Below are 144179 nucleotides of genomic sequence, written 5' to 3' on the forward strand. Positions count from 1 at the left end.
CTACACTGCACCCTGACTGGCTCGTCTCCTCTCCACGACCCTTCTGTAAGGGGATGTTCAGTTGTCTACAGATGAGCTTTGGGTCTCCACTCCTCCACATTCACAATGATATGATTCATTTATGGTCTTTGATGCCTGATACCTGATCCCATCAACACCTCATGATCACACAGGCTGGCGTACTTCTTCTAGGTCAGCTTTGTTGCTTCTCAACTAGACGGCTGCTTGTTTATGTTCAAGTCTTTCAGACCCCAGATGCTCTATCTTTTGATAGCCGGGCACCACCAGCTTTGTTCACTACATTTGCTTATGCAGCCATTTGTCTTCAGCGATCATGTCGGGAAGGTGAGCATCATGGAATGCCAGTATAATAGAACAAAGTGTTCTTGCATTGAGGGAATACTTGAGTGAAGGACCAATGTCCATCTGAGATTCCATTCTTTTTTTTTTTTAACAATTTATTAGGGGCTCATACAACTCTTATCACAGTCCATACATATACTTACATCAATTGTATAAAGCACATCTGTACATTCTTTGCCCTAATCATTTTTTTCTCCTCTTTTCTTTTTTTACATTTTATTAGGGACTCATACAACTCTTATCACAATCCATACATATACATACATCAATTGTATAAAGCACATCCATACATTCCCTGCCCCAATCATTCTCAAAGCGTTTGCTCTCCACTTAAGCCCTTTGCATCAGGTCCTCTTTTTTTTCCCTCCCTCCCCTCTCCCCACTCCCTCATGTGCCCTTGGTAATTTATACATCGTTATTTTGTCATATCTTGCCCTATCCGGAGTCTCCCTTCCCCTCCTTCTCTGCTATCCCTCTCCCAGTGAGGAGGTCACATGTGGATCCTTGTAATCAGTTCCCCCTTTCCAACCCACTCACCCTCCACTCTCCCAGCATCGCCCCTCACACCCATGGTCCTGAAGGTATCATCCATCCTGGATTCCCTGTGCCTCCAGCCCTCATATGTACCAGTTTACAGCCTCTGCCCTATCCAGCCCTGCAAGGTAGACTTCGGATCATGGTAGTTGGGGGGAGGAAGCATCCAGGATTTGGGGGAAAGCTGTGTTCTTCATCGGTACTACCTCACACTCTAATTAACCCAACTCCTCTCCTAAACCCCTCTATGAGGGGATCTCCATTGGCCGACACTTGGGCCTTGGGTCTCCACTCTGCACTTCCACCTTCATTTAATATGGTATATATATATATATATATAGTGTATATATATATACACACATACATATATATACATACACACACATTTTTTTTTTGCATGATGCCTTATACCTGGTCCCTTGGCACCTCATGATCACACTGGTCGGTGTGCTTCTTCCATGTGGGCTTTTTTGCTTCTCAGCTAGATGGCCGCTTGTTCACCTTCAAGCCTTTAAGACCCCAGACACTATCTCTTTTGATAGCCGGGCACCATCAGCTTTCTTCACCACATTTGCTTATGCACCCATTTGTCTTCAGCGATCCTATCATGGAGGTGTGCAGCCAATGATATAATTTTTTGTTCTTTGATGCCTGGTAACTGATCCCTTCGGGACCACGCGATCACACAGGCTGGTGTGTTCTTCCATGTGGGCTTTGTTGCTTCTCAGCTAGATGGCCGCTTGTTTATCTTCAAGCCTTTAAGACCCCAGTCACTATCTCTTTTGATAGCCGGGCACCATCAGCTTTCTTCAACACATTTACTTGTTCACCCACTTTGGCTCCAGCAGTTGTGTCAGGAAAGTGAGCATCATAGAGTGCCAATTTAATAAAAGAAAGTATTCATGCATTGAGGGAGTGTTTGAGTAGAGGCCCAAGGTCCTTCCTCCACCTTAATACTTAACCAATAAATATAGACACATAGGTCTATTTCCCCATCCTCCTATATATATTTGCATGTACATGTCTTTGTCTAGACCTCCATAAATGCCCTTTGACTCCTAGGTCTTTCCTCCATCTCCCTTGACTTTCCTCCTGACCTACTACCCTGCTTCGTCGCCACCTGAGCTAGAGTATACCTCTTCTCTAAGCAACCTTACCCTTGATCATTTCCCACCAGGCCTGCCACTCCCCCCTCTATACCATTTGGGGTCCCATGTTTTTCCCTTGTCCCTGTGTTTGTTAACACCACTTCCTTACCCCCCCTACCCCCCCACCCCAAGTCCCCCCGGAACTGTCGGTCCCATTGTTTTTCCTCCAGATAGTTCATCCGCCAGTCCTATTCAGACAGACCTGTGGAGACACAAACATGCACGAAAACAAGACAAAGGAAAACAAAGCAACAGTATACAACCAGACAACAAAACAACAAAAACAAACCACTGACAAAGAACAGAACAAAACAGTTCACAAGAGAAAAGCTTGTAGTTAGTTCAGGGATCGTTTGCTGGCCCTTAGGAGCGTTTTCCAGTCCAGTCTGTTGGGGCACCACGCCCTGGCCCCAAAGTCCACTTTCAGCATTCCCTGGGGACCTTGCCACTCCATTCCCTTGCTGTTCCGCTGCACTCCCCCAGTGCTTTGCCTTGGTGTGGTGGGATCAGGTCAGGTGCAATTCCCACACTGTGTCTCCGGTGCAGTCCCCTGTATTGCCCTTAGTCACTGATTGGCATCATTTCTCATAGTGGGGCCAGCCATGTTGTTCTCTATGTGGACTGGCTGCTCTACTCAGGAACATATCCTCATGGCCTGGTGGGCCAGGCTGTGCTCCACTCTCTCCTCCTCCCCCTTCATCTGCTCCCGTGTGCTCTGATCAGATATGTTCATCTCCCGGAGCTGCAGAGTCAATGTCCTCCTTTGGAACAAATTCTTTTCGGGGGAGGGGCAGGAATCCACTTAATTTATGGTGCTGGGGCCAGCCTCCCAGACTTCTCCACTGGTTCCCTACTCCACGCCCGGATATTGCATTCACACCTTGCGGCACTGGGTTGAAGTCTGGTCCCACTTTCCCTGTGAGATTCCATTCTTGAAAACATTTTTCAAACTCATGTTTGGATGGCTGATAACACCTTCCTTGTTTTTTCTTCACCTCTTCTACATTGTGAAATCCCTATCCTTTCACGAACCTCTTCATTAGTGGAAAAGAAAAGAAGTACAGAGCAAGATCAGGTGAATAGGGTGCATGGGGACAAGAGAGGCATGGTGTTTTTTTACCCAAAACTGATGCATTGAGATGGGTGCATGAGCAGGTGCATTTTTATGATGGCAAAATCAGTCTCCCCTCTGCCACAAATCAGGCCTATTTTTTTCTTTCGTTTCACACACTGTTACACAATATTTTCAGAACCTTTAAATAGAAAGCTTAACAGTCTGACCCAGTAGGACAAACTACGAATGCAATATGAATCAACACTTTCATCCTTTGGGAAGTTGCGAGACATCCAGAATGAGGTTTGTGTCATCAATCGACATTTCACCTTTTTAGGAAATGAGAAAACTACTCGTTCACTTTAGTTTTTCCCTTAGCGCTGTCCTTGTAAGCTGTGTTCAACATCACAACAGTTTCTGTGGCATTTTCCCCGAGGAGGAAACAAATTTCACAGCTGCATGCTATTCTCTGAAATTGGCCATCACAAAAAAACGAGGTTTGATGAGTGAAACTACATTTACAAAAAAAAAATCACTGTGACCAGAGAGAACCTTTCCAGGCGATGCCACTGGGAACCCTAACTCAGAGAGAATTGCCCGATGCTTGCCTAGTGGGGGAAAATGCATATTATGAAAGCTGGGCCAGCAGAGCTTTATTCTGTTTGTTGGGATGTACCCACTTGTATTTACTTCCTCAGATCTGGATTATATAATTTATAATCCTTGGATCATGGATATTGGTGTGTTTCTTGCAGGTTAGTTAACATCTCACTTAGATGGTGGCTTGTTTGGAAATAAAACTTTAAGGTCCCAGATGGCATTCCAGTGGTTTTCACCTGTGGGTCATGACCCCTTGAGGGGGGTCGAATGATCTTTCACAGGGGTGGCCCGATTCATAACAGTATCAAAATGACTGTTATGAAGTAGCAATGAAATTCCGGGAAGATGGTGATGGAGTATCACATACCAGAGGGACTCTGCAGAAATCAGCCCAGAAGAGTTACTAAGAGGGAAATTCAACACTGCTGGATCACAGGAGGAGCATCATAAAGATAAGTAGGGACAGATCCACAAGGTTTTGAGGGACTGGGGACTTTGGGTTTACCACAGTGGAGGCCAGCTAGGGCTTGATTTAGCCCCACCACTGTCTTGCCGGAGCTGGACCATTTGGAGCCAGCACAGAGGCTTAATCTCAACACAGCACAGTTTGCCGTTGCCTCTGGGCAGGGACTGAACCCTTGTAGCCCGACAGGCAGGGATCGGGACTCAGCTATATTGTTACTTTTGTTTCCCTCTCTTCTCTCTATCCCTCCACAGTCTCAGCCTGCTTACATTTTAATTTTTTTCTCCTCTTTGTCTCTTTCATATTCTCTGACACTCCACTACTGACCTCCAGACCACTCCCCTTAGCCTACAGCATTTATGCCTACCCCACACTCAGCTAGGTGTGCTCCACACTATGAAGCTAGCCCAAGGCTGGGGAAAGCCCTGTCAACCCCCACCAGGGGATACTCCACCCAATTTCTTACCAGGGAATTCCTGCTGGTATGACTGGGGGAGCTCCTATTTCTCTTCTGTTGTCTCTTGTGACTGAGGGAACTTCCTCCTGCCTACCTTAGTGCCTCAAAACTTAAGGTAGCTCGGCCACCACTCCTCAACGTTCCAAGTTGCTGCAGGAACCTCTGCCCAACCTCTGCAGTGATCTACCTGACCAGGGTAAGTCCGTGCAGCATTTGCAGTGTTCTACACCAAAGCAGGCAACCCCCCAGCCTTCTGGGTCACTCCCCTGAGAGGGAAATCACAGGAGGATAAAGTGGTAGGTTAATTCCATAGTGAAATTAGATGTAGGCAGTTCAAAGAAGCAAGTCTCCTAGAGAGAGCCAGTGCTCTTCAACTCCTTGGAAAATGGCACCAGGCTCCTCTAAAACAATGCAATGCAAACAGCCATCAGCCCCAATGACCTCTACGAAAAAACAGGAGAAACAAAAGGCAATGGCAGAAGGTGTCCCGAGCTTAATGACATGCATAGAAGAAGCAGACGTTGAGCCACCACAGACAGAACTTTTCAGAATGCTGCTTCAAGTCAAACAGGAAATGAGGAAAACTATACAAAAAAGGATGAAATGATAGAGGAGTAAAGGCCATACACCAAAGGGAAATATAGGAACTTAGGGAGGAGATGACAAAACCAGTAGCAGAAACATGGACCTTGAGAATCAACGGGAGGAGGCTGAGAACCACATCAGTGACTTGGAGGACAGCCAAACAGACGTTAACAAACGCGAACAAAAATCTAATAAGATCATCAGAGAAGCTGAAGAAAATCTAAGAGCTATGTTTTTAATATCATACTGGAGGTTTTTGCTAACAGCATAAGGCAAAGACAAGACATCAAAGGTATTCATCTGGGGAAAGAAGAGGTGAAATTATCATTATTTTCAGATGATATGATTTTATATATGGAAGATGCCAAAAGTTCCACAAGGTGAGTACTGGAAGCAATAGAGGAGTTTGGCAGAGTGGCAGGATACAAGATCAACAATCAGAAGTCCATCAGACTGTTACACACATTGGATAAGACCACAGAAGAGGAGATAAAAAAGGTGGTACCCTTCACAATAGCCAAACACAAATGGAAATATCTAGGGATACACCTGACTAAAAGAACAAAAGATATATATGGGGAAAACTACAGAACACCATTACAAGAAACCAAGAGTGACCTCAACAAATGGAAGAATATCCCATGCTAGTGGATTCGAAGACTCGATATAGTCAAGATGTCAGTTCTGTCAAAGGCGCTATATAAATTTAGTACAATCCCAATATAATTACCTTCATCTTCCTTCAAAGAAATGGAAAAACTGAACACCAACTTCATATGGAGAGCGAAGAATCCCAGAATTAGCAGAGAACTCCTCAAGAAGGACACAGTGGGAGGGGCTTGCTTTACCTGACTTTAGCACATATTATACAGCCACAGCTGTCAAAACCACATGGCATTGGTACAATGACAGATACTCAGACCAATGGAAAAGAACTGAAAACCCAGAAATAAAATCATCAGCATACAGAAAACTGATCTTTGATAAGGGCCCAAAAATATCCAATGGGAAGCAGATGCCCTCTTTAACAAGTGGTGCTGGAAAAATGGATATCTACCTGCAGAAAAATGAAGCAAGACCCTTATCTAACTCCATGCACAAGAATAAACTCAAGGTGGATCACAGACCTTGAAGTTAAACCCCAAACTATTAGGGTCATCAATGAGGGAATTGGGACCAACTTGAGAACTTTGGCACAGGGAATACATAGGCTATCAGAAATAGTGAAGTACACAAACACAAAGGAGGCACAAATTGACAAATGGGATATACTGAAGATAAAAACATCTGTGTATATAGAAAGAATTCACCAAGAGAATAATAAGAGAGTCCACAGACTGGGAAAACATCTTTAGCAATGGCACATCAGACAAAGGCCTTATTACTAAAATCTACAATACTCTGCTAGCTTCCAAAAAGAAAAAAAATAATTGCCCACTGAGGAGGTGGTCAAAGGACCTGAACAGAAGTTTCACAGGGGCAGAAATCTGAATGGCCAACAAACATATGAGGAAATGTTCTCGATCTTTAGCTGCAAGAGAAATGCAAATTAAAACAACAGTGAGGAACCACCTGACACCCTCAAAGATAGCCCAATTCAAAAAATCAGAAAGCAACAAGTGTTGCATGGTCTTTGGGGAGACAGGAACTCTCATCCACTGCTGGTGGGACTGTAAGTATGTACAACCACTATGGAAATCGATCTGGTGATATTTAAAACAGATGGAAATCAAGCTACCATATGACCCAGCAATCCCCCCTACTGGGCATATACCCAGAAGAGGCAAGAAACAAACCAAGACCAGACATCTGTGCTCCAGTGTTCATTGCAGCACTGTGTACAATTGCAAGGAGTTGGAAACAACTCAAATTTCCATCAACTGAGGAGTGTATTAAAAAACTGTGGTACATACATACAATAGAGTACTATGCATTACTAAAAAGCAGTGATGAATATATGAAACACATTGCTGCATGCTAAGAACTGGAGGAAATCATGCTAAGTGAAGTAAGCCAAGCACAAAAGGACAAGTACAACATGAATCCGCTGAGGTAAGCTTTAAAAAAAAATGCAAAAGGGGCATAGGGAAAATGCTACTGTATGCAAACATTCCTAGGTTGAGGACCAGGTAGTACGGCACAGTCCAGACCAAATACAGGGATACATATGGTAGCCAACTAAAAAGGAGGTGGGGAATGGAAAAATAATAGTAGTAATAATAATAATAAAGAAATGGGTAGCCAGGGCACAGGGCACTAACCCACCCAAGGAGAGGGTATTGTTTATATCTCCACCCGGAAAGAGGGACCAGACTTCAACCCAGTGCTTCAAGGTGTGAATGCAACATGCTGGTGTGGAGTAGGGAACCAGTGGAGATATCTGAGGGGTTGGCCCCAATCCCAACAATGTGGACACCTGCCGGTGCCCCCAGAAGCATTTATTTCATAAGAGGGCTCTGAATCTGCTGCTCCAGAAAGGGACTTATCAGATCGGAGTACATGGGAGCAGTTGAAGGGGGAGGAGAAGCGAGTGGAGCACATCCTAGCCCACCAGGCCTTGAGGGTGAAGTTCTCGATTACAGCAGCCAGTCCACAGAGAGGACACATGGCTGGCCTCACTATGAGACAAGACATCCCTCACTGACCCAAAACCCTACAGGGGACAACACCAGAGACACAGTGTGGGAATTGTGCCTGATCTGATCATTCACACCGAGGTAAAATACTAAGGGGGTGCAGCAGAACAGCAAGGGAACGGAGTGGCAAGGTCCCCAGGGAATACTGAAGGTGGACTTTGGGGTCAAGGCTTGGTGCCCCAACAGAGTGGACTGGAAAACACTCCTAAAGGCCAACAAACAGTCCTTGAACTAACTACAAGTTTTTCTGTCTTTTTGCGGTTTGCTTTTTGCCATTGTTTTGTTGTATATTGTTGCTTGGTTTTGCTCTGTCTTGTTTTTGTGCATGTTTTTATTTCTGCAGATCTGTCTAAATAAGATAGGCTGCATGAATAATCTGGAGGAGAAAACAATGGGACTGACAGCTCCGTGGTGTCATGGGAGAGGGGGTGGTGGGGGGAAGGTAATGGTGTTAGCAAACCCAGGGACAAGGCAATAAGTGATCCAAATCGGTGGTGAGAAGAGTGTAGGAGGCCTGGTATGGTGTGAGTAAGGGTAATGCAACCAAGAGGAATTACTGAAACCCAAATGAAGACTGAGCATGATAGTAGGACAAGAGGAAAGTCAAAGGAAATAGATGAAAGAGCTAGCATGTAAAGGGCATTTATAGAGGTCGAAATAAAGGCATGTACATATGTAAATATATTTATATATGATGATGGGGAAATAGATCTATGTGCATATATTTATAGGTTTATTATTAAGCTAGAAGATAGATATTAGGCCTCCACACAAGTACTCCCTCAATGCAAGAACACTTTGTTCTATTAAACTGGCATTCTATGATGCTCACCTTCCTGACACAATTCCTGAAGGCAAAGCGGGTGCTTAAGCAAATGCGGTGAAGAAAGCCGAAGGCACCCGGCTGTCAAAAGATATAGAATCTGAGGTCCTATAGGCCGGAAGATAAACAAGGGGCCATCTAACTGAGAAACAACAAAGCCTACATGGAAGAAGCACACCAGCCTGTGAGATCACAAGGTGTCCAAGGGGTCAGGTATCAGGCATCAAAGACCAAAAAAAAAAAAAAAACACATAGCATTGTGAATGAGGGCGAGTGCAGAGTGGGGACCCAGGGCCATCTGTGGGAAATTGGACATACCCTTGCAGAAGGGCTGCAGCGAGGAGATGAGCCAGTCAGGGTGCAGTATAGCAATGATGAAATATACAATTTCCCTTTAGTTTTTGAATGCTTCCTCCCACCCCCACCCCCCACTATCATGATCCCAATTCTACCTTACATATCCAGCTGTACCGGAGGATGGACACTGGTACAGATAGGAACTAGAAATACAGGGAATCAAGGACAGATGAACTTCTCAGGACCAGTGGTGAGAGTGGCAATACCAGGAGGGTGGAGGGAAGGTGAGGAAGAAAGGGTAACAGATTACAAGGTCTACATATAACCTCCTCCATGGGGGACGGATAGCGGAGACATCGGTGAGGGAAGACATCGGATAGTGTTAGAGATGACAAAATAATGATAATTTATAAATTATCAAGGGTTCATGGGGGAGGGCGAAGTGGGGAGGGAGGGGAAAAATGAAAAGGTGATACCAAGAGCTCAAGTAGAAAGCAAATGTTTTGAGAATGATGATGGCAAAATACATACAAATGTGCTTGACTCAATTGATGTATGTATGGACTGTGATAAGAGTTGTATGAACCCCTAATAAAATGATTTTTTAAAAATGCTCACACTCACTAGCCATTAAGGAGATGCAAATCAAAACAACAATGAACCTTATACCCACAATGATAGCCCAATTAAAAAATACTGGAGAAGATGCAGAGAAATTAGAATTCTCATACACTGCTAGTGGATCTGTAAACATTTACAACCATTATGGAAAGCTATATGGTACTTTTCTATATGATATTTTTGCAAGTGAAATCTTGCCAAAGAAAGATCATCCAACAACAGTCGCAGCAGTACATTGACAGGGAGCTGAAAGAGGTTCAGGCCGGATTCAGACGAGGGCATGGAACAAGGGATATTCCCTGTTGATGTCAGATGGATCTTGGCTCAAAGCAGAGAATATAAAAAAAGGTGTTTACTTGTGTTTTATTGACTGGGCATTCATCTATGTGGATTATAACAAACTGTGGATAACTTTGAAAAGAATAGAAATTCCAGAACACTTCCTGTTTCTCATGAAGAACTTGTACATGGATCAAGGGGTAATTAGGTGAACAGAGCAAGGAAATACTCCATGGTTTAAAACCAGGAAAGGTGTGCACCAGAGTTGTATCTTCTCACCATGTTTATTCAGTCTGTATGCTGAGAAAACCATCAGAGAAGCTGGATTCTATGCAGAAGAATGGAGATCAGGATTTGAGGAAGGCTTATTAACAAGCTGTGGTGTGCAGATAACACAACCTTGCTTGCTGAAAATGAGGAGGACTTGAAGGACTTGCTGATGAAGATCAGGGGTGGCAGCATTCGGTGTGGATGACAGCTCAATGTAGAGATCAGAATTCTCACCAATGGACCCATAGGTAACGTCATGATAAACAGAGAAAAGGTTAAAATTGTCAAAGATTTTGTCTTGCTTGGATACACAATCAACTCTCATGCAAGCAACTGTCAAAATATCAAATGACACATTGCATTGGCCAAATCTGCTGCAGAAGACATCTTTAGAGTGTTGAAAAGCAAGGATGCTGCTTTGGGGACTAAAGTGCACCCTGACCCAAGCCATGATTTTTCAGTTGCCTCATATGCATGTGAAAGTTGGATATTGAATAAGGAAGATAGAAGAAATGATGAATTTGAATGGTGGTGCTGCAGAAGAATATTGAAAGGACCGTGAACTGACTGCTAAAAGGACAAATCAGTCTGTCATGGGAGAAGTTGGGCTAGAGTGCTCCTTAGAGGCAAGGATGGTGAGACTTCCTCTTACATGCTTTGGACAAGTTGTCAGGAAAGCCCAGTTCCTGGAGAAGGACACCATGTTTGGTAAAGTGGATGGGCAGCGAAAAAGAGGAAGGTTCTCAATGAGATGGATTGACATATTGGCTGCAACCATGGGGTCCAAGCCTGGTAGAAATTGTGAGGATGGCATGGGACTGAGTTGTGTGGCATTCTGTTGGGCATAAGGTCAGTCTGGCTTGGAACGGACTGGATGGCACCCAACAAAAACAGCAAATTCCTTAAGGAGATTGCGTTCTCCTTTTCTATCCTTGCGGTGTGTTTGCCTGCTTTGGGTATCAGGGTTGTGCTCCCTTCAGAAAAATGAGTTTTGGGGGTTGCTCTCCTTTTCTATATTCTCTAAATGTCTATGTAGAATTGGCGACAACTCTTCTCTCTCTGAGTACCTGGTTGAATTTTCCTGTGAAGCCACCTAGTCCTAAACTTTGCTTGGTTGGAAGAGTAAAATAACTCTCTTGATATCATAAACTGAGCTAGAAATTATGCCCCATGGTATTATTTTCGGGAGGCATTTGAGTGCAAGATTGGTGATTTTTCTTCCTTAAATATTTGCTAGAATTATCCCATGAGATCACCTGAGCTCAGACGTTTTTGTTGTGCTGCTAATTATTGGACCTTTTGGAGGGTTTTTATATAATGGTGTCTCTATGAGACATCCTATCTCAGAATCTGCTGTCCGCTTTGCTTCATTACTTTCTTTTCCAAAGCACTTGACAATTGTGTTTAAGTTGCCAATATCATTGGCATCTTGCTGTTCATAAAACTTCCTCATTACCATTTCTATGTATGTATGACCTTTTGTAATATTCCACCTTTAATTTCGAATACTAATAGTGTTATTACTCTTTTTCTTGATTAGTCTTGTTTGGGATTTATTAATTTTTTGCTATTTTTCAAAGAACCTAGTTGTCATTTTGTTAATTTTCTGGATAGGAAGTCTTCTCCTGCGGCTGAGAAGGTCATATAGCTCTTCTGTATTTTTACTGATTTGTTGGCCTACTTGCATCAATTGCTGAGTGTGCAATTCTCCAAACCTAACTGTGGAATTGTCTATTTCTCCCTTTATGTGTGGACTTTTGTTTCAGATGTCTTGGAACTCTATTATTTGATGCATACACATTTCTGAATTCCGTATGTTGCTGGTTAATTGACATATCATTATAAAGTACCCATTTAATCGTAGGCAATACTGATTTTAATTCTGCTCTATCTGTTGTTAATAAAGACATTCCTTTGATTAATGTGTATCCTGCATCCTCTTACCATTTAATCTATGTGTCTTTATATTTGAATTTCATCTCTGGTAGACAGAAAAGGCCCCACTTTCCTATGCATTCTGCTCATCTTTAACGTAATTGGAGAATTTCGTTCATTTACATTGAATGGGATTTCTGATATGATTGGATTTAAGTCTAACCTTTTACTATTTGTCCCACCTATTTTGTTCCTCTCTCCCTGTTTCCTGCCTGGGCTAATCAGAGCTCTTTATGAATTTCTGTGTATCTTGCTCTTGTAGCTGCACCTCCTGCTTGGTAGAGGACATTGAATAGAGGGGCAGCAAAAAACAAAAAGGCATATCCTTGATGAGATGGATGCCACAGTGGCCGCCGTGACGGGCTCACATTGGTGAGCCCGTTGGAGAGAATAATTGGGAGGATGGCGCAGGACCGGGCAGGGTGTCCTTCTGTGCTGCATGGGGTCGGAAGGGACGCAAAGACTCAATGGCACCTGACCACCACAACTTTGCATCGTAGTCATGCTGCCAGGTAAAGACTGGACTGCTAAGTGCATGGAGGCACACTGAACTCTTCGGAAGAAAGATGAGGCTTTCTGCCCCCACAGAGGTTTACTGCCTTGGGAGCTCTAGAGAGGATCACTGGGAGTCTTTATCAACTTGATGGAATAGCTTTGGTGCTCGGCTTTTTACAGATTCACATAACTATCCTTAACTTTTTACTTGAAATTGTCTACTTAGTGTTACTTCACCTATGTATAAGAACCTTACCACTATATAGATGCATTCCTCCACCGCCTTATCTGTATGCTAGAGTTAGCTTGTTTATTACATACACATATTTTATTAACCAATCTTAAAGTCCTAAATATTCAACAGAAAATAAGAGCAAATACTTTTATATTTACATAATATTTATCTTTTTCATAGTTTTCATTTTTAAATTTTGTAAATACTATACAAATTTCAATAGCTTAAATTATATATGTGGACACATAAAAACTTTCATTAATGAAGGGTAGGCCTGCCTTCCTGGGATCAGTGTGGTGGGCTCTGATTCTGTGCAGAGGCTAGAAATCAGCTTAGCGTTCAGGAGGGAAGCGTGGGCACATCACTGTCAGTGGACTGTGTCAATCATTAAGCCCTTTGAGAGATGGCCTTGTTTTTCTTGTGCAGTTGCCAAGCCCAAGGAGGTGATGTGCCTTGCCTTTTGTCGGAGATCAGGCAGGAGAGATGGGAGCAGAGTCCTGTAACAGCCAGTTGAATGCTGGAGTGGGTGGGGATGAAACTCAAGCCTTGACCCCTGTAACCTCAAGGGTGGCAGGTGTGAAACATGGCTGGCTTGGGTGGGATGGAAGACCATAGGCAGAAGACTGTCTTCTACCCCTCATTCCTCCCACCCTGGCTGGGCCTCCCACCTCTCTGTGCCCAGGGGGTCCTTGGACACAGAACCCTCTGGGACGCATGCCTGAGTTACCTATATTCTCTGGGAGGGCTGAGAAATGAATGCACCTAATTGCCTGTCCTAGGCTACTCCCTGGAAACTGGATGGGCTAACAGAGTCCAAGCAGCCCCAACAAAGTGAAAGGATGAACAGGCCACAGCGGCAGTTGCGAGGAGAGTAGTTAACTCAGCTGGTGGGTGTCCACTCCTGCTGCCTGAGCAGAGTCCCCTTCTCCCTGTAGGCAAGCAAGGCCTGACCTGAGGCCCTTCATCCCTCAACGCTGCCTATGCCCTTGACCCTGGTCTCCTCCTGGCCCCAGCAGCTCCAGTCCCCAAGGTCTCTCGAGGTCCCCCGGACTCTGCTCTGTAGAGGACGTCATCATGCAGGCTGTTTGACCACCCTTCAGAAGGTCTTCTCAAGGAGCCAGGCTTTGAGCTGCTCGTCAAAGTAGCCCTTGCTCTGCAGGGTACTTGTCACCTGGTTGACCTGAGTGATGGGTACTTTCCCCAGTAGCGGCCTCAGAAACTCCTCCATGTCCTTCTCTAGGACCCAGATGTCTCCTCTACCTTCCAGATCTTGCTAATATGGCAGTTGCCATGGGTGATGTATTTGTAGCCTGGGATGTTGTGCATCTGAGAGCACTGCACAAAGTAGGGTAAGGGTCTGGGGACTGTCAGCCAATGGGAGGGTGATAGGTTCATGCTTTGGAGGGTTTGGGATGCTGGCAGCAGGTAACAGGTACTCCATAAAACGGTACTCAGCTGCTGGATTTGGTTCAGGCGCCCCAGCCCACAGGTCGGCTGGACGCCAGTGCTCCAACTCCACAGCACAACCTGGAACACGGCATGGCCATCTTGACCTGCCCCCCCCTTTTCATTTTTATCCAAAAATCAGTCTAGCATTACATTTTAAGATTGAATTTTTTTGAACTTAAAACTTTAGATTTATTTAGTTTTCTTCAGCTCTGTTTCTTATTGTTTACTTTTACACACTTCTTTTCTAAAAAGAGTTGTTAATAATTAAACATCTATTTCTTTCAAAAAGCTCTACAATTATATAGCTGTTTGCTCCATTATCTGCATAGAAAATGACCATGGTACAAAAATGAGAGGGAAGAAGAAGCAAAAGAGCAACCCGACCATGCTTTATCTATGTATGTTTCCATGTACAAACATCTGAAGCCTGATGGAATCAGCTACATTGTTTGTCAACTATTTACACAGGTTGTTTTTTTAACACAGGTTTTAAGAGCAACTCTGACAAACAAAACGATAATTTATCAAGGCATATAAATTATCTTCTAAAATTATTAAAACAAAATTAATAAAGATAAACAATATATTTTTAATCATTTTATGAGGGGCTCATACAACTTTTATCACAATCCATAGATATATCAATTGTGTAAAGCACATTTGTACATCCATTGCCCTCATCATTCTCAAAACATTTGCTCTCCACCTAAGCCCCTGGCATCAGCTCCTCATTTTCCCTTCTCTCCCCCTTCCCTCCTCTCTCATGAACCCTTGATAATTTATAAATTATTATTTTGTCATATCTTGCCCTGACGTCTCCCTTCACCCACTTTTCTAAGACTTTAGATTTATTTCTCAGCAATACAAGCCTGCTGCCGAGGACTTCTGACCCATTTGTTTGACATTCCTGTTTTATGCCTTGAAATTTCTTTGGGATTGCTTCCTTGGATTTTGCATAAATCATTGTATTTTCAGAGGTGCTGGCTCTGGTGCTGACGTGCGCGCACGCACGCACACACACACACACACACACAATCAACTCTTCTTTTCTGGACTCCTTAGTTTCAAAGCTTGCATCATACAAAGCATAGCGACAATCTTTTAAAGGAAGCATTCCCACAAAATGCTTGAAAGCATCAGTTATAGTTACTCCAGCATCTCCAACCAGTATCTCTTTGCCTTCTACAATGATGCACTTTTTGGCTGCATGGAGACAATGAACAACCTTCTTTCATTAAAAAAAAAATCTCCTCTGGTGTGGAGTACTTTCATGTCAGAGAAATGCAACATACTTCAGCTGAAACTTGCGCTCCAGAAGCCATTTTCACAACCCTGGTCGCAGACCCAGAACAGAATCTGGGGAGCGTCCATTTCAGGGCCTGAATGCCATTCTTTATCATTTATTTTAGTGCACGTCTATTGATGAATTCTCCTAACCTTCATTGATGTCAAAATATTCTTATTTTACCTTCATTCTTAAAGAATAGTTTCCCCAGGGGGCTAGATGGATACCGGAGTGAAGCACAGAGGTCTGAGGTAAGGGTAGAAGCTTGGGGACTGAACATGCCTCACTGGTCAGGGGATGAGGGGCAGTGGTTGCGGAGACAGACACTGCAGTGAGGGGCAGTCTGGCGGAAGAACTGGCCTCCGGCTGCTTCGCTCCCTCCCTGGGAAGTCTGGGCGTGCCCAGATGGTTCCTCTGGGAGTTGGCCTTTACCATTTGGTGATTTTCCTCCTCGGGTCCCTGGGACCTGCTGGAATGCTTGGAGAATGGACACTGCTGGGTTCTCCGTCCAGAAGCCCTCCACCCCCTTTTTATTGCTAGGAACCTTGTAATTAGCAGTCCATCACGTAATTCCCTACGCTCTCAGGGTTCCAACCTACCCACAAACGCACGGAGACACCTTTCCCCAGAGGCGCGTATTGGCCCCTCCCCCGCTAACGGCGCTTCCACGCGTGTGACTGAGGGCAGCCAATCAGCAGCCAGAGGTTGGGCGAATCAGCAGAGAGGAGCCGTTCCTTCCTGTACACCAATGATCGCGCAGACTCACCGGGAGGGGGCGGGCTTTCAGGGGCGGGCGAGCCAATCACGGCTCTCACGCGGGCTGGTAACCTGGGAGGCAGTTAGTCGCTCGCTTGATCAAACTCGCTTCACCAAGATGGCGGCTGCTAAGGATTGTGGTGCCCCTGGAGAAATGGCCACGGGGAGCTTGCGACGCCTCCACCTGGGAATTCCTGAGGCCGTGTTTGTGGTGAGAGTCACGGCGGCCCTTGACCCCTTGTCCCAAGGCGGAGGACTGAACGCTTTTTGGCCTCTGACCCCACCTCGGCCTGGACCCCGGAGGGTCCCGGGAGGGCGTGTTCGGCTGGGCCGGTCTCTGCTGGGCTCACTCTGAGGAGAAGGGGACCTGGCCGTCGCGGGGCGGTAGGGCCTGGGCCGGGGCGACCGCGCCGCCGCCTTGTGTCGTTGACTGCCGCCTTGGGCACACGGGAGAAGGGCCGGCGGTAAAGAGCTGGGGACTCCGCCGAGATCATTGGACACCTAGAGGGCCTTGAGCCCGCCGTGGAGCAGGCTGGACCGTTGGGGTTCAGGTCCTAAGCTGGGCAGACAGGCTGGTCCCTGGGGGAAGGGGCATCGGTGGTTGGTGACTGCCAAGTTCTCGGAGGTGCTGCGAAGGTAATGGCCCCTTTGGAGAAGGTTTCTAAGTCAAACCATCGCGAGGTCATATTTCGGTGGCGGCCCATCATTCTAACAATTTAGCGAGGAATGAGGGAAACGGAATAGGAGGCTTCACTAGGAGCCCGACCCAGGTCCGACAGAGAGCCAATCGACCCTAGCAAGCTATAATATTGGCAAACTGTTTGTAATGAGAGGAAACCTTGGACCACCCTTTTTGGCCAGCATCCTTACTCAGCTCTGGCTGAGCCACTATAAAGCACTGATGGGATTTTTTTTTTCAATCGTTCGCTTTAGTTTTCGCTGCCAGTTAATTCCGACTCATGGCGACCCCATAGGACAGGGTAGAATTGCCCTGTGGGTTGCCGAAGCTATGACCCTTTATGGGAGTAGAATGCTTCGTGGCCAGTGGGTTCGAACTGCTGATTTTGCAGTTAGAAGCCCAACGCCTAACCAAGATGCTGTTAGGGTGGCCCAGGAGTCAAAATTGACTCGATGGCAGTGAGTTTGGGGGTTTTGTGTGTGTTGCTTTCATTTGTAAATTGATTTCCTTCCAGCTCCCTTTTTACTATTCCTGCATCATTCCTTTAAAAAAATGTATATACATACCTGCTTTATATGGTATATTTGCATATGTTGATAGTAATTTTGTAGTTAATGTCTCCATTTTCTCCCTGAGCTGTGCCATTTATTTCTTAATTATTTCTCAGCAATAGTAGCTATAGAGAAAATTGAGTATTCATTATTTGCCAGTACTTTTCTAAGGATTTTCTAAAACGCATAGCGGTTGGTATCATCCCCATTTTGCAGTTGATGAAGCTGAGGCGCAGTGCCCTTGCGTCTGTCCCTTACCAGGGTCACACAGGCTCTGAATGCAGGCATTGCGTGGGGCTGCACATACTTACTTTATCTCCTGCTTGGGGGAGGAAAGCCTGGTGGTCAGTTGCTGACTCCCACTCAGTTTCCACTCCTGGCAACCCTGTCTGCAAAATTGGTGTGGCTTTCCAGGCTGTGACCATTCAGAAGTAGGTCTCCAGGCCTTTTTTCTGAGGTGCATCTGGGTGGGTTGGATCCACCAACCAAATCAGCTGCCCACAGTTGTTCTACTTGTGCAGTCTATGTGTTCCTAGCTAGGGATCGAATTTCCTTTGTGCCTTAAACTACTACAGGAACCCATGTGCTGTAGGGGTTAAGCATTCGTCTGCTAACCACAGGCCAGCAGTTGGAAAACACCAGCCACTCCTTGAGAGAAAGACAAGACTTTCTATTCCTGTAAAGAGTTACGAAAATCACAGGGGCAGTTCTACCCTGTCCTGTAGGATTGTTGTGCATCAGCATCGCCTTGATGGGAGAGAGGGTTTATGTGTTTGTTTTTAGTTTAAATATTATAATCATGGTGGTCAGCTAGAGGTGTATTCAGAAATCGAATTCAAGGGGATAAAATTTATCAGGAGATAAATACTCTGACTTTATACTGCTTTGTTTCTCACTGAAAATTTTTTCTAGACTTAAAAATTTAGAATTTCTAGCAGCATAATATTTCCAAAATTTATATAATGATTTTTATATTCCCAAGTTCATTGACATATCATGGTATTATGGGGAAAGCATTGGTATCTGAGTAGATTTGAATCCCACCTCTACTTCCAAATTGCTTACTGTGGGACATTTAATTTTGCCACTGTGAGTCTTAGTTCCTTTAACTACAATGGAGATAATACTTTCTGAGTTATTATGAGAGACAATACGCTTTCATAATGGAAATATGCCAGGTAACCTGTTTATTTTATTATGATAAAAACCACAAACCCACTGTGATCGAGTTGATTCTGACTCATAGCACACCATAGGACAAAGTAGAATTGTTCCATAGGGTTTCCAAGACTGCCAATTTTTGGAGCAGATAGCCTCATCTTTCTCCCTTGGAGTGACTGGTGGGTTTGAACTACCGACCTTGTGGGTAACTGTACAATGCCTAACTCACAGTGCTATCAAGGCTCCATTTTGTTTTGATAGACTGTAGAAAGACAGAGCTTTCTACTCCCTCAAATGGTTAACAGTCTTGGAAACTTGTGGGGCACTTCTACCCTGTCCTATAGGGTCACTGAGTCAGCATTGACTCGATGGCAGTGAGGTTTTTCTGGTTTGAGTATACCATAACGATTAAGTCAGAACTCCTCCTTCCCCATCTCCCCTTCAAATGCATATCCCCATCCATTTAATGAACTTATCATCTTCTAATATATTGTTCAGATACACCATCCCTCTCTTTTTTCCCCAGTCACCACCGTAAGATAGAATTCGTAGCATGTTATATTATAGAAATATGTCAGTTGCTGTCGAGTCTGTCCTCATGGTTACCCCATGTACAGTGGAATGAAACACTGCCCAGTCCTGCTCGAGCCCTAGGATCAGCCTGGGATTGGATCATTGTGATCTACAGGGTTTTCTGAAGTAGATCCCAGGACTTTGTTCCTAGTCTCTTTTAGTCTGTAACCTTCCACTGCCAGATAGGACTCCTTTGTAGCAGGTGAGATTTCCACCACTGAATTACCAATGTAGGATGGTAATGGCTTAACATTTATTGAAATTTATTTTTTAGATGTCATGTACTCTTCTAAACATTTTAAAGCATGCTAACACATTTACCATCCTGTGAGGAAAAGAAATTTTCAGTCTATGCTTACAGATAAAGACACTGAGGCCAAGGGAGGTTAAGTAACACCTCCAAGGTCAACCCAGCTAGTAAGTGGTGACGCCTGGATGTAAAACCAGGCAAGTCCTTTAGCCACAGTCCTATGCTGCGTTTGTTCATTCTGCCTGCTAGCATCTAAGCTCCTGCTAGTGTATACCATGTGTACCCCCAAAAGCTCCAGACTCACTGCCATCGAGTCGATTCTGACTTATAGCCAATCTATAGGACAGAGTAGAACTGCCCCCCGTGGGTTTCTGAGACAGAAAGCCCCATCTCCCAGTGGGCGGCTGGTGGGTTCAAACTGCTGACCTTGTGATTAGCTGCCAAACCTGTAACCCACGACATCATCAGGGATGCTGTTGGGCTTTCCGGCTGACTTATTGATCATTAGGCAAGCCTTTGTGGCTTGCCTTTTAGGAACCTAATGCCATCATGATTTCTATGGCATAGCTTTTTGAGTTAAAAAACAATGGCGCTGATGTCAGCATGCAGCCTGCAGAATCATTGTGTGACTAGGCTACCCTAGACAGTGCATTTGATCGTTGCTAATTTTCATATTTAGAACCAAAGCTTCCTGGGGCATGCATAAAGCTGACAAGATCTAAATGAAAAGCAAAGAGAAGAGAATAGAGGAAGAACAAATTAGCCACATAATTTATGTGTACATTTGAAATGCTCTCAAACTTTTTATAATTTTGGTTAAAAACAAGTGTTTGGGGAAAAAACTAATCAGGGAAGGCTTTAGAGAAAAAACATTGTTTCTTTTCTTTGCAGAAAAGAAAGCAGTCAAAAGATTTGTGTGAATTTTAAAATTTATAATACCTTATATTTTTTATATTAAAGGAAGATGTAGATTCTTTCATGAAACAGCCTGGGAATGAGACTGCAGATATAGTACTGAAGAAGTTGGATGAACAATACCAAAAGTACAAGTTTATGGAACTCAATCTTGCTCAAAAGAAAAGGAGGTAAGTTACAAATTTTCCAAAAATATTTGAAAAAAATCTTTGATGTCTTGAATGGTTTAATTCCCCCCCCCCCAATTTTTATTGAGGCATATTTCAAATACACTTAAATATCTATCTCATGAGTGTTTAGTTTTGATGGGTTTTGACTTCTGTAACCATTGCTCACCTCAATGCCAAGAAGATGTCCATTTCTCCAGGAAGTTCTCTTCTCCTTTCAGGGCAGCTTTGCCTCCCAGCCCCTACCTGTACAGGCAATTACTGTTCTGATTGTTCTCACCATAACTTTGTTTGGCCTGTGCTTGAAGAGGAGTCCTGGTAGTTCAATGGTTAGGCGCTTGGCTAATAACGAACCCACTGGCCACCCTGCTTCAGTCACGATGCACAGCTTTGGAAACCCTGCAGAGTCACAATCAGACTTGATTTGTGCTTTGGTGCTTGAATGTCAAACACATAGAAACATATGGTAAGTGCTATGCCAGGCTTCTTGGACTTGGATGCTTTTGAGAGACTGCCATACACATTCCAACAGTTAGTGCCTTTTTAGTACCAGCTTGTGTTGCATTGTAGGAATTTTTTGGTAGTCATTTGGATTTCAGCTCTGAAGTGGTTTTTTGTTTGCTTTTAACTTTTCGTTGTGATTTGGTTGAACACTGCCGAGGCATTGGTTTGCTTTTCAACAATTCTTGTGACTATTGTGGCATTAGCAATCGCCACAATGGACAGCACTCTGCCCACTGCCTCCCCATGCTGAGAGGTTCCATTCCTCCTGCTTCCCTCGTCCTTCTTGCCTTCTGAGCTTATCCTAGGGCAAACGCTGCCCTCTGGATCTTGTATGGTTGATTGTTTTTAGGAGTGTGTACCTCCTGTTGGTGGTCATCTTATAGGCTTATCTGTTGTTTGAAGGTTGAGCCAAGAAAGGGGTGAGAGGTCAGTGCCATGCCTGAAGGGTGTCTAGGGAGCATAGTCTTGGGGCTTGGCTCTTAACTTTTTGTGTAAACATACATTTTCATTTCCCCGGGATGTACCTTAGATGTGGAATTGCCGAGTTACCTGGTAAGTGTATATTCAATGTAATGAGAAATTGCTAAAGTTCTCCAAAGTCGTTCCCATTCTATACTCACCAAGAATGTATAAGACATCTAATTGTTCCACAGTCTTCGCAGCACTTGTCAGTCTACAGAAGGTTTGAACACCAAGTCAAAAAGATAGTGAAGCCTCGGAGGTCATAGCATCTTAGCTCACCCTTAATTTTCACTGAGGTGAGAGCCCACAGAAGTCATTACTTTCCCAGGCAATAGTATCCTGCTCTCAATCCTTTATTTCCCTATATTTTTAGAGTGGCTTCACTGTGAAAGAAGGTCACTGCAATCTTCAGGAGTCAGTGTTCTTCATATAGTATGCATTTATGGAATGCCCACTGTTGGCATTATGGTTACCAGTTGGGCTGTGATCCACAAGGTTGGCAGTTCGAAACCAGCGGCAGTCCCTCCGGAGAAAGAAGAGTCTTTCTACACCTCTTTAAAGAATCCCAGTCTCAGAAACCCACAGGGGCAGTTCTATCCTGTCCTAGAGGGTCACAGTGAGTCAGTGTTGACTCAATGGTAGTGAAAAATCTGCTTTCAGCAAGGACACAGTCTAGGGGTGGAGGTCATAGATAATATCAAAAGCAGAACAGTAGATGTGCTTTTGTACAAAATGATGAGGGGAAGACATGATCTGGAGGGGCGCAAGGAATGAAAGGGAAAACTCCCAAGAGGAGATGGCTTTACAATCTGCAATGCTGCTTTTGAGTTTGGAGGTAGACTGACGGGACAAAATAGTCTAAACACTGGTTTTTAGATGCATTCTCTCATTTGATTTTGGTAATAATTGGGGGAACTTTGAATAGAAGCTGAGTACTAAATGGACTGAAAGTCATTGACATGGCAAGATGGGTCAGGAAACAAGAAACTGTTCTCATTTTAGAAAAAAAGTATTTGTATGCACAGAAGAACGAAAGAATGGACACTAAAAGCATATTAACAGTGGTGATTGCTGATGTTTTTATTTGCTTATCTGTTTTTGTTTTCTACAGCATGCGTATGCTACTTTGATAATAAAAGTTTATTTGAAATTTTATTTTAAAAATAATAAGACTATTTAGTTCAAAGAGGTCATAGAGACATTGGCCTTAGGACCATACTCTGGGGCACTTCACTCTTAGGAGTATGGGAGACCATCAGGATCTAGCATAGGAAGCTGAGAGGGGGCAACTAGTATGGGCAGAAGAAAACCAGAACAGTGGGCTCATGGAAGGAAAGGGGAGGTATTTGAGAATGAGGGTACCACAGTTCAATTGAGGCCTGGGAAGTGCCTACCCATTTGGCAGCAAATGGGCATCGTGACCTTGACAGAGGGATCATTGTTAATGATTCCAGAGGACGGGGGAAGGAAATAAAGACATCCTATATGGACAGTTTGAAGAACTTTGCTATAAAAAGGAAAGAGCTAGAAGAGGAAGTAAAATCAAGGAGGTTGTTTGTTAAGGTGGAGGAAATAACAGGTTGGGGTGCTGATGGGAGAGTTAAGATAGAGGGGGAAATTGATGACATAGAGGAGGAAAAGTGGGGCCTTTTTGAGGTGGTTTTTTTTTTTTTTGGTATGGTTGGAACTTCACTTTAGTTTGAAATATGTGCTCTAGGGAGGGAGGGGGGAAAAAAGAGGACCTGATGCAAAGGGCTTAAGTGGAGAGCGAATGCCTTGGAAATGATGAAGGCAAAGAATGTACAGATGTGCTTTACACGATTGATGTATGTATGGATTGTGATCAGAGTTGTATGAGTCCCTAATAAAATGTTAAAAAAAAGAAATGTATGCTCTAGCCATAAATGGGAGGGGTAAAAATGACTCTATGTAATTGCAGTCTTCCATATCATGTACATCTGGGATACGACAGTGAACACACCAGACAGAAATCCCTGCGCTTGTGGAGGCAACAGTCTAGTTGGGGGGAAAGACAATAAACTTTAATTTCAGTTCAACTAATATATGCCAGGCACCTAGGAGCTATCAATGAACAAAACATATGAGAATTTCTGCCTGATTGAAGCTGACATTCTGGCCAGAAATGTTAAGAAATCCTGTAGTAGGATCAAAGGTGTGAGTAGGTCTTATTTTCGGGGGGGGTGTCTTACTTTCGGGGAAGCAGTATTTGTAAATGGTTCTCAGCTCGAAAACACAGAGCCAATGAGACTATGTCCTGGAGTTTTATTCTTACCTGTAAAACACTAAGTTAACTTTCTGTTGGTTTGTTTGCTTGTTCATAGGCTGAAAGGACAGATTCCAGAAATCAAGCAGACTTTAGAAATTCTCAAATACATGCAGAAGAAAAAAGTAAGTCTATTTTTGCTGGTAAATAGGAGTCAACTAGGATTTTGATTGTAAATAGGAGTGAACTAGGCAGAGGCATGCTCCCTGGGCCCTTGGGTCACTATTGGTTTGTTTGTGCTCAGCCTGCGTTGCTGAGTGCATGCCATCGTTATACACAGCGTATGTTGCACTGAACGCTGTGGTGGTGGTGTTTGCCTCACAAGTCAGATTTCCTTCTGGGGCCCAAACGTCATAAGTTACTTACATGTGATGTTTATGAAAATTGAATACAATTTATTCTCCTGAAGAATGAAGAGTGAGTCATTTTCCACAATTAAAAAAATATGAAAAAAAGGAGTAAGTCAAAGAATTATAGAACTGGAAATACTCCTAGAAACTGTTTCACATTCCTATTTTATATCTGCTAGATTTTACCAAAGCAGTGTCACATAGCTACTTCCTGGCAGAACTGAATTTGGCAATCTTCTGAGTGTTCCTTTAGTACTCATTAAATCAAACCAGGCTATAAAGATTACATTTTATAAGCCTTTTTTTGAGATGATTATTTATATCTGGTTTTGATTTGTTACTTGATTGAACATGAGTCACGACATAATAGTAGTGAATACTTGCACAGTTCAGTGAGTTTATTCAGCTTGTAAGAGTTTCCTGTGTACTTGTGCACGTCCACCTTTGTGTGCTCTGTTGACCCAAACCCTCAGAGGTGTAGAGGCCAGCGCTACTCGTCACCACGTGGAGTCTGGCACGTTGCATGTGTGCAGAGTGGAACGGCCCCGTATGGTTTTTAAGGCTGTGACCTCTCAGAAGCAGATCTCCAGGCCTGTCTTCTACGGTGGGTTTTAACCATTTGTGCCACCCAGGAGCTCTTGTAGGGACTATTCGTATGGTCATGTTACAGATGAGGGACACGCAGAGGGTAAGTGACATGCCATGCTAACAGTGTTAGTAAGTAGTTGAGCCAGAATCGATGCTCAGATATTTGACCCTAGTGTCCTGTCTTTTATCATTGCATCTGCATGATGATGGTGCTGCTATACGTCTGTCTTGCATGCAGCTCAGAGATTCTTTCCTTGAAACCCTTGATATTAAATAGGCCTGTTACAATATTCTAATTTTTTTAAGGAATCCACCAATTCACTGGAGACCAGATTCTTATTGGCAGATAACCTGTACTGCAAAGCTTCAGTTCCTCCTACTGATAAAGTGTGTCTGTGGCTGGGGGTAAGTAAATGTCATAGGCATAGTTTCTTTAGCTGAAATTTGTCAACCAGTGTGCTCTTCCAGCCAAACAGGATTCTTAATATGTCTAACGAGCGTATTTCCCTTTGATTGTAGAAAAAATGCAGGGGTCCAATCCTAGTCAGTCATACTGGAAACTGCCTGGAATTAAGAGTTTGAGGAGCACAGTAAAATGATGCTCACATCTCTCTTCTCCCATAAAACAAGCTGTCCCAAACCCTTGCTACCTTTTTTGACTTGCATGTAACAAAGGAAATGGAATAGGAACAAAAGAGAAATTGCATTGCTAAACTTATGATAAATGTGTCTTCTCCACAAAAGTTTATTAGTTCTAGAAAGAGCCCTATTAAGTTATGGAGATAAAAGATTATTACAAAGACCTTGAGGATTAAAGGTTATATGTTTCAGTTTTAGATGATTTCTAAGACCTTCTTTTTCTATAATTTTTCTGTCTTGCTCCTCTTAGCAGCATTACAAGCTTACCCCTCCAGGACAGAGTTTGGTCTTCTCTGTCAGCTGATATAGGAGCTCTGGTGGCATTGTGGTTACATGTTGAGCTGCAAGCCTCAAGGTCAGCAGTTCGAAATCACTAGCCGCTCTGCACGAGAACCCAAAATAAACAAACTCTTTGACACATCACGACCCCATAGGACAGAGTCGAATACGTGCCTCTGTGAGTTCCCAAGCCATTAACTATTCATGGAGTAGAAAGTCCCGTCTTTCTCCTGAGGAGTGAATCTCAGCCAGTGCATAGCTACCATGCTACCAGGGCGTCTAGTTTCTTGGGCTTCCTACTCCTGTACAGCGTTAGAGTTGGGAAACTCCCCCAGGGGACTTCTGCCCTGTCTGCCAGGGTCGCTTGGAGTCAGCATTGATGTGATGGCAGTGAGTTTCTTTTCTTTTTTGTCTGGTCAGCTGATGTTAGGAAAGGCTTATGGAAACAGTAGCTGAGCTCTACACGATGAGCAGAATAGCATGTGGAAACTTGATTCTGTATTTGTTAGTTTCCATCTCTCGATTTTTGTTAGATTAATCTTAGAGTTTGTACAGCTTTTACGTTTTATTCAGCAGTCATAATTCCCACTCTTGCTTATTTTTAGTTCTATATTTAAAAGGAGAGATTCACTGTTACTATTTATCCTTTTTCTAATCCTTTGAAATTTAAAAAATACACTTAAATGTGTTTTAGTGGCCAGTGGTTTTACTGTATTGCTATTTGTTTTTCCTAGAGATGCTGTGACCTTTTGATTCACAAGTTCAAGTGTTTATTTCAGAAAAGATGGTTTCTGTTACACGTTTAATTATATTTTTGTTCACTTTCTTTTATTACTTTCTTTGGGAGTAAGAAATAATTTAATGTCTTTTGTTTTCATATCTGTCATATTTTCTGGTTTACCATATGTACTCAGTATAAGCTGACTCGAACATCAGCCGAGACAACTAATTTTACCACAAAAACGGCATTAAAGATGTGCTGGAAAACTCGACTTATACTTGAGTTTATGTGGTAGTTATTTAATATTTAGATTTTGAATTTCATTTATGATTTTCTCTGGCTTGTCATCTATAAATTTCAGAGTAACATGTATTTGGTTTAGTTGCTTTGACTCTGGCTTTCATAATGGTTTTTCTCTTACTCTTCACTTTATTTTCTGAGCTTTCCCAGCTCATTATATCTGTCTTCGTCTGTACCTCTTATTTGTGCCCTTGACTTCTCCCCAGGCCCTGTACTTCCCACTCTCTTTCCCGTCAGTCAATGGCAGAACCACAACCAAACCTTTGAGCCCTCCCTCAAGCAGTTCATCAGCATCTTCTTCGCTTTATAAGCCAAAAGTCAAATTCACTGCCATCGAGTTGATGCTGACTCATACGGACCCTAAAGGACAGGGTAGAATTGCCCCCGTGAGTCTCTGAGACTAACTCTATGGGAGTGGAATGCTCTCTTAGTTGTATATGAGAATCCAACAACTTCTTTTATTCCTCATTTGTACTACCCTGGTCCAAACCATCCAAACCTCCCACCAGGACTACAGGAATAATGGCCTACGCATTTTTCTCCTTCTGTCTAAAACCTTTGAGGGGCTTTTGATCTCATTAGAGGGAAAGCCTAAGTTTCTCTCTTGAATGGATAATAAGTCTGATAACCCCTGTAATTTCTCTGACCTTATCCCCAATTGCTTTTTTCCTTGCATGCTCATGCTGGGTTTCTGGCTAGACCTAGAACGAACATGCAGGGAATGGGCTACCTTTATTTTGTCTGTGCGCTCTGCTTGAAATACTTTTTCCAGATGTTCCCAGCTCTTACTCCCTTCGGGTCTCTGTTCTGTTGTTGCCTTCTACTCATTCAGCCTAACATTTCCTATTTCTCTTGTATTTTGCCTATCACTACCCCTCCTCCCCCTACCTCTTTAATAAGAATGTAAGCCCCTTGCAAGTCAGGTTCTGAGTGGTTCACTGTTGATTTTCCAAATCGAGAATGTTTGGCACATAGTAATCATGAAAAAATAATTGCTGAAGAAATGGAGTTTGTGCAGCTTTTACAATTACCTATTGACTATTCTCTTGAACCACCGGCACATGCCTTTTAAAGTGTGTCAAATAACAGCTCTTCTCTGCTTGAGACACTGCAGTGGTTTCCCCATTAGCAAGGGCTGAATTGAGAGGTTTTGATTTACATGTGCCAGCCCCCACTCCCTCTCATCACTCATTTCGCTCCGTTCTTCCTGTCACTCTGCTTCAGCCTGGTGGCCTCCTCACAATCCCCACCTTTCAGCTTCTAGACCTGTACTCGCCGTCCTCCATACTCCCTGCACCGAGTCCTTTGCTTAAACCATGAGCTCCCTCAAGAGACCTACTGTGACTCCTCTGCTGACAGCGTCCTCTTGTGTCAGCTTCTCTTGAACTGGTTTTCTTTGAAGCATAATATCTCATTCCCTGATAGCTTATGGACCATTGTGTTTATTATTAGTTTACTATTTGTGCTCCCCACTTGAATGTAAGTGAGGAGTTGTATTTTCAGCCAAGATAAAAATATCTGGCACACATCAGTAAAAGTTTGTTGGATGAATGATGTTTTGATTGCTTTTTAAAATTGTAACTGTACATGATCCTGGTTAAAAGATCAAGTAGGACTGAAAATTTATAATGGGAAGCTATAGTCTTCTCTTCCATCTCAGATGTAATCATTTTTGTCATTGGTTGGTTGGCTGCTGTCTGAAGAACTCTGACTGATCCTCAGGGCGTATAAGTTGACAAATTTGCCTTTCCAGTGGCTCACCAATCTGGTCCACCGCACCCAAGCTTGAACACCTTCCATGGAAGGACCTTCTCCTTTTCAGGTTATGCTGATTCTTTTTCACTTTTGGAAAAATGTTTCAAAGTAAAATTTAACATAAGCTTGTTGAAAAAACAGAAACAAATGATACAGAAGAATATGGAATGAAAAATGAAAGTCTCTCTCCTTTCTCAAATCTTAATCCTACACTCTAGGGGTGTGCTCTTATGGTTTGATGGGTATCTTTTCAGCATTTTTTCTATATATCTACATAGACATATTGCGATGAAATTATTTCCTTTCTTGGTCTTTTGCCTTGATTCTTGGGTGGGGTGGGGGTGGGGCTTACCACCTCTCTCCCCCAACCTTAAGGAGTTTTTTGCTTTGTTTTGTTCTTGTTTTTACCCCAAAGGGTTTGTTACTTTTGTCCAGGTCCATTGACATTTCCTAGGTAGCCTGTAGACAACTTGGTGTGATATTTTTGGTCTGATCCTGAATTGTAGCCTGCCCTTGCAGGGATTACCTATTATGCAAATGAAGTATCTGGCCTATCAGAAAGGTATGGTTCAGTTTGTGACCCTGATGGAAGTACCATGCTTTGAATTGACAAGGAGTTTGGGTGTTTTATCAACCCGATCCATAGAGGATTTTAGAGAGAGAGAGAAACAGAAGGGGAAAGCAGAGAGAAGGGAGGCAAGGAACCTTCTACAGAAGCGGTAACATGGGTCGGGGGCTGTACCACTGAAGACAGAGCCAGTAGTGGTCAGAGTGGGTAAAAAGGTGGGAGAATAGGCTCCGCATTTGAAGCATGGCGGACGATGTGGACCAGCAACAAACTACCAACACAGTAGAGGAGCCTCTGGATCTCATTCGGCTCAGCCTGGATGAACGCATTGATGTGAAAATGCGAAATGACCGAGAGCTTCGAGGAAGATTGCATGCTTATGATCAGCATGTAAATATGATACTGGGAGATGTGGAAGAGACTGTGACTACTATAGAAATCGATGAAGAGACGTATGAAGAGATATATAAATCAACGAGACGGAATATTCCAGTGCTCTTTGTGCGGGGCAACGGTGTTGTGCTAGTTGCCCCTCCACTCAGAGTTGGCTGAAACCCAGCATCTGTTCAGAGGGGAAGAGAGGAGCCTCCTGAATGGAGGCTGTATTCCAAAGAGAAACCTACATAAGTTTTGATGCTCAGAAGTAACCAAGGATTCGTCCTTTCCTGAAATAAGTCAGTCTGCTGCCCCAAACCAAATGACATTTTAATTTTTTTCCCACCCTTCCGATAAATGTAATCACAAAAATGCAGGGGTTTTTCAGCAAATAATTTTGGGATTTTTTTTCTTTAAATAAATGTTTCTTTTCCTAAAAAAAAAAAAGGTGGGAGAATAGAGGTATGTTTGACTTCCACTTCTTAGAAATTAAGCTTGGTCTGATGTTGATTTGCATTTACACTCTAAAGTTGGCCAAGTTCTGGCTGTGCTATTCCTGCTAGCCACTACCATTGCATACATTTACAGTGGACATTGTGCCCACGTTATTTTTATTAAAATGATGAGTAAATGGCATGGACGCCACATCTGACCTCTGACTTCACAAGGGAGGATAATCCGACTCCAGCCCCATTTCAATGCACCTGCACTTGATGGCTTCTCTCTGTGTGTCTGTGTCTGATCATCTTTGTAAGATACCACACAGATGGGATTAGGACTCACCCTATCCCTGTATGATTTGTAAAGTTAACTGATAACATTTGAAAGAAAAACTGTTTGCAACAAGGATGAGTCTCACACATTGCTGAGTGAAAGGAGCTGTTTTATTTTCCTGCTGTAACAAATCACCACAAATTTCCTGGCTTAAAATCTCATAACTAACTAGTGTGCATAGGGTCACTATGGGTCAGAACCGACTCATGGCCCCTAACAACAACGACAGTTAAGTCTCTAGGAGGTCAGAGCCAGGATGCCTGTAAGCCAGGGGCCATCTCTCAGCTTTTAGAGGCAGTGGATGGGAGCTCCAGAGGAAGTTTGTGATGCTTTTAAGGGCTCATGTGATTACATTAGGCTCACTCAGAAAATCTCCTCATATTAAGGTGTGCTCAGCCTCAGGACGTAACACCATCACAGTGGTGATTTCCTCTCATAATCCCAGATTCCAAAACCTTGGAGGGGCATGCTTAAGAGGCCACGTACGGAGTGCCAGCTCTAGGGGAGCGCTTTCTCTCTCTGTCAGCTCTGGTGAAAGACCTGTATCTTGGATTCTGTTTTCCCCAGGTCCTAGGAGTTTCTCAGTGCCGGCACTCTGGGTCCAAGGATGTGCTCTGTCCCTGGCTCTTTACAGGTGGTAGTGAGGTCTCCCTCGCTCCTCCTTTTTTGCTCTTAGAACAGTAAGCCTGAGAGCTGAGTGAGGGTGTTGGATCCCACTCACATCCTACTTCATTAGTATAACCAGCAGCCTGATTCTCATTACTCACTGCCATTGAGTTTCTTTCCAATCACAACCCCTGTGGGTTTCCAGGACAGTCACTTTTTATGAGAGTAGAAAGCCCCATCTTGTTTCCTTGGAGCAGTTGGTGATTTCAACCCCCCATTTATTTATGAACGATGTGAGCTGACCCACTTGAGCCTCCATTTTCTGAGCTATAGAAAAGTAGATGACCTTTGCCATACCCTGTTGCAAGTAGTCACCTCTGCCACTGGGGCATAAAAGCGGAGACAATATGTAAATGAGTAGAGCTTAGCTGGGTCCAATCAAGTTGCATTTACAAAAACAAGCAGTGGATCGATCCACTTTGACCTCAGGGCCCACCCCTGTTCTAACTAACTGCCACAGAGTTGAAGCCAATTCATGGTCAGCAGTTCCAAACCACCAGCCGCTCCAAGAGAGAAAGATGGGGGGCTTGCTACTCCTGCGAAGAGTTAAGTCTTGGAAACAAACGGGCAGTCTGGCCTGCTGTATAGGGTCTCTGTGAGAGGATCCTATCTAGAGCACAGTGTAAACATTCATCGTTGCCATTATTTTCTCTCTTCAGGCAAATGTAATGCTGGAATATGATATCGATGAAGCACAGGCACTGTTGGAAAAGAACTTAGGAACTGCCACAAAGAACCTGGATTCTCTCGAGGAAGACCTGGACTTTCTTCGAGACCAATTTACTACCACGGAAGTCAGTATCCTTTCTTTAAAAAAAGCAAAAACAAAAACGAAGGGAAGGTAAAATATGTAAATCTTTGTTTAACATTCTTAGTTGTGTTGCTTTAATGAGTAAGATATTTTTATGCTAATTTAGGTTGCGGAATAATAAAAGCAATAACCATACAGATGTAGGTAATGCTTCCATTAGAACTACACATGGAAAACCAGTTAAATGTGAGTTTCCTAGCAAAATAAAAGTAAGTTTAATAGATACACCAAGGCAATTTCATGTTGTTTTGTATCACTTGAGTGGATTCTGACTCAGCAGCCTCATAGAAGAGAGTAGAACTAGCCTGTAGGGTTTCCCAGGCTATAATCGCTACGGAAGCTGACGGCCACATCTCTCCTGTCTGTGGACCCACTGGCCTGTCCCTCAAAAGCCAAGCACTTAACCACTGTGCCACCATGGCACCCACTTCACTTTCCAGTTAGAGGAAGGCAGGTATGAGCTGGAGTTAGTTCAGAAAAGGCTTTGTTGAGAAGATAAAACTTGAGCTGCTTTTAAAGGTACTTTCTGATTTCAAGTAGAGAGAAGAGGTGGGGGAGGAAGGGGTGGAGGAGTGCAGGACATTTGGATCAGGGGAAAGAATGGGCTTGGGCTCGAGGACCTCTTAACTTTCTTCTCCCAGGCTTCCTCTAACCCCTGTCCTCTGTCCTGCCTCCCTTGCCACCCGGATGCACTCAGCCCCACCGCCTTGTCAGCTTTTCCTGCCATCGCCATAGCTTACAGTCACTGTTCTTAGAGTCAGACCATCGCACTGTCTCCAGTATAAAGTTCCATTTTTTTCTCCTGTGGTGAAAATGCTTCATTGAGCCTTGTCACATATAAGATATTGCCCCCAGCCAGCCAGTGTCATCTCCCTGTCCCAACCCTCGTCTTGTGTGCTTTGCCAATAAGCCTAATTCTTTAGTAAACTTCTCTACCTCGTGTCTGTAGCACATGGCAGAGACACAACCCTTGTGGGCACACAGAAACCTAGTGCAGGGCCCATATGACTGACAGCTAATGTAGAGCGACTTCATCGCTCGGTGAGATGACTGACTTAGGGCCAAGGCGAGGGCGATGCTTCTGGAAAGGAAAACGTAATTCCATGTGAGAAGAACAAACAATTAGGGCTATAGGAGTGAAAGAAAAGGAGATCTCTTAGAAGATAAGCCCTACCGACTTGGCGAAGGCCCTTTTTGACAGTGTTGGAGAATGTAGGAAAGTGTGCAGACATGTGTTCCATTTCTTGAGACCCCAACTATGAAGAATGATTCACTACATGATAAACCCTAGAGACTTCCCCTCTTTAGTCAGGCACTCGGACTTGTAGTAGATGTTTGAATGCCCCATAAAACTAAAGGGAGGGTACAATAGAAGAGTACTGATGTTGTTTTATTAGGGGCTCATACAACTCTTATCACAGTTCATACATACATCAATTGTGTAAAGCACATTTGTGCATTCATTGCCCTCATCATTCTCAAACATTTGCTTTCCCCTTAAGTCCCTGGCATCAGCTCCTCACTTTTCCCCTCCCTCCTCACTACCCCCTCCCTCATGAACCCTTGATAATTTATAAATTATTGTTTTATCATATCTTGCACTGTCCGACGTCTCCCTTCACCCACTTTTCTGTAGTCCGTCCCCCAGGGAGGAGGTTATTTTTTTTAAAAAAAGTACTACTGTATATACTCAAGTATAAGCTGACCCAAATATCAGCCGAGGCATCAAATTTTACCACAAAAACTGCATTTAAAATGTGCTGGGAAACTCGGCTTATACTCAAGTATGTTCGTAATAATTACATCGATTTAAATGTCACGTGGTAGCATCAGGAGGAGGGACTTTCTTTGAAACTTGACAGTGTCTAGCACATATTTGTTAAATGGAATACCAGATTTGACTCTAAATGCTAACAATTGTTCATTTTATACCAATCTCAGCAGTTAATGTAGCAAAATTACTTATAACACTAGTTGTTATCAGTATTTCGTGTGCATAATTTTTGTGTCTTTAAAATTGTATTCGCCTTTTCTTTGACATTTCTTGCAGATATGGCTAGGGTTTATAATTGGGATGTAAAAAGAAGAAACAAAGATGATTCTACCAAGAACAAAGCATAAAGCTGGCAATTGAAAGTGTGGTTCTGTTTTCCAAGCATACATTATTTTGAATACCCCAAAGTTTATTCTTAAAGATTGACATAACTTTGAATAATTTTTTAGCAGCAAGAATGAGGATTAAAACTTTTAAAAATGACAAATGGCATTTTTTTAATTCATAAACAAAATTCGTTACCAGTGTTTTATGAAAGTAGTCGTATGTTGTTTTCTTTTTCACATTTCCCAATAAAATAAACACTGCTTTCATCGATTTGCCTGTCATAAGAAAACTGAGTTGAAATGACCCTAGACTGAAAGCAAGGCACTAGCACAGTTACTCTTTATGTGGTTAAACCAGTTTTGAGGTAGGAAAGATAGTTTGACTATTTATAGGCTTGATTTTCTCCCATGCATGTGAAGTTTTATGACACTGGGACCACTGATTTGTCTTATGTAAATGAGGTTCATGGATTACTAGTTAATTATCATAATATTTTGAACTTTTCAGGAAACAGTAATTTGCCTTTCTAAACAGGAAGAGGGCTACTGAGACCACATGTTTTCTTAGCCCAAGTAGTGCACAGTGTCTTAGCGATGCCAACATAGAAGACTTTGACTAATGTGAAATAAGATTACTTACTTAGCACTCACTGCTAAGGGATTTTTTTTCTTTATTAAAGGTTCTCCAAAGCAGCTTAACTGGAATGATAAGGTGAATGCCAATTTGCAATGGAAAAGAGGTGTTGCGCTTTTTATTCATGATAAGGCCTCAGAATTAATAAGTTCCAATGTAAGTCTGTGGGTATAGTGGCTAGTGCTAGATGATACAGATTCTGGTTAAAGTACAAATGTTTTATTCCCTCTTAATGTGGTAAAAACTTGGATAATGTTTTGTACTTGTATTTCATGATATTAAAACAATGGTATTTCATGATAGTAAAACAGTGAAGTTCAAACTGTGGCATGACACCTTCTTTCATTAGTGTTTCTAACGTTAATATGAATCTTCACATATTTGTAGAATTTATTTGCTTGTGCATATAACTAAGGAGCTTTGGGGGCGTTGTGGGCTGCACATTGAGCTGCTGACCCCAAGGTCAAGGATTCAAACCCACCAGTCACTTAGGGGAAGAAAGGTGAAGCTGTCTGATTTAAAGGTTTAAAACTCTCAGAAACCTGAAAAGGACAGTTCTACTCTGCCTGTGAGGTCACAATAAGTCAGAAAAGACTCAGTGACAATGAGTTTGGTTTGTGTTTTTGGTTCCTAGAACCAGCATTTCTCAAGCACTTCTTTTGTTTATAGAAATAACATCAAATCCCTTTGTAAAGAATATACATAGACAATTGAGAAGTTAGTCTGAAAGATACCTAAATTCCCTGATTTCGTTTTATTCCATGGTTTCATTTTAAATTCCCTAGTTTTAGGATTGAGGTTTGTAAACATCTTGAGATGGTAAGGGATATTTTTTCTCTTTCATACATTGGCACAACATTTTCTTTTTACCATATATTAGGACAGGAATGATTTGCTCAGGAGATTTTATTTTGTCTTAAGCTAAGTCCTTGAAAATCTAAGTATGAAGAAGAATCAACTGTTCCAGACCAAAAGGGCAGCATGGAAACATGTAGGGAGGAAGTAGGATAAGTGATGTCATATCAAGGGGATTGCATTGGATGAGTTGAAAAAAAAGTATATGATTCGTTGAATGTGAAGGTATGTAAGCTGGCGGCTAATATATAATACAAAAGTTAAAAATTAAGGCCATCTAACTAAGGACAACAAAGCCCACATGGAAGAAGCACACCAGCCTGTGTAATCAATCACAAGGTGTCGAAGGGATCAGGTCTGAGGCATCAGAGACCAAAAACATCATAGCATTGTGAATGAGGGGCAGTGCCAGAGTGGGGACCCAGAACCCATCTGTGGGCAATTGGACATACTGCAGAAGGGCCACGGGGAGGAGACGAGCCAGTCAGGGTGCAGTGTAGCAACGATGAAATATACAATTTTCCTCTAGTTCTTGAATGCTTCCCACCCCCCACTATCATGATCCCAATTCTACCTTACAAATCCGGCTGGACTGGAGGATGTACACTGGTACAGATAGGAACTGGAAACACAGGGAATCCAGGGCGGATGATCCCTTCAGGACCAGTGGTGTGAGTGGTGATACTGGGAGGGTGGAGGGAAGGTGAGGGAGAAAGGGGGATCAGATTACAAGGATCTACATATAACCTCCCTAGGGGATGGACAGTGGAGAGGTGGATAAAGGGAGACGTCAGATGCTGTAAGATATGACAAAATAATTTATAAATTATCAAGGGTCCATGGGAGAGGGGAGAACCCGGAGGGAGGGGGAAAATGAGCTGATACCAAGGGCTCAAGTAGAAAGCAAATGTTTTGAGAATGATGAGGGAAACAAATGTACAAATGTGCTTGACGCAATGGATGTATGGATATATGTATGGATTTTGATAAAAGTATGAGCACCCAATAACATGACTTAGAAAAAGAGAATTCAATCTGTACAAAGCAACAACTAATGGACTGTGGTTCACAGCTGGACTATACTCACATAACCTTTTCTTAACAATGCTTTAAATTCCATAGTATTGGAAAAATCATCGATGTTATCAATGGAATCGATCTTTTTATTTTGGTCATGATAATAACACTGCTAAAGTAAGTCAGTCATTCATATCCTATGGACAAGCAGATGGATTCTGGCCTCCCACATAATTCTAGCCCCAGTCCAAGAACAATGAGTTCTTATAACACGGCCCTGCTTGATACTTACCTTCATGAGGTTATCACTGAAGATAAGGGTGCTACAGCAAAGTGTGGTGAAGAAAGCAGATGGTGTCTGGCTGTGATAGGCTTATTGTGCCAACCTGGCCAATAAGAACATGGGATTAATAAGGTCACAGTTTGATTGGAGGACAAAGAGATAAATGGCTTGGCAAGCCCCACCTTTCTCTCTCTCTTGCTCTCTGATGATCAGACGTGCATGCAACTTCTAGTTCTCTGTCTCAACTTGTGAGCTGCACTACCCGTGAGGCACCGAACCCATGGATCATGTGGCTAGAGAGCTTGAGGTACCTTTGAAAGCTGCTTTGCCACACTGCTGGTATATACATCGGTTGGACTTGGGACTGTCTGATCCTGTCCTCTGGCTGACTGTTGGTGACCTGCCCTGCTGTTTGCTGCCAGTGACCAGACTGCCTGCAGTGATCTATGGAAGATTCAGCTGTCTGCTTCCTTGACCTTGGACCCAGCATGCCTCCTGAGTTGAAGGACTTCTAGTATATTAACTGTTCCATGGAAGTGAGTTGAACGGAGCCCTCTGTACTGCTGTGTGGACTTATTAGCTGTTATATTCCTTCATGCTGTATATATCTACTCTCTTCTATATATATAAAATCATGTGTCCTGGTTTTGTTTCTCTAGAGAACCCTTTCTAACACACTGGCTATCAATTGGCATAGTGTCTGGGATCTTAAAGGCTGTATTCAAACAAGTAGCCATCTAAGCAAGGAGTCAACTAAGTTCACATGGAAGGAGCACACCCGTCTATGTGATCCAAAGATTACATATAATAAAATTTATAGCCTTGAAAACCCACATGGTTAACAGTCAGACTATATTCAATGGCAGTGAGTTTGGTGTGTTTATTTGCTGATCAGTTGGTTCGGAGTGGGTGTTGGTCTTTGTCCATTAGGTCTAACTGTTGGAGGTATGAGGCTGGTGGGGTCGTATAGTATCAGTAGTTTGGGGTTGAATGAATTGATAAATTACTATTTTTTTTAAAAAGTGACAGATCTACTGTGGCAACAAACAAGCAGATGAGCCTACAAACACACAGAAAGAAAGAAGAAAAACTCAAATACACAATAATAATAAATAAAATAGGAACAGCCAGATAAGAGTCAGAAGCTGTTTTCTCTTTTTCAGTGACCATTTTGTGCTTATCAAGGTTCTTTCTACTGTGCACCTTAGGAGTATAGCCACGGGGGTGTGAAATTGTGTGTGTGTGAGAGAGACTTTTTTGGACACCAGAGGGTTATGGGGAGTTAGGAATGATTCTGTCTTTGTATCCTGTGACTCTCTTCTTGCAGTTTATCAATCCAAACAAACAAAACAGAAAAAAAATCCAAGAGAGAAGACCTCCAAACAGCACCAGCAACCTCAGAGTACTGAGAACCTCCATTGATACGGACTTGGTGTTTTGACACATCTGCCGCCATTGGGCACCCAAATATGTGGGTCCCACCTCTCTAGAGCTGCTCAGTTAGGTTAAAAAATATATGCCTAACTCATCATGATCTAGCCCAAGGCCACAAAGTCAGTGAATATGTGTGCCCCGATAATGATGTGGATGGTTACCTCATTCTGTTGGGTCTCTAAAAAAAAAAAGGCACGATAAGGATCTCTTTCAGTCTGTTTACCAGATAGCTGCCTTTCAAATGTCCTGGCACAGTCTAGTGCATGCTTCTGGAGCTGCATCAGTTTGTTGGAATATTTCAGGTGGTATTCCGTCAGTTCCTGGAGCCTTGTTTCAGTGTACCCCGGACTTCTTCCTTCAGCACCACGGGGTCTTGCTCAGATGCTACCGTTTGAAATGGTAGAATGTTGACTAGTTCTTTTTGGTACAGGGACTGTCTATTCTTTCCCTCTTTTTTTGAGTGTTTTCTGCATAGTTGAATATTTTACCCATAGAATTCATCAATCTTGCCACTTGAGGCTTGAATTTTTTCCTCCGTTCTTTCAGTTTGAGAAAAGCTGAGCATATTTTTCCCTCTTGGCTTTCTCATCCCAGGTGTTTGCACATTTCATAATACTTTGTCTTCTCGAGCTGCCCCGTCTCTTTTCATGATATAATTTCCCCATTTTCTTTAGCTGCTCTACATTCCAGAGCAAGTTTCCGGTGTCTTCTGACATCTACTTTGGTCTTTTCTTTCTTTCCCATGGTTTTAATGATCTTTTGCCTTTTAATATAAGATATTCTTGGTACCATCCCACAACACATCTCTTCTGCCATTAGCTTTCAATGTATTAAGTCTGATCTTGAGATGAGCCCTCAACTCAGATGGGATAGACTCAAAACTCTATTTGGGCCCTGGTGGACTTAAATTTTTTCCCCCTTAGCTTCAATCTAAATTGCACACAAGCAACTGCTGTTCTCTTCCAGAGTTGGCTCCCGCTGTTGCTTTGGCTGATGATACTCAACTTCTCCATTATTCTGCTCCTTCTGGTACTGCTGTTTCTCTGCCACGGATTCTTGCTGGCTTTTACCAGCACCAATATCAAAGTTCTCTGTCTCTTATATCAAGGAAGTTCTCAATGCAGGGATCCCTCTACTCTTGACTCTTCTTTCTTGGTGGCTTTGACCCGTTCCTCCTCACCATCCTTGCTTCTAAGGACTATTCTGGATGCACTTTCAAGCCAGATTTGTTGGTTCTTTTGGCAGTCCATAGTTTGTTCAATATTCTTCACCAGCCCCACCGTTCAAATGCCTTGATGCTTCTTCATCCTTCCTCATTCATTGTCCTACTTTCACATGCACAGGAGATGATGGAAACTATGACAGCTTGGGTCAGGTCCACCTTAGTCCTCAAAGTAATGTCCTAGCTTCTCAACACTATAAAGAGGTCTTGTGCAGCAGATTTGCACAATGCAATGCATTGTTTGATTTATTGCCTGCTCTTTCTATGCATGATGATTGTGGGTACAAGTAAAATGAAATCCTTGAAAACTTCAATAGTTTCTTTTTCTTTAAAAATACTTTTATTGGGGGCTCTTGCATCTCTTATAACAATCGATACATTCATCCAGTGTGTCAAGCACATTTGCACATATGCCGTCATCATCATTTTCAAAGAATTCTCTTCCCACTTGAGCCCCTGATTTCAGCTCCCCATGTCTTCCCCCTCCCTCCCTCCCTCCCTCACAAACTCTTGATAAGTTATACATTATTATTTTCATATCCTACATCATCTTCTGTCGCCCCTCACCCACTTTTCCAATGTTTGTCCCCCTGAGAGGGGGTTATAAGTTGATCCTTGTGATCGATTTCCCCCTTCTTCCCCCACTCTCCCCTAATCCTCCTGGTATCTCTACTTTCATTGTTGGCCCTGGGGATTTTATCTATCCTGGATTCCCTGTATTGCGGCCTCTTATTTGTAGCAGTGTGCATGCTCTGGTCTAATCTGATTTGTAAGGTAGAATTGAGGTCATGATAGTGGGGGGAAGGAAGCACCAAAGAACTAAAGGAAAGTTGTGTGTTTCATCAGTGCTATACTGTACCCTGCCTGTCTTTTATCTTTCATGTGACCCCTCTGTAGGGGATGTCCAATTGTCTACAGATGGGCATTGAGTCTCCACTCCATGCCCCCCCCCCATTCACCTTGGGTATGATTTTGTTCTGGGTCTTAGATGCCTGGTACCTGATCTCATTGAAACCTCGTGATCACACAGGCTGGTGTGCTTCTTTCATGTGGGCTTTGTTGCTTCTCAGCTAGATGGCCACTTGTTTACCTTCAAGTCTTTAAGACCCCGGATACTCTGTCTTTTAATAGCCAGGCACTATAAGCTTTCTTCCTCACATTTGCTTATGCACCCATTTTGTCTTCAGCTATCAGGTCAGTGAGGTGAGCATAACAGAATGCCGGATTGTTTGAGCAAAGTGTTCTTGTGTTGAGGGAATACTTGAGTCAAGGCCCAATGTCCATCTGCAACCTTAATTCTTAATATATAGATATGAGTGCATAGTTCTATTCCCCTCTTGATATATTTACATATGTACATGCCTGCATTTAGACCTCTATCAATAATTTCTTGCTTATTGATCCAGTTGTGAAGACTTTTGCTTTCTCCTTGTTAATTTGAATAGTTGTCTAGTTTTTCTCCTACCTTTCTACCTCCTCTTTTTCTGTTTCATGTGCTGTTTCTTCTAGTTCCTTCTAAATTTGGCGTGCCCTGAGGGTTATTCATTGAATCTCTCTCTCATGTTTCTGAGTTTATCCAATCTCATCAGTAAATACCATTCCTACACTGATGATGCCCAACTTTTGATCTCCAGTTTGAGCTTCTGGACCTCAGGCTTAGGTTCTTAATGCTACTATAACTGAAAGTCTACCAGGGTATGGCTTTAACAGACAGAAGACTGAAAGGCTGAGCTCCATGTGTTGTCTGTCTCTAGGGGACAGAAGATGTTCTCTCCCTGTGAACCCCAGGGGCAGGTCCCTGTTCTTTGAGCTTCAGGTGGCAGGTATCTTCCCCCACCCATGTTTCCTTTCTTCTGTGTTAAATCTCTTGTTATCATATATATTTCTGTGTTCAAAGTTTTAAGACACACACTCCACTAATATGGCCTCATTACCATAACAAATAAAACTAGTCCCAAATGGGATTGCAACCCTAGGTATGGGGGTTTGGGATTTACAATACACCCTTTGGAGGAGCAGAATTTAAGTTCCAGGCTCATACCCAACTCTCTGATGTCTTCATCTAGAAAACTCAATAGGCATCTTAAAGTCAACATGGCAACACTTTAGCTCTCTATTCGTTCTCTTTTTTCCCTGCCTCCTCACCAAATCCCGCTTTTATAAATCTCACTCAGTCCATTAGCTAATTCTGACTTTAATTTCACAACAGCTCCCTGCCTAGGCTCCCTACTTTCATCTTGCTCCTCTCTAAGAATGCAGGAGTTTGGTAAAATGCAAGTCAGATCATGTTTCTCTTGTGCTTTAAACTTTCCTGTGCTTTCCTATTGCAGAGCAAGCCCATCAAACCAAACCACCGCCACCAAGTTGATTATGACTTTTAGGGGCCCTATATAGGGTTTCTGAGGCTAAAATTCCTTAGCAGAGCTGATAGCCTCAACTCAACCCTATCTTTCTTCTGTGGGAATGGCTGGTGGGTTTGAACCACTGACCTGGTAATTCATTTCCATGAGCTAGTCCCCACTCTTCTTCCTTCTGTTCTCTGGACTCCTTGCTGCTTCTGGAACTTACTCGAGCCTTTACACTTGCTGTTCTCTTCTTGGAAAGTTACTTCCAAGATATCTATAGATAGTACATGGCTTATTCCTGGCTTTTCCTGGAACCGTTTGTAGAGCAGTTAGAATCAATTAATTATTTCAAATTCCCTCTCCTACTTTCAAAAGTGCCCTGCTTGGTTAAATGATTGTTCTGAAGCTTAATACTACATTTCACAGGACCATATTCTCAGGGGACACCAAAGTCAATTGGCATGACATAGTTCACAAAGACATGACATAGTTCACAAAGATCTTGATTTGGCGAGTAGCAACTGGGGTCTTAAAAAGCTAGTGAGCAGCCAGCCAAGGCGCAACTATTGATTTCTCCCCATATAGAAGAAAGAAGAGTGATAGGTGAGGAAAAGCCAAAGATACATGGGAACAATTCGTCCAATGGACTAATGCCTCCCACACATGGTCTCACAGCATGTAGACCAGAATAACGTGATGGTGCCCAGCTACTACTGCCACATACTCTGAAAAGGATCGTGTTAGAAGGTCTTGGCTAGACTGGCAAAAAAATGTGAAACAGTCCTGAAAATCATCCAAGAGACTAGGTTTAACAGGTCAGATAGAGACTGGTGGGACCCTAAAGACTATGGTCCATACCCTTCAGGTCTAGAACTGAACTCACCTCCACATTAGGAGAGAGGGAAAAAAATGAGGAGCTGATGCCAGGGGCTTAAGTGGAGAGCAAATGTTTTGAGAATGATGAAGGCAATAAATGTACAAATGTGCTTTACACAATTGATGTATGTATGGATTGTGATAAGAGTTGTATGAGCCCCTACTAAAATGATTTTAAAAAAAAGAAAATGTTGATGGCAACATAATGCACAGATGTGATCAATACAATCGATGTATGGATTGTTATAAGAGCAGTAAGAGCCTCCAATAAAATGATTAAAACAAACAAACAAACAAAAAAATAACCAACAATTCCAAATTGAAAGGGCAGTATTTACCTAAACACAAAGTTCAGGTGGTCAGGAAATAAGGAAGAATGGAAACAGGAAACAGGGATGAAGTGGGATAGGCGATGGGAGATTGAGGGAATTGAATCAGAATGTGTCTTGAGTTGTTGCACGTAAAACTAGCATCCTCTCTATAAACCTTCACCCAGTTCACTATACAAAGTGTATAAAAATTCTACATTTCATTGTCTCCTGAAGAAAAATGTAAAACTTCACAAATTCAAAATTCCTTCTTTACATTTTGATTTGCCAGTGCTTCTTTGAAACAGAATTTATTTCCAGGTTTCAGCTGTATTTCCTCTCCACTTAGGTTCACTAATAGTTATGAGTCAGAAAGCACTTGATAGTGGTGCATTTTGAGTTTTTTTAGTAATAAGTCCGTACCTTTGAGGAACTCATGTTTTAGTAAGAAAATCAAAGGTTTGGCAAGCTTGTAATAATGTGATATGTACTCTAATAGATAAATGTGTATTTGCATTCCATATAAATCTTTATAGACTAGAGCCTTGCCTAAGTGAGAAAGCGAACATCTCTAAAAGGTGATAAAGGCTTAATAGCAGTTTTCTTAGAAGGTTGAAGTGGTAAGAGCTAGCAAGGGGAATGATATAATTCATCAAGCTCTGAAAGAAACTTTTAAAAATGAGTACCAAGAAGTGTACCTAGGGCATAAATTTCAAAGAATTAAGACTAGGAAGGTAATATAATCGCACTTTGGGAGCCTAGGGAGTTGTAAGTACCAGTGTGACTATCAGATTTATATATTTAGGAGTTCACTCTGATTGTAATATGCAGAGCAGACTGAAGGCGGGCAATAATGGAGGCATAGCGTGGCTACCCCATCATACGTAATCTGACTCCAACCTACCCTTCTGGCTTTACTTTTCCTCCCTGTACACTGAACCTAATTGCAAAATACCCTGGAAATCATCGAGAGTGAAGTGCTAAGGAAAGAGACTTGATTGTTTCGAACACTTGGATGTTTTCCTATTCAGCATTCCAAAGACTTTGAGAACTTCACAAGAGGATAGACCACCACTATCTCTGTAACGATGCCCACCCCCCTCCACCGGACATAAGATGCTTGTGAGGATCAGGTTTCATTTTGTGGTACATGGAGCAGGGGTGGGGGTGGGGAGTGTCACCATGAGTCACAACCAATTCTATGGCACCTAACCACATTAGCAATTCCGTAAACGGCCGCTGGGTGGTGGAAACACAAAGGAAAGATACCAGTGATGCCAGAGGCAGATTCTTGAAAAATAGTACCCATGGCAATTAGTTTTGAATTGCCGAGTGATCTCTCATAGCAGGCAATGGAAACTGCTTAGTGGCGTCTTCCTCAGGTAGCTCCCAGGGCACTTGCCATACCTAAGACACGCCTCTGAGTGATGCTACAAAAGGTTTGAGACCTGACTTTCCTTGACAGGCACACCAACATAGGACCGGTGGGAACAATTCAGGTTGAATTGAAGCCCAAACCCAAATATCAGCATAGTCCTCAGGACTGTGGGGAAAGTAGGACTGGAAGCAAGCCTGGAAGACTGTGGGGGTCACCAAAGGTTGAAGGGTGGAGTTGGAGGACTGACTGGGTTGGGAAGATCAAAAAACCAACCTCACTGCCACCGAGGCGATGCCGACTCCTCGGACCCGGTAGGGCAGGAGAGACCAGCCCCCGTGGGTTTCTGAGACTGTCACTCTTTTTACCGGAACCGAAAGCCTCATCTTTGTCACACACAGCGGCTGGCGGTTTCAAAATGCTGACCTTAGGGTTAGCTGTTAGCAGCCCAACGCTTAACCACTACATCACCAGGGTCACTGCCATCAAATCGATTAGACAGGGTAGAACTGCCCCTCGTGGGCAGTTCTGTAACTACCCCTGTGAGTAGGCTATAACTTTATGAGCGGAAAGCCTAATTTTTTTGCCCACTGAGAGGCTGATTTTGAATTGCTGATCTTGAGGTTAGCAGCCAAACACATAACCCATGAAGCCAACGCGGTTGTTCCTGCTTTCCTGAAGCCTACAGCTGGTCTCAGAGTTAGGCAGAGGCAAGCTGCTATGAAATGTGTAGTTGATTTGGATTTTATTAAGTGTAATGAGAAACCATTGTGGTGTTATGCAGGGTAATGATCTGATTTCTGCTTTGAAAAGATCACTTTGGCGGTTATGCTAACAATGTACCATGGGTGTGGCAATACGAGCAGAAGTAGGGAGTCACTGAAGCAATTTCTCTAAGTCTTATGAGTGACCTGGGCAAAGGTGAGAGCAGTGGAGATGGAGAGAAATGGAAGGTACGTGCTGACCATGCTTGTGATGATTTTGAGGTGAAAGGTGGAGAATTCCATTTCTGTTGAGCAAGGTGGTGAGTGGGGTTATCATTTACAAAGATGAGGCACCTGGGGGGGGGGGCGAGGGGGAAGGGATGCATTTGGATGATTTCAGTGGCTCCTAACGACAACAGTGCCTCCATGGAAAAGCCTTTTCTTGAGCCAAGAAGGAAACCCTGACAGGCCTGGTGCTACCCTCACCAGGGCTCAGCTACCTGGTTCACGAATTAGGGTTCCTCAGTACAAGCTGCAACAAGGCAAATTTAGGCTGGAATGACCTGCATTTTCCCACCGTGAACTGGGAAGCCAAGGAGGCAGTGAGCCTCTGGGACTTTCAGCATGATCACCAGCGAACTTTCCAAAATCACAATCTCTGTTTGGCTTTGAATGCTCTCGTGCATAGTACCTATCATCGCTCAGCGATCTCCTTCGTAGTGGCTGATAAGCTTTAGTGACCGACTTTGGAAATAGCTGTAACACACACTAGGACTCTCACAGTCACATAATCCACCAGTTTACTAAATACAAGCATATTTTCATTCACATACAGCTAAATAAAGCATTTTTTCACATTTCGGTATAGTGCACAACAAAGTGAGGAAAAGAATATAGTACAGTTTATTCTGTAATATGCGACAATCTAATCCAACATGCAGTGTGGTCCTTGTTACAAGTTATTTTATCTTTTCTTTACCTAAGTAGTAAAATAGCTTCTAAAGCTTTATCCTTAGTATTATGTTAACACCTGATTTTTTTCACACTTATTTTCTAAAACCCACTTATTGCAGTGACAACAGCGCTGAATTCTACTAAAATACTTTGTAAAGTTTCTAGAACTTGTGTAAGCAATTTTAAGCTCAGCCACCTCTGCTGGATCTATGCTGAGTATTTTTAAACCTGCCTAAAAAATGCAAGGAATGGGAGAAGTATACATATAATGTATTTTAGTCAAGAAAACCATAGAGAAGTTTGTTTCTATCTTTTTTTTGAACTGACAGAATCCAGTCAACTCTCATTTATCCACTGGATAATCTTGCTTTCAGAATCTTCTAAACTTTAGTTTTGTAGTTGATGACAATTTTTGTTTAATCCAATTGGCCGTGTTTTAAGTTGTCTTCTACAACCCAGAGGTGTAAACACCCCCACCCAAGCCAGATGATGTAAAATGCGCGTGACGAAGATCAGTTGATGGTGTGAATTGGTCCAGCATGGTTTGCGCATCCAACTTGGGACACAGATGGAAGGACAGTTTCCCATCATTTTTATTAATTGGTTTCCTAATTCTGGCTGGAACAAAGTCCCAAATATTCCGACTCAGTCACATTTATACTGAGGTTCCCTATTCTCTCCCAAAGCAATCAGTCATTCTCAGGTTTTCTATCACAATGGATATGAGAAACCTCACTCTAACCCAGAATGGTTTTCTTACTGTGAAATGCATGGCTTTGCCTTGCGTAACTGGCTAGTCCCCCAAATAGTTTACAGCATCTCTTTTCTTCAATGAGACAGTGGACTTATGCCAGCCATTCCAATGTAGTTAGTGATCTGGTCACCTGAGAATTAGGAGCTGACTCTAGGGCAAACAGGAAGCCGGTGTGTGTGTGGCAAACAGGTGGCCAGGTCTTCTAGCCTCCCACATTGGTTCCTTTCAATAACGTGTCCATTGTCTTTCCATGATAAGAACACTTATCAAAGTGCCCACAGTTCTAGTGTTTTCAGTTGTGCAATCATTCACTTGTTCAAAGCCCTCTTGTCAATAATACCTGAATGGGCCTTAACTTTAATTCATTCCCAGGATCCCTCGGGATTATAGCTGAGTTGCAGTCAATAAGGAAAACATCCTGACATTTCTTTAGAGACACGTCCCTTCCCAAACCATTGTAAAACAGCTTGTTCACCTGACTGCAGGCTGATGCAATGAAAAGATAAGAAGCTAGGAATCAGGATCTTCACCTTGGCTAAGTCAATCTCCTGGCTCTTGGTTGAGCCAACTGTAAAACGGGGCTAATGACCTCAGAGGCCTGTTGTAATGATAAAATAAGTTAACAGCAAGTGATATTGAGATGTAAACTGTAAAGTATAAGGTGCACAGCACCTCCTCTTTAGCAGGTGTGCTGTACAGAATGACTGACGGAGTGTTTTCGGGGGTTCTTTTCCCTGTGTTGTTGCTGCCCTGGGCCTGAAGGAGCAGGCAGGCTTATTTCCAGACTGCTGTTGCCAGGGCAGTGTATGGTGTTCAGGTGACAGGAACTTGCATGGGAAATTTTTTCCCCCTCTTTCAGCTGGTCATTCTATTATAAGGGCAAAGACTTTGGGAAATTATATATAACAGTGTGTAAATGACCTCTTTTTCCATGACCTCATTTTTATTTGAATGCCAGACCTCGAAAGGCCCACCCTTCACCGATAGGTAACTGCTTAGAAGCGAATGGGTATCTTTTAGATAAAGCCAGCACAGGCATTTTGCGTGGGCCATTCTCACCGATTATGTTGACCTCACGGTCATTTTTAGTTCCGGTGATCATTCCCAAGGTGATGTATTCCCCGCCCCCCTGTATAGTTCTTTATGTCTGTGACGTATGGGTGAGCTAAAATACCATGAGACAGTTGGCCTGCTTGTAGGTGTATTTTACTGGGGCCTAACTCCCCAAACCCTAACCCCCTAATAAGTGGTCCCCAAACGGCACACAGTCATTGCTCAGCCAGGGCCACAAAATAGCCCTCAGTCATAGTGCTCAGGCCTCACCAACCCACAGCACACGGGCCTGCCAGAGCCTCCCCTGGGAAGGAGGTTTGCTTGGTATTCTCTAGGTGTCCAAAATGGAGTTTGAGTTCTCTCAGCCACACAAGCCTTCTCTGTACTTCAGTTGCATTGGTAAGTTCCGGTAGCAGAGCATGGCTTGGAACTAAGAGGCCTGACTAGCACAAACATCTCCTCTCTGATTTGACGACCTCTTCTGAAGAGTGAACTACATTTGGTACAAATCCACTCTTCACCCCTTCCCAGCCCTCCTGGATTGTGATCTCCCCCCTTTTCACCAGCTCATAGATGTCTCTTGTCAGGTCTGTGAAGGCTTTCTCCACATTGATGGCATCGCGAGCTGACGTTTCAATGTACTTCATCCCATATGCAGCAGCCAGTTTCTCTGCTTCGTGCCGAGTCACTTGCCTCTGGGTATCCAGGTCACACTTGTGACCCACCAGAACAAACACAATTTGGTAGGGCTGAACGTGTACTTTGGTCTCTTCTAACCATTCATGGACATTCTGGAAGGACCGGCGGTTGGTAATGTCAAATAAAAGAAGACCACCGACTGAGTTCCTGTAGTAAGCACGGGTGATGGATCTAAAACACAAGAAAGAAGTAAAGGGTAAAGGACACGCCGGCACTCTCGCACTGCACTCAACTGCAGCTAGTGGAGGCTTGTACTTCTGGGAACTGTCTCAGTCCTTTGGTTCAAATTGCATTTCTTTTCTAAACAAGGGAATAAAGGGATCTTTTTGCTTTTTAAAACAGGTCATGTCACAATACCACAATCAGAGTGATATGTGGATTTCAAAATGGGCAAACTTTGAAATGAAGACTTCTGGAAGAGTCAGCACCAGGAAATGAGTCAGTGCCATTTCCTGCCTTCAGGAAGAACCACAACTAAGTGTCCCTGTCCTAACTTAGAATAACGGACAGAGATGTCCTCTTCTACACGATGATCTTTCTCAAAAGACTTTCATCATCATGAGGAAAAGGCAAGATTTGATGTCAGAGTGCGCCGTGCCCCGAGAGCTCATCACAAAAGCCAGTCGTTGAAACAGGGGATTAGAAAAATCAATGTATGCTCAGTAAAAGTTCCCCAAATCACAATGAAGACTTCAAAACCAATTTTTACTAGCTGCCAGTAACTTTAAATATACAATTTTGTTGTTATTGTCCAGGGCATGTGAGCATGGGATTGGTAGGTGTGGTGGAGGGTTTGGGGGACAGTGACTGTAAAGGCCTTGGGGGAAGTGGGGGAGAACAGCACCCTCAGCCCTCCTTCCTGGCACATTCCAGAGAGAAGCAGATTCAGGAGCACCCATCTGAGGAACTCCCAGCACAACCCAAATCGACTAGAACGTGCCGGAGCCTTTCTCATACAGAAATCTCTTCCCTTTCCGCTAGAGCTCTCTTTTCTGATGCACTTTTGTTTCCTAGCCCTATTGGCCGATGTCTCATCCCAACAACTTTGCATTCCCAGTCACAAAGCCTCCCTTTTGAAGCACTTTATAATGGATATGTATCACTGAACTCTACATCTATCACTAATTCTTCCAGAGCAGGACCTGACCTTTGACTTCTCTTTTCTTGTACCCTCACGACAGTGCACAGCTAAGAGCATATTGTAGAGACCCTCAGCTCTCAGGATAGGACAGAAGGGGACTCTGCGTTCCTCCAGATACACTGGCTCAAGATTGTATAAGAAACTTGCACTGTTGAAGAAAATTCATTGGCGACCTTGAACAAGAATAGCCTTAGGCAGAAAAGAGTAGGAAGGAGTCTTTGGAAATGAAAAACCAGATCCAAGTCACAAACGTGTGCTCACTTACTTTTTAATCTGTACAAGTCAACAGTCTGGCTGGCTGTCCTATACATGTAAGCTCTCCTTTTCTCAACAGTAGTCTCAATTCCAACATTGGCTGAAGTAATGGTACTATCAGTAGAATTACCACATGAGCCATGAGGATGATTTGTAAGGTTGTGTCTCTGTGTGTGTCTGTATGCGTGTGTTAAAATGGAGCAAGGAGGAAGCAATACTAGTTATCAGCAAATCCTGACTCTTCACTGAAAAATGGAGGACAGGTAATAAGGTTCTGGGGAAGTCAGTGATGCCTACATGTGTATGTTATGGATTTGTGTCTCTCAAAAAGAAATATGGAAGTCCTAGTTACTGTACTTATAAAGATGACTCTGAAAGGAAGTTTTTCTTTTGTTATGTTAAAGAGGCCTAAATACGGTGGGTTCTAAACCTAATTCCTTCTAAGAGGTATCTTGTAAAAAGAGTAGAAGAGACACGGAGATACATGCCCGGAGGAAGATAGACGCCATGCGAGACAAGCCAAAGAATGGTGGGGATCTTTAGCCTCTAGAGCTTCGAGGCAACAAGTTACTATTCATTTGTGGTATTTTTTGTTGTTGCTATGGCAGCACTAGGTCATTAACAGGGCCATGGTTAACCGGGCTTAGTAACACCAGTCTCTAAGATTTAGTTTCAAAATAACCAAAGTTTTCCCTTTAACGTAATATTATTTATTTAAATAATTTTAATCATAATAAATCTAAAGCTTACTATGTACTTGCTATATTACTGAAACAGAAGAAACCATATATTTGACCTTCTTGATTTTATGAGCCTCAGAAATATTTTATGATATCTTGCTTAGAGCATGCCAGCGCTTGTTAGAAGACATAGAGCTAGTTGCCTGTATCACAACTTGTTGTAAACCACTACGTTTTTAGATCTATACGTTTAGGTTCATCTCTTTGAAGGAAAAAGTTAAATAATGAAGGACTCAACTCTGTACGGCTTAGGGAAAATGGCTCAATGCTAACAGAATAAACATTGTCCATGAATTTAAAGCCCAGCCTAGATTGTTTTAAAGGTCAAACTTTACAAATGAGTTCAAGCCTCCAGACCAGGCAAATTATCCCTGGAGGCTGAAAGCATTCTTGGTTGTCAAATGTTTTAAGATTTGTGGAGGACTGTGGACACACCAGTGAAGTAGGGCTTGATTTGCGAAATGATGAATTGAGGAAATTTCTAACCCTTGTCAAACCCTCAGCCTACATTAGTATTTTTATCGTTTGGGAGGATCTAGCAAGGAAAATTCCCAGGCCCTTTCTAAATATGGCTTAAGGCCCAGGGACTGTAAAATATATATCTTCTAGCTGAAAACTAAAACCCTTTGTGTAGCAAAAGAAATAACTAAGGATAAAAAGTCAAAAGACAAATGGGGAAATCTTTTACACAAAAGGGTTTGATTTTTAATCTAATCAATCAAATCAATATGATTCAGTAAGAAATATGCAATGAATATGAACAGGCTGGTTCATACGGAAAGAAAATCCAACAAACATGAAAAGACACCTTTCTTCACTTACAACATGAGAAATGCAAACACAAGTTCAAAGTGAACCTGAACAAGGATGTTGTTTGTAGAAAAACCTTGTTAGTAGAAAAACCTTGTTAGAAACAATCTCTTCTCCCCATTTCTAGTCAACTAACGAATATCTTCTATGCTCAATTCTTTGATCAAAGAGCATTAAGGCTTTTGCTGTGGTTCCTGCTGCCGCACCAAACTTTAGCTCAAATTGCAAAGTGTTCTGTGTTCACTCTGCTCTCTCTCCTTTCTGGGTGCTTTCTTGTCTTGCCAGGCCCCATCTTCTCCAAGTAGCCTCCCTTGTGTTCAATTACCAATGATACATGCTACCAAGGAAAAGGAAAGGGAGTGTCTGGCATGTAGTAGATGCTCATCTAATATGTACTGATTACAAGAGGAAATCAATCAATTCATCAGTGTTGGGCTATGTTAGGATGACCTGGGACATTGTGGAAAGTATATAGTATAAGACTACCGTGGCCTAAGGCCTGAGACCACAGTGGCCAATTCCAACTAGTTTGCTAGCCTTGGCTTGAAGGGGCCAGTCAGGTTGGTGGAGTTAGGGGAGAGCAGGATGTGCTCCTGAGCGGCCTTCCTTCTTTCTCTGGACGCCTCTCCTCCTGCACCGAATCCCCGACCCCCTAAGCCCCTGGACCCTCGGTGTGGCCCACCTAAGGTGGACTGAAAGGAGGACCTGGAAAGCCTACCCCCTCCCCCGCCCCCGGGGCTGTGCAATCCCTCCGGACCCTCCCACTGTGCATGCGGGCCCACCTGAACCTCTCCTGACCCGCGGTATCCCAGATCTGGAGCTTGATGCGTTTTCCCGGCTCTATCTCCACGAGGCGGGAGAAGAAATCCACCCCTACGGTGGGGTCTGAAACCTGGGCGAAGCGGCCTTCGGTGAAGCGGCGAATCAGGCAAGACTTGCCCACCGTGGAGTCCCCGATGACAATGAGCCGGAACTGGTACAGCCAGATGGCCTCCATGGCCGCGGCTCCGAACGGTTTCTTCCCCGGCCCGGGGGCAACGCGACAGGACGCCCAGCTGATCTAGCTCGGCCGCGAGAGCATCGCTGGCCCGGAGCCCGCGGAGAGGTAGGCCCAGGCGCCCGCGGAGCCGAGGGACGGATGCTGCGCTCGCAGAGGTGATGAAATGGCAGCAGCATCAGCACCACGCACTCTGACTCATCGCCGGCTGCCAGGTTACTGTAATCCCCCGCGTAGCCGCGACTCGGGCCCCCGCGGCGAGAGCGCCGCACTGTCTGGAAGAGGAGCGCAGCCCGAAACAAGCCAGCGACCTTCCTTTCCGGTTTCCCCACCCACGCGTCTCAATTTCCCATCGCCCCATTGTTGATATTGCAGAAGGAATGCGTGTTTTCCACGGCGACGAGTGCAGTGACACAAAATGTACGCCAGAAGGGACACGTACAGCACTCCGGGGCCAACCCAACACACGATTGGCGCACACCCAGCTGCCCGCATCTCCATAGAGATGGGATCAAACCGGACGTCACAGGACACTTGCTTCTTTCAATTCATCGACATCCCTCCACTTTAAACTTTCCCCCCAAATGTTGATCAATTTAAATGTCCGAACGAACCACTCCCCTGCATTTGTTCAAGTAGCCGCTCTCCGTTCTTACCACCTTGATGTAGTGATTTTTGTTTTCTCCTTTTAGGTATTACTCGATTTCACGTTTCCCTGGCGACTGTTGGCATTCAGCATCTTTTCCAGTGGATTGCCCATTTGCATCTCTTCTGGGAATGGTCTCTCCATAACCTTTTCTAAGTTGGAATTTACTTGATGACAGTAAGTTTGGTTTTGCAATCCTTTATTGTTCTCCTGCTCATTTGTAGAACATGTTTATATAGAAGACATATTAACCTTTTGTCTGTCACATAGGTTGCAAATATATTCTCCAATTCTATCTTTTGACTTTAAGAATATATGTTTTAATACACAACATGATTTTAACTTTTGTTTAGTCAAAACTGAATTTCCTTTAGGCTGCAATTGTTTTGTTATCTTGTTGATGAAATATTTCCTAACTTCATTTTAATGAAAATATTTCTCCAAAATTTTCTATTTTTTTGTTTTGAAAATATTTTTGCATTTCAGTTTTCATCCATTTGCGGTTTTGTTTTTGCATGTAATGTCATGGAGCTCAGTTCGAGTTGATTCTTTGTCTAATAGCTAACGAGTCACATGACCCTCAGTTTTCAAAGTCACCACGCATTGCTACTCCGTTGCAGTTCATACATTCATGGGCTTTCCCAAATGAAATGCACTTAAATTTGTCTTGCGGTTAGTGGATGGTCGTGGCTTGCAGAAAAGTTCTCTTAGCAATATCCTTGAGCCCATGACTGCAGCCACCGTGTCAAGGCATCTCCTTGAGAGCCTGTCTCTCTTTTGCTGCCCCTCCACTTGACCAAGTAAGATGTCCTTCTCTAGAAACGGGTCTCTCCAGACACGTCCACAGTCCGTCAGACGAAGGCTCCATCCTTGGCACTAAGGAGCATCCTGGCTGTACTTCTTCCAGCACAGGCTTATTTGTCTTCCTGACCATCCATGGTACTCTCAGGATTCGTCACTAGCACCGTCATTCAGAGGCAATGATTCTTCTCCAATGTCCAACTTTCACAGGCACATGCACAACTACTATGGCTTGGGGCAGGCATACCATTACCCTTGCTTTTCAGTACTCTAAAGACAGCTGGTGCAACAGATTTCTTTAATGCAAGGCTTGTTTTGAGCTCTTGACTGCTGCTTCCATAAGCGTTGGTTGTGGATCCAAGAAAGAAAAATCCTCAAAAAAATCATTATTTTATCCATTTATTAGGATGTTACCGATTGGTCCAGCTGTGAGGATTTTGGTCTTCTTTATATTGATTCATAACCCATACTAAAGGCTGAAATCCTTGGCCTTCATCAGCAAGTGCTTCAGGTCCTCCTCACTTTCAGCAAAGCAAGGTTGTATCATCCGCACATCACAGGTTGTTAATAAGCCTTCCTCTAATCCTGAGACCGCATTCTTTTTCATAGAATCCAGCTTCTCTGCAGATTTGCTCAGCACACAGATGAAATAAATATTGTGAGAGGACACAACCCTGATGCACCCCTTTCCTGATTGTAAACCATGCAGTATGCCCTTGTTGTGTTCACACAACAGTTTCTTGATCCGTGTACAGATTATGCATGAGCAGAAGGTGTTTGGGAATGCGCATTCTTCTAAAAGCTATCCATAGTTTATGATGGTGTATGCAGTCAAATGCCTTTGCCTAGTCAATAAAACACAGGGTAAACTTTCTGATAATCTCTGCTTTCGGCCAAGATTCATCTGATATCTGCAATGAAACCTCTTGTTTCACTTTTTCTTCTGAATCTAGCCTGAACCTCTGGCAGCTCCCTGCTAATACACAGCTGTAATGACTGCTGGGCGATCTTCAGGAACATTTTACTTGCGTGTGATATGAATGATGTTGTTCTATAATTTACGCATTCAGTTGGGGCACCTTATTTTTGGAATAGTTCAAATACAGATCTGTTCCTGGTGATTGGACTGGTTGCTGTCTTCCGCATTTCTTGGCATATGTGAGAACTTCCAGTGCTTCGTCAACTCGTTGAAACCTGTCAGTTGTTATTCTGAAAGGCCTGGAGCCTTGTCTTTGGAGAATGCCCTCAGTTGCAGCGTGGACTGCTTCCTTCAGTAAGATTGGTTCTAGACCATTTGCTACCTCTTGAAATAACTGAACTTCAACTAGTTTGTTCTTTCGGTGCTTCAGCAGTCACTATTTTGCCAATGGAATCTTTCCATTTTTGCAACTTAACCTTTGACATTTTTCTTCCGTTCTTTTAATTTCACATATACTGAGCCTATTCTTCCTGGCAGGAGCCCGGGTGGTCTCATGGTTCTTTTGCATGGCTGGTATTTCAGAACCACCAGCCGCTAGCCTTTAAAACTCACAGGGGGAAGTTCTGGCCTGCCCTTAGAGGGTCCCTGTGAGCTGGCATTGACTCGCTGGCAGTGAGTTTGGTTTGCGTTTGATTCGTTTTGATTTTCTAACTCTTGGTTTGTGTACATTTCATTACAATTTTTTAACCTTGTTTTCTAGAACTCCTCTTTGAAATGTTCTGTTCAGATCTTTCACTTCATCATTTTTTCCATGTGCTTTAGTGATGAAGAGTGATTTTGAGTCTCTTCTGAGATCCACTTTGACTGTCTATTTCTTTCCTGTTTTTTAATGACTTTTTGCTTCTTCATGAATGATGTTCCTGATAACTTCCCACAGTGCATCAGGTCTTCTGTCAGTAGTGTTCAGTGAGTCAAATCTGTTCTTGAGATGTTCTCGAAATTCAGGTGGGATCGGCTCAAGGTTGTATTTTGGCTCCTGTAGACTTGTTTTCATTGTCTTCTGCTTTATCCCGAACTTACATATGAGCAATTGATGGTCTGTTCCAAAGTCAGTCCCTGACCTGGTTTTAGCTACTGCTGGTGAGTTTCTTCCATCTTGCCTTCCTACAGATGTAGTCAATTCGATTTCTGGGTCTGCCGTATAGAGAAGTCCACGTGTATATTGTTGTTAGGTGCCATCGAGTCGTGTGTTGATTAGATTTCTTTGAAGGAAGATGGATGTAATCTGATCACAGGCAGCATTGTGCTTCAAGATTGATTTGGGCATGCCCTTTTTGACAAGGAATTCAATGTTATGCCTTTGACTGCGTTATTCCTGGCATAGTAAATCATAAATGATTTTCTGATTCAATATTGCCAATACCAGTCCATTTCAGCTCACTAATGCCCAGGGTATTTATCTTTATACATTCCATGCCATTTCATGAGTGAAACATGTATAGTGCCATTTACGTTGTTGAAAGAAAGGTGATTTTGCAAGACTTGTTCATAGCAAATATCTTTTTTAACACCACAAAAGGTGACTACACACATGGACTTCTCCAGATGGAGTACTCAGAAAGCAAATTGAGCACATCTGTGGGAAGACACTCTGGAGAAGCCAAAACCAGAGCAGGGGCCGACTGTGGAACACACTATCAATTGCTCAAATGTAAGTTCAGGATTAGGCTGATGAAAACTTTTAAAAGTCCACAAGATCCAAAACACAAGCTTGTATCTATCCAACCTGAATTTTGAGAAGACCTGCAGAACAGACTTGACTCACTGAACCCCGGTGAGAGAAGACCTGAGGAGCAGCGGGGCACATCAAGGCCATCATTCATGATGAAAGCAGAAGGCCCTTAAAAGGGCAGGGAAGAAAGAAAAGATCAAAGTGAATCTCAGAAGAGATTCTGAAACTTGCTCTTGATGAAGTCCAAGAATTCCTCCCACTACTATGGCCTTAGTTTTACCTCACTCATCTTGCTAGACCTGCGTGTGTACATTGGTACAATCAAGATCTTTGGATGCATGAAATCCAAGATAGATAAAATCCTCAGAAACAGTAATCAGAGTGATGGCTCCCTGACAGTACAGGAGGGGAACAAACAACAGATTTTTAGTTGAAGGGACACATTGGATGGTGTAAGTTATGGCAACCCCCCCAAAACAATAATTATAATAACATATTAAGGGTTCAGGGGATGGTAGGGTGGGGCAAGGAGGGGAGCTGATATCAAGGAGTTCAAGAAGACAGAAAAATGATTTGAAAATTATGGCAGCGATTGTACAGTTATGCTTGATCTAGTTGAATTATGGATTGTGATAGTATCTGTAAGAGCTCCTAATAAAATGTTTAAAAGGTTGGTTCTATGAAAGGATTGGCAACCCACTGACAAGCTTAGCAGAGATAATGGAGAAGATGAAAACATGAATAAGAAACCAAATGTGTGATATCAGAACAGAACTAAATGAAATACAAAAAGATAACTCAATCCAAAGAAAGACTGTCCACCATTTGGTTTTCAGGTTGTTGTACTGTGGTGGCTTGCATGTTGCTGTGCTGCTGCACATTCTGCCACCAGTATTTCAAACATCAGAGCTTCCAGTCCTGTCCATTTCTGAGTGACTAGTCACTGAAAACCCTTGTGACTAGCAGCAGAGCCTTGTCAGACATGGTGCCAGATGAGCCCCTGCCATGGGAAGGCTCTCTAATTACTACCGAGGAGGACCTGCCTCCCCAAAGTAGAGTCCACTGTGATGACATGATGGTGTCAAGTTCTCAGGACTGTCATCTGCTGATGGGGAATCACTCAAAAGGAAACAGCTGTCAACATCCATTAATAATGGGAATGTGGAAGACACAAAGTATGAGTATAGGAAAATGGGAAGTCTTATAAATGGAATGAAATGCATAATGATTGCTAATCTAGGCACGAATGAGGTGAAATGGGCTGGTGTTGGTGCTTTTGAATTGGACAGTCATATAGTTTACTATGGCACGAATGACAAAGTCAACAGGAATGTTGTCATATTCATCATCCAGAAGGACTTTTTAAGATTGATCTTGGAGGTGATATTCGGTTGTTACCTCTGGAAAAGAAAACTTGTCCCAGATACTGGCTGCTATACACGTGCCTCCTTTTGTCTTGTAAGTGGCGGTCTTGTTTTAAAATTCTGATTTCATAGGGGTACTTTCTTCCTACCACAATGTAGTATTATCTTAAGAAAGATGAGGCCCAAGAACAATGGAATGTGGGTCATGCACATGTGTTAGGGCCCCTTGATATCTTATGTTCATTTCTTTCTTGCCTATGCTGTGGATAAGCTCTGGACCTGGGTCGCTGTAGTTTTCCTCTCCAAAGGGATTCTGCCACCAAATAAAATTGACTTCCTTCCTACTTAGGCTAGATGGGCTTTCGTTGGATGTCCTTCACTCAGAAAGTGGGCCCTACCTCTGCTTCAGTCATTTAACATTCAGTGTAATTTCTTTTCCTGAGGATTTCAGGAAGTATAATTAAAAGAACTGTAAGTCAGTTTTTACTACCTAACAAACCAACTGGAAAAAAAACACTAGTGGCTTAAAATAACATTCATTCATTCATTCATTCATCATATCTCTTTATCTTGACTCTTTAGGTTCCAGGGTCAGGATTCTGGGTCCCTTTTCAACATAGGCTTGATGTTAACAGGTTATTAATTGCCTTATATTCTTTAACCGATTAAGACACTGCTCTACTTAAATTTTACTTAAACTTTCCCCTTTTCTCCAGCCCTATAGTAACATTTTATTTTCCTTTATCCCAGTAGATTTATTTGGGTTGTGCTGGGAGTTCCTCAGATGGGTGCTCCTGAATCTGCTTCTCTCTGGAATGTGCCAGGAGGGAGGGCTGAGGTGCTCTTCTCTCCCACTTCCCCCAAGGCCTTTACAGTCACTGCCCCCCAAACCCTCCACCTACCAATCCCATGCTCACACTCCCTGGACAATAACAGCAAAATAGCCTCCCCCTCTTCAGAAGACCCTTGTTAGGTTAAATTAATAACAATAATGGAGAGAGACAAACATGGCGATGATAAATGAAAAATAGAGTATATAACATACTTACAAATACTTTATCTCTCACAAATTTATTTTATTTCAAAAATATTGTTTCAACTACTCGCATTAGAAAATAAAAATAGATGGCTGTGGCTAATTTGAAATTAACATAGACTTGGGCCCGTCTTGTAGTAGAAGTCTGACTCTGAAGAAGGCGGATGGCTTTTGAAGATCATTCGTTTAAGTCTGCCTCTCTCTCATGTCCTCACTCTCAGATTTAGCTCTTCATATCGGAAATAAACAAGTGTCTGATCCTTCTTGGAAGAAGTAGAGTCAGAGTGCTCCTTAGAGGCAAGGATGGCAAGACTTGGCCTCAGGTACTTTGGACATGTTCTTAGGTGAGACCCAGCCCTGGAGGACAGCATGCTTGCTAAAATAGAAAGTCAGTGGAAAAGAGGCAGACCCTCCATAGAATGGACGGACACCGGGCCTGCAAGACAGGCTCACACAACTGCAGTGAAGACTGGGCAGTGCCCCCTTCTGTTGTCCATTGGGTTGCTGTCCGTTGGCAATAACCTGAGGGCACTCAGCAGCAGCAGTACATTAACAAAGCTGTATACTTGTTCTAAGATTTTGAGTGTAGCTGTTTCTATGCAGTTTTGGATTGTAGCTCCACTTACTATATTTTTATGCAATTAATATGTATATTACCTTTTTTCCCTAACCACATACCCTCGCTGTATATTATTTTTTATAAGTATGCTATGCCAATTACAAAAATACATGTTGGTGACCTTAGTTTCTATTTCTGTGCACATGGAAACTTTATTTAGGGTGGGTATTTGTCGTGGAATTATCTCCCCCCTCAAAATATAGGTGCCAATGTGGCTAGACCATGACTCGCAGTATTTATTGTGCGGTTATCATCCATTTTGTCAACTCTACCCTCTCCCTGTTAATGAAGCAGGATCCATGTAGGGTGTATTTTGAGCCACAGCCTTACAAGAGGGTGTGCCTCCAGTCATACCTTCGCCAAGTCACATACATAGTCACACGTCCTTTTCTTTTACGAGAGCCCAAAGGAGAGAGAAGGAAGCAGGGAGGGGGGAAAGAGCTCACTTACAAGCAAGAAAGCAGGAGGAAGAGCAGAGTTCCTCCTCTGAATCTGGGACTCTGTCACTGAGAACGTCCCAGGAGCCCAGGTCCACCCAACTGTGGACAGGAGACAAGGACCTTCCCGCAAAGCCCACAACGCAGGGGGTGCCTTCGCCTGGAGCTCGTGCTCCGAATTCCGACAGCTAGCCTCCGTAATGGTGAGAGAATACAGGTCTAGCTGTTCAAGCCTCCCACTTGGGGTGTTTCTGGGTTTATATGAAGGGCTTCTTAAGGGGAAAATGGAATTTAAAGAAAACACAATGTTTCACTAACTTTTTGAAGCCTCTCCATATTACCTGAAATTTATGCCCAAATTACTTACCAGTAGATCAAAGGAGATTTAAATGTTTTAACTTTTATGAATTCATGATAGGCTAGCAGCATTATTTTCATGAGTGGAGCAGCGAAACCAGATAGCATGAATGCACGGAGATCTACAAAAGTAACATTATCTTTGCACATATACACCAGATTTTAAAGGACATGAACAGAATGATTGAATGTACTGGTAATATAGGAGAACAGGTGAAAGAGGCTGAAGTTCATTTCAGGAACTCTCATGCAACATGGGCATTATATAAACAGATACACTATGCCAGGATTGGTTTACTTAATTTTGTCACTTCTGTGCATTACCTGTGTGGGCACATCAGTTCAAAAAAATTATGGTATGTAATTTGTGACTTCAGACATCTACTTAGCTTACGCACAATGCATTTTATGAGTTCGAACAAAGCAAAACATCTTGATGCTTTCCATGTTATTCAAGGTTATATTATGTGGATGAAGAAAATGAAGTGAAAATGTGAAGCTCTGTAAACTATTCAATGGACAGGTTGGCTAACCAGATGCAGATAATAAATCATCTTTTTCATTAGAGTTGAATAGAGCAGCAGGGTAAAACTATTTCCCATATTCTTGTTTCCCAAAGCCTTTCTAATATGATAACAAATGCAATCTGATAACAGAGAGAACACTTCCCCGCCAAAGAACAGCCCTAACTCTTCTGCTTAGACACACGTGCGTAAGTATTTTCGATCTCTTTCGCTTCCGGACACGTGTGGGTAAATTCTTCACGGGCATAAGCATTGTGGAGATAGCGCCAGACGCCTGAGTATTCTGCTGGAATGTCAAAGCCACGGTATTTTTTTGCAGCAATCTTAAGTTTTGGAAGAAAGAAGAAAAATCCGTTAGTTGTAAAATCAACCAATAACATGTCTACTACGTAGAGACATGTCTCAAAAGTAAAGATCATTGAGGACATCTTATAAAATGACGTCCATTTCCTTATGGAGTCTTAGATTTACTATTTCAATATTTTGTCTACCAATGAAGACAAAGCTATATGCTTGCAATCATATAATTATATTGATACTGTTTTAATTATGAATATATTTAGAGGAAGGAAATATGGAAATGAAGCACACAGCTTTGTCTCCAGTAGACTAAGAACTTATCTAGGGCTATAATTATACCTAATATCTTGATGTAGTCACTGTGTTGGCACAGGCCCTGGAGTACAGTAACAGTCAATAAATATTTTAAAAATAAATTATGGAATCATAACACTAACAACCCTCATTTTTATTATTTGCTGTGCTCTAGGTATAGTTCTAATCATTTTACATGTTGTGGTTTATTGAGTCCACTCAATAATTTTGTGAAATAAGCTAGTATTATTATCTTATTTTATAGAAAGGCAGTGGAAAATATCTTCTGATTCAGAAGGAAAAAAAACAGAAGCTTTTATGTTTGCCAGAGGAAGCCATTCTGGATCTTCCTCTAAGAAGTAAAAGAAGATGATGACGATGACAACGGCAATGACACCATCACATAACCACTTGTGTTTTGCATTGTAAACTCACAAAGCAATCCCCAGAGTTTTCGGTTTGCCTTATAAAAACTTACTCTAATAATGTTCAGTTTGGGCAACAAGTTGCAGTCAGCCAATGTCAGTTGATCTCCATCCAAGAACAATCTTCTGGAAACGACGAGTTCCTCAGTCCTGCCTGGATCAATTTCATCCAGAAGTGGGGTGTTTAAGTAGTCATCCAGACGCTTAAATTCTCTGAGCAGAGATTTTTCAAAATCTGAGACAATGAAGTCACAGATCACTTATCAATCCTTTGTCTTCATGTGTAAACCCATTCTCACTATGCTTTCCACATGTTTAGACATTTTGAAATCTTGTCTACACTGGCTTTCCTCCTCGAAAGAGCTATTTAGAATGTTCTACGGCCCACTGATAGATATTCCGATGTTTGATCAAATGGTGAGTGAAAATGTTTCTGCACTTTTCTTGGGAGGTGCACTGGGAAGAGAGCCAAAGAAAGGAAAGTGTGATATGTTGGTGTTTAGCACAGAAAGCAGAACATGAGGAATGGATAGCTTTCATCGCGAACTTGAGAGGGTAGTAAACAGAAGAGGAAATCTGTTATGGGAAATAATAGATACTACCATGTAGGGGAATCTTAACGGTAACATGCCAATGCTGTCAATTGAGCAGTTGTTAATTTCCATACTCAATCTTGGATTCCAAATCCCATAAAGCTGAATGCAAGGGAATTTTAGAAGATAGAGCTGAGAAAAAGAGATTAGCCTGTTCCCCAACAGAGGCTATATCTTCAGGAAAACCCATTTTAACAGCAAAAATGTCTGACCCCGTGAGAAAAATAAACTTAAAAAAGGGTGTCTTACTCGTATTTGCTTCCTTTTGTGTATTCTTAATGTACGCTGAAAACTTGGCAAAGAGGTTACAGCCCACGTCAAAGGATTCCTTGTACTTGGGGCTCAGGGGAGGATACCTTAAAAAGAAACTCTACTGAGCTATCATTCACACATACAGAACAAGACAGCAACACGATGTCTATAGGGACAAGATAGGGACCTATAACTTGCACTATGCTGAGAATGGGAGCTTTAGAAAATCTTACTGGACACTGAAGGTCTCAAGAAATATCTCATTAGAAATACAAGCTTTTATTAATATCAGAATACTGACATAACTTGTCTAGAGTTCCAAGCTTATTTACCTGTACAATGTTTCAAATAGTAGTTAGATGCCTATGCTTTCTCCTAGCATCCTATTTGGCAGAAGATATGGTGACAAAACTATATATTTTCAAAGATAAGTTGTAGGAAACATACAACTTCAAATATTTTACCTTAGAAAAGGGAATGAGGATGGAGAAGCTAGAAGACAAGGAAGCAAAGTCCCTAATATATTCAAGTGAGGAGGGAACTAATAACTTTGAAGATTACAAACTTATTCAATCACCATTGCCTACCAATAAATTAGGAACTTAGAAGATAATTGTCAACTATCCTAAAATAGATATTGCTAAAAAAAATAGACTCAGAATAATGAATCTCAATAAACATACAAAGATTAAAGAAATAGAATCTATAGTTTAAAATACATTCACCAGGACAAAAATAAAAACATCAGGATCAGATATTTTTTTACCGGCACATTTTTCAAACCATTAAGAAAAAGACAATCCTCATTTTCATATCATTTGTTCCACCGAAGATAAAAAAGGAGAATGCTCCCTAATTTTATTTTAACAAGCTTCTGTTAACTTGATAAAACTAGATAAAACAACATTAGGAAGAAAAATATAAGCCAATATTACTTGTGAACATAGATTCAAAAGTAGATAAATATTGGCAACTAAATTCAGCAAAGTATAAAAATGTAATTCCAAATGACTAAGATGTCATCACATTCTTATGAACACAAAATTCATAATGCATAATAAAATAAATTTATATAATTCATGGCATTAAGAAATTAAAGAAGAAAAACCATATAATAATGAGTACATGTATACAAAAGTGTTCAATAAAAAGCAATTCCTATTCATATAGTAAGCAAACAAATCCATGAGCTGAGTACGAATAGGCCTCTCTCTCCAACCCCACTTTATTAATCTCCTGCCCACTTCGCACCACTCTACTGTTCCTGGTCCTAGTTCAAAGCTACCACCAAGTCTACCTGCTGCTACCTTCCCTACTTGTCCTCCGGTTCTCTTACCACCTGTTCTCCACCGACTCAATACCTACCCTGGGCCCATTTCACTCAGTCAACATTTAAGTAATTACAATGGTCTAAAGGAGCCCTGGTGGCAAAGTCGGTTAAGTGTTAGACTGCTAACTGGAAGGTCAGCAGTTCAACCCCACCAGCCACTCTGCAGGAGAAAGATGAGGCAGGTAATCTGCTTCTGCAGAGATTGATAATCTTGGAAACCCTTTAGTGCTGCTTTGCTTTACCTTGGCCTATAAGGTCCCTGTGGGTCAGCATTTACTCAAGGCAGTGGGTTTCTTTGGGTTTTCATTACAATGGTCTACAAAGACCTACGTGACCTACTACAGGAGAATCCCGGACCTTGGCACTAACCTGTTCTAGAAGGAGCGTTGAGCGAGATGCAATGTAGTGGAGTTCTGATTCAATTTTTCCCATAAGAAATAATGGAAAATGGATTAATCCGTTCTTGACTGCCAAGTTTTTACCCTAATCTTTTCTTTTTATATAAAGCATGACACAGAGGAGATGGGTTAACTAGGGTGTGAGGTAGTATTGATGAAGAACACAGCTTTCCCCCAGATCCTGGATGCTTCCTCCCCCCAACTACCATGATCCGAATTCTACCTTGCAGGGCTGGATAGGACAGAGGCTGTACACTGGTACATATGAGGGTTGGAGGTACAGGGAATCCAGGGTGGATGATACCTTCAGGACCAAGGGTGTGAGGGACGATGCTGGGAGAGTGGAGGGTGAGTGGGTTGGAAAGGGGGAACTGATTACAAGGATCCACATGTGACCTCTTCCCTGGGAGAGGGACAGCAGAGAAGGGGGGAAGGGAGACCCCGAATAGGGCAATATATGACAAAATAACAAGGTATGAATTACCAAGGGCATATGAGGGAGGGGGGAAAGGGGAGGGAGGGGCGGGGGGGAAAAGAGGACCTGATGCAAGGGGCTTAAGTGGAGAGCAAATGCTTTGAGAATGATTGGGGCAGGGAATGTATGGATGTGCTTTATACAATTGATGTACGTATATGTATGGATTGTGATAAGAGTTGTTGGAGTCCCTAATAAAATGTAAAAGAAGAAAAGAGAAAAAAAAATGACTAGGGCAAAGACTGTACAGATGTGCTTTATACAATTGATGTATGTATATGTATGAACTGTGTAAAGAATTGTATCAGCCCCAATAAATTGTTAAAAAAAAAAATAAAGCATGACACAGAAATTTCAAAGTAAATAAGTTCAGAGTTAAATAATATAATTTAAATAGGAAACACAACATTAAAAAAGTTTTTAGCAACCACAGTATGGCCCCTACCTTGAGACTGATGCGGATCTGGATCTGCAGACCCGGATGTGGAGAGGAGGGGTGCAGGGAGAGAGTCCTTGTTTGGAAGGGGAATGCCCTCCCATCAAATCAACGGGTAGCTGCTCTTCAGGAGGTTTTTTCCCCTCTTTGCCTTGTTCACAGGGACCTGGCTGGCTTCCTCTAAAAACATTCTGTCTCATATGGTCTGCTGTTGGCGTTTCCTTAGCTATTTTCTAAAAGGGTTTACTAAATTGTCATCAACAATATCAGTAACACAGCTAGTTCCTTATCATGATGATTCTTTCCAGAAAACTCTTTCTTATGACCTATGTTTTTTTTAATCTAAAAACAGTACAAAAAGTCACAGAAACTAAGAAAATTCTATCAAAGCGCTTGGAGGACAGCTGCAAAAGGTTACTAACAATGCCAGGTAACGCTGAGTGACCGAAACATGAACTGCTTTCGTTTACAAAAATCACGTGCGTCGGTCGGATTCCAAGGTTTTGTTAGGGCTCCGACGCAACCTTTCTCGCGTGTGGAGTAGAGGGCGGATAGCGGCCGAGTCTCGGGTTCTGCCGCACATCTTACTCGCGGTTGTGACACTGGCCCCTTGCTGTCCTTCCTACAGGTGTGGCAGGCTCCTGCCAGCAAACCTTGGGACGTGTGTTTTTTCTTCAAAGCCCAACACAATACTGCCAAGGAATGCTGCTCTAGCGACCTCATATGCTGGGGGAGAACTACTCCTGTGGATGTCCAAAACCCTAATGCTTTATGGGACTTCCTCTTCTTCCTGCAGAGCAGCTGCTGGTTTTGAATTGCTGACCTGGAGGTAAGCTCAACTCATAATCACTATGCCAACCGGGATCCTGGTCTTCCCTTTCCCTCACATAGCCTGCTCCCAGGCTACTTTCCAGATCCCCCCTCCCCTCCCCCTCCATATCACCGCCTTGGTGAAGCCTTCCCCTGGACTAGCCAATCTTCCCTCTCTCTAACACCCACTAACTCCTTTCCTTCATTTTTCCCCTCCTTAGTAGCATTTTTAATTTTCCAGGCCTTATATTTTCTTGTTTATTGACCATCTCCCTCCACTAGAATATAACCTCTACAAGAGCAGACATTTGGGGGCATGTTTTATTTACTGATGTGCCTCACATGCCTAGAATAATACTTGACATTTAGTACATGCAACGGTAAATAGAAAAGTATTACTCCTAGGTCACCAGTTTAGATATGCATGTACTTATTCCAAACAAAATATATGTAACCATATATTTGTGATCTGTGAATGGCTGCAGACAAGCTCCCTCGGCCACATACCTATCTTAGTCTCATTTAAAACTCAGAACTTACTTCCACTGAGTCGATGCCAACTCACAGTGACCCTGTGGGGCAGGGTCACAATGAGCCTATGGAGCAGGGTCAAACGGCTCCGGGGAGTTGCTGAGACTGTCACTCTTCACGGCAGTAGTCTTTCTTCCATGAAGCAGCGGTTCTTTCAAACTGCTGACCTTGGGCTTGGCAGCCCAAATTTGGAACCGCCACTTCACCAGCGGTCCTTAGGCTCAGTCAGGGGCCTTCAAAAGAAAATCCTATCAAAGCAGTGGCTTCCAATGGGAGCTTCTAGGCCAATTCAATTCCAGGTTGAGAGCTTGGTGCAGAAGGCTGGGACAACCATGTTTTGGGATGTCAAGGGAATAATTTTCATAGATTTCTTGAAGTACACAGGATGACCAGGTGGACTTATTTGGGGGGAAAACTAAGAACATTGAAAACTGCCTTGGTGTGAGAAAGGCAAGGGAAATTGCCCTGAGGAATTTCTTTTTCCTCATCACACTGCACCTTCTGCACAGGTAGGCTCGACTGTAGTAAAAGTCGGGAAGAATTGCATTAGGGAATCCTACCCTACCCAACCTACAACCCCATCTTGCCCCTTCACACTTCTTTCATTCCTCAAACTCAACATTTAATAAAGGTTTCCATGATTTTATATACTTTTGATTTATCTTTATATTCGCTAATATTTATTAAGTGATTAAGGTAATGTATTACTTTCCTTTAAATATTCATCAAAAACTTATAGTAAGCATCATGTAAAATGGTGAAATTTAGAATTTTTAAAAATTAGTAACGGAAAAGAATAATCAATGTCATTAATACTACTTTTCTTCAACACTGCACTAAATGTCCTTGTTTTTTGACCAGTGCTTTCAGGGCAACGTGAACTTCTTTCTTTAATATCATCAGTTGATAATCAAATGCTACCTCCACTTTCTTGATTAAAGCCCTTTGTTGTACAAACAGTTGATGAAGCGTATTTTATCTTTTATTTTTCTTTTGTTGTTTGTGCTTTGGGCACTGTATGTAAAAAAATAGTTGCTAAATCCACGATCATGATTAACCTGTATGGTCTCTTCTCAGAGTTTTGTTGTTTTACCCCTTACATTTTTTATCCATTTTCATCATTCTTTTTTTTTCTCTCTCAATGTCTGTAACAAAATTTATCCCTGAGGCTCAGCAGAGGAACAGGGCCCATGACTTACAGTGTCTCTGGGGCAGCCTTTTGGGCCAGTGCCAGCCATGGGAGGGGCAGGCACTGCCTTTGACACAGCTGCAACCATTTTCATCATTCTGAACATAAACTTAGTACCCCTTAACAATACTATCCTTTCCCCCACTCCCATCTGACTCTGGTTACTACTAATAAATTTATGACTGTGCATTTTTCTATTCAGAATATTTCATATAAGTTGGATTATTCAATATTTGTCCTTTTGAGTGTAACGTATTATTTTGAGGTTCATCCTTGTTTGTCGGATGCCACCGGGTCGGTTCCAACTCATGGCAGTGTGATATGCAATAGAGTTAAACATTCTATCAAAACTTCACTTGTCTTTATGGCTAAGTAATAGTTCATGTATATATAAAAGTTTATTTATCCATTTGTTGATAAGACATTTGGGTTTTTCCATCATTTGGCTATTGTGAGAAGTAATGCTGCAGATTATTGGTGTACAAGCACCTGTTTGAGTCAATCCTTTGAATTGTTTTCCATATATATCTAGGACTGGAATTGCTGGGTCACATGTTAGTTTTATGTTTAACTTTTTTGGGGGGGCACATACAATATTTGTTGGGAGACATGATTTCCTGAGATGTTAGGTCCATGTCCTGGGTCTGGCTGTACCCAGGAGTCTACCAGGTCACTCTGTGTGGGGATAGCTGCATCAAGTTTCATCAGTTACTCATGTCTAGCTTTCCTGCAGCCAAGAGTCCTCAAGAGGCAAGAAGCAGTTGGGGCCCCATGGTGGTGGGAGAACTTGGAGGTTGCACCTGCTGAGCACTGCAGGAAGCAACATACGAGGGGTTACCCCCCCCCCCCAAAAAAAAAAGCTCTGCTGGGCAGAGCTTTCATAGTATGCATTTTCTCCGCTAGGTGAACATCAAGCAACTCGTTCTGAGTTAGTGTACCCAGTGGCATCACCTGGGAAGGTTCTGTCTGGTCACAGTGAATTTTTTCATAAAAGCAATTGCACTGAAACCTCATGTTTTGTGATGGCCCATTTATGAGAACAGCATGAGGTTGTGAAATTTTGCTTCTTACTCAGGAAACATGCCGCAGAAACTGTTGTGACATTGAACGCAGCTTACAAAGACAGCACTATGGGAAAAACTCAAGTGTATGAATGGTTTTCTCATTTCAAAAAAAGTGAAATGTCAATTGATGACAAATTTCATTCTGGATGTCCATCAACTTCCTGCACAGATGAGAATGTTGACTCGTAGTACATTTGGAGTTCGTTCTACCAGGCCAGACTGTTCATCAAGCTTTCTATTTAGAGGTTCTGAAAAGGTAGTGTAACAGTGTGCGACAAAAAAAGGCCTGATTTATGGCAGATGGGACTGGTTTTGCCACCATGACAATGCACCTGCTCACACAGCCATCTCAGTACTCCAGTTTTGGGCAAAAAACCAGTGTGTTTCTCTTGCCCCATGTACTTGACTCACTACACTAGACCTTGCTCTGTGAAACTTCTGTTTGTTTCCACAAATACATAGGGACAAGAAAGGACGGTGATTTGACGACATAGAAGAGGTGAAGAAGAAGAAAAAAGAGGGAGGTACTGTCATCCATCCAAACAGATGAGTTAGAAAAATGTTTCCAAGAATGGAATTGCAGATTTGACAAATATATTAAGTGTAATGGAGAGTATTTTGGAGATGATAAAATTGTTTTGAAAAAAAATTTAAATACATGGCTTTGGAAAAAGTTCAATTTTGTGGGGTGGGCGTACCCCCTCACATATGTTCTGAACATACACACAAACTGCCTTGTTCTGGTCGAACACTTCTGCAAGGCCTTCAGAGTCTCAGCACAGACTCAGAAGCGCTGGCAGATGATTGGGTGTGAAGATGCACAGCAAGCAATGCTCATCTTGAGGTCATCTCAGTCCCACTGCTATGACTCAGGCTTGGCTGCCACAGCAGGGAGCCAGACCTTCAGGGCTGTCTGCATCAATGAAGGTATGGGGCCAGTCAGGGAGAGCGACCAGCCTCTTTTGGTATCAGGCTCTCATGGCTGTGCCAGGTTTGACCTTTCCCCCCAATCTCCAATTAGAGAGCAGGCCAGACACCTCAGTCCTTTTCAGGCTATCTTTTCATAGTTGCACCCTTTCAATCTTCCAGACCTTTAATGGTGACACCCTAGTCTAGTCGTCTACATGGCTTTCTTTCTTCCTATTTATTTCTGGCTTGCCCTGGGCTTGCTGGAAGTTAGTCATCCCTATGTTTAACTTTTGAGGAATAGCAAGGAACAATTTGAAAATGAAAATTTAAAAACATTTTAATGAGGCAAAACATAATTTAGTTAAGTGCTTCCATAGGAGATATAGACACTGATATTAAAGGCTTTGGGGGCTAAAATTGAGAACCTGATTCTAGAAGTTTATAGAAAAGGAAAAGAATGTAGAATAGTCATGACATTCTTGAAAAAGAAGACTTATACTGCTTCTAAAGTTTTAGAAATCAAGACAATGTAGCATTGGTCAAAGTAGAAATAATGATCAGGAAAACAGCATAGAGCAACACCTATACTCAATGGATTCTCACTGAAGTTGCTAGGGGAGTATCAATAGGGCAAACAATGATTTCCGGCCACAGTTGCATCCTCTCACCATACTTATTAAATTATATATACTGAAGATTTCATCAGAGAAAAGGAGTGTGGCACCAGGATTGGAGGAAGGCTTCTTAACATCCTGTAATGTGCAAATGACACAGCCTTACTTCCTCAAAATAAGAACTCAAAGCACTTGCTGATGAAGATCAAGGGTTATAGCCCTCAATATGGATTACAATTTATGTCAGGAAGACTAAAATCCTCACAACTGCACCAATAGGTGACAGCATGGTAAATGAAGATTTTAAAGGTGTCAAGGATTTCATCACTCATTGATCCACAATCAGTGCTTATGGAAGTAGCAATCAAGAAATCAAAGGATGCATTGCATTAGATCAATTTGCCACACGAGACTTCTTTCAAGTGTTGAAAAGCAAGGCTGTCACTTTATGGTAACAAGTTACTAAGGTGCACCAGGCACAAGCCTGGCCCCATGTGTGCATGAAGGCTGGAGGTTAAATAAGGAAGACCAAGGAGGAATTTGGGTGCTGATGAAGAATATGGAAAGTATCATGGGCTTCCAAAAGAGCAAACAAAACTCAGAAAAAGTAAGGCCAAAGTGCTCCTTAGAGGTAAGGATGGAGAGACGTCTCACCTATTTTGGACAGGTTGTCAGGAGAGACCAGTCCCTGGAGAAGGACATCATGCTTGGTAAAGGGGAGGGGCAGAGGAAAAGGGGAAGGCCTTCAAGAACAACAATTATGAAAGATAGTTAAGTCAAATTTATTAATTCTATTAATAAGATCTACTCCATGACTATCAGTGCTTTCCCGCATATTCTACCAGACAGGTGTTAAATTCTTCTGCTATTATTATGAATGTTTCTAGTTCTCATTTTAACTCCAAATTTTGATACTATGTACATATTTAGAATGTGATACCTTTTTGGTATCCCTCCCCGCCCTTTTTGTCATTATGCAATGTTTTTTCTTCTTAGTAATGCTTTTTACTTAAATCTGTTTAGTCTGACATCAGTATATCCTAGCATTGAGTTGATTCCAACTCACAGTGACTCCTTAGGGCCGAGTAGAACTCCCCTTGTGAGTTTCTGAGACTGTAACATTTTTTATGGGAGTAGAAACCCTCCTCTTTCTCCCAGGTATCAGTATAGAAACATGCATCTCCTTTTAGTATATATTTTCAAGGTGTAGCTTCTTCCATCATGTTATTTTCAACTTTTTTGGTATATTTATATTTAAAGTGGGTCTCTTGTAAGCAACATCAATTTAGAGTTTCCAAATTGTGGCATGCTCAGTAGTTCATTTTTCTATACTTTGAGTAGTATTCCATAGTACGAATCTATCAGCGTATTGATTCATTCACTGGACAAAAGGCATTCAGTTTGTTTTTAGTTTGGGACAATTATAAACAAAGCACATATAAACATTTATGTACAGGTTTTTGTGTGAAGTAATATTTTTATTTTTCTAGGGAAAGATTTCTCAACAACAGGCCATTGACACTTTGAATTGGATAAATTCATTCTTGTGAGGAGCTAGCTTTTGCTTACCCGCATCTACTCTGGAGTCTAATGTAAATGTGCAAATTCCTGTTTTGCTGTGATGTGCTGTGTAACTAAATATATATGCTTTTCTATGTATGTGTTATATTCCACAAATGAAAGGGGAAAATGAATTAAATTAAAATAAAAACTAAAATGTGTAAATTTTTGGAGTTAGAAAACCAAGAGGGAAGAACGAGTTAATCATTTATCAAGCTTAAAGAACTGAGAACAATTTGAGTCATGAGTTGCAATATTGTGTTTTTCTATGGGCAAAATATTGGACTATATTGTTAGGTGCTGTCAGGTGAGTTCTATTTACCACAGAACTAAACATGGCCCGGGCCTCCACCATCCACACTGCTCTGATATTTGGACCCATTGTTGCAGCCACTGTGTCAATCCATCTCCTTGATGGCCTTCCTCTGTTTCACTGACCTTATACTTTAGCAAGAAGGATGACCCTTTGAACTCTGTAGGAAGCATCAAAAAAGATGGGAAAAATACACAAGGTTGCCATACCAAAAGGAATAGGTTGGTGTTTTACCATTTCTGGAGGGAAAGCCCATGATTAAGATCTAGTGGCCTTGTAGGAGGAAGTTCAAGTTGCACTGAGAGCACCGGTGAAAACAAAGTTCAAGGGATATGAATTGAGATGTTTCAATAAATGGGTGTGCTCATTTGTTTACGCCAAGAAATTCAGAAGACAGCTTCCCTACCAGCATACTGGAAGAGATTCATATTTGTACTCATTCCAATGAAAAGTGACCTGACAGAATGAAGACCTTATCAAATACTATAATTAATATTACATGTAAGTAACATTTTTCAAGTAAAATAAATTTTAAATGATTGAAACAATACATTGACAGGGCGTGGCTAGAAATTCATCCTGCCTTTAGAATAGGTCTTGGAATGAGGGCTGTCATTGGTGATAGCAGACAGAACTTGACTGAAGGCAGAGAATACCAGAAAGATGTTTACTTGTGTATATTGGCCATACCAAAACATTAGACTATGTGGATCATTAAAATAATGAATAACAATATGAAGAATGATAATTTCAGGACACTGAATTGCATTTATGTGGAAACTGTGTATAGACCATTTAATACAGTTCCTCATGTGGTGGTGACCCCACAACCATAAAATTATTATGAATTGGGTGACCCCTGTGAAAGGGTCATTGGACCCCCAAAGTGGTCGTGACCCACAGGTTGAGCACCACTGGTCTAGGCCAAGAGGTGCTAACAAATAAGGCAATCCTGAGGGGCTTAATATGAGGAAAGGTGTGTGTCAGGGTTGTACCTTTTCACCATATTTATTCATTCTGTATTTGGAGCCAATAATCTGAGGCTAAACTATATGAGAAAGAGAATATGGTGTCACTATTGGAGAAAGACTCTTCTCTTCAATATGCATCCAGGAGAACTGGAAACATTTGCTGATAAAGAGCAAAGACTACATCCTCCAAATTTGGACCAATAAGCAACATCATGATAAACAAAGAAAATCTTGATGTTGTTGAGAACTTCATTTTATTTAGATCCACAATCAACATCTAGAGAAGCTGAATTTAAACTGCAGTGCATTGGACAAATCTGTTGAGAAGATCTCTAACATGTTCAAAAGTACTCACTTTGTGTATTTGTGTGTTTCATACAAGTCATGATACTTTCAATCACCTCATATGCATATAAAAGTTCACCAATGAATAAATAAAGAAGGCTGAAGAAGAAGTGATACCTTAGAATTATGATATTGGCTCAGAATATTGAATATACATGTACTACCAAAGGAATGAAAAAAGAATGATCAACTATCAACCCTAAGAAAATAGGCAACCCAATTTAAAAATCTGTATTAGAAGTATAGCCAGAATGCTCTTCATAACTGAAGATGGAGAGATTGAATCTCGTGTCCTTTGAACATGTTAGGTCTTTGAGAAGGAACTACTACTTGGTAAAGCAGAGGGACAGGAAAAAAGAAAACCTTAAACGAGATAGAGCAGCACAGAGGCTGCCACAATGGGCTGCGACACTTGTGACAGTGGTGCCTGATCTGAGTGGTTTTTGTTCTGCTTTCTATGGGGTTATGAGGAATCAGAACTGACTCTATAGGATCCATTACCAAGAACAGCATTTACCCACTAAAGGCCAACCCTTCACCCCAGTCTTGACAACACAAAGTACATACAGACATTGCCAAATGTTCTCCAGGGTCAAGATCACCTCAATTGAGAACCCCACTTCTAGGGTAAGAACACCTGAAACCAAACCTCTTAACTTTGGAGTCATTGCCAACTGATTGGGAGTATATAGGACAAAGTAGAATTGCCTCACAGGGTCTCCAAGGCTGTAATGTCTTTTCTTCTTCTTCTTCTTCTTCTTCTTCTTCTTCTTCTTCTTCTTCTTCTTCTTCTTCTTCTTCTTCTTCTTCTTCTTCTTCTTCTTCTTCTCTCTCTCTCTCTCTCTCTCTCTCTCTCTCTCTCTCTCTCTCTCTCTCTCTCTCTCTCTCTCTCTCTCTCTCTCTCTCTCTGGGATTCATTTATATAGCATCCCAAGGCCACAGGAAGGTGGGTGGGGTTGGGATCTGCTGAAGAAGTCCTTGGAGAGCTTCACCTGCTGCAGGTCAAAGGGCCCTATCTGTCACCTCCAGCAGAACCTGGAGCAACTTGCACAGCTGGGTGTTCTGGAAGAGCTGCTGCAACCTGGGGTCAGAGCAGAACCGCTTCACGAGTAGTGGGGACCAGACACAGAGGACGTGTTGCCTGTGTAGCTGGGCGGTTCGCACGCAGCACACTTGGTTCAGGAAAGAGACGTCCGCGTGGGTCCCAGAGGGTGAAGAAGCCAACTCACATCTTTGTTCTGCAGAGCAGCTGATGGCTACCGACTGCTAACTTTTCAGTTAGATGTCTTCCTGTTAACGCTAGGATAAACACCCAGGAGTTAGACTGCTGAGTCATATGGTAACCCATGTTTAACTTTTAAAGAAACTCCCAAACTGTACCAGTTTGCATTATACCAGAAATGCACTAGTGATTTTGTATTCCCATCAGCATCTATTTTCAGTAAGAATGTGTGTGTGTATGCCACTCTAATAGGTGTATGATATTATTTCATTATGGAGTATTTTTTTTTCCTCAGTGACCAAAGATCTTAATCATCTTTTTTTTTTTTTTTTTGGTTTTCTGGTTACAGGTTTATTCAACACAAAAGCACCCCCTCCAAGTTTGCTGGGGTGGCTGACCACGTCCACGACCAAATCCGTCTCTAAAGAGGAATTCCATTGCTGACTCAGGCCCGGCCTCGGCTTTCTTGTTGGCGCCAGGTGGCACAGCGCTCTGTCTGTAAGTGTCTCCCCTTGAGTCAGTCTCGCTGGTCGCTCACCCTACAGACCTTGGGGTTGTGGCCTGCCAGTGTCAGGCCGGTGGCGGGGCGGGGTGGCAGGTGCAATCTCGGGGCAGGTGGAGGTAATCCCAGAGGCACTGAGTTCCCTCGTGGATAAGGTACTGGTAGAAAAGTCTCTTGTTCCTTCACGTAGCCTCATGACTTGAGAGACTGCATGGCCTTCATGACGTGAAGGTTGGGGCCAGTCTTTTCCGCCAGTTCGGGGTGCTTTGGCATGTGTGGACATCCTTCTTGGCCACCATTACCCCCTCCTTGAAAAGGAGTTCATAGAGAACAATCCGGTTCTTCTTGGACATCAACATCTTGGCGACAGCTACATCCTGAGCCAGGACAGGATCTTTTTTTTAAATCATTTTATTGGGGGCTCTTACAACTCTTACAAAAATCCATGCACACATCCATTGTCTCGAGTACATTTGTACATATGTTGCCATCATTGTTTTTAAAGCATTTTCTTTCTACTTGAGCCCTTCGTATTGTCTCCTCATTTTTCCCCTCCCTCCCTCCTTTATGAACCCTTTAAAATTTATAAATTATTTTTATTTTTTCATTTCTTGTACTGTCTGATGTCCCCCATTACTCCCTTGTTTGTTGTCCATCCCCCTGGGAGGGGGGTTATAGATAGGTCATTGTGATCTGTTCCTCCTTTCTCCCCCCACCTTCCCCTTTCCCTCCTGGTATGGCTACTCTCAATATTGGTCCCAAGGAGTTTATCTGTCCAGAATTCCCTGTGTTCCCAGCTCTTAGCTGTACCCATGTACATGTTCTGGTCAAGCCAGATTTGTAAGGTAGAATTACGGTCATGATAGTGGGGTGGGGGTGGGAGGGAGGAAGCCTTAAAGAGCCAGAGGAAAGCTGTATGTTTCATTGGTGCGATACTATACCCTGACTGACCCGTCTTCTCCCAACAAACCTTCTGTAAGGGGATTTCCAATTGCTTACAGATTGGCTTTGGGCCTCCACTCCACACTCCCCTACCCATCACTCACACTGATTTTTTGCTCTGGGTCTTTGATGCGTGATACCTGATCCCATAGACACTTCATGATCACACAGGCTGGTGTGCTTCTTCCATGTGGGCTTTGGTGCTTCTGAGCTAGATAGCCACTTGTTTACCTCAAGCCTTTAAGACCCCAGACACTATATCTTTTGATAGCCAGGCTCCATCAGCTTTCTTTACCACATTTGCTTATGCATCCGCTCTGTCTTCAGTAATCATGTTGGGAAGGTGAGCATCTTAGAATGCCGATTATTAGAACAAAGTGTTCTTGTGTTGAAGGAGTACTTGAGTAGAGGCCCAATGTCCATCTGCTACCTTAATACTAAACCTATAAACATATGCACATAGATTTATTTCCCCATCGTAATATATAAATATATATATATGTACATGCCTATATTTAGACCTTTATAAATGCCCTTTGCCTCCTAGTTCTTTCCTCTATTTCCTTTTACTTTCCTCTTGTCCCAATATCATGCTCAGCCTTCATTTGGGTTTCAGTAATTCCTCTTGGTTACATTGTCCTTGATCAAGCCCTACCAAGCCTCCCACACCCTCCTCACCATTGATTTTCAGTCACTTGTTGTTCCCTTGTCTCTGGGTTGTTAACACCCACTTCCTTTCCCTGCCTCCCCTTCTCCTATATCCGCCCCCCCGAACTGTCATCCCATTGTTCTCTCCCACCTGTCCCATCCAGATAGACACACAGCAACAAGAATATGCACAAACACAAGACCAAGCAAAACAAAGCAACAATAGAAAATAAAACAGTAGATACAATAACAACAAAAGGCAATGGCAAAAAAAGAGAAAAGCCTGTAAATAGTTCAAGATCTATTTGTTGTCCTTTAGGAGTGTTTTTCAGTCGAGTCTGATAGGGCCCCACACCCTGGACCCACAGTCTATTTTTGGTGTTCCCTGGGGACTTCATTGCTCTGCTCCCCTTGCTGCTCTGTTGCACGCCCCCAGCGTCTCATCTCGGTGTGGTGGGGTCAGGGCAGGCACAATTCCCGCCGTGTGTCTCCAGTGTTGTCCCCTGTAGGGCTATGGGTCAGTGAGGAGCGTTGTGTCTCATGGTGGGGCCGACCCTGTGGTCTTCTTTGTGTATTGGCTGCTCTGAGCAGAAATATTGTCCTCAGGCCTTGGTGGGCCAGGATGTGCTTCACTCTTTTTTCCTCCCCCGTTGTTGGCTCCTGTGTGCTCTGATCAGACACATCCCTCTCCTCTGAAGTGAATTTTGGAGGTGGGGGTGGGGAGGGCTATCCACTTAATTGGTATGGGGCCAGCCCCTCAGGCCTCTCTATTGATTCCCTGCTTCATGCCAGTGTGTTGCCTTCTTGTCTTGGAGCATTGGGTTGAAGTCTGGTCCCTCTAGGGAAAGGCAATCTTAAACATCTTTTCAAGCACTTTTTTTGCCATCCAAATGCTTTTTTGATGAAGTATCTGTTCATGTCGCTTGCCCATTTTAAAACTGGGTTGCTTGTTTACTTACTGTTGATATTTTATAATTCTTTATATAGTCTGAAATAAGTCCTTTCTCAGACATGTACTTCTCACCCATTTATTTAATAATTGATTTATATCATTAGGAGGTCATGAGTCTTTATTTCATAATTTGGATTGTTTATTTTATTGTTGACATTATTGCAGTTTTGAACAATGAGATCTCTTTCAGACTGGCTTCTGTGTCTTTTTGACAAGACCCTATCCTCCATTTTTCATATATGGTATGATATATATAAATTTAAATTATGTGTCTTACCTTATCATTAATGATTTATCTTCCCTCCCCCTCCCCTAAAATAATATTTTTTTGTGTGAAAACATTTTCCTAACTTAAAAAATTTACCTATGTTATTATCTGTTTACTTATGTATCTGTCTATACTACTATGCATCTTATATGTGTTATAATCTATGTATCATTTTTCACAAGTTTAATTTATTTATTCTTCTCTTTACCTTCCTCCCCACCCCAGCTTCTCCGTAACCACAAAAATCTAATTAAAAAAATATTGTTTTCTTTTATTGTAGTCTCATACAGTATTTGTCTTTTTAGGATTGACTAACTTCTCTCAGAATAATATATTCCAAATTTGTCCATGTCATGAGGTGTTTGTTTAGTCATTATTTTTCAGAGATAAGCAATTTTCCATTAAATATATATATGTATAAAAGTTTATTTATCAATTCCTCCGCCAAAGTACACTTTAGGTTGTTTTCATCTACTTGCTATTATGAATGTTGTTGTTGTGAGGTGTCATTGAGTCGGCTCCAACCCACAGCAATGCTCTGCACAACAAGAAGGAAATGCTGCACCATCCTGCGCCATCCTCAGTATTGTTCCTGTGCCGGAGCCTACTGTGGCAATACCATCTTGTTGAGGACCTTTTTCTTTTCGCAGATCCTCCACTTTACCAAACATGATACTGTTCACCAAGTACTGGTCTCTCCTGTCAATATGTCCAAGTATTTAAGACGAAGTTTTGCCATCTTTGCTTCTAAGGAGCACTCTGGCCTTACTTCTTCTTATACAGACCAGTTTGTCCTTTTAGCAGTCCAGGGTGCTTTCAATATACTTCTCTGGCACCACAATTCAAATGCATTGATTATTCTGTCTTTCTTATTCAGTGCGCAACTTTCATATGTATATGATGTAATGGAGAATACCATGGTTTGAGTCAGGTGTGCTTTGGTCCGCAAGCAAGTAACATTCTTGCTTTTCAATACTCTGAAGAGATCTTGTGCAGCAGATTTACTTAAGCATACCTTCAGTATAGATTACAATTCAGTGTAAGACCCAAATCCTCACACCTGGGCCAATAGGTGGAATCACGATAAATGGAGAAAACGTAGAAGATGTCAAGGATTTTGTCTTAACTTGGGTCCACAATCAGTGCTCATGGAAGCAGCAGTCAGGAGAACGAAAGACATAATCCTGTTATGAATAGTGCTCCCATAAGCCTAGTGTGCATCTGTATTTTGCCCCTTCTTTCTTTAGGGTATAGACCAGGTGGAATGATTGCGGGGTCATATGATATTTCTATTCCCATTTGTTGGAGGAAACACCATATTGATTTCCAGGGTGATTGTACTGTTTTACAGTTCAACCAGCAGTTTCTGAGAGGTCCAGGCTTTCCACATAATTTGTTATTCTCTGTATTTTTTGTTTGTTTGTTTAGTTTACTATCAGTGCCAGTGTGAGGTCGTACTTCATTGTTCTTTCAGTTTGCATGTCTCAAATGGCTATTAATCATGAACATTTCTTCATATACTTGTTGGCTATCTGGATTTCACCTTTGGTAAATTGTCTATTCATGCTTTCTGTCCATTGTTTAATTGGAAGATTGGTTCTTTTCTTTTTTAAAAGTTGCTGTATTCTATAGTCCTTTATCTATCATTGCGAAAACTCTTTCCCAGTCTGTGGGTTCTCTTTTCAGTTTTTGAGGAAGTCTTTTGATGTACACATATGTACTATTTTTGGGAGATCTCAGTCCTCTATTTTGTCTTCTGTGGTATAGATGTTTTCCATTATGTTTGATAGTGTTTATGTCTTGTGTTAGGGCCCGTAAGTTTGTCCTTATTTTTCATTGATCTTTATAATTCTAGAGCTTATGTTTAGGTCTTTAATCCACATTGAGTTTATTTTTGTATATGGCGTGAGGAATGAATTCTGTTTCATTCTTTTGCACATGAACATCCAATTTTGCCAGCACCATTTGTTGGAGAGACTGTTCCCTCATTTAATGTGTTTCAGCCCTTTATAAAATATCAGGTGCCTCTAAGGGCTTGATATTATTCCTGGATTCTCTACTCTGATCCATTCCTGTTATGAATAGTGCTGCCATAAACATGGTGTGCATCTATCTGTATTTTGATCCTTATTTCTTTAAGGTATAGACCAAGTAGGATTCTTATATATTAAGGAAAGAACTGTGAAAGTGAAAATTTAAAAATCATACCATTTACCGTAACCACCCTAAATATTAAATACTTAGGAATAAACCTAATGAAAGGACTGTACAGAGAAAACTACAAGCTGCTACTACAGGAAACTAAAACACATAAATATAGGAAGGCTTAATATTGAGAAAATGTCTACATTAGCTGAAGCCATCTATAAACATAACCAAATTCTGATCCAAACTCCAGCACTATTCTTCAAAGAAATGGAAAAATTAATTACCAACTTACTATGGAAAGGAAAGGAACCCAAGCAGCAAACACCTATTGAAAACTAAAAACATAGAAAACCTCTCCCTTCCTGACCATGAAACGAAAGAGCTTGCGACAACAGTGGACCCAGCACAGCATTCTGGTGGCTAAGGGTTGATTTTTTCTGCGGGTGTTCTAATTGTTGAAGCTGTTGGGTCAGGTGTGGCTTTTGGTTCTTATTTCGTTGGCAGTGTGCCATGGTAGCTACAAATTTCCCTGAGTGCTGCTTTTGCTATGTCTCTGAGGCTTTGCTATAATTTATTTTGTTCTCGAGCAAATCTTTCACTGCACTCCCCATTTTTCCAATTTCCCACTAGTTTTTAAGCAGGGAGTTGTTCAATTTCCATGTACTTAATTTTTCTTGATCTCCCTATTATTAATATCTAATTTTATATAGCATTGTGAGCTGAAACAATGGTTCGTGATACTTCAATGTTTTCAATTTATTTATGCTAGTGTTCTACTCTAACATGGTCTACTCTGCGTTGTGTTCCATGTGCACTCGGGAAAAATGTATCATGTGCTGTTGTTGGGCGGAGGGCTCCAAAAATCAAGTTCTTAATTCTGTTGTTCGGTTCTTCTGTTGATTTCCTTTCTACTTGATCTACCCCACTTTGAGACTGGCATATTGAAGTCTCTTACTATTCTTGTAGCGTTGTATCTTTGTCTTCAGTTCTATGCGTTTAATTTATATATTTGAGGGGGTTTTATTGGATGCATCAATATTTAATTATGGTTATAGCTTATTCAGTTGTGGCTTTAATCTTGTGTGATGGCTTCATCAGAAATCAATATTGTCATTGCTGCTTTTTAAAATTGCCTTGAGCGTGATATGTTTTTCATCCTTTGATTTTTAAATCTGTTTTTATCTTATGTCTAAAGTATGTTTCTTGTAAGCAGAATATTAATATGTCTTGTTTTCTTATCCATTCTGCTTCTCTCTATCTCTTCGCTGGTGAGTTTAATCCATTTACCTGCAGTGTCATTATTAATAGGTATGATTTCACTGCTGTCATTTTGCTGCATGTTTTTTGTGTGTGGTGGTATTGGAGCCCTGGTGGCACAGTGGTTATGCATTAGGCTGATAAATGCAAGGTCAGCAGGCCAAAACTGCCAGCTGCACCTTAGGAGAAAGACAGGGCTTTCTACTCCTGTCAAGAGTCACAGTCTCAGAAACTCACAGGAGCAGTTTGACCCTGTTCTACATGGTTGCTGTCAGTTGGTATCAATTCAATGATAGTGAGTTTGTTTTGATTTGGTTATTGTTTTCTTTATTCATCATAATTTTCTGTGTTGCGTTAATTTTATTTGTTAGTTGTATTGCCATTTTTCCTTAGATTTCTTCTTCTTTGAACTGTTTACACAGTTCTTGTGCTTTTCTTATTCATTTTGATGAGGTTTTTATTATTTTCTTGGGGTCAACTTGCTTTACATTCTTTCTTTTTTTTTTACATTATTTCTTTTCCAAATTTAAGGCAATTTATTCTCTCTTGCAAACTACTGAACGTTCTCTCCATTTGATTCTTTTATATCTACTCTATTCCTTCTATTTGTTATTGTCTTCATTGCAGAATGTTATCTCCGGTTCCCTAGTTTCAGGCTTGTAGGTTTGTCTCCTTTGTTTGCTGCTTGAGTGGATAGGTTTCTCAAAAATGGTGTCTTGTGTGTCATTCTCAGGTCGCTGTCTGATGGCAAGTCTTTGTCCAAAGATCTCCTTTTAGTGTTTTTTAAAGGCTGGTCTTGCTTTTACAAATTCCTTTATTTCTTTTCTTGTCTGAAAATATCCTTATTCCTCCTTCATATTTGAGAGATAATTTTGCTGAATATAAGGTTCCTGGTTGGCCATTGTTGTTTTTTTCTTTTGCAGTGTTGTACATGTCATTCCATTGCCTTCTTACCCGCATGGTTTCTGTACTTATTGGTTCCACTTTATTTGCATCTTTCCTTTTTCCCTGAGTTGCTCTCAAAATTCTTTCCTTGTCTTTGATTTTGGGAATTTAACTCAGATATGGCACAGTAATTTTCTTTGGGGGCCAATCCTGTTTGGAGTTCTTTTAGGTTCTTAAATGCTTATTTTCTCCTCTGTCATGAGTTTATGAAAGTTTTCTTTCAGCATTTGTTGGGCTATTTTCCCTGTGGGTTTTTGTTGGTTTTGTATTGTGTTTATTCTGGAATTTTAGTTAAATATAAGTCATTCCTCTTAGTTGTGTTGCACATTATTCTTTGCTTTCTTCAGTTTTAGGTTATTTTTGTCGATTGTTTTCTTGTAACTTGGTCTCAAGAGATTTGTCTTCAAGTTCACTAATTTGGACTTCCATTGTTCTAATTCCACTGATTTGCTTTTTCAACGTGTTTATCTAGTGCTAATCTTTTATTAGTAGTTTTCTGCATTTATATTTGGAGTTGTATGATTTTTAATTATTTCATTCTCTTCTGTTAGATGGCCCTTACAGCGTTTTCCTGAGTTTGTCTACCTTCTTTTCTTGTTCTTCTTTTCTTTCCTGGTAGCTCTCTTGATATTTTCCTCCATCCATTGAAAGCACCTGAACATAATTTCTGGACACCCTCAATGGTAGTTCTAACAACCTTTCTTCCTCACATAGTTCTCCTGAGTCTCTGCTCTCATTGGTCCCTTGTATGAGCCACTCTGTCTTGTTTTTGTTTGTTTTTATGTGGACTGATATTTTCTGTTGTCTGAGACATAGTGCTATATTTATGTTTGTTTCTATTCGTTGACCCAGTTGTCTTGGTGTAGATAATGTTCCTCCCCCACTAGTTGTAGATATAGAAAGTTTGGGGGTGACTAGATCATGTGGTGACAATTAACTCCATGAAAGGACTATTGACAGACCAAGCAAAACAAAAATAAGAACACAAATAATTGAGCCTAATAAACAACTTCACACATGGGTGTGTGACCCACAATAAGAAACAGAAATAAAACGCACACAATAAAAAAAGGAAAGAAAGAAAACAAACAAAACCAGAAAAACCCTAAATCCCCCAGCTGGAGCTAGCTGCTGCTTTTGGTCAAGGTACCTTGTCTGGTTGCCAGGGAATGTGGGTCCATGATGGAAGGAGCTGTTTCTCAAGATCAAACAGCTACAAATGAAGAAGCAAACAAATGCCCCCAAAGCCTAGCTTGTTCTGCCCTGGAGGCTTCTTTATCCCAAAGCTGGGTTGGGAGTTGGCTGAAGTCTTAGCTTGAACTGAGTGCCATATTGCAGTTTCTAAAGCCACCTGTGATGGCAACATAGGTACAAACGTGCTTGATACAATTGATGTACGGACTGTTATAAGAGCTGTAAGAGCCCCGATAAAATGATTTATTAAAAATATTCTTTAGAAAAAGAGAGAGTGCCCCACTATGAGACACGATGTCCCTCAGTGACTAAGGGCGATACAGGGGACAGCACCGGAGTCACAGTGTGGGAATTGCACCTGACCTGATCCCACCACACCGAGGCAAAGCACTGGGGGAGTGCAGCAGAACAGCAAGGGAATGGAGTGGCAAGGTCCCCAGGGAATGCTGAAAGTGGACTTTGGGGCCAGGGCGTGGTGCCCCAACAGACTGGACTGAAAAACACTCCTAAGGGCCAACAAATGATCCTTGAACTAACTACAAGCTTTTCTTTTGTGAAGTGTTTTGTTCTTTGTCAGTGGTTTGTTTTTGTTGTTTTGTTGTCTGGTTATACACTGTTGCTTTGTTTTCCTCTGTCTTGTTTTCGTGCATGTTAGTGTCTCCACAGGTCTGTCTGAATAGGACAGGCTGGATGAACTATCTGGAGGAAAAACAACGGGACTGACAGTTCCGGGGGGACTTGGGGTGGGGAGGGTAGTGGGGGGTAAGGAAGTGCAGCTAACAAACACAGGGACAAGGGAACAATATGGGACCCAAAATGGCAGAGAGGGGGGAGTGGCAGGCCTGGTGGGGAATGATCAAGGGTAAGGTTGCATAGAGAAGAGGTATAGCTGTAGCCCAGGTGGGGATGGAGCATGGTAGTAGGGCAGGAGAAAAGTCAAGGGAGATGGAGGAAAGAGCTAGGAGTCAAGGGGCATTTATGGAGGTCTAGACAAAGATATGTACATGCAAATATATATATGAGGATGGGGAAATAGATCTATGTGTCTATACTTATAGGTTTAGTATTAAGGTGGCGGAAGGACCTTGGGCCTCTACTCAAACACTCCCTCAATGCATGAATACTTTCTTTTATTAAATTTGCACTCTACGATGCTCACCCTCCCGACACAACGGCTGAAACCAAAGTGGGTGAACAAGTAAATGTGGTGAAGAAAGCTGATGGTGCCCGGCTATCAAAAGAGATAGTGACTGGGGTCTTAAAGGCTTGAAGACAAACAAGCAGCCATCTAGCTCAGAAGCAACAAAGCCCACATGGAAGAACACACCAGCCTGTGTGATCGTGTGGTCCCGAAGGGATCAGTTATCAGGCATCGAAGAACAAAAAATCATATCATTGGCTGCACACCTCCATGATACGATCGCCGAAGACAAACGGGTGCATAAGCAAATGTGGCGAAGAAAGCTGATGGTGCCCAGCTATCAAAAGAGATAGTGTCTGGGGTCTTAAAGGCTTGAAGGTGAACAAGCAGCCATATAGCTCAGAAGCAATAAAGCCCACATGGAAGAAGCACACCAGCCTGTGCGATCACGAGGAGCCAAAGGGACCAGGTATAAGGCATCATGCAATATATATATATATATATATATATATATACACACACACACACCATATTGAACGAAGGGGGAAGTGCAGAGTGGAGACCCAAGGCCCAAGTGTCGACCACTGGAGATCCCCTCACAGAGGGATTTAGGAGAGGAGATGGGTCAGTCAGGGTGCGAGGTAGTACCGATGAAGAACACAGCTTTCCCCCAGATCCTGGATGCTTCCTCCCCACAACTACCATGATCCGAATTCTACCTTGCAGGACTGGATAGGGCAGAGGTTGTACACTGGTGCATAGGGGAGCTGGAGGCACAGGGAATCCAGGGTGGATGATACCTTCTGGACCAGGTGGATGATACCTTCTGTGAGGGGGTATGCTGGGAGAGTGGAGGGTGAGTGGGTTGGAAAGGGGGAACTGATTACAAGGATCCACATGTGACCTCCTCCCGGGGAGATGGATGGCAGAGAAGGCGGGGAAGGGAGGCTCTGGATAGGGCAAGATATGACAAAATAACAATCTATAAATTATCAAGGGCTCATGAGGGAGGGGGCAGCGGGGAGGGAGGGGAAAAAAAGAGGACATGATGCAAAGGGCTGAAATGGAGAGCAAATGCTTTGAAAAATGATTAGGGCAAAAAAAATGTACGGATGTGCTTTATACAATTGATGTATGTATATGTATGGATTGTGATAACAGTTGTATGAGCCCTTAATAAAATGTAAAAGAAAAAAAAAGAAAAAGAGAGAAGAATGTGTTGAGGAAAATGAAGCCCAGGACAACGACAGGCCTGGGGCTTTCGGAAAGCCGGTGAATTTCAGGGTTAGCTTCCCTGAGCTTCCTCCCTTTCCTGTGTTCAATAATGAACACTTTGTTTCATGCTATTGATTGCACTCCCCACAATGTCATAGCCCTTCTTCCACTTCCTCCTCTGTCTTCCATTTTCCGTATCTCTTTCCTAGCACTTCCTGTTTTCCGAATGTTGTTCTTCTCTATCACGTAGCCCGTTTGATCTCAAATGGTCGATTTTTCTCTATAGTGTTATTATTCACTCCATAAACCTGCCTATTGTTTTGCTAAAAGTTGAACCACAGGAAGGAGTTCCATTTCAGGCTGAAAGGGTCACTAATCTTGAGGCTTTCACGAGTACCTATCAGACCAGGAAACCTGATCTTTTTATCCTTTTGAGTCTTGTTTCTCATTTTCCTCTCTATCAGGGCCCTTCCAATGTGCTTCTTTTCAGAGCACCTAGGAGTGGTAGCAAGACACCACCCGGTCTTTCTGCTCTCAGGGTTGCAGGGAGACTGATGTTGATATGGTTCCTTAGTCCGCTGGACTGATTAGGCCCATGTGTCCTTGGATTTTCACCACTTTTCTGTCTTCCACATGGGGTCCTGGTGGTTGCACCTTAGATGGCTACTCACGTTTTTTAGACCTCAGACAGCATTCACAGAAGCAGGATGTGAAACATTGCTTTTGTGAACACATGTATCATCATTAGACCTTGTTATTTCCTGACACTATGGTACTGATCTCCCAGGCTCCAGTGACTCATTCCCCGGGGGGTCTGGTTATATTTCAGAAGTACTCCCCCTCTCCCTCCCACACCTGTTCAGTGTGTGTTTATCCAAGTATCTACTTGTGGATCCCCACGAGCTTATATAACAGTTTTTGCCTATGATACTTTTAATTCTTGCCAACCTCTATGGGCAGTATTTTTGAATATGAGGGGATATCTTATCTACTATTAGGTTGTTAATCCATTGACTTTGAGTTAATATAATGGTAGATTGTCCTAGGTGGGCCTGGTCTAATCAGGCTAGCCTTTAAAGGAGATAAAGCATAAGAGAGACATTCTCCTTAGAGGAAAGGGATTGCCTACAGGAACTGAACAGACCCTGGTGACAGCTAGTCAATAAACAGAAACTTTAGTGATACCGCTGCAAGTCATGGAATTTGTCAGTAACCTGAAGGAGCTGGAAAGGAAACTGAGCTCTAGCTGAGAGCCAGTGTCCTGACTGTGTTCTGCCTGTGCTCCATCATGGTCGTCAGCCCCAGTCTTCACCTATCCTCACAAGTTGCACAGTGTTCCCCATGTGCCACCTCGTTCCCACCCCGCTGTAGATTTCTAGTGCACAGGTAATTTACTATCCTTTTAAAAAATATGCTAGGTACTAAGCATTTTGGGGGGAAATTTAAAGTTCTTACTTTTATATAGTTGAAGATCCAAAATCACAAATAACTTTATCATTAGATTTCCCAACTTTAAGTGATCAAACTGAAAGGCTATGTCAAGATTGGAATTTCTGAGAGGTCTACAATAAAATAAGTCAGATTTACTTCAATGCCAGTGTCTCCAGTCTCCATCAAGGATCAAAGACATGTTTGAAATTAAGTGTAGCTCAAATTTCAGAGCCTCACCCATATTTCCAAGTCCTTCCTCTGCTAGTTCCCAATAGGAGGGGCTTCAAGAGGCTTGTAGGAAATAGAATAGAAAGACAATGGAATTTCCCTGTGAACTGTTTGAAGACCCCTTTTATACCATCTATATAAATTAAACAAATAATTCAAACCTTTGGAAGCTCCCTGGTATACTATCAACATAAATTAAATAATTCCCTAGTAACACTCTCTAATCATATATTATCAAAGGAAATCTTTGTAAAACTTCTTCAAAAAGATAGCAAAAGATTCCTGGAAATGAAAAAGATGTTAGATTTCAAAAGGAATGATTCTCAAATGGAAACAAACAGGAGAGTAAAAGAGGCTGTCTCAAGCACATAGCCTCCTGTCAAATGCTGTACCTTGGAGGAGCCAGTGTCTGCTCTAGAAACTCCTCAATTTTAATGAAGTCTGTTTTCAACTCCTTGTTAAACACCAGGAAGGGAGGGTTGGTGCCTGGGGCTAAGTCCTTCAGCTCTTCAGGCTTTCTATGATGATTGAAAATAAGCAGAGTTAGGCATATAGATAAAATGCACATTACACTAAGATTTCATTGGTAACTACTTATCTCAATCCCCAGATTTAGCTCTCTTGATTTCTCTTACCTGGTCATGTCAACAGTGGTCACATTGAACTTAACTCCTTTCAGCCAGAGGACCATGAAAATGCGTTGGCAAAAGGGACAGTTTCCAATACTCTCCCCATCACTCCCAGCCTATTAAGGTAAAGAAAGGTCTTAGTTCAGTCATTCGTAGAGTCATTCAACAAATATACAAGTTCCAGCTTGGATCTGAGCTAGCTGCTGGGCACACTGTGGGGAGACCTTACTCTTCAGAGAGTCTACAATTTGCAGGCAGAGTGCAATGGTGAATGCAAGGATTTCATTACAAAATATGGTCTGTACAATAATAGCATTTACATAATACCAGAATTTATAAAATCATTCCTCTATTGATGAAATTTTAGGATATTCAATTTTTTAGAAATCATAAATGCTATTGCAACAAATATTTCTGAATATATAATTTGTTCCATTTCTGAGATTATATATTTTTAAATTTATGAAATTAAAAATGAATTAGGTGGTGGCTTTACGTTCAACAGTTCATCAATCTCCATCCTCATATTCTCTGTCCTGATTTCTCCTCTCAATCATGCATGGGTCTCTATTGTCCTTTTTAGCTGAGTCAGTACTTGTCAACCTTCTCATCTGTTGCTTCATCTTCCCTTGTTTTGCTCTCCCTCCCCTGGGAATCTCCAAAGCCTGTTCCTTTTGGTATGCAAGTCTTTGTCTTGGTTTCTATCCTGATAGTTTGTGGTCTCATACAATATTTGTCCATTTGTAATTAACTACATTCACATGTTGTCAGGAGAGACCAGTCCCTGGAGAAGAGCATCATACTTGGTAAAGTAGAGGGGCAGCAAAAAAGAGGTAGACCCCTTGAGGAGATGGAAGGACACAGTGGCTGCAACACTGGGCTCAGGCATAGGAACAGTTGCGAGGACAGTGTTGGACCGGGCAGTGTTTTGTTCTGTTGTGCAGATGGTTGCTATGGGTCAGAACCAACTCCATGGCACCTAACAACAATGAATGCTCTCCAAGTTCATCCATGTTGTGAGGTACTTCGTGGTTACATCACCATGCTTTAGCAATGCATAGTACTCCGTCGAACATATGTGCCGACATTTCTTTATCCATTATTTTACTTGTGGGCATTTGTGCTGTTTTCAAGTTTTTGTTATTGTGGACAGTGCTGCGAAGACCATGGAAGTGCATATGTCTGTTTATGTTACGGCTCTTACTTCTTTAGGGTGTATGCCTAGCAGAGGTATTGCTGGATCATATAGACTATAGTTCCCAGTTGTTTGAGGTAACACCATATCACCATATCAAAGAGTAATTGTCTCATAAGAAAACATCCCAGCCAAGTCCAGATCAAGTCCGTAAGTCTGATATTAACCCATATCTCCAATACTATAAATTCCTTTTCAGACTCACACAGCACATGCAATGACGCCAAATGCAAGAAGATCACAGGCCAGTGGGTAAAAAAAGTCTTGTGGATCCAGTGGTAGTTGGAAGCATCCCGGCACGGGTGCAGGTCTTCACATGGCTCCTCAACAGGAAGGTGAAGCAAAGAGAGTGTGTCCTACCTTCAGGGAGGAATAGAGGAAGTTCCCAGAATCCTCATGAGAAGGCCACGCCCACAAGGAGGGATCATCAGGCTGTGACCTGATTGACTAGGCTAGACTCCACCCCTTTATTCTTTTATCAAGTTGACACGAAATTGCGTAACTACCACATAGTGTTTAATATATTCTGGGCACTTGTAGTAGTTAGATGATTTTATGTCTGCTTGAAGATGTATAAAAGTGTAGGAGTAGGATCCAACTTGTCAATCACATCACAGCCTGATGATGCCTCCTTGGGGTGTGGCTTTCTTATAGCCAAGAGGGAACTGGTAACCTTCCTCCCTCTCTTTCCTCTTTGGTATTCCTGCTTGCTGGGACTCTGACACTGACCCTGAAAGCTGCTGGTGTCCTACTATCTTTCCACCAACCTCGGATCCACACGACTCTGCACCCACCAGCCTACAATCTTCCTGCAGCATGTGGCTTTGTGAGTCTGTGGACTAGTATTGGACTTATGGGCTTGAGTTGGGTTGAGCTTGGCTGCCTTCTTGATATGTAAGTACTTCTTGATATAGAACTCTGTCTTATAAATAGATGAGTGTCACTGCTTTTGTTTCTCTAGACAACCCGGTCTAACACACCACTGAAAAGATAACAGTAAATAAAACTACATATTAAAATGAACAAATAGTCCCCCAAATTACATGTAAGTTATAAGTTGAGATAAATCCTTTGAAGGAAAGAAATATGTATCATGATAGTATGTAACAGAGGAACCTAATCTAGGTGGAGTTTGGCAGGCAAGGCCTGTCCTGAAGAAGTGGCTTTGAGTCAAATTTAAAGGACAAGTAAGAATTAATGAGGTGAATGGAAATGAAGAGGGCCAGGAGAGGAAATAGCAAGAGGCTTCTAATGAATGAACCTGGCATGTATCAGGAACTGGAAGAAGGCCAATTTGACTGGGAGTCAGGGAGTCAGGGAGAGAAAGGAAAATAATGGTGACATTAAAGTTAAAATCTGCTTTTCAAAAGAACTGTTGCATAAATGAAAAATTTGTATTATACAATTATAAAAAACATAAAAACATTTTTTCCTCTAAAACAGCTACATCTTAACAAGGAAAAAACCCAAACAATCCAATACAAAAATGGGCAAAAAACATGAATAGACAATTTACCAAGGACAAAATCCAGGCAGCTAACGACCATATAAAGAAATGTTCACAATCATTAGCAATAAGAGAAATGCAAATTTAAAATATGAGATATCATGCTTACACTTTGGACAAAATTCAATAAAACAGAAAATAACAAATGCTGGAGAGGATGCTGAGAGGGAGGAATGCTTTGACGTTGCTGGTGGGGCTATAGAACTGTACAACCACTGTGGCCTTTGATATGTGCTTTATGACCCAGCAGTGTCTCTACTGGGTACACATCCTTAAGAAATCATACAACACTAACAGACATATGCACGCCTATGTTCATTGCAGCAATGTGATCATGGCCAAAACATGGAAATAAACATAAAGAGGAATGGATAAACAAGCTCTGATACATTCATACTATGGAATATTATGCATCAAAAAGAACCCCCGACAACTTTCTTAAATGCCACCAGACAGGAATAAAACTATAAGAACACTATTATTGGCAAATTCAGTCAATATTACAAAGATATATATTTGGATAGTGTAAGATATGACAAAATAATAATAATTTGTAAATCATCAAGGGTTCATGAGGGAGGGGACAGTGGGGAGGGAGGGGAAAATGAGGAGCTGATACCAAGGGCTCAAGTGGAAAGTGAATGTTTTGAGAATGATAATGGCAACAAATGTCCAAAAGTGCTTGATACAATGGATGGATGTATGGATTGAGATAAGAGTTGTATGAGCCCCCAATAAAATTATGTTTAAAAAAGACAAAGAAAAAGAAACATGGATGATACACCAATGAATGGAAAAGATTTGGGTGACTATGAGGAGGCCAGGGATGTGGGCAGGAACAGGAAAGTGGAGGGAGGAGGGAGACAAAAATGGAGGCTTTAACACACAGACAGACACACGCATACAAATAAAAATTACATCAGCAAACCCCTCCCCTCCCTACAGAGTCCTTACCCCTTATATCTAAATATTGGTCTGAGGAGCTGAAAAAAGAGTAAAAGGAAAACTGAAGTAGACTTGGACTCAAGTTCATTTCCAACTTATAAAAAACTTGAGCAAAGCAAGATATATACATGTACATAACGGCATGAAAAGATGCTCAACAGTATTAGTTAGCAGGTAACTGCAAGTGAAAACCACAATGCAACCCCACTGCACAAATATTGGAGTGCCTGCAGTGAAAAGGAGCGACCGTATCAAGTGCTGGAAAAGATGCAAAGCAACTGGAACTTCCGCAACTGCTGATGAGAGTGTTAAATGGTACCACTGCTTTGGAAAAGTGTTTGGCAAAAGTCCAACCTGCACCCACTGTAGTTATTGTTGCCGTTGTTAGGAACTGTTGAGTCAGCTCTGACTTACAGAGAGTCTACTTACAACAAAACAAAACACTGCCCAGTCTTGTGCCAGCCTCACAATGATTGCTCTGTTTGAGCCATTGTTGCAACCACTGTGTCATGCCATGTCATTGAGTGTCTTCCGCTTTTATGCTGACCCTCTACTTTAGCAAACAGCATGTCCTTCTCCACAATCTCTGATGGCACCATGGTTACGTATCTCAGCATGGCCCATGGTTCAAACCCACGGGCTGCTCTGTGGGAAAAAGAGAAGACTTCTGTACAATGAGAGGTTTACAGCCTCTATACAAACTCTACCTATATTCATATGAGTTGGAATCGGCTCAGGGCAGTGAGTTGTCTGCTTTTTAGATGTTCTTCTCCACAGTCTGGTCCCTCCTGGTAACATGGTCAAAGTACCCGAGATAAATTCTGCTTACTGCAGCCTTTGGACTGTACTTCTTCCAAGACAGATGTGTTGGTTTTCTTTCTGGCACTCCATGGAAATTTCACTATGCTTTGTAAACACCATAACTCAAATGCATCAATTATTCTGTGTTCTTACTAATTCATTTTCCAGCATTCACATCATATGAGGTGATCGAAAATATCATTGTTTGGGTCAGGTGCACCCAAATAAAACAAAACAAAAAACACTGCCATCAAGTCGATGCTGACTCACACTATAGTGAAATAATATAACTCTGATGTGCATGTTTCCTGATTTTTAACCATTCAGAATCCACCTGTTTTGTTCTAATGACTGCTTCTGGGTCCATATATAGGTTCCACATGAGCATTCGTGTTCTGGAATTTCCATTCTTCTCAATATTATCCATAGTTTGTTATGACCCACATGTCCGAATACTTTTGCATAGTCAATCTAACACAGGCAACCATTTTTTCTGGGCTTCTCTGCTTGCAGCCAACAGCCACCTGGCTTCAGCAGTGATACTCTTCTTTCCGTGTCCTCTTCTGCATCTGATGTGAAGCTCTGGTTGTTCTTTATCAAAGTACTGCTACAACCACTTTAAAATTGTTTTCATCAACATTCTACCCTCACATGATATTGATTATGCTGTTTGATAATTTCTGCATTTGTTAAAGCACCTTTCTTTGAATGGCCACAGATGGGAATCTTAGAATCTGGTTGCCACGTAGCTGTCTTCCAAATTTCTTGGCATAGTGCTTCCGGTTTTGAAATATTTTAATTGGTGTTCCATCAATTCTTGGAATCTTATTTTCTGCCAGTGCCTTCAGTACATCTTGGATTTCTTACTTCAGTATCATTGGTTCTTGATCATATGCTACCTCTTGAAATGATTGAATGTTGATGAATTCTTTTTGGCATAGTGATTGTATATTCATTCCATCTTCTCTTGGAGCTTCTTGCACATAGAGTCCTTCAGTATTATAACATAAGGCTCTTAAAATTTTCTTGACTTTTTTTTCAGCTTGAGAAATGCTGAACACATTCTCCCTGCTTGGTTTTCTAAACTCTGGGTCATTGCACATTTCATGAGAGTAGTTTGTCTTCTCCAGCTGCTCTTCGGGGTTTTTCTGTCCAGCTCTTAATCCATCCTTTCTTCAGTTGGCTTTAGCTACTCTATGTTTAGATCAACTTTCTGAGTCTCTTCTGACTTCCACTTGGATCTTTTATTTCTTCTATCTTTCTAACGACCTTCTGCTTTCTTCAGGAACAATGGTCTTTCTGGTGTACGCAGGGTCATATTTTGATTCTCATGGATTTGTTTTAATTTACATATGCTTACATATGAGTAATTGATGGTCTTTTTCTCAGTCAGCCCCAGCCTTGTTTGGGACCATAATATTAAATTTTTCCATCGTCTTTTTCCCCAGATACAATCAGTTTCATTCTGGCGAAGGTCAGCTATTTAGTATTTATGTTGTTGACAAAAGGTATTTGCAATGAACACATTGTTGCCCTTGAAAATTCTCTCATAAGATCTCCAGCCCCATTCCTATCATCAGGGCCATATTTTTCCACTATGGACCTCTCCTTTTAATTTCTAATTTTCACATTCCAGTCATCAGTCCTTATCACTGTAGCTTGATTGCAGGTTTGATCATTTTAAGACTGAGGAAATTTGTAGAATTCGAATTTTCCTCATGGGCTCTGTTGTTTGGTATGTAAATTGGAATAGTAGTCATATTCCCTGGTTCTCCTTGCAAGTGCATGGACACTGTCCTATCCCAGACAACATTGTACTTCAAAGTAGGTCTAGAAATGTTCTTTTTAATGATGCCAGTCTACTTGCATTTGTGATTCTTGGCACCGTGAAGCATATGCTTGTCTGATTGGGTGCATCTTCGCTCACTAATGCCTGGGATACTCATTTGTATGCATTACATTTCATTTGTGACAACTTTCAATTTTCCTAGATTCAAACTCCATACATTCCATGCTTCAATGATCAATGGATGTGGGCAGCTCTTCTGATTAAAAAAATCATTTTATTAGGGGCTCATGACCCTCATGAAGGTCCCCGTCGTCACTGGGCCTTCTCCAGGTCACGAAGTGACAGGACTCCAGGAAGTTGGATTTGAGTGCCTTTCCACCTGAGGAGCTCATCTTACTGCATTATATCAAAAAATACTCTGAGGAGGTTGTCACTGGCCAATGGTTTTAGGAGATCATCTGGTCCTTGTCCCTAGTCACTCTTAGTCTGGATGGGCCATTGAAACCTGCCTGCCCCTCATGACCCTGCTGGTATTGACACTAATGATGGCATGGCTTCCAGCAACACCGCAACACGGAAATCACCACAACTAACCAATGAGTAGTGGACACCTATCATATGACACAGAAATTTCAATCCTATGTATTTACCCGAGAGAATGAAAACATATAGCTATACAAAGAATTGTATAGACATTGTCCAGCAATTTTATTCACAAGAGTGAAAAACTGGCAACAGCTCAAATATCCTTGAGTTGTTTCCCATTGTACACCCAGAAAATAGAAAGGAACACACTAGTGAGATACAAAACTGTATGGACGAATCTCTACATAGTTCGGCTGAGGGAAAGAAACCAGACAAATAAGGTACATGTTATGCTATTCCATTTATAGAAGATTCTCTAAAATGCAAACTTTCCTGACAGAAAGCAGTTCAGTGACTGTAGAGAAAGGCTGTCAAGAGACCAAAGTTTAGCTTCTGAGGTGAGAAAAATCTTTTGTGGCTTGATTGGGGTGGCGGTTGCATAGGTATACATATTTTGTCAGAAGTTCCTGAACTGTGCACTGAAAATGGGTACATTGTATTTTATGTAATTATATCCCAATGGAGTGGATTAAAATAGGAAAAGTGGACACGAAGAATAGAACAAAAGAAAATACATGGCATTAAGCAGAGGTTGCAGACATGGAACTGACAAAGTTAAGGGTGTGACAAGGTGAGGAAAGGGTTGAGAGAGAGCGGAATGTTTGCATGGATTTTGAAATCACACATACACAGAAAATGATTGCAGGAGTAGTATGGGGGAGAATGACAGTGATGCAAGTGCTAAAATTTGCAGGGAGTAAGGGGGCATGAACCTGTGTTTGGCAGAGAGTTTGGACAAGGACGACTAGTGGGTAGTATAGTCTGATGCTATGGGATCCACCACTGGTAGTCTACCGAATGGGGAAGGGAGATTGTCTGTCTATAGCAACGAGGAGCACGGACACCTACTCCATTTTTAGGCTCAGTAGTAAGAGGGATGAGGAAGAAAATGCAGCCATTTCTTGAAAAATGTTATGGCCACTACCATGTTCTCATGGAAGAGTCCCGTTTCACATCTCAAGCTCAACATCTCGCCCACTGAATGATTCAACATCTCTCCGCTGCTGGAGCCACTTTCCTTTCTTTATGCATTGCTTTCCCTCCAGTCTGGAGCCTATAGTACAGAAGGAAAGGGGGCTACTTCTCACACCTGTAGCAAGATGAAGGTCACAGAAACCCTGAGTACAATCACAATTTGGAGTAAACTTTCCATTCCCTTTCAGTGGGTGGTACTCATTCACTGCCAGCAAGTTGATTCTGACTCAGAATCTGTCCCTGTGAGTTTCCAAGACCAAATGTTTCATGGGAGTAGCAAACTTCATCTACATTGTCCTATAGCAGAGCAGCTAGTTTTCAAACTGCTGACCTTTGGGTTAGTAGCCCAACGCATAATTGACACCGCCACCAGGGCTCCTGGTTGAAGCAGGAAATAATCTCTTTCTGTCTCTCTGTCTGTCATTGTGTCAGGGAATGAAGAGGTATGGGAAGAGGCAACAGACCTTGGCAGCTGCATCTTTTAAAAATAAGTCGTGTACCGATGTCGTACTAAGTAACCAATCAGAACTGGAGCTAGTAGGTGGAAACATGATTTGGGTGGAGGCAGGAAAGAGAATGGAGTCTGATAATAGATTTAGCAGGAAGGGTGGAAGGCTTTGGGTAAAAAGAAAAGCAATAACAGGGTGAATCACCTTTGTCAAAAGGAAGTCACAGTGCAGTGTGGGGAAATACAGGAAAACTTTACAGGAACATTGAAGAGGTTTTTTTTGTTTTGTTTTTAACTGTTCATGTTATGCTTATTTTAAAGTGCCATCAGATAAAAATTTGGGATTTAGATCCCATAGGCTAATTGATGAATTATCTAGGTACTTTAAAAATATCTTTCCAGGCACCCTGGTGGCATAGTGGTTACTAACTGCAAGGTCAGCGGTTTGAAACCAGCTGCTTGGAGGGAGAGAGAGAATTTCTACTTCTGCAAAGAGTCAGGATCTTAGGGACCCACGGGGGCAGCTCTCTTCTGCCCTATCAGATTGTTATCAGTTGCAATCAACTTGATGGCCATGAGTTTGGTTTGCTGCTGCTGTTTTTTGTTTTCTGGTTAGTGTCTTACGGGAAGGTCAGATGAGGCTCCGGTACAGACTGACCGCCTCGGACGCCCGAGACAGGAGTTCTTATGAGCTGAAATCAAGTCGCTGGCAGTGAGTTTGGGGTGAATAGATTTGCCTGGTAACGACAGGTTGTGTCAGTGACCTAAATCCTCCTTTCTCCTTGTGTTTTCAAGTTTCCAAACTTAAAAAGACAACAGACATAACACCAGCTATCATTTATGGAGTGTTTATTATATTCCCAACTACTATACTTTCTACACATCCCTGGCCATATTGAAAACTCACAGGGACCCTCCGCTCACTAGGAAATCAACCCAGGCTGCTTGACTCGAGTCACCAGACCCCGAAACACTGCTTTCTCTCAGCGAATCACTTTGTTAGATTTATGACCATTTTTAAATAGTTTGAACATGGTCTGAACATTCATTTGTTTCATCTTTATCACGTAGACATTTTTGATAAAAATATTACATTAAAATGTTTTGCCCTCATGCAAAAAAGATATAAGTGTGTGTATGTATGTGTATATATGTGTTTATATGTATATGTATATATATACCATATTAAATGAAGGGGGAAGTGCAGAGTGGAGACCCAAGGCCCAAGTGTCGGCCAATGGAGATCCCCTCATAGAGGCGTTTAGGAGAGGAGATGGGTTAATTAGGGTGCGAGGTAGTACCGATGAAGAACACAGCTTTCCCCCAGATCCTGGATGCTTCCTCCCCCCAACTACCATGATCCGAATTCTGCCTTGCAGGGCTGGATAGGACAGAGGCTGTACACTGGTACATATAAGGGCTGGAGGTACAGGGAATCCAGGGTGGATGATACCTTCAGGACCAAGGGTGTGAGGGGCGATGCTGGGAGAGTGGAGGGTGAGTGGGTTGGAAAGGGGGAACTGATTACAAGGATCCACATGTGACCTCTTCCCTCGGAGAGGGACGGCAGAGAAGGGGGGAAGGGAGACTCTGGATAGGGCAAGATATGACAAAATAACGAGGTATAAATTACCAAGGGCACATGAGGGAGGGGGGAAAGGGGAGGGAGGGGAAAAAAAAAGAGGACCTGATGCAAGGGGCTTAAGTGGAGAGCAAATGCCTTGAGAATGATTGGGGCAGGGAATGTATGGATGTGCTTTATCCAATTGATGTATGTATATGTATGGATGGTGATAAGAGTTGTATGAGTCCCTAATAAAATGTAAAAAAAGAAAAGAGGAGAAAAAAATGATTAGGGCAAAGACTGTACAGATGTGCTTTATACAATTGATGTATGTATATGTATGAACTGTGATAAGAATTGTATGAGCCCCTAATAAATTGTTAAAATTAAAAAAAAATAAATAAATAAAATAAAATAAAATGTTTTGCCCACATGATTTGAGTGTTGATAGAGAACTTAAACATGCCATTTAATAATGAAAAACAGGTTAATATGATAAATTACACATCCAGAGAACAGGAAAAATGTTATAAAATCTATTGTTCTTCATTCTTGGAAATAAATCATGCTAAAATCGTTCAAGACTGGAAGGCAAGAATTTTCTGGGTTGTGGGGAACACATGATCGGTGGGGTATAGATACATAATTGTGATGGACAAGTACTTAATCTTTTGTATGGAACCCATCAGTGGTATGGATAAGAAACTGTGGAAAAATTTTTGAGACAGCCAAATAGCTGGAGGAAATCACAGACATGTATAATATTTGGAAAGATATCACTTTGGATAAAAACAAGCTATCATTGGCAACTAGCAGTGCTTTTGATGTTTACCCATTCACATGGTCACCCTTTGTAGTCCCTGTGCTCCTCCCAGTGTCGCCAAGTACCCTCCATGAAACCTGTACAGCAGCAGTTCTCAATCCGTGGGTCGCGACCACTTTGGGGGTTGAATGACCCTTTCACAGGGGTTGCCAGATTCATAACAGTGGCCACATGACAGTGATGAAGCAGCAATGAAAATAAAGTTATGGTTGGGGGAGGGGTGTCACCACAACATGAGTAAGGAACTGTATGAAAGGGTCATGGCATGAGGAAGGTTGAGAACCACTACTCTAGAGTTTTCTATAACATATCCTTAAGTGAAAGAAAACTAAAGCCTGGTTCATAAAATCCTCAAGATTTTCCAGAAAATATCTAATGTCTATCTGTCATTGTTGATCTTTTTAGGCGCCATCGAGTTAGTTCTGACTCACAACGACCCTGGGTATGACAGACGGAAACGTTGCCTGCGCCTGCACCATCCTCACAATTGTGGTCCTGTTTGAGTCCCTTGGTGCAGCCATGGTCTCCGTCCATCTCATCAAGGACCTTCCACTTTTTTGCTGCCCTTCTACTTTACCAAGCAGGATATCTTTCTCTAGGGATTGGTCTTTTCTGAGAACATATCCAAAGTACACGAGACAAACTCTCGCTGTCCTTGCCTCTAAGGAGCATTCTGACTGTACTTCTTCCAAGACAGGTCTGGTTGGTCTTTTGGTAGTCCGTGGGAATTTCAAAATTCTTCACCAACACCATAGCTCAAATACAGTGATTATTCTTCCATCTTCCTTAGTCAAGGGCTATCTTTCACATGCAAATGTGGTGATTGAAAATACCCTGGCTTGGGTCAGCTATACCTCAGTCCTCAAAGCAACAGGCTTGTTTTTCAACACTTTAAAGAGGTGTATGAATAGCCTTGATAAGAATGAACCTATCGAGCAGAAGGCAACTGTTTTGAGAATGATGAGGGCAACAAATGGACAAATGTGCTGGACGCGATGGATGGATGCATGGATTGTGATAAGAGTTGTACGAGGCCCCGATAAAATTATGTAAAAAAAATGAACCTCTAGGGACAACAAGCAGAATAACGGTTTGGGGAGCAGGGTACAGTGGTGGTGGGAGTGAGTAAAAGGGAGACGGTGTCAAGGAGTCCAGGAATAAAAAGAGTGTTTGGAAACGGATTGCGGTAGCAATTGTGCAATTCTGCTTGATGTGATTGAATTATGGGATGATATGATATATATATTAACTCCAAATTAATAATAAAATAAAAAATAGATAAAGTATTGGTTCCTAAAAAAAGAATGAAAATATCAGAAAACTGTCACGGGAGCCATCCCCTAACAAATCATCACAGGCCCGGCAGGTGCAATTGTACAGTGAAATATGTAAAGATTACAGTAAAGTCATAGAGATAGAAGAGAGAGTGAAATAAAGGAGTCGGACACATTTCATGGTAGCATGCTCACTTCAGCCCTGCTTGGTGGTCCACGTGAGGATGTGGAAGGTGGGAATTGCAGGAGCGAGCGAGAGCAGTTTATTGCTAACCAAGGCTTATATATCTTTTGGGGGTGTGCAAGTACCCTAATTGCAAGTAAGGGCATACGTCTCAGGAAGGGGTTGTACTTTAGATAATACAGTAATGAGAGGGGGATGATTTAGGAGTGTACACGCAATAGGAAGGGGAGGGATTAAAAGGATACATGTGACAAGCAGATCCTAGATTCATGATGGCGGCCTAACCTTGATTGCCATTAAGCTGGAGACTCTAAGCTTTCAGGGGAAGCAATCCACTGTCCGTTAACAGCAGGGAGTGAGCCCCACTTATGGTGGGATAAACAATAATGTCTGATTGCTCTGGATGGCTGAATGCCTACAGAGAGAATATCTGTAAGCATCTGACCTCCCATCTTATACTGACAAGCAGTCTCTAATGTTTGGCATATCTTTGGGGGAGACAAAGCTGGGGAAAAGTCTTTTTATATCCCACAGAAAACCACTCTGTGCTCATGTGGAACCTGTACATGGATAAAGAGCTTGTTGGACAAACTAAGCAAGGGAACACTGCATGGTTGAAGATCAAGAAAGGTGTACGTCAGGGTTGTATCCTCTCACCACACTGGTTCAATCTGTATGCTGAGCCAATTATCAGAGAAATTGGATTATATGAAGAAGAACGAACCATTAGAATTGGAGGGAGGCTTGTTAACAACTTGGGATATGCAGAGGACACAACTTTGCCTGCTGAACATGAAGAGGACTTGAAGCACTGGCTGATGAAGATCAAGGACAACAGCCTTGGGTATTATTTATGGATTATCTGTGCCTTTCGATAAGTTTTTTTTTCCTAAACGGTTCCTTCTCATGAAATTCTGGAAATTTTTTACTAAAAGAATCCATCCAATTGAAAACAATTTAATAAGATTAGACATAGGCACCTTAAGGGCTTTAAATCCCAATTTTGCCATCAACTGGTGGACATGATCATGGACAAGGTTACTTATTTGTTCTTTGCTTTAGTTTCTGTATCTGTAAAATGGGATTAATAAACTGTGTAGCACAGTGCCGACTGTATGATGAAATCAAAGAAGATCCAAACTCACTGCCAAGGGGTTGACAGTGACCCAACACATCAGGCTAGGACAGGGTCGAACTTCCCTGGTGGGTTTCTGAGGTGGTAACTCTTTACAGAAGTAGACAGCCTTGTCTTTTGCCCTTGGAGCAGCTAGTGGTTTGGAGCTGCTGACCTTGTGGTTAGCAGCGCACCCTGTAACCCACTACACCACCAGGGATACTGTACAGACTTACTAAATGAGTAGCAATTTCAACCAGAGTTAATTCAACAGATGTTCATTAAATGTAATTTGCTAACCTCTACTCTCCAAATTTCTTTCAGAAAATAAAAGGAGTCTGTGAAGATAAATTACTATCACCAAGTGGTCTGAAGAGTTTGACTGAACTGAATGAACAGTTTAGAACTAAAAAGGAGTACTTTAGTTACCCATGCAAGGATGTTATCTTTTGTTTGGAATTGGGATAAATAAAACTCCAGATAGGGAATTAAGGCTCATTTATATCCTAAGTGTCTGAGTAACCACATATTTTTTGCTGGAATTTAGAGATAAGAAAAGTATCTCTTATGACCCACAGTTCAGCAAACACTCATCTGGATTCCTTTGCAATATAGGAATGCAAATCCTTCTCTTATTATTTTGAAAAGGCAGAGTGATAATGTCTTTGTTGTATATATGTGACCAGTTGTGAAATAATGTGAAATGGCTGCAAAGATACCACTTTGGCTACTAGGTGTTTAACCTGATGCATGCTCACTATGGCTGTTTATGTCTTTGTAAGCCATCAAGAGGCATATAGTTTGAGAGGCAAGTTATTTAAGCTTTTACTGCCTTAGTATAACATATATACTTGAGTATAAGCCGACCTGAATATCAACCGAGGCACCTACTTTTACCACAAAAACTACATAAAAATGTGCTGAAAAACTCAGTTTATACATGAGTATATAGGTACTTACCCGGAAAATGATGGGGATAATAGTACCCTGATTACCTATGACTACTGCTACTACTACTAATACTGATGGTAATAATGATGATGTCCACGACGACAGCAATATGCCTCCTAAGTTGTTGTTAGGATTGAAGGAGGAAATAGATGTAAAATGGTAAAGTATTATATGACTGTTGTTTACTATTGTTATTATCCTGAACACTGTTAATGGTCAGTGAAAATATAGGGGAAAATAAACAATGATTTAGGAAACTATAGGATCCCTAGATAGAAGAAACCATACCCCCAATTTTTTTTTCTTGATGAACAAATTCAGAAACACATCTTTGTTTCTCCTGCTTTAGGGGCTTTCCAGGGTTTTTTTTTTTTTTTTGAAAAAGTTAAGCTAGGAGGGAAAAGTCCAAGGAAGATGAGAGAAGGTAGAACGGACCCTCAGAGCCTGTCCTTTGTCCCTCCTGCGCTGTTCATGAGACCTCACTGAGCTGTTTGTCCAGTGAAGGAGAATCATAGAAACTTTTCTTTCAACTATGTGTGGGAGAGAAGTTCTCAGGCTATTCTTGGTCTTTTAAAACCCTTCTCACACAACACAGGTGGCTATAAATGTAAAAGTCCTTAAGAATCATCTTGCCAGCCCTTCATTGTATAAATGGAGAAACAGATCGAGAAGGAGGAAGGGATGTGTTCAATGTGGCCTAGGAAACCACGGAGAGTATAACTTAGGTCCGCTGATGATCAACCAGTCTAGTGCTCTCTACCATGTCACCTTGCCTTCTCAGGAGAGCCATATTCCTGTTGTCACCCAAGAACAGCCAGTCAACTAGGCACCCTTTTAAGATTCAAAGTAGAGAAACAACTGCATTTTTTTCTGGTATCAAGCATTGACATTAAAAAATGACTAAGTCCCGGGTCAAGAAAGAATGCATTCTGAAAGCTGTCACTGTAGCTGGGAAACTTACCTTCACAAAAAGCTCAATGTCAGGATCTGCTTGCGTTCGGAGCTGCAGGCCTGCCATCCTCCTGTCTACAGGCCCTTGCCTCATGCACAATGCACAACACTCGCAGGTTCTTTCGGTTTTATCCAGAGGCTCAAGTGTTGGTAGTACTATAAAAGGAGAGTCCAGCTTATAGTTGACTGAGTCACAGCTGGGAATAGTCTCTTGTCTCAAAAAGGTGGAGTCCAGAAAGTTCTAGAGGCTTGCAAGCAGTTTTTGAATTCCTTTTCCTTTTTCCTCTTAACCTAGCATCTGAATCAAGGAGGAGTCAAAGGGGCGTGTGTAAATTGTCTGGGTAGAAGGGTGGGGGTGTTTCCAGAGATGCATCAATGCCTTGAGTCAGCACTGGAGAGAAACACACACACACACACACACACACACACACACACACACACACTGCTGGCTTCTATATATCAAGCATACCAGATGTTTTCTAGATCCTCCCTTTGAATGCTGGGCTCCATGCCCAGAAAAGGGCCTTTTTTTGCTGTTCCGGTAACCGGACAATAACAAAAACACGCGTATGCGCGTGTGTGTGCGTGCGCGCGCACACACACACACACACACACACACACTCCTTCAGGAAAGAGCCAGAAATGATTTCAGGTTTGTCATTGAAAAGGTTGCTTATCCAATGATCCTGTCTCCGGGGGTAAACGAGTTTATGTAATCAAATATCTCTACCCCCAATTCTGCTGCTCACATAACCAGATTGCCCTTTGGGGTTGCAATTTTCACTTCTGTTCTATTTGCTGTGGTTGAGTCTGGTGGCTTCTTTTGCCTACCCCATCTACTTCTTTATTTCTGGGAATCAGGGACTGGAACCAATCACTTCCTTGTTTTGGGTTGTGTGCACCAGGAATCACACGTAGTTCAAGGTCTCTTCTTGTCGACCTTAGGAGCAGCAGCTAATGTCAATTTGCTATCCCTCCAAACGAATCCCTTGGTGTCACAGGCGTGTGACCTGCATTCGTGTGGACAGTACATGCACCTGCCATTGCCCCGGGAAAAGATTTACAAGATCGGAGGCTCTTCTTGACTAAATGCAGCCTGTGCCACAGCTGCACTTTCCACACAAGGAGGGGCTGACGTGGAGGGGTGCGTGCTGGTGTAGGACCTGACGATGTCCAAGTTAACCTTAAACGTGCGAGGGAAGTTATTCTACAAGTCTGTTGAGCGTACCCTTGCTGCTGAGTCTACAGTTGGCTGTTGAGTGGGACCTGGGGAGTGCTTTCTGTGGCCCTCTTTCACCATTCACTCACTCCAAAGACAGTCAACAGAAGCCTGTTCTGTGCCATGCTGCTCATCCACGCACACACGTTGGCAGCAGGAATCCACCTTTAAGCTTGCCAAGTCTAGGGCATGCTCATTCTTCTCCACTTCCTATAGCGAATCAGTACAGATTCTTGTCACTGTTACAGCCTGAATTTAACAACAACAACAAAAAAAGATCCATCCACTCAATGAACCTGGGAGTTCAGGATCATAGTCTCAGGAGACACCAACGTCAATTGGCATGATATAGTCCACAAAGACAATGCTCAACATCCTATTTTGCTGAATAAAGATGGGTCTTGCGAGGAGCGTTCTATGGTGCAGCTGTTAATCTCCTGCTGTTGGGAGAAAAAAGAATGAAGAAAATGGAAGATGCATGGAAACAATTAGTCCAATGGACTAGTGGAACACACAAGCATCAGCCTCCATGATTCTGAGATCAGAAGACCTACATGGTGCTTGGCTACCCTTACCAATCGCTCCAAAGGGGTCACATTGAAAGGTTCGTGATCACACAGTTGGTGTGCTTCTTTCATGTGGGCTTCTTCCAAGTGTTCTTGCATCGAGGGAGTACTTGACTGGAAATTCAATGTCCATCAGCTACCTATAAATATATGCACAATGATATATTTCCTCTTCATCATATATAAATGCATTTACATATGTACATGCTGGTATTTAGGCCTCTATAAATGCCCTTTGCCTTCTAATTCTTTCCTCTATTTCCTTTTACTTTCCTCTTGTCCCACCATCATGCTCAGCCTTTATTTGGGTTTCAGTAATTCCTCTCAGTTACATTGCCCTTGATCAAGCCCTACCAGGCCTGTTACACCCTCCTCGCCACTAATTTTGGATCACTTGTTTTCCCTTGTCCCTGGGTTTGTTAACACCATTTCATTTCCCCCACCGCTCCCTCTCCCATGTCTCCCCAGAACCATCGGTCCTGTTGTTTTCTCCTCCAGATTGTTTATCATGCTTATCTTATCGAGATAGAGCTGCAGAGATCATAATATGCACAAAAAGAAGACAGAGCAAAAAAAAAGCAACAACAGAAAACAAAACAAACATACCAGATCAACAGCTGGAGCAAAGCAGAGCTACGAAGCCAAGGGGCACTCCAAGCCAGGAGGGGCAGCTCCTGGACAGTCTTGAAGGCCAGTGAACAGACCCAAGATTTTTGTATATTTCTTCTCTCATTTTTTCTTTTTAAAAACCTTTTATTTTTTCTTATTTACTATTTTCATTTTAAAAAATCAGTTTGGACTATGTCATAGTTGGTGTAACTACCTATATAGGATAGGCATGGGAGGCATGCCCGAGGAGAGAGCAGCAGGATCAGCACTCCCGGGGAGACCTGGGAGGTGAGGGTGGTGGGGGAAGGGAGCGGTGAGCAGGCTACACCATGGACAGAGGAACAACTGGGGTGTTGGAGTCAGTAACAAGGAGGAGATAGGGGCCCAAGGTGGGGAAGCGGGAGGTAGGTAGGTGTTGGAGCAACAGCAAACTAGTTAAGAGGAGGTACCACGAGGCAGAAATAAGGGGAAAGTGACAGTGGAGCAGAAAGAAGGTAAAAGGAAATAGAGGAAGGTCTAAGGAAGCAAAGCAATAGATAGAGGTATAAACATAGCGGTGTACATATGTAAATACATTAATCCACAAAAATAGAGGTATTGGTCCATGTACATATATTTATACAGCAATACACTGAGGCAGGGGATGGACTTTGGGCCTCTGCTCATACCCTCCCTCAATACAAAAACACTTTGTTCTAACCAATCACCCTCCTGACACAATTGCTGAAGACAAAACGGGTGCATAAGCAAATGTGGTGATGAAGGCTGATGGTGCCCTACTATTAAAAGATATAGTATCTAGGGTCTTAAAGGCTTGAAGGTACACACCCACCATTCAGCAGTGAAGCAACAAGTCCACACGGAAGAAGCACACCTTCAGTGTGATCATGAGGAGTCATCAGCAGACACATAGCAAACAAACACATATTGTTGAGAATGCAGCAGAGATCCAAAGCCCACCTATAGACAGTGGAACAATCTCCTCGCTGAGGGGTCACAGGGAAGAGATGAGTCACCAGGGTGCAGTAAAGCATTAATGAAACACACTACATTCCTCTGGTTCCTTAAAGATTCCTTACCCTCCCACTACCATGACCCCAGTGCTGCTTCTCAATTCAGACTAGACCAGAACATGTACACAGGTATAGAAAGGGATGGGAGCTCACGATACACAGAATCCGGGAACAGGAGTGGGAATAGTGACACCAGAAGGGTTGGAGCAAGAGGGGGAGAGGAAGGGAGAAAGGGGGAACTGATCGTAATGATCAACACATAACCATACACCCCTCTACAGGGGGAAGAACAACAGAAAACATGGGGGAAGGGAGACAGCAGTCAGTTCGAGAGATGAAAATAATAACAATGTACAATTCAGGGGGTTATGAGGGTGGGGGTGGGGAGAGAAGAGCTGATCCCAAGGGCTCAATAGAGAGTAAATGTCTAGAAAAGAATGAGGGCAACATATGTACAAACATGCCTGATTTAATTGATGTATGGATTGTGATAAGAGTTGTATGAACCTCCACTAAAAATTTAAAACAAAGCAACAAAAAAGAGAAAAGCCTATAAGTAGTTCAAGGTCTGTTTGTTGTCCTTTAGGAGTGTTTTCCAGTCGAGTCTGATCGAGTGTCACAGCCTGGTCCCAAAGTCTATTTTTGGTACTCCCTCAGGACTTCCTTGCTCTGCTCCCCTTGCTGTTCTGTTGCACACAACTTTGTGTTTTGCCTCACTGTGGTGGGGTCAGATCAGGCACAATTCCCACCCTGTGTCTCCAGTGTTGTGCCCTATTGGGCTATGAGTCAGTGAGGGATGTCGTGTACCATAGTGGGGCCAGCCATAAGGCCCTCTCTGTGCATTGGCTCCTCTGAGCAGGGATATTGTCCTCAGGGCTTGGTGGGCCAGGATGTGCTCGACTGTCTCTTCCTCCCCCTCCATTTCCTCCTGTGTGCTCTGATCAGACATGTCCCTCTCCCTGAGCTGTAGCTTCGGTGCTGTCCTCTGAAATAAATTCTTCTGGGGGAGGGGTCGCTGTCCACGTAGTTGAAATTGGGGCTGGCCCCTCAGGGGCCTTGAAGATTGTATCCTATGTTTTCATTGTGAACTTTTAAAGCTTTGCCTCTTATATTTAAGCCTATGATACATTGCGAGTTCAGGTTTGTGCATCATATGAAGTAAGGGCCTACATTAATCTTCTTGCATGTAGATATGTAATTGGCCTAGTGCCATTTGTTGGAAACTTCTTGAAAAGAAAGTGACCATCAATATCAGAGTTTATATCTAGACTCTCAATATGTTACATTGGGTTTGTAAATCTATCTTCAAGCCAATCCCACAGTGAGTGAGTATTATAAATTTTTAGTAAAGATTGAAATTAGGAAAGGTAGGTCATCTGAGTGTTTTATAAAAGATATTTTAAAAAATATTTTTGGTTGTTTTATTTTTATTTTATACTAGGATCAGCTAGCCAATTTCTGTAAAGAAATCTGCTTTGACTTTTATAGGGATTAAATTGAATTGATACATCAATTTGAGGAGAACTGTCATTTTAACAACATTGATTCTCTAAATTCAGGAACGTGGAATGGCTTCCCATTAATTTAAATCTTCTTTATTTTCTCTCAATAGTGTTTTGTAGTGTTGAGTGTACACACATTTTACTTTTTGTTAAATTTTTCCTAAGTATTTTATTCTTTTTGATGTTATTGTGAATTATTATATTCATCTTTTCAAAATCTTTGCATGTACACAGAAATAGAAATTATTTGTGTATATTGATGTTTACATCTTGGTGATCTTCCTGAACAAATTTATTAGTTGTAATTATCATAGGATGAGAGGGGCAGGATTTTCTCATATAGAATTGTGGCAAAGAGAGTTTTAAATCTTTCGTTATGATCCAGATACTTTTTGTTTATTTATTTTCATGTTCAATTTCTCTGCCTGTAATCTTACATAGAATTGGTGAGAATGAACATCCTTGACATGTTCCTGCTGTTAGCGGAAAGCATCCAGTCTTTCATTATGAAGGGATCAGTTATTGGGCATCAAAGAACAAAAAAATGAAGTTCTCTTTTACTAGTTGGTGGTTGATGTTGTTTTTTCCTAGAATAAATACTGGAATTTGTCAAATGCTTTTTCTTCATATGTTTATAAGACCATGAGGTTTTTCTCTTTGATCCCATTTTGTACATTATTAATTAATACAACATGGTGTTATGGATTGAATTCTATACCTACAAAAATGTATGTTGTAACACAGGGAATCCAGGACAGATAATCCCTTCAGAACCAGTAGTGATAGTGGTGATACCGGAGGGTGGGGGGAAGGTGGAATAGAAAGGGGGAACTGAATACAAGGATCTACATATAACTTCCTCCCTGGGGGATGGACAACAGAAAAGTGGGTGAAGGGAGACATCGGACAGTGTAAGATATGACAAAATAATAATAATAATAATTTATAAATTCTCAAGGTTTCATGAGAGAGGGTGGAGTGGGGAAGGAGGAGAAAATTAGGAGCTGATACCAAGGGTTCAAGTAGAAAGCAAATATGTTGAGAATGATGATGGCAACAAATGTACAAATGTGCTTGACATACAATGGATATGTGTTTGGATTGTGATACTAGTTGTACGAGCCCCAATAAAATGATTTTTAAAAATGTATGTTGTAAATTGTAACCCCTACACCTGTGGTTATCATTCCATTTGGGAATGTGTTTCCTTTGTTATATTATTTAGGCAATATTAGTTTAGGGTCTGTTTTAAGCCAATCTATTGTCAGTTATAAAAGAGAGGTGTATGCTATATGACGCATGGAGTGGAAGATGAACTTTACACCCAGTCATACAAACCTATAGAGTCCTCCCCGAGAGCTGGCACCTTGAAATCATATTTCTATACTACTACTAAATTGTAAGAAAATAAATTTCTGTTTGTTAAAGTCACCCACATGTGCTATTTCTGTTATAGCAACAGTAGTTAAACTCAGGCAGAATTGGGTACTGAGAAGAGAGTGCTGCTATAATAGAAATCTAAAACATGGAAGTGATCTTGCAATTATGTAGTTTATAGAATCTGGAGTACTTTTGATGTGTTTCATAATAAGACCCTAGATTGCCTTGAAGAGAGACTGTTGGTGGAATTCTGTATGTCAAAGGCAATTCCAGTGAGGGCCCAGAAAGAAGTGAGGAGAGCTATAAAGTCTCTATCATTTTAAAGAGTACATATGACATCATCACCAGAATGTTGTTAGAAATGTGGGCATTAAATGTGCTTCTGATGAGGCATTAGAGGGAAAAAATGACCATGTGATTGGACAATGGAAGGAGGGCAATATTGTTTATGGTGAAGAATTTGCCTAAATTATGTTTAAATGTTTGATGGAAGGTAGAACTTGTAAGTGATGAACTTATGTATTTGGCTGAAAATATTTCTAAGCAAGATCTTCAAGGGACTGTATGGTTTCTCCTGGCTGTTTACAGTAGAATGTGAAAGGAAAGTGATGGGCTTAAAATGAACTATGTAAAATGAAAACAGAACTTAAAGATTTGTAAAATTTTGTTGTACAAACTAAATACAACTGCCTTAGAACGTTCACTAAGGACTTGGTGAATCAATTGTTTCTTAAATGAATGAAGCCTGTGATTGGTGAATCCATTCAACCACCAGGCAAAACTCCCATCAGCATAGACTGAAAGGCAAATAGAGTCCAAAATGCCTGCCTTCTGGAATTCTACAGGCAGGAAATGGGCTAACAGAGCAACTTACTTCCAAATATCTGCTGACAGCCTAGAAAAGAAGAGGACCATCCCTAGAACAGTTGGGAGATCAGCAAAACTGGTTCGAAGAAGCACAGGAAGCAAGTCTGCTTAGGTTGCAGAAGGTGGAGACACGGCCACCTGGGTCTTATAGGGTGGAGCTAGAGCAGCCTAGGTTTCCATTGTCAGATCTCTACCATCTTAGTTCCAGTGTGAGGCTTCCATACAGGTGGCACAAAACGATGAGGCCACCACTGCCAGGTGAGTGGGCAGTTTCCATGCTCAAGGAGCAGGCATCCAGAACATGTGAGGACCAAGGGGAGGAAATTGTTGTTAAGATGGACTCACCTTCCTGGCACAATCGTTGAAGACAATGGTTCCACATGCAAATGTGGTGAAGAAAGCTGATGATACCTGGCTATCAAAAAGTATAGCATCTGGGGTCTTAAAGGCTTGAAGGTAAACAAGCGGCCATCTGGAGAAACAACAAAACCCACATGGAAGAAGCACACCAGCCTGTCCCGACAAGATCGCTGAAGACAAAGAGGTGCATAGCAAATGTGGTGAAGACAGCTGATGGTGCCCAGCTATCAAAAGATATAGAGTCTGGGGTCCTATAGGCTTGAAGGTAAACAAACGGCCATCTAACTGAGAAACAACAAAGCCCACATAGAAGAAGCACACCAGCCTGTGAGATCATGAGGTGGCGAAGTGATCAGGTATCAGGCATCAAAGACCAAAAAAAAATCATAGCTTTGTGAATGAGGGGGTGTGCAGAGTGGGGACCCAGGGCCCATCTGTGGGCAATTGGACGTCCCCTTGCAGAAGGGTCACGGGGAGGAGATGAGCCAGTCAGGGTGCAGTGTAGCAATGATGAAACACAATTTTCCTCTAGTTCTTGAATGCTTCCTCCCCACCACTATCATGACCCTAATTTTACCTTACAAATCCGGCTGGACTGGAGGATGTACACTGGTACAGATAGGAACTAGAAACACAGGGAATCCAGGACAGTTGAACCCCTCAGGATCAGTAGTGAGAGTGGTGATACTGGGAGGGTGGAAGGAAGGTTAGGGAGAAATGGGGAACTGATTACAAGGTTCTACATATAACTTCCTCCCTGGGGGACAGACAGAGGAGAAGTGGGTAAAGGGAGACGTTTGACGGGGTAAGATATGACACAATAATAATAATTTATAAATTATCAAGGGTTCATGGGGGAGTGGGGAGGAAGGGGGAAAATTAGAAGCTGATACCAATGTTGGAAGGTGAGTGGGGAGCCAACGATGACGAGTGCAGGGAAATAGTAAGAGTTCTAAAATGGACCGTGAGGAGGGTGTGGTTTTTTTGGGTGTGTTTCATCAATCGAATTGTTATCTGAGAGGAATTACTGAAAGGTGAATGACAGGCAAACATAATAGTGCAGTAGGTGGGAGGAAAAAACAAAACCCAATATTCATATTTATACATTCATATATATTAATATATGTATTTGTTTTTATATGTTTATATATATGTAAATGCAACAAGGAAGCAGATGAATTTTGGGCCTCTACTTAAATCTTATCTCAGTACAAGAAGGGTCTGTTCTAAATAATGTGTCATTGTATGATGCTCACCTTCCCGGAACAATTGCTGAAGACAAAATGGGTGCATAGCAAATGTGGTGAAGAAAGCTGATGGTTCCCAGCTATCAAAAGGTGTAGAGTCTGGGGCCTCAAAGGTGTATAATTAAACAAGTGGCCTTGTAGCAGGGAAGTAACAAAGTCCACATGGAAGAAGCACACCAGCCTATGTGATCACGAGATGTTGACAGGATCAGGTATCAGAAGTTCAAAAAACGCACATCCAAACTGCTATGGAAGTGAGTGGATGTAATGGAGACCCAAAGTCCACCAGCAAGACAATTGGGCAGTCCTTCTTAGTAGGGTCTTATAGAAGGGAGGATAAATCCAGGGTGTAGTGTGACACTGATGAACCACACAACTATCCTCTAGTTCTTCAAGATTTCCTCCCCTTACTATTATGGTCCTTATGTGATCTACCTCTTTAATCATGTTAGATTTGCATATGTTCACTTGTGCATTTAAGATCGCTCAGTACATGGTAGTCACGAAAGATGACCCCCTCAGAGACAGGGACAGGAGTAAGGGAATGCAGATATGGGAAGTGAGAGTGGGGAGAGGATGGGGGGCGAAGGAGAGTTGATAGCATTGATGACAGAAGTGAACACAGAACTATGTGGTAAGGGATATCTTAGAATGAGTAAGATATGTCAAAACAATCATTACTTAAATAAAAATATGTTTAGAAGAAGAAGAAACTGGGGAAACTTGGAAGGCAAGGTCTGTACAAAATCAAATGGCATCTTCTTGAGTATGAGAGCTTCTCTGGGTGATACAGGCACTCTCAGCTGTTAGAACAGAACAGAAGTAAAATATGGACACCAGTTTGCCACCAGCTGTTGAAAAATCAACTGTTTAAGCATGTAAGTAATTGAATTGTTACAAAAGGTGTTTAATAAATGCTGGTCGAATGAATAAGTGCTCTACTTCAAAAGAAAAGAATCGCTGCCTTATCAAAGTAGAGTTGACCATAATGACATGGATGAAATAAAGCTTCATTTGCTGATGGAGCACAACTAAAATGAGAAGAAACAGCTGTAAACCTCTATTAAGAGTTGGAACTTGGAATGTACAAAGTGTGAATCTAGGAAAACTATAAGTCATCAGAAATAAGGAATGCACAAAAATGAATGTCCTAGGCATTAGTGAATTGGAATGGACTGGTATTAACCATTTGAATCAGAAAAACCAATGAATTTTATGTCAGAGATGAGAAACTCAAAAGAAATGGCATTGCATTCATCATCAAAAAGGGGCATTTCAAAATCTATCTTGGAAGTACAGTGCTGTCTGTGAGAGGATGATATCCACGCACATACAAGGATCACATGAAGAAGAATGCGGCATCAGGATTGGAGGAAGGCTAATCAACAACCTGGAATATGCAGGGACACAGCTTTGCCTGCTGAACATGAAGAAGACTTGAAGCACTTGCTCATGAAGATCAAAGATTGCAGCCTTCAGTATGGATTACAACTCATTGTAAAGATGATCCAAATCCTCATGGCTGGACCAATAGTTAACACCACGATAAATGGAGAAAAGATTGAAGCTGTGAAGGATTTCATCTTGCTTGGATCCAGTCACTGACTGTGGAAGCAGCAGTGAAGAGATCAAACATTACCTTGTATTGGGCACATGTGCTGCACATGACCTCTTTAGAGTGTTGAAAAGCAGAGAGATAACTTTGAGAAATAGGGAGTAAGTAAGGAGTCAGTAAACTGACACAAGCCTTGATGGTTTCACTTGCTTCTGTGCATGTGAAAATTGGACATTGAATAAGGAACACTGAAGAAGAACCAATGCATTTGAATGGTGGTGCTGGCAAAATATACTAAATGTACCATGGACTGCCAAAAGAACAAACGGACCGGTCTTGGCAAAAGGACAGCCAGAATGCTCCTTACAAGCAAGGGTGGACTTTGCCTTATGTCCTTTGGACATGTTTTCAGGAGAGACTAGTCCCTGGAGAAGGACATCCTGCTTGAGAAAGTGGATGGGGTGGCAAAAAAAAAGGGAAACCCTGGTCAAGAGGTATTAGCATAGTGACTGCAGCATTTGTGAGGAGGGCACAGACCTGGGTTGTGTTTCATTCTGTTTTACGCAGGGTCTCTATGAGTTGGCACCGACTTGATGACTCCTAATAGCAAAAGGGGACTTCCCCAAAGTGCCTTTAACTTCCAGGCTTGGAACGGGTTCTTCTGAGAGGCACTGACTTGAAACAACCTGTCTTCCTTTCAGGCAAATCCTAGTTCCCCTTTTAGCATATCCAGTGAACTATTGGCAGAGGATAGAGCTATACACTCTCTGCTATGTAGAACACCAAATACTGATTTCCAGCATATATTTGAGGTTCTTTCATAACACTAGTTAGGTGAAACATTTGATCTTCATAGTTATTCAAATTAACTCATGGAGTAGTTGTTGTTCTGTCTAGTGCATTTCAACTCACAACACTATATACAACACTATATATCAACACAACCAAATTGTGTGGGCCACCCTCACAATTATAGTGTTTCAAATCCATTTTACAGCCACTGTGTCAATCCATCTTGTCTTGGACCTTCCTGTTTTTCTCGTACCCTCCACTTGACCGTGTACTTTGCCGAGTATGATGTCCACTTCCAGGAAGAGCTCTTTTCTGATTTTTGTCTGAAGTATATGAGTATATGAATGAATATACTGATTGCATGTCCGAAGTATACACACATACACACACATGAAGCAAACAAACTCCCTGCCATTGAGTCAATACTGACTCATAGTGACCCTCCAGGACAGGATAGAACTGCCTCTGTCAGTTTCCTACTCTACGCCAGTAGAAATCCTCATCTTATGTGACTGAAGTGCCAATAAAACTGTTTTTAAAAAAGCGAAGAAAATGTGCTAAAATTTTGATGGTGATTGTATAACTCTTTTGGATGGAATTGACTTGGATATGATACATGTCAATAAATTGTTTTAAACTAAACAAAAAAAAAAGAACGAAAGAAACCCTCATTTTTCTCCTGAGGAGCAACTTGTAGTTTCAAACTGCTGACCTTGGAGTGAACAGCCCAACATGTAACCACTATGTCACCAGGGCTTTCATGTATATATGAAATATTTTTCTTTTTCTTAAAAGTATTTTAAATTCTATATCATTGACTAAATTAATGATACTATCAAAATAATTACCATGAGCTCTATGAGGATGACTTATAATGTTCTCCAATAAAATGATACAGATGTTTCTAAAGTGAACCAGGGACATATATAAACCACAGATACTTGAATGAACTTTGAGCTTGCACTCACTGGTAAGCCTAACCTAAGAACAATTAATTCCTACGACACTTTCCTACTCAATACTTGCCCTTATGAAGACATCACTGGAGATATGAGTGCTATAAAAAGTAAGGAAGAAGAGAGCACCAGCAATATTGAAAAAGCCAGAGAAGAAATTTCTGTCATGGAAAAAGTGAGAAAGATATAAGCCCAGAGCAAATTTGGGTTGTGTCAAGAGGGAGGTCAATTGGCTAAATATCATATGATACCATAATTTGATCCACCATAATCAAGTTTACAATAAACTCTGTCACGTAGTAAAGCTGCTAGTATCCATGGTCTGTGGCCAGAGGGAAGCTGCCAGTGGCTAATCTGACTAGATACTCTGCAGGTGGATTTTAGGTTCCCATTGTCGTCCTTGACAGCCTTCTACAAACTGGGTGTTCACAATTGAAGCTCTTACACTTTTCCCTGCACCATATTTGGATTTTGTTGTCATCATCTTTGGATCACACAGGCTGGTGTGCTTCTTCCATTTGGACTTCGTTGATGTCTCACTTAGATAGCTGCTTGTTTGAATACAAGTCTTTAACACCCCAGACACTATCATGATTGATAGCCAGGCACTAATATCTTTTGATAGTTGGGCACCATCAGCTTTCTTCACCACATTTGTTTATGCACCTGCTTTGTCTTCAGTGATCCTGTCAAGAAGGTGAGCATCACAAATCAGATTGGACCAGAGCATGCACACTGTCACAGATAAGAGCCTGCAACCGAGGGAATCCAGGATAGACAAACCCCTCAAGGCCAACAAGGAGAGTAGAGATACCAGGAGCATCAGGGGAGGGTGGGGGGAGAAAGGAGGAATCAATCACAAGGATCAACCTATACCACCCTCCCAGGGGAACAAAAAACAGAAAAGTGGGTGAGGGGCAACAGAAGACAATGTAAGATATGAAAATAAAAATCTATAAATTATCAAGGGTTCATGAGGGAGGGCAGGTGGGGGAGGGTGGGGGAGACATGGGGAGCTGATGTCAGGGGATCAAGTGGGAAGAGAATGCTTTGAAAATGATGATGGTGGCATATGTGCAAATGTGCTTGACATACTAGATGAATGTATGGATGGTGATAAGAGATATGAGTCCCCAATAAAAGTATTTTAAAAGGTACTCTCCATTACACTTAATACATTCTTCAAATCTGTGATTTCATTCTTTAAAACATTTTTCGAACTCATCTGTTTGGATGGCTGACAGCACCTCCCTTGTTTGTTTGTTTATTAACCTCTTCTACATTGTCAAATCACTGTCCTTTCATGTCCCTTTGCATTTGCAGAAACAAAAAGAAGTCATAGAGAGTAGGTCAGATGCGGGGGGCAAGAGAGGCATGTTGCTTTTTGCCAAAAACTGGTGCACTGAAATGGTTGCATGAGCAGGTGTGTTGTCGTGGTGGCAAAACCAGTGCCCCATCTGCCACAAATCAGGCCTTATTTTAAAAATCATTTATTGGAAGCCCGTATAACTATTATCACAAGCCATACATCCATCCATTGTGTCAAGCACATTTGTACATTTGTTGCCATCATCATTCTCAAAACATTTTCTTTCAACTTGAGCCCTTAGTATCACCTCCTCATTTCCCCCATCCCTCCCCGCTCTCCCTCTTTCACAAACCCTTGATAATTTATAAATTATTATTATTTTTTCATGTCTTACACTGTCCAACATCTCCTTTCACCCATTTTTCTGTTGTCTGTCCCCCAGGGAGGGGGCTATATGTAGATCCTTGTGATTGGTTCCTCCTTTCTACCCCACCTTACCTCCACCCTCCTGGTATCACCGCTTTCACCACTGGTCCTGAGGGGTTCATCCGCCCTGGATTCCCTGTGTTTCCAGTTCCTATCTGTACCAGTATATATCTTTTGTTCTAGCTGGATTTGTAAGGTAGAATTGGGATCATGATAGTGGTGGGGAGGAAACATTAAAGAACTAGAGGAAAATTGCATGTTTCATTGTTGCTACACTGTACCCTGACTGGCTTGTCTCCTCCCCGTGACCCTTCTGTAAGGAGATGTCCAGTTGCCTACAGATGGGTGTTGGGTCTCCACTCTGCACTCCCCCTCATTAACAATGCTATGATTTTTTTGCTCTTTGATGCCTGATACCTGATCCCTTTGACACCTAGTGATCACACAGGCTGGTATGCTTCTTCCATGTGGGCTTTGTTGATTCTCAGCTTGATGGCCGCTTGTTTATCTTCAAGTCTTTAAGACCCCTGATGCTGTATCTTTTTATAGCCAGGCACCATCAGCTTTCTTCACCACATTTGCTTATGCACCCATTTGTCTTCAGCAATTGTTCCGGGAAGGTGAGCATCATGGAATGCCAGTTTAATAGAAAAAAAGTGTTCTTGCATTGAGGGAGTACTTGAGTGGAAGCCCAATGTCTATCAGCTATCTTAATACTTAACATATAAATATATGCACAACAACATATCTCCCCTTTATTGTATATAAATGCATTTACATATGTATATGCCTGTATTTAGACCTCTATAAATTCCCTTTGCCTCCTAGCTCTTTCCTCTATTTCCTTTTATTTTCCTCATGTCCCACCATCATGCTCAGCCTTCATTTGGGTTTCAGTAATTCCTCTCAGTTACATTGCCTTTGATCAAGCCCTACCAGGCCCTTTACACCCTCCTCACTACCGATTTTGGATCACTTGTTGTTCCCTTGTTCCTGGGTTTGTTAACACCACTTTCTCTCCCCTTCTTTCCCCTTTTCATGTTCCCCGAGAACTGTCGGTCCTGTTGTTTTTTCCTCCAGATTGTTTATCATGCCTGTCCTATCTAGAGAGACCTGCAGAGGTAATAATATGCACAAAACAAGACAGAGCCAAACAAAGCAACAAAAGAAAACAAAACAGCAACAAAAAAACAATTACAAAAAAAAAGAGAAAAGCATGTAAATAGTTCAAGGTCTGTTTGTTGACCTTTGGGAGTGTTTTCCAGTCGAGTCTGATGGGATGCCACAGCCTGATCCCAAAGTCTATTTTTGGTACTCCCTCAGGGCTTCCTTGCTCTGCTCCCCTTGCTGTTCTGTTGCACACAACTTTGTGTTTTGCTTCAGTGTGATGGGGTCAGATCAGGAGCCATTCCCACTCTGTATCTCCAGTGTTGTCCCCTATTGGGCTATGAGGTCAGTGAGGGATGTCCTGTCTCACAGTGGGACCGGCCATATGGTCCTCTCTGTGCCTTGTCTGCTCTCAGCAAGAATATCGCCCTCAAGGCTTGGTGGGCCAGGTTGTGCTCGACTGTCTCTTGCTCCCCCTTCATTTGCTCTTGTGTGCTTCTGATCAGACAGGTCCCTCTCCCTAAACTGTAGCTTCAGTGCTGTCCTCTGAAGTAAATTCTTCTGGGAGGAAGGGTGCCAAATCAGAACTGTTTTTGTCGCACATTGTTATACAATCTTTTCAGAACCTCTAATTAGAAAGCTTGATTAACAGTCTGACCTGGGGGAATGGACTCCAAATGCACTACAAGTCAACATTTTCATCCGTTCAGGAAGTTGACAGACATCCACAATGAGGTTGGTCATCAATCAACATTTCACCTTTTTTGAAACAAGAAAATCACTGGTACCTTTGAGTTTTTCCCATATCGCTTTCCTTGTATGCTGTGTTCAACATCACAACAGTTTCTTCGGCATTTTTCCTGAGCATAACACAAAATGTCACAGCCACACACTATTCTATTAAATTGGCCATCACAAAAGACAAGGTTCAAATCAAACTGTTTTTATGGAAAAAAAAAAAATTCACCGTGACCAGAGAGAATCTTTCCAGGAGATGTCACTGTGTGCACTAACTCAGAGTTGCTCGATGCTCGCCTAGCTGGGGGAAAATACTACAAAAGCTCCGCTCTTCAAAACACAATTCTGGTTTAGTGTGCGCATGCATACCCCCTCATAGGACAGATTTTTAGACTAAAATACATGTATTGGGGACTTGTATAGATTAAACATTTAAGTGAAGACACTACCCAAATATATTATATTCTTGGGTTGTCATTTATTAGATACCCTCAAAGCAAGAGATTTGATCTGAAATCCAATGACTTTCAAATCCATAACCTTGGGATAGGAGTCATCTGCTTCTTCTCACTCTAGGGAGTTTCATCCATAAATTCAAGGGAGTTTTTCAGTTCCTTGAATCTGCAACAGGTATGTTTAAGGTGAAGGCCAGTTCACTTAGTGGAGTTTCTTAATTGACTCCTTCTAGTGTGGCCTATGAAGGATGTTATGCACTTCAAAAGGACAGAGGCTTACGTTCTGACTCTCTATAGAATGTCACCAAGGACTACATAGAAACTAGATCAAAAGTGTGTGATTAGGAACAGTATATATGGCGTATTCTCTTGCAGGGGTGTGTGTCTGTGTACGTCATGTTAAGCATTGGTTGCTCCACCTGGTTTACCCATCAACAGAAGTGAAATCACCTTCTTGAGACAGGCATGTCCACCTCCTCCTCCTCCTACTCACCACCACCTCTGGACTTGGCTTTCCATTAAGGTTCCTTGATCAGCATTGTAGGAGTATCTGTTGATTTAGGGTACCATTGGAATGAAGCTGTATGGCAGGAACTGAATGATCGTCTCCCTCTCCCCAAACACAAGAAACTGACCCCAGCTGAGGTGAGGCCTATTCTGAATGAGTGGTTTTAAAAGATGTACAAATAAAGGGATTAATATATGGTTCATAGGCACTAGGCAACCTAACTACCTCATTGTTTATCTTTATAGTAGTGGTCTCACACAGTATTTGTCCTTTTGTCATTGACTACCCTTGCTTATGGTTTCCAGGTCCACCCAGAAGACTGAAGTTTTTGTATTAGCTTCCGTGATCAGAAATCCCCCTCCTCGCCTTTCTGGTGTCGTCTTCCACTGCTCTACCCCTTATCTACCCAGCTAGAGTCAAACCACAAAGAAGTCCAACCTAGGGCCTTTTGCTCCAGCTACATGACTAACTACCCTTTTGTTCAAATGTCATCTTCCCAATGGGGCCTACCCTGTAGTGTCTACATGTCCTGCTGCCAGTACTCCTCTGTCTTATGCTTTTTTTGTTCATAAAATTTAATATGTTTTTATTTAATTTTCTACTTCTTCTCATTAGAATATCAAAAGAAATTATACTCACTGTCATTGAGTTAATTCCTATATAGGGTTTCCCGAGACTGTACATCTTCAAAGGGGCAGGGAGCCTTGGAACAACTGGTAGGTTTGAACTGCCGGCCTTGAAGTTACCTGGACAATGTTTACTCAGTAGCACCATCAGGGTTTCTTCCCCCATGGGACGTGAGCTCCAGGAAAGCCAGACTTTTTGTGTCCTGTGTTCAATAGGTCCCAGGTATTTGAAACAGTGCCTGGCACCAAGTAGACATCTAATAAACAGTCGTTAAATTAGTTTAATCATTTAGTTAATAAGTGTGTCGGGGAAGGTTTTGTAAATGAATTGGTATTTAATCTGAGACCTGAAAAATAAGTAGCAAAGATGAAGGGGAGAGTAAATAAATATGTGAAGGCCATGAGGTGGTAGGGCAAAATAGATGAAACAGATTATATAGAGCTGCCATTGTAAAGAAATGAATCATACATCTGGCCTGTTCTCAAAAAGTTTACAGCAAACAGAAAGAAAAATAATTAAATAGATGATTATTATACAGTTTTTTATATTTACTAACAAAGGTATGCACACAAAGCTGGGGGTGGGAATGAATAGACAGCTGTTAACTTTTCATAAGAAGATAGAAAATATTTTTTTCGAAGAAGGTGACATTTGAGCTAAGTCTCAGGTAGTAAGTAGAATGACATGATAAAAGTGTTTTAAGAAGATTAATCTGGCAATAGTATGGAAAATGGACCAGAATATGGATGCAGTGGAGGCGAGGAGACCAACAATCGAGCCTATGGCAGTAGTCCAGGTATGAGGTGATGAAGGAAGAGTAGGACAAATCTGAGAGACATTTGGAAGGAAAAATTGACAGGAGCTAAATGGACTCTTGGCTTTCAGCCTTTCAGAAGGTAATGCTTCTTTCTTAATAATAACCATGAAAAGATTCAGATTGACCTATTATGTAATTGCCCACTCTGATTAGAATTTCTAGCTATGGCTGCTCTCCAAAAGTTTCTGTTACTGTGATTGATACTTGTTGGTTTTATTTTACATTACCGTGACTTTAAATTCGAAAGGTTGGGAAGCTCTCAAAAAACATAATTTTGACTATGAAACAGCAAATTGTTCAATGAAAGGAGAAAAGAAGGTAACCATGGGGATTCATAGGAAGTTGTACAATGAGCTCATGGTTATTATTTTTGTAAGAATAATATGCAAATATGAAAAGGAACATAAAAAGAAGAATGAACATAAGCAGTGACTTGTCCCTAAAGGATTACTATATGGAAAGATAAGGCCATAATTTTCTCAATCTTAAGGACAGTCAACAAGAAAAATAATCTATGCTTACAGAAAGAAAAGGGGAGAAAAATTATAACTCAGATGATATTGTTAAATACTCTCAGAGATCAAAAGAGTTAAGATATTTTGAGATTTAATTTGGATAAATATATTACCAATTCAAGTAAAAAATAAATAGGAATCTTTAATTTACTAATCAGTAAGATAAATATTTCCTGAGTTAGTGTCTAGAACTCATTTATAAGTGGGTAATTAGAAAATGATAAATTTTAAACAAACAAAGTTATCCCACAAACAAATTTTATTTCCAACAAGGTTTGTAGAAATGTAATTCATGGAAACATGGCAGATATATATGTTGAATGAATGAAATTTCATCAAGACTTTAATAGATCTTTTATTATACTTTGTAGATAAGATCAATAAATATGGGTTATATAAATGGTATAACTGTATATTAATTAGCTTACCATATTAAATAAGTCCTGATTAACAACGGACCACAGACAAAGGGATAGTTATTTTGATGGCCTACTACAAACTCTTTTCTTTGATACACACACACAGCACCACTTGTCTGCCAGTTTGTCATACTATGGTAGCTTCTATGTTGCTGTGAAGCTGTAAGCTGTGTCACTGCTACTTCAGACACCAGCAGGGTCACCCAAAGTGAACAGGTATCAGCAGAGCTTCCAGACTCAGAACAGACCACAGAGAAGGACTGAGATATCTACTTCAAAGGCAGTAGTCACTGAAAACCTTGCGAAGAGCTGGGGAACGATTGTCAGACTGAGAATCTCCTAACTAGCAGCAGAACACAGTCAGAGAGCTGGTAGAAGATGAGCCCCCCAGGTTGGAAAGCCTTCAAAATATGCCTGAAGAGCAGCTGCCTTCTCAGAGCAGAGTTGACTATAATGACATGAATGAAAGCCCGTGGGAGTAAAGCATTCAGGACCTTCGTTTGCTGATGGAGCTTGTATCAAAATGAGATGAAAGAACTGCAGACATCAATTAATAAATAGAACAAGGAGTGTAGCTGTTGTTGTTAGGTTCCAACCCACAGCAACCCTATGCACAACAGAACTAAGCACTGCCCATCCTGTGCGGACCTCACAATCGTGCCTGTGTTTGAGCCCTTTGAAGCAGCCACGATGTCCATGCAGCTCCTTGCGGGCTTTCCTCACCTTTGCGGCCCCTCTCCTTTGCCAAACATGATGTGCTTCTCCTGGACTGGTCTCTCCTCTGAGGAGCTCTTTGACCGTACTTCTTCCAAGACAGAATTGCTTGTCCTTTTGACGGTCCACGGTTTTCTCAATATTCTTTGCCAGCACCCCAATCTAAATGCATCAATTCTCCTTCAGTGTTTCTTATTCAATGTCCAACTTTCACATACATGTGAGGTGATGGAAAATACCATGGCTTGCTTGGGTCAGGCACACCTGGGTTTTCAAAGTAAGGTCCTTGCTTTTCAACACTAAAAACAGAATTGAAAAACTTCTTAGAATGCATGGACTCTGGTGTGAGAGAAACTGACTTGGTCTTTTTCACCTGCTCTGCTCCATGGCCCTATGTAGATGTCCTCCACTGAGGTCGAGCATTTATATTGAGCTTCTCCATCATATCTTCCCACAGATGTAATCATTTTGGTCTCTGTGTATTCCATCTGGGGAAGTCCATGTGTAAGGACACCTTTTGTGTTGTTGACAAATATATTTGCAACGAAGAAGTCATTGGTCTTAAAAAATTCAACCATGGGATCTCTGGCTTTGTTTCCTAGCACCAAGACCATATTTTCCAACTTATTGCTCCTTTCTCTCAGTTTCTAAGTTTTGCATTCCAATCGACAATAATTATCAATGCATGTTGGTCACACATTTGATCAATTTCAGCCTGAATATTTGGGTAGAATTCTTCATCACCACCCACCATACGACCATGATATTGCCCCTTCAGACTTTTGTTTTTTGTTCCCAAACCCAAAGAACATTTAAAAGAAACACTCAATTTTTACTCTACGATGCCAAAACTGCCTTTTGATTTGTTATAAGTTGAAAAGCATATCATTAAGCAAAGAAGGGTTAGAGAGATGGGAACAGCACCTTCAGAAGTGTATAGACTTAAGTGGAGGATATGTCAAGAAACAATAGCTTCACACATTGATATTTTTGTTTAATAATGGTTTCTAGGATTTTGCAGCTAATTTTTACTAAAAGATGAGAGAGAAAGTGGTGCAGAAGCAATATTTGAATATATGAAGATTGAGAATTTTCAAAAATCATAGTATCAAATTTCTATTGCTGCATACCAAATTACCACAAACAGTGGCTCAGAACAGCACCCTTTCTTAAGCCAAGTGTGCCGTATGCACGACTATCATATTCAAAGGAGGGAGATGGCAAAAGGCAAGGAACTGGGAGTTATCTTACAATTCTTCCTACAAGTATTAAGAAATAGGTTAAAAATACTATATCCCAAAGTAGAATAAGTATAAAATCAAACCTTATCTAGGCATATTATAGTAAAACCTGTTTTAAAAGACAAAGGGTAAAAAGTTCAGAAAAACTTCAAAGCCATTGGAGAAAAGTATGACAACAGCATACTCCCTCATGTTTCTCCTGTGAGGGCCTCGCAGGCCTTTCGGTTAGCCATCCACCATTCAACCCATTGCACTACCAGATCGCCCTCCTATACAGAGGAACCATTCCATTGACCTTGACGGCTTCACAGAAACAATGTGAAGGAAAATGCTGAGTCTATAGCCAGGGAAAATAGTCTTTAAAAAGGAACGTAAAAACCAATGTAACTAAAAGGTCCCAAACAGAGGGATTCTGTCGCCAACACACCAAAGGATATTTAAGGATTTCCAGGCAGAAGGGAAATGATATCAATTGAAAACTTAGAGTTGTAAAATGGAATGAAGTACAAAGAAGGTAACTATGTGAGTAGTTTTTCATGTCCATTGAATGTATAAAGCAAAACTAGTAATGTCGTGTGGGATGTGTAATTAAAATGCACAGCAGTAGCATTGGAGGGAGGAACGTAAGTGTAGTGAATATAATTTTTCCCATTAGATTTTAGTAAGTCAGAAATATACTGTGTGTAGTAATTTCTAGAGTAAACTTTGTAAAAAATAGTAATGGAGTATTTAACAAGTAAATAATGGGGGGAAATGGAATAATAAAATGCCCTAATCTGGACATTAAAAGGTCAAAACAAAGAGAAACCGTGACATAGAACAGGTAGGCCAAGGCAAAAACAATTATTGGCATAACTAAAACCAAATCCACCGTCGTTGAGTTGATTCTGACCCATAACGACCCTATGGGCCAGAGTAGCTCTGCTCTAGAGAGTTCCCAGTCAATAAATCTTCATGGAAGCAGACAGTTTCTTTTTCTTTTCTTATTTTCTTTTTTAAAAAAACAAACCGTTATCTTAGGACATCATCCACAAATCAGACAATTCAATATGTCCGAGTTGTACAATCATTTATAAAATCAATTTTAGAACATTTTCTTCTTTCTTATACTACTTATTAGCTCCTCATTTCCCCCCAAATCACCTGACAGACCTCCAAGAAATCATGAATCCAGTTACTTTCTCCATAGATTTACCCATCCTGGATTTCATATGCTGAAAAATATACAAAAACAAAGAATCAAAATGCTAACAACAATAACAAAATAAAATAGACAAAAACCTCAACAGAAAGGAAAGCAGAAAATGTTAAAACCTAGAACAACTTTAAAGTGGATCAAACGGGCGATCAAATGACAAGGTGTTTCATTTTAACCCGACTGTATTGGTCATCATCCACTTTCCAATGTCCTCTGCATGACAGCAAGGCTAATCGCGTGCCTCCAATATGTTAACAGGAGATTCACAAGAGGCGTAATCCATGTGTATATCCCCTTCACTTTTTTGTTAACAGTTACTGTCAAATAAGATGTTACATTTCAACCTAACCATATCTACTATAACCATCTCTAGAATACTCTGTCTGATAACAAAGCCTATTCACATCTCTTGACTATGACTAGAGGGATTCACTGACTGCTTCATCCGCGTGGGGGCCCTGCAAATGGATTTGGGGCTTCCACTGTAATCCACAGCCTTCTGCAAACCATGTGTTCACAGTGTAAACTCTGATACCATTCCCTCCTTTGGGTTTGGATCAAATTATTTATAATATTTGAATCACACAGGCCAGGATGCTTCTTCCATGTAGACTTAAGTGACACCTCACTTAGCTGGCTGCATGTTTGAAGACCCTGGATGCTATCACAAAGGATAGCCGGGTTACTATGAGGGTGAGCAAAAGAGAGCAGTGTAGCTGTGTTGTAGAGGCCTGTTGAAATTAACCTATTACGCACCACCTGGTCTAGCCATCGCATGCTAACTTATGGTCAGCCATTTTGTCCTAACCTGTGTGTCCCTACTTTTGCAACCTCCCTGGGGAAACAACCCTGAAATCCAGAGCCCCCCCCACCCCACCTCCCCACCACTTTCCTGGATACCTCCTGATGAGGAAGCCATTTGTTTTTTCCGGCAATTATCTCAACCTAAAGTCAACAACAGGAACCCACACATTGTTTCAGATCTAAATCATCCTGTTTTGTGAGAAGTTCCTGCTCAAATCATTGTTTCGATCGCTGTAAACACCACCTGTGCAAACCCCTTGTTTGTCCATGAGTATACAAACCTCTGCTCTGACCACTCAGGGTCAGAGTGCCTTAAGCAATAGCAGACACTCTGTCCACTGGTACTGATGCTTTATCTTTTCTGGTTCCTATACTGAGGCTCTTCATTTCTCGTGCCACAACAATGTTAGTATTAGACAAAATTGACTTTAAGATAGGTATCTTTATTATACATAGAGATGTTATAATGATTATAAAAGCAATTCACCTCTAGCTTCACTTGCTGCCACCCTATAGAGCAGAGCAGAACTTTCCCTGTGGGTTGCTGAGACTGTACCTCTATGGAAGTAGAAAGCCTTCTCTTTCTCCACTGGAGCGGCTGGTGGTTTTGAATTGCTGATCTTAGAGTTAGCAGCACAATGTGTAAACAGTACGCCACCAGGGCTCCTGAGCAATCCACCAGGAAAATAGCATTATTTTAATCTGAAACTGTTTAATACTCTAGTCTCAAAATATATTTATTGAACAGATATCAAATAAATAAACTCAAAATCATAATAAAAGCTCTTAATCAATATCTGTCATTAAACAAAAAAATTGAACAACAGCAGAAATAAATATGTAGGAAAGTTGAACAATACTATCAACAAACTTTTATCTAATTGACATGCAGACAGCCACATACAATATCTGCAGATTGCATATATATTCTTTTCAGCATATGGAAAAATAAATGGTGAAGCTAGTCTCAAATAACTGCAGTTACACTGTATAGTTTTTGAGGGGCACACACATTGATATTAATTTGGAAGATAGCAATAAAAAGAAAACTAGGACAAATGGAAGCTAAAATGAGTGTAGTTTTATAATATCATAACATGTAAAAAATCAAAATTAGAAAATGGAACTGAACGAAAACACAGACTACCAAAACACATTGGATATGTACAGGTAAACTATTCTTAGAAGGAAAATTCATAGCTTTAAAATGTATATTCCCAAGGGGAGGGTAATGTTTATATCTCCACAGGGAAAGAGGGACCAGACTTCAACCCAGTGCTCCAAGATGTGTATGCAACATACTGGCATGGAGTAGGGAACCAGTGGAGAGGTCTGAGGGGCAGGGCCCAATTCCAACTACATGGACACCTGCTCCTCCCCCCAGAAGAATGTATTTCAGAAGACAGCACTGAAGCTACAGCTCAGGGAGAGGGACATATCTGATCAGAGATCCACGGAAGCAAATGAAGGGGGAGGAAGAGAGAGTGGAGCACATCCTGACCCACCAAACCTTGAGGACGATATTTCTGCTCAGAGCAGCCAATCCACAGAGAAGACCCTATGGTCGGCTCCACTATGAGACACGACATTCTTCACTGACCCATAGCCCTACAGGGGACAACACTGGAGACACGGTGTGGAAACTGTGCCCAATCTGATCCCACCACACCGAAGGAAAACACTGAGGGTGTGCAACATAACAGTAAGAGGAACAGAGCAACGAAGTCCCCAGGGAATTCCAGAAATAGACTTTGGGGCCAGGGCTTGACACCCTGTCAGACTCGACTGGAAAACACTCCTAACGGCCAACAAACAGTCCTTGAACGAACTGCAGGCTTTTCTTCTGTTGTTGTTGTTGGGTTTGTTTGTCATTGGCTTTTTGTTGTTGTTGCTGTTTTGTTTTCTTTTGTTGCTTGGTTTTGCTCTGTCTTGTTTTTGTGCATGTTATTATCTCCACGGGTCTGTCTAAATAAGATAGGCTGCATGAACAATCTGGAGAAGAAAACAACGGGACCGATGGTTCTGGGGGGATATGGGAGAGGGAGAGGTGGGGGAAAGGAAGTGGTGTTAACAAACCCAGGGACAAGGGAACAACAAGTGATCCAAACCGATAGTGAGGAGGGTGTAGGAGGTCTGGTAGGGTGTGATCAGGGGTAATGTAACTGAGAGGAATTACTGAAACCCAATGAAGGCTGAGCATGATAGTGGGACAAGAGGAAAGTCAAAGGAAATAGAGGAAAGAGCTAGGAGGCAAAGGGCGTTTATAGAGGTCTAAATAAAGGCATGTCCATATGTAATGATATTTATATATGAAGACAGAGAATAGATTTATGTGCATATATATTCATAGGTTTAGTATTAAGGTAGCAGAAGGACATTGGGCCTCCACTCAAGTACTCCCTCAACACAAGAACACTTTGTTCTACTAAACTGGCATTCCATGATGTTCACCTTACCGACACAATCACTGAAGACAAATGGGTGCATAAGTAAATGTGGTGAAGAAAGTTGATGGTGCCTGGCTATCAAAAGATATAGTGTCTGGGGTCTTACAGGCTTGAAGGTAAAGAAGCGGCCATCTAGCTCGAGCAGTAACAAAGCCCACATGGAAGAAGCACACCAGCCTGTGTGACCCTGAGCTATCAAAGGGATCAGGTATCAGGCATCAAAGGACAAAAAAATCAAATCATTGTGAATCAGAGGGAGTGCAGTTTGGAAACCAAAGGCCCATCTGTAGGCAAATGAACATCCCCTTACAGAAGGGTCAAATGGAAGAGACAAAACAGTCAGGGTGCAGTATAGCAATGATGAAACATACAACCTTCCTCTAGTTCCTAAATGCTTCCTCCCTCTGCCCCCACTATCATGATCCCAATTCCACCTTACAGAGGATGTACACTGGTACAGATAAGAACTGGAAACACAGGGAATTCAGGACAGATGATCCCTTCAGGACCAGTGCTGAGAGTGGTGATACTGGGAGGGTGGAAGGAGGGTGGAGTGGAAAGGGGAATCAGATGACAAGGATCTACATATAACCTCCTCCCTGGGGGATGGACAACAGAAATGTGGGTGAAGGAAGAGAGACATCGGACAGTGTAAGACATGACAAAATAATAATAATTTATAAATTATCAATAGTTAATGAGGGAGGGGGAAACGGGGAGGGAAGGGAAAAGATGAGGAACTGATACCAAGGGCTCAAGCAGAAAGCAAATGTTTTGAGAATGATGATGGCAACAAATGTACGAATGTGCTTGACACAATAGATGGATGTGTGGATTGTGATAAGAGTTGTACGAGCCCCAATAAAATGTTTTATAAATAAATAAATAGTTTGAAATAAATAAAGATACTCCCTATCAGGGGAAAATAAATATTCTAGAAAAAAGTCTAAAATCTATGACCTGCGCATCCATGTTAAGGGGTTAGGAAAACCCAACCATATTAATTCCAAAGAAATTAGATGGAAGTAAAGATAAAAACTGGAGTTTCTGTAGAAAAGGCACATTAATAGAGAGTACTAACAAAGCCAAAATTTCTTATATGAAAAATATTAAGCAAATTTATAAACATCACTGGAAGTATTAATCAAGAAAAAAAGAGAGGAGGTTTCCATCACCATATTAGGAATGAAAAAGAAGCATCATATATGCCATTAAAAAAGAAAATATAAGCAGAGACTATAAACAAAATTATACCAGGTTATTTAAAATGTAGAGGAAATAGATTCCTAGGCTAATATAACTTACCAAAAGGGAACACAAAATATCTGCACTAACCAATGACTTAAAGAAATTAAATTTATCACTGAAAACCTTTCCAGAAAGAAAACTCAGAAAATATCCCCCAATTTAAGAAACAAGTATTACCAATCTCACAGTAGCATTTCCCAGAAAACAGAAGAAAAGTGAAGCATTCCAATCTCTTTTTATAAGTTAGAATATTCTTGGAATTAAAATCTTATGAAGACAACATGAGAAAGAAAAATTGTAGGACAATTTCATGCACAAACATAGATACAAAATTCCTAATAAAATGTTGGAAAATGTATTTGGTAATATATTAAAAGAATAACACACCCTGATTTAATGGGTCTGTGCTAAGAATGTAAGGTTAGTTTAAAATTTGAAAATAAATCTAGGTAATTCACCAAAGTAACATATAATAATATCAATAGAGTATTTGACAAAAACTCAATATTCATTTATGAGGAGAAAAGAGCTCTTAGGAAACCAGGAACACAGTATAAATTCTAATTAAAGTCATTTACAGACCAAAATACATCATACTTAAAAAAAGAAAGACCCTAAAGGCATGAAAATAAACAAGCAGCCATCAAACTGAGAAGCAACAAAGCCCACATGGAAGAAGCACACCAGCCTGTGTGATCATGAGGTGTCCATGGGATCAGGTATCAGGCATCAGGCATCAAAGATCCAGAACAAACAAGCATGTCATTGTGAATGAGGGGGAGCGCAGAGTGGAGATCCAAAGCCCATCTGTAGACAATTGGACATCCCCTTACAGAAGGGTCACAAGGAATCGACGAGCCAGTCAGGGTGCTCTATAGCACCAATGAAACATACAACTTTCCTCTAGTTCTTTAATGCTTCCTCCTTCCCATTATCATGATCCCAATTCTTCTTCTTCTTTTTTTAAATCATTTTTCTGGGGACTCTTATAACTCTTGATACAATCCATACATCAATTGTCTCCGACATATTTGTACATATATTTCATCGCTCTTTTCTAGACATTTGCATTCCACTGAGCTCTTGGGATCAGCTCCTCCCTTTTTTTTCCCTCCCTACCCCCACAACCCTTGTGGACCCCTGATAGATTGTAGATTGTTAATTATTTTCAAGTCTCACACCGACTGCTGTCTTCTTTCCCCTCTGGTTTCTGTTGTTCTTCCCCCTGGCTGGGGGTGTGTGGTTATGTGCCATTCATTGCGATTGATGGCCCCCTCCCTCCCCAATTCTTCTCCCCTTCCCCCTACCCTTTTGAGTATTCCCATTCCTGTTCCTGCGTTCTGTGTGTTGTGAGTTTTATCTCTTGCCTAAATCTATGTACATGTTCCCGTCTAGTCTAGATTGGGAGGCGGCACTGAGGTCGTGATAGTGGGGGGGGGGGGTGAGGAGGCCTCCAGGACACAGACTTATATTGCATTACCCATTAGTGCTCTACTGCACCCTGACTGACTCACCCCCTCCTTGCGACCCCTCTGTGGGGGGATGCTCCATTGTCCATAGGTGGGCTTTGGGTCTCTACTCCAACACCCCTCCAGTCTCATCAATGCATTTTTGTTTGTTTGTTTGCTGTTTGTGGTGAGTCTTCTGATGTCCATTGCCCAGTCTCGATGACACCTCACAATCATACTGGCTGGTGTGCTTCTTCGATGTGGGCTTGTTGCTTCACTGTTGATGGCTGCTTGTTTAACTTCAAGCCTTTAAGACCCCATACACTATATCTTTTAATAGTCGGGCACCATCCTCTGTCTTCACCACATCTGCTTATGAAACCATTTTGTCTTCAGCGATCCTGGGGGTGGGGTGGGGTGGAAAGAGCATCACAGAATGCCAGTTTGTTAGAACAAAGTATTCTTGTGTTGAGGGAAAGTATGAGCCGGGACCCAAGGCCTGTCTGCAGCTTTAGTGTATTACTTATAAGTATATGCACATAGGCCCATACCACTCTTGTTATAAATTAATGTATTTACATAAGTGCACACCTCTGTTAATCTCCCTATCCATGCCTTTGCTTCTTAGAGCTTGCCTCTGTTTCCTTTTGCCTCCTCCTGCCCCGCTATCATTGTCCCCCTTCTTCCACTTCTTGTGCTTCCTCTCCACTAGCTTGGTTTTGCTCTACTACTCACAGGATCTCTACCCTCTCCTACATGCTGGTTCCGCTTCCCTAGTGGTTCTCCTGTCCGTGATGCTGCCGTCCACTCACAACACCCTTCTCCCCACCTCCTTATTCTCCCCTCTATCTTCCGGGACCACTGGCTCCTGACTTTCTTGTGGGGAAAAGGAACCGATCCCAATTCTACCTTACAAATCTGGCTAGATAAACTCCAGGACAGATAAACCCCTCAGGACCTATAAAGAGAGTAGCGATATGAGGAGGGGAAAGGGAAAGTGGAGGGAGAAATGGGGAACCTATCACAATGGTCTACTTATAACCCCCTCCCTGGGGGATGGACAACAGAAAAGTGGGTGAAGAGAGACATTGGTCAGTGTAAGACATGAAAAAATAATCATAATTTATAAATGATCAAGGGTTCATGGTGGGGTGAGGAGCTGATACCAAGGGCTCAAGGGGGAAGCAAATGTTTTGAGGATGATGATGTCAACAAATGTACAAATGTGCTTTACACAATGGATGGATAGATGGATTGTAAGAAGAGCTGTGTGAGCCCCCAATAAAATGATGTTTTTAAAAAAGAAAGACCCAACTAATAAAATATAGATAAATAAAATTTGAAAATTAAAGAAAGTTAAGAGAAAAAAAAACCACTGCCCTGGAGTCAATTCTGATTCATCGTGACCCTGTAGGACAGAGTAGAACTGGTGGGCGACACCTGCTGACTTTGCCATTAGCAGCCCAATGAGTAACACACTCCCCCACCGGAGCCCCTGGCATCATACTTGTGGTGAAGTATTGAATATCTTCCTCCGAACATTTGGGGAACAAAATAAAGTTGTATACTAGTACCACTTCTATTCAAAATAGGACTGAAGTGCTTCAGCAACACACTGAGGCAAGGAAAGACATGCAAAAGGTTGAAAATATACATAATCTTATTATTCACAGCTGATACAATTGTATATTAAAATATTCCTAAGAATTAGATCCTTTCCAAGATGCCGGCATGAAAGCAAAAGATAATGTAAGAAGCTTTGTCTTTTTCTGTTGCCTGGGAAATTTCTCAACATAATCTTGAATGCAGTGAAGCCAGAGCTGGTAGTTGTAGGCCAGGTCTCACATTCACCACAGCTCCTGATAGAGGCTGATAAACAAACAACCCTCCAAACATGACTCACTGCCATCAAGAGAATTCTAACTCATAATGGCCTTATAGAACAGACTAGAAAAGCCCCTGGGGGTTCGGAAGCTGCAAATCTTCACGGGAGCAGAAAGCCTCATCTTTCTCCTTCACAGCAGTTGATGAGGTCAAACTGCCAACCTTGTAGTTAGCAAGCAGTTCAGTGCTTAATCCACTACCCCACCAGTTCTCCTTCTGACAGCTCCCAATAGTGTCCAAAGTACATCCTGGCTTCTAAAGAACGTTCTAGCTGTTCTTCCAAGACGGATGTTCTCATTGTTGAACATTGTTAGATGCCTTGAGTTGGTTCCAATCCCTGGTGACCCTATGAACAACAGAACAAAACACTACCCAGTTCTGTGCCATCCTCACAAGTAAAGAAACAATGGAGTCAACGAGGAGCTGAACAGAAATTTTCAATGGGAAGCTCTAGAAGGCAAAGTAAAATATTAAATGAAATGTGCAAAGACCTAGAGTTAGAATATGCTCAGCATACCTTAAACTGAACTCTATATATATACTTAGTACTGTTAATTCCATGCCAAACATAATGGCCCTTTAGGACAGGGTAGAATTGCCCTTGTGAGTTTCAAAGACCTAAACTGTTGATGGAAGTGGAAAGCTCTGTTTCTGTACAGAGCAGTGGTTGGGGGGTTGGGACGCAGCCCACAGTGTAGCCAGCATGCCACCAGGACTCCATCTTAAATGGAAAGAACTCAAGAAAAAAATCCAAGCATCGAGTTGCAATCTTGAAGATTCTGTGGGCACAATGTTGAACGATGCAGGAAGCATCAAAGGAAGATGGAAAGAATGCACGCTAGAGCAGCAGTTCTCAACCTGTGGGTCACGGTCCCTTTGGGGGTTGAATGACCCTTTCATAAGGGTCGCCCAATTCATAGCAGTAGCAAAATGACCGTTATAAAGTAGCAACGAAAATCATTTGATGGTTGGGGGAGGCACCACCACATGAGGAACTGTACGAAAGGGTTGCAGCATGAGGAAGGTTGAGAACCACTGCTCTAGAGACTGTACAGTGTCACTGTACCAAAATGAACTAGTCAACCTTCCACCATTTCAGGAGGTAGTATATGAACAGAACTCATGGTGTTGAAGGAAGAAGTTCAAACTACATTGAAATCATTAAAAAAAAAACAACCAAGACCTTAGGAATTGATGGAATACCAATTGAAATGTTTCAGAATGCTGATGAAGCACTGGAAGCACATTGGAAGACAGCTATTTGGCCAACTGACTGGAAGAGATCCATATTTGTACCTGTGCCAAAGAAAGATGACCCAACAGAATGCTCACACTATAGAATAGAACAGTATCATTGATATCACATGCAAGTAAAATTGTGCTTTAAGATCATTCAACAACAGTTGTAGCAGTACATTGACAGGGACCCAGCAGTCTCTAATATATTCAATATTCTTTGTAAACACCATAATACAAATAGGTCAGTTCTTCTTCTGTCTTGCTCTTATGTTGTGCAGCTTTGACAAGCACAGGAAGCGATTGAAAATGGCTTTGCAGAAACACCTTCGACCTCAAAGTGCATCTTTGTTTTTCAACACTTTCGAAAAGTCTTTTGCAGCAGACTTGCCCAATGCAATATTTTTGATTTCTTGTCTGCTACTTTCTTGACAACTTAGGTATTCTTATTGTTCATAATGAAGTTTTCTATTGGTTCAGTTGGAAGGATTCTGATTTTATTTACATTGAGTTGTCATTCATAATGAAGGCTGCAATTTTTTATTTTCATTGGAAAGTGCTTCAAGTCCCCTCCCCTTTCAGCAAGCAGTTGTGTCATCTGCATATCAATATTTTCAAATCAGTCTTCTGATCCTGACGCACTTTCTTCTTCATAGAGTCTGGCTTCTTGGGTGATTTGCTTAGTACACAAATTAAATAAATATGGGTGAGAGGACACAACCCCGAGTTTAAACTATGCAGTATTCCTTTGTTCTGTTCCCACAACTGCATCTAGGACTGTGTACAGGTTCTCAATAAGCACAGTTCAAGTGTTCTGGAATTCCCATTCTTTCAAAAGTTATCCATGCACCATTGTGAGCCACACAGCCGAATACCTTTGCTTAATCAATAAAACACAAGTAATCATCTCTCTGGTATTCTCTGCTTTCGGCCAAGATTCACCTGATGTCAATAATGATACCCCTCATGCTATATTCTCTTGGGAGTTCAGCTTGAAGTTTTGGCAGCTCCCTGTCAGTGCACTGCTCCAACCCTCTTTGAATTATCATTTGCAAAAGTTTATTTGTATGCAATACATTCTGTTGGACAACGTTTCTTTGGAAAGGGCAGGAATATGAATCTCTTCCAGTTAGTTGGCCAAGTAGCTGCCTTCCAAATTTCTTGGCATAGTCTAATGAGTACTTCAAATGCTGCATCAGCTTGTTAAAACATTTCAATTGGTATTCTGTCGAATCCTGGAGCCTTGGGCTGCTAACCACAAAATGGAAAGTTCAAACCCATCAGCCTAAAAAATGAACTTGTCTATTCCTTTAAAAATTTACAGTCTGTAAGGGGATACCCTTACAGAAGGGTCACAAGGAAGAGACGAGCCAGTCAGGGTGCAGTACAGCACCGATGAAACATACAATTTTCCTCTAGTTTTTTAATGCTTCCTCCCCGGTACCCTACTGCCAAACTCTACCTTACAAATATGGCTAGACCAGAGCATGTACATGAGTACAGATAAGAGCTGGGAACACAGGGAATCCCAGACAGATAAACACCTCAGGACCAATAGTGAGAGTAGCCATAGCAGGAGGGGGAGGGGAATGTGGGGGAGAAAGGGGAAACTGATCACAATGATCTACATATGACCCTCTCCCTGGGGGATGGACAACAGAAAAGTGGGTAAAGAGAGACAGTGTAAGACATGAAATAATAATAATTTATAAACTATCAAGGGTTGCAGAGGGAGGAATGGGGGAGGGATGGAAAAAATGAGGATCTGATACCAAGGGCTCAAGTTGAAAGAAAATGTTTTGAAAATGATGATGGCAACAAATGTACAAATGTGCTTGATACAATGGACACATGTATGTATTGTGATAAGAGCTGTATGAGGCCCCAATTAATGAACAAATACATTTTAAAAAATTAAAATTTGCAGTCTAGGATTCCCTATACAGGGCTGCAATGAATCAGAATCACCTCAAGGACAGTGGGTTTGGTTTTGCTTTTCACGAATGCCTTCAGTGCAACTGGGACTTCGCCCTTCAATACCATTGTGTCTCCATCATGTATTACCTCTTGAAATGATTCACTGTCATCCAATTCTTCTTGGTGCAGTTGGCTCTTGGTGTTCTTTCTTTTTGTAATGATCCCTGAATTATTCAACATTTTGCCCATAGGATCCTTCACTATTGCAACTTGAGGCGTCCATTTTCTTCAGTTCCTTCAGCTTGCAATATTCAGAGCATTTTCTTTCTTGTTGACTTTGTAGTCCCAGGTTTTTGAACATTTCATTTTAACACTTAGTTTTGTTTTCTTGAACTGCCTTTGGACATTTCCTGTTCGGCTCTTTCATTTCATCATATCTTCCATTTGCTTCAGTTGGTCTATAATGAAAATCAAGTTTCAGAGACTCATGGCATCCACACTGATCTTTTCTTACTTTCATGTCTGTTAATCTTTTCCTTTCTTCACATACAATGTTCTTGATGTCATCTCATAGCGCATCACATCTTCTGTCATTAGAATTCAATGCATCAAATCTGTTCTTGTGATGTTCTCTGAATTCAAGATCTTATTTTGTCTCACGTTGACTTGTTTCAATTTACTTCAAGTTGAACTTGCACATAATCAATTGATGGTATTTTCCACAGGCGGTTCCTGGACTTCTTTTGACTGCTGCTATTGAGCTTCTCCATTGTCTCTTCCCACAAATGTAGTCAGTTTGGTTCCTGTGTATTCCTTCTGATAAGGTCCACATGTCTACACATCATTTATGTTGCTGGGGGGAAAAAGGTAATTTGTAATGAAGAAGTCATTACTGTTGCTGTTAGATACCATCAAGTTCTGACTCATAGTGACCCTATGCACAACAGAACAAAACACTACTGTCCTGCGCCATCCTCACAATTGTTCCTATGTCTGAGCCCATTGATACAGGCACTGTGTCAATCCATCTGGTTGAGGGCCTGCCTCTTTTTTGCTGCCCTTCCACTTTATCAAACATGATGTCCTTCTCCAGGGAATGGTCTCTCCTCACAATATGTCCTATGTGTGTAAGGCAAGTCTTGCCATCCTGCCTCTAAGGGGCACTCTGGCTTTACTTCTTCCAAGACAAATCTGTTTCTCCTTTTAGCAGTTCGTGGTACTTTCAGTATTCCTCACCATCATCACCACTGAAATGGATCGGTTGTTCTTCAGTTTTCTTTATTCAAATTCCAACTGTCATATGCATATGAGGCAGTGGAAAAATACCATGACTTCAATCAGGTGCACCTTAGTTCTTAAAGTAACATTTTTACTGTTTAATACTCTAAAGATTTATGCAGACTTTTCCAATGTGACTCATCTTTTGATCTATTGATTGCTGCTTCCATGATCATTGATCATGGATCCAAGCAAAACAGAATCCTTGACAACTTCAATCTTTTCTCTATTTCTCATGATGTTACTTATTGGTCCAGTTGTGCAGAATTTGGTCTTCTTGACATTGAGTTGTAATCCATACGGAAGGCTGGAACCCTTGACCTTCATCAACATGTGCTTCAGGTCCTCCTCACTTTCAGCAAGCAAGGTTGTGTCATCTGAATATGGTAGGTTGTTAATAAGTCTTCAATCTTCTTCACATAATCCACAATCTTCTTCACATAATCCAGCCACAATCTTCTTCACATAATCCAGCTTCTCTGATGATTTGCTGAGCACACAGATTAAATAAGTATGGTGAGAAGATACAACCCTGATGTACACCATTTCTGATTTTAAGCCATGCATTATTCCCTTGTTCTGTACACACAACTACCTCTTGGTCCATGTACTCACAACTTCCATTTTTCACAATGTTTTCCATAGTTTGTTTTGAGTTACACAGTCAAATGCCTGGGAAAAGTCCATAAAACACAAGTAAATGGTTTTTCTACCCATCTGACATCAGCGAAGATGTCCCTTGTTCTATGTTTTCTTCTGAATCCAACGTGAATTTCTGGCAGGTCCCTGTCAATTTACAGCTGCAACTGATTTTTTGTATTATCCTCAGCAAAATTTTACTTACATGCAGTATTAATGACAGGAGAGAGATGAGACTTTCTACTCCCATAAAGACTTACAGACCTTTTTTGGCGGCTGAAGCTCTGCGCCTGCACGGGTAGCAGTCTGTTCGTTTCGGCGTGTGTGCAGAGCGTTGCGGCTTGTCCGACGCGATGTGGAGGCTGCAGGTGGTGCTGGGCCACCTGAAGGGCCAGCCCGATTCGGACGCGCTGCCTGCGCTGCGAGCTTTGCGGTGCTTGGGCGCCGCCCCGCAAGCCTCCGCCGGAGACGTGGTTGTGGTGCATGGACGGCGCACCGCCATCGGCCGAGGGGGCCGCGGTGGCTTTAAGGACACTACCCCGGATGAGCTTCTCTCCGCTGTCATGACCGCTGTGCTCCAGGACCTCAAGCTGAGGCCCGCGGAGCTGGGGGACATCTGCGTGGGTGAGAGCGCCACCCTGGGCCTGGCCAGTGCCGCCTCCCCGTTTCTCAACGCCCTGCTCTCGCACTCCGCACACCCGTGCTTTCACGGAGGGGAACATCGGGAGTGTACTGTACGGTTTCATTAAATCACCTGTGTAGAGCCAGAAGAAAAAAAAAGACTTACAGACATGGAAACCCACAGGGCCAGTTCTACCCTGATCCGATAGACTCAGAGTCACTGTGAGTCAGAATCAACTTGATGGCAGTGAGTTTTGTTTTATTTCATTTATTTGTTTGTTTTCATATTAATGATATTATTTGATAATTTCTGCATCCTGTTATGTCACCTTTCTTTTGAATGGGCATAGATATGAATCACTTTCTGTCAGTTGCCCAAGTAGCTGTCTTCCAATTTCCTTGGCATAGACTAAGTAAATGCTCCCAGTGTTCCATTTATTTATTGAGACTTCTCAACTGGTATTTTATTAATTTCTGGAAACTTGATGTTCACCTATGCTTACCATGCAGCTTGTACTTCGTCCTTCAACAGCATCAGTTCTTGATCATATGCTACATCCTGAATGGCTGAATATCAACCAGTTCTTTATGATATAGTGATTAAGTATATCACTTCCAACTTTCTTTGATGCTTCCTGAATTGTTCAAAATTTATCATCGTATCCTTCAATATTTCAATTTGAGACTTGAATTATTTCTACAGTTCCTTCAATTTGAGAAATGCTGAGTGTCTTCTTCCTTTTGGGTTTTCTCATTCCAAATCTTTGCACATTTCATTATCATACTTTGAGCTATATTTTGAGATCTTCTAACCAGCTTTTACTTTATTTCTTGCAGTTTCTTTAACTACTCTACATTAAAGACCAAGTTTTAAAGTCTCTTATGACCTTCATTTTGGTATTTTTTCTTTCCTGTCTTTTTAATGACCCTGTGCTGTCTTCATGCATAATATCCTGATGTCAACCCACAACCCAACCTGTCTTGACTCATCAGTGGTTCGTCTGTTCTTGAAATGGTCTCTAAATTCAAATGGGGTATACTCAAACCTATCCTTTGATTTAATGGCCCTACTTACACTTTCTGTATATGACCAATTGATGATCTGTTCCAGAGTTGGTCCCTGGCCTTATCTTGGCAGATGATACTGAGCTTCTCCATTTCTTGCCACAGATGTAGTCAATTGGATTCCTGTGGATTCCATCCAGTGAAGTCTGTGTGTGTAGTCACCATTTATATAAGTTTTGTTAAAAAATGTATTTGCAATGAATAAACTATTCATCTTGAAAAATTCTAACATGTGATCTCTGGCATTGTTTCTGTCTCCAAGGCCATATTTTCCAACTACTGATCCTTCTTTATGCATCTTGATTACAGGTTTAATAAATTTCAGACTGTAGAAGTTGGTAAATTTCTTGATCTTTGGCATTAGTGGTTGGTGTGTAAATTTTAGTAATAGTAGTATTAACTGGTCTTTTTTGTACATGTATGAATTTTATCCTATCACTAACAACATTTTACTACAGGAGAGGTCTTGAAATAACCCTTTTGACAATGTGACTCTGTTCCTCTTTAAATTGTAATTTCTGGCACAGTAGCCCATATGACTCTCTGATTCAAAAAGGCCCATATCAGTTCATTTTAGCATAGTGATGCTTAGAAAATTGATCATTATATATTCTGTTTCATTTTTATTACCTTCCATTTTTCCTAGATTCATACTTTGTCACTCCACATTCTGATTAGTAATGCATGTCTGCAGTGGTTTTTCTCATTTCAAGTGGTGCTACATTAGCAAATGAAGGTCCCAAGGCTTCACTCAAACCACATCATTAAGGTCAAGTATGCTTTGAGGAAGCAGCTCTTCGCCAGCCAAATTTTTCAATGTCTTCTACTCTGAGGAGCTCATCCTCTGACGCTGTTGCTATTCCTAAGGTCCTCACTGGCCAGTTATTAAATGTAGCTTTCTAAGGCCGTGTTCCTAGTCTGTCAATCTGGAAGCTGTGCTGACAACTGCCCACCATGAGTGACCCTGCTGGTATATAAAATACTGCTGAAATAACTTCCTGTGTCACAGCAAATTGCAAGTCACCACGGTACAAGAAACTCACAAATTGTGGCTTTTCTAAAGAGTAGAATATAAAAAAGGGAAGGGAGTAAATGTACAGTATAGAAATCTGGCAAATATAAAAATTTAAGGTTAATATAACCAGTGATCAGTCACAGGGATAGCATGTACCCCTGATATAATGCGATGAAAATATTACTTTATTCAGTGCTCATTCTTTCAAATTCCCGTAATCCAAGACTAAACATGAAGAAGCATCAGTTAAACCATAATTAAATGATGTTTTAACAAAGTACCTGCCTAGTACTTCTCAAAACTCTCAAAGTGATGGAGAAAAAAACAACTGAGAAATTGTCAAAGCCAAGAAAAGCCTAGGATACATGATGTGTAAATACGTGTGGTCCTACACGAGATTCTGGAACAGAAAAAGTACATTCAGGAAAAACTCAAGAACTAGGCCTTCAAGTCATTTCCAACTCATAGGACCCTGCAGCCGATAGAGCTGATGACTGCCCGGTCCTGTGCCCCCCTCACAGTTGTTCTTATGCTTGAGCCCGTTGTTGCAGCCACTGTGTCCAGCCAACTTGCTGAAGGCCTTCTCCCTTTTCACTGCCCCTCTACTTTATCACTCATGCTCTCCTAATCGAAGCATCCATCTGTCCTAAAAACATGTCCATGGTACATGAGAGGAAGTCTTGCCGTCCTTGCCTCTAAGCAGCACTCTGACCGTGCTTCTTCCAACACAGATATGTCTGTCCTTTGAGCAGTCCATGGTGCTTTCAGTATTCCTCACCAGGACCACAATGCAAACACAACCACTCCTCGTTGGTCTCCCTGAGTCAGTGTCCAGCCTTCACATGCATAGGAGGAGATGGAAAGTACTATGGCCTGGAGTTAGGTGCATCCTTGTCCTCGAGGGAACACTCATATTGTTCACCATTTTAAAGATATCTTGTGCAGTTAGATGGACTGAATACAATGAGTCATTTGATCTTCTGATTACTGTTGCTGCTATAGACATTGATTGTGGATCCAAGCCAGATGATGTCCCTGACAAATGTGACCTTTTCTCTATTTAGCATGATGTCACTTATTGGTCGGTTGTGAGGATATTGCTTCTCTTTACATTGAATTATAATCCATACTGAAGGCTGTAATTAAAATTAATGTACAGATACTGGTTCATTAGTTTGAGCAAATGTTCTGTACTGATGTAAGGGGTTAACAGGAAGGGAAAGTAGGAGAGTATATGGATATTCTTTGTATTATCTTTGTAAGTTTTATGTAAATCTAAAATTGTTTTTAAATGTTTATTAAGAGAGAAAGAACTGAAGGAAATTGTGGAAATCAAGAAAAGGGGTGGGGGCAGATAGTAATTCAAAAGAAGGAAAGTAGAACAATTTGGGGGAGCAAAATCCCTGAGTAGAAACCAAAAAAACAAACTCACTGCCATTGATTTGATTCTAAAAAATCACAGCAATGACTCTATATAGGGTTTCCAAAATTGCAAACCTTTATGGACTCCTGTGAAGTTGCTTGTGGGCTTGAACTGCCAAGCTTGTGATTAGGCGTCCAATGACTAATCAAGGATCCTGAGTAGCAAGGGAAAAAAAATAGTATCTAATGCACAAATGGAAAGGTTTGCATTGGTTAAGGGTACAAAACAGAAGATGTCTCTTTGTGGAGAAAATAGTTAAGCACCTGAATACCAACGGAGAGGTTGGGGACTAGAACCCTGTTAGGATGTCATGGACGACAGGCTTAGAAGTCAGTTTCCGAGAGATCACAGCCTGGAAACAACTCTGCACACATGTAGTCAACGGGAGTCAGAATGGACGCTAGGCCAACAAAAAAGAAAGCGAAATATCAGCCTATGGGCACAGGTGTAGGTAGGTAAGTGGATGTGTGGCATGCGTTTGTGGAGACTCTCTCTAAGATATGTGAGAAGCCTGATTATGAGTGCCATTTTAACAACCAGTTCGCCAAACTCAACAAAAAATTAGATATAGATTCTACAGAACCAAGGTGAACCGGCTGAATCCTACCATTGGTTAGGGCTTTATCTGGTGAGAATGGCAGAGGGAGAAGAGATGTAAGGTAGTTAAAGGTATTGGCAAATAATTAATTTAAATGATGGGCATGGAAGCTGGGCCCTGTAGAGCTAAAAGTGAGAACATTACAGAAAACAAGATGATGGAGAGTGAAAAGTTTAGGGTCAACGATTCAGAGGTTTTTGTGGAGTTGGAGGATTATTGTAATAAGGAGTGCCCAAATAATTGAGCTGGAAAGATAACAAGAGATGGTCAGAATATAGAGTGTTTGCAATGGAAAACTTGAAAGTACTACAGTGAATGGCAATGCTGATGACATTGGAAAGAATGGTGTGCTGAGCAGTCATCTGATCTTCATTTAAAATGAAGGATGACTTTGCCGGCATCCTGGTTCCAAATTTCCTGTACCAAATGCTGTGTGTAGCCATAGCTGCAGAGCAGGAGTTGCCACAGCCTGAGGTAGGATCTGGACCAGAATCGGGCAGTGATGAATCAGTGAGTACCAGAGCACAAAGAACAGGATTCCACGCAGGCAACCACACGACAAGCTAAGCTGAACTTATGAGGAATCAGTCGCTGGAGTGAAAAGAAAACACAGAAGGTTATGTCCAAATTGGGGCTTCAGCAAGTTACAGGGGTTACGAGAGGCACTAACCAGAAACCTAAGGATATCCTCTTTGTTGTCACAAATCCAGGTGTCTATAAGAGCCTCACTTCAGATACCTACATCATTTTAGAAGTCTAGATGGAGGATTTAGCTCAGCAAACACAGTTAGCAGGTTCTGAGAAAGTCAAAGTTCAAGGTGAAGCTGTCTCAAACATTCAAAAAAACACACAAATTCCAACTGTACCAAAGGAGAGTGCAGAGGAAGAGATTGATGAAACAGGTGTGGACATTAAGGACATAGAATTGGTCGTGTCACAAACAAATGTATCAAGAGCAAAGGCAGTCCGGGCCCAGAGGAACAACCGCAGTGATCCTGTGAATGCTATTATGGAATTAACAATGTAACCAGCTGAAAACAAAAACTTCTTTTGATGTGCCAAAAGAGAGAC

The 144179-nt window shown here is 41.7% G+C and overlaps 3 protein-coding genes, 1 non-coding gene and 3 pseudogenes across 7 annotated transcripts; 3 read left to right on the plus strand and 4 right to left on the minus strand.

Moving 5' to 3' along the window:
* The first annotated feature begins 16357 nt into the window (after positions 1-16357).
* Positions 16358-37347, plus strand: VBP1 (VHL binding protein 1). 4 transcript variants are annotated; one of them, XM_075538265.1, is made up of 6 exons: positions 16358-16496; positions 20460-20584; positions 23890-23956; positions 25076-25174; positions 31506-31644; positions 37034-37347. In XM_075538265.1, the coding sequence occupies exons 1-6, from the start codon at positions 16404-16406 to the stop codon at positions 37048-37050; spliced, it is 540 nt and encodes a 179-aa protein (XP_075394380.1). In that variant the 5' UTR covers positions 16358-16403; the 3' UTR covers positions 37051-37347. The 4 variants fall into 4 exon arrangements, with proteins under 4 accessions (XP_075394380.1, XP_075394379.1, XP_075394378.1 ...); XM_075538264.1 differs by lacking the exon at positions 37034-37347 and adding an exon at positions 36369-37009; XM_075538263.1 differs by lacking the exon at positions 37034-37347 and adding an exon at positions 34438-36361 and having other exon boundaries at positions 31506-31687.
* LOC142433129 (U6 snRNA-associated Sm-like protein LSm3 pseudogene) lies at positions 25193-31498 on the plus strand (annotated as a pseudogene).
* An 8235-nt stretch (positions 37348-45582) lies between the features above and the next one.
* RAB39B (RAB39B, member RAS oncogene family) lies at positions 45583-52545 on the minus strand. The gene is made up of 2 exons (XM_075538689.1): positions 51999-52545; positions 45583-48441 (listed from the first exon to the last, which is right to left on the minus strand). The coding sequence occupies exons 1-2, from the start codon at positions 52211-52213 to the stop codon at positions 48015-48017; spliced, it is 642 nt and encodes a 213-aa protein (XP_075394804.1). The 5' UTR covers positions 52214-52545; the 3' UTR covers positions 45583-48014.
* Positions 52546-58730: 6185 nt separating this feature from the next.
* Positions 58731-103629, minus strand: CLIC2 (chloride intracellular channel 2). The gene is made up of 6 exons (XM_075538719.1): positions 103356-103629; positions 88186-88295; positions 87943-88068; positions 62510-62616; positions 61721-61902; positions 58731-60971 (listed from the first exon to the last, which is right to left on the minus strand). Exons 1-6 carry the CDS (start codon positions 103437-103439, stop codon positions 60810-60812), a joined length of 771 nt encoding a protein of 256 aa, XP_075394834.1. The 5' UTR covers positions 103440-103629; the 3' UTR covers positions 58731-60809.
* LOC142435351 (small nucleolar RNA SNORA5) lies at positions 67632-67764 on the minus strand. The gene has a single exon (XR_012781421.1). It is a non-coding gene; the product is annotated as a small nucleolar RNA SNORA5 (small nucleolar RNA).
* On the minus strand, positions 71222-75540 carry LOC142434044 (small ribosomal subunit protein eS10-like; annotated as a pseudogene).
* A 39857-nt stretch (positions 103630-143486) lies between the features above and the next one.
* Positions 143487-144135, plus strand: LOC142433867 (nascent polypeptide-associated complex subunit alpha pseudogene; annotated as a pseudogene).
* Positions 144136-144179: the final 44 nt, after the last annotated feature.

Source organism: Tenrec ecaudatus, chromosome X, assembly GCF_050624435.1.
Source record: "Tenrec ecaudatus isolate mTenEca1 chromosome X, mTenEca1.hap1, whole genome shotgun sequence".
In the NCBI taxonomy this organism is placed as follows: domain Eukaryota; kingdom Metazoa; phylum Chordata; class Mammalia; order Afrosoricida; family Tenrecidae; genus Tenrec; species Tenrec ecaudatus.

Bases quoted from the DNA above. Each gene is read 5' to 3' on its own strand.
- VBP1 (XM_075538262.1), top strand. From the start codon at position 16,404: ATGGCGGCTGCTAAGGATTGTGGTGCCCCTGGAGAAATGGCCACGGGG. The intron at 20,585-23,889 runs GTAAGTTACAAA...GCTTGTTCATAG, and splicing joins CTTGCTCAAAAGAAAAGGAG to GCTGAAAGGACAGATTCCAG. The intron at 23,957-25,075 runs GTAAGTCTATTT...AATTTTTTTAAG, and splicing joins AATACATGCAGAAGAAAAAA to GAATCCACCAATTCACTGGA.
- RAB39B (XM_075538689.1), bottom strand. From the start codon at position 52,213: ATGGAGGCCATCTGGCTGTACCAGTTCCGGCTCATTGTCATCGGGGAC. The intron at 48,442-51,998 runs GTGGGCCCGCAT...CTTGTGTTTTAG, and splicing joins GCGGGTCAGGAGAGGTTCAG to ATCCATCACCCGTGCTTACT.
- CLIC2 (XM_075538719.1), bottom strand. From the start codon at position 103,439: ATGAGGCAAGGGCCTGTAGACAGGAGGATGGCAGGCCTGCAGCTCCGA. The intron at 88,069-88,185 runs GTAAGAGAAATC...CAATCATCATAG, and splicing joins ACCACTGTTGACATGACCAG to AAAGCCTGAAGAGCTGAAGG. The intron at 60,972-61,720 runs GTAAGTTTTTAT...CCAAAACTTAAG, and splicing joins CCAAACTGAACATTATTAGA to ATTGCTGCAAAAAAATACCG.